Source organism: Staurois parvus, unplaced genomic scaffold (genome assembly GCF_062004578.1).
Source record: "Staurois parvus isolate SC_StPar_1 unplaced genomic scaffold, SC_StPar_1.0 ptg001328l, whole genome shotgun sequence".
Taxonomy (NCBI): Eukaryota; Metazoa; Chordata; class Amphibia; order Anura; family Ranidae; genus Staurois; species Staurois parvus.
Window position 1 is genome coordinate 4,010,486 of NW_028319124.1, and position 135,001 is coordinate 4,145,486.

General features: G+C 42.1%; 2 protein-coding genes across 2 annotated transcripts; both read right to left on the bottom strand.

The window, feature by feature from the left end:
• Positions 1–5,166: 5,166 nt before the first annotated feature.
• PCP2 (Purkinje cell protein 2) lies at positions 5,167–22,817 on the bottom strand. The gene is made up of 4 exons (XM_089661283.1): positions 22,665–22,817; positions 18,514–18,640; positions 14,987–15,147; positions 5,167–6,540 (listed from the first exon to the last, which is right to left on the bottom strand). Exons 1-4 carry the CDS (start codon positions 22,737–22,739, stop codon positions 6,418–6,420), a joined length of 486 nt encoding a protein of 161 aa, XP_089517409.1. The 5' UTR covers positions 22,740–22,817; the 3' UTR covers positions 5,167–6,417.
• Positions 22,818–40,767: 17,950 nt separating this feature from the next.
• STXBP2 (syntaxin binding protein 2) lies at positions 40,768–118,957 on the bottom strand. The gene is made up of 19 exons (XM_089661285.1): positions 118,814–118,957; positions 90,781–90,830; positions 83,580–83,661; positions 80,457–80,533; positions 75,264–75,342; positions 74,467–74,570; positions 71,951–72,099; positions 69,822–69,906; positions 68,801–68,931; positions 65,936–66,043; positions 65,797–65,854; positions 64,389–64,454; positions 57,513–57,593; positions 54,407–54,545; positions 53,347–53,453; positions 52,005–52,103; positions 47,841–47,929; positions 47,600–47,757; positions 40,768–43,513 (listed from the first exon to the last, which is right to left on the bottom strand). Exons 1-19 carry the CDS (start codon positions 118,848–118,850, stop codon positions 43,434–43,436), a joined length of 1,779 nt encoding a protein of 592 aa, XP_089517411.1. The 5' UTR covers positions 118,851–118,957; the 3' UTR covers positions 40,768–43,433.
• Between the last annotated feature and the right edge of the window lie 16,044 nt (positions 118,958–135,001).

Genomic DNA, 135,001 nt, shown 5'->3' on the forward strand with positions numbered 1-135,001 from the left:
TAATAATAAATACCCTGTGGTCACCTAAAACTAAAGTATGTGTACATACAGTTGTGTTCAAAATAATAGCAGTCAGACATCACTAACCTGATCATTCACTGTTTTTGGTAGAAATGATATTTCTACATGGCAAATAATTTACTAGCAGGTGTAGTAGAGTAATAGAAATCCAACAGACCCAACAGTCATGACATGCATGCTGCTGATTCTGTGTAATTGAATCACTAATTGAAAGGGGCGTGTTCAAAATAATAGCAGTGTGGAGTTCTATTAGTGAGGTCATTCATTCTTTGAAAAACAGGTGGCAATTATTGCCCTTATTGAAGGAAGGAAGGCAACAAATGTTGTACATGCTGGTTACAGTGCATTTCTCTCTGAAATGCAGAGGAAAATGGGTCGTTCCAGACATTGTTCAGAAGAACAGCGTACCTTGATTAAAAAGTTGATTGGAGAGGGGAAAACATATAAAGAAGTGCAGAAAATGATAGGCTGCTCAGCTAAAATGATCGCAAATGCTTTAAAATGGCAACCAAAACCTGAAAGACGTGGAAGAAAGCGAAAAACTACCGTTCAAATGGATAGAAGAATAGCCAAAATGGCAAGGACTCAGCCAACAATCAGCTACAGGAAGATCAAAGAAGGTGTGACGTTCCCTGTGAGTACTGTTACAATTAGAAGACGCCTATGTGAAGCCAAGCTATCTGCAAGAAGCCCCCGCAAAGTCCCACTGTTGAAAAAAAGACATGCTGAAGAGGTTACAATTTGCCAAAGAGCACATTGACTGGCCTAAAGAGAAATGGCACAACATTTTGTGGACTGATGAAAGTAAGATTGTTCTTTTTGGGTCTAGTGGCCGGAGACAGTTTGTCAGACGACCCCCAAACACTGAATTCAAGCCACAGTACACTGTGAAGACAGTGAAGCATGGTGGTGCAAGCATCATGATATGGGGATGTTTCTCATACTACGGTGTTGGGCCTATTTATCGCATACCAGGGATCATGGATCAGTTTGAATACATCAGAATACTTGAAGAGGTCATGCTGCCTTATGCTGAAGAGGAAATGCCCTTGAAATGGGTGTTCCAACAAGACAACGACCCCAAACACACCAGTAAACGTGCAACATCTTGGTTCCAGACCAACAAGATTGACGTTATGGAGAGGCCAGCCCAATCCCCGGATCTTAATCCAATAGAAAACTTGCGGGGTGACATCAAAAATGCAGTTTCTGAGGCAAAACCAAGAAATAGAGAAGAAGTGTGGAATGTAGTCCAATCATCCTGGGCTGGAATACCTGATCACAGGTGCCAGAAGTTGGTTGACTCCATGCAACACAGATGTACAGCAGTTCTCAGAAACAGTGCTAATACAACTAAATATTCATTAAGTGATTCAAAGGAAAGCAAAATCTTCGAATATTTTTCAGTTTATATAGTGAATGTTTGAGTTTGTAAAGAAGAATACAAACACTGCTATTTTTTTGAACAGTCTAATATTCACTTTTCTTCAATTGTTTTAGAGGAACAACACAAATGTGATATATTTTTCTTCATGTTTTGATTTGGAATAGAATGTGTCATGTTCCCAATGCATTTGTGTGTATGGAAATAAAAGCTATTAGAAGGATTTTGAGCTTTATTCACTTTTTTCAACACACTGCTATTATTTTGAACACAACTGTATATCGCCATTATTCCCAATTGCATAGAGAAATTTTCTAGGCTTACAGTTTCAAGAAAAACTTTGAAATTATCTGGATTTCTGCATGAATGATTCCTATTGTGGGGTCTGAACTTCATCTATACCAATAATTATAGGATAACTATTTAACAAATGAATGCAAAATCATCGTCATCATCATCATATCTTTATGTTCTGTGTTTTATCTGTAAAAACACGGCTCAGTCAAGGTTCTTGATGGAAAATGATGTGACCCTCTATATAAGAACAAAATATTACAGTAATTGGGGTTGATTTTTTAACCACTTCCTGTCCGCCCTATAGCAGTAATACTGCTACAGGGCGGCACGGGTGCGCAAAATCACGCCCTACCCGTGCTGCCATTCGTGGCTGCGGCTTTCAATCACTGGGTCCCGGGAGGGGAATACTCACTGGCGCCGGATGATTGCGGACCATCTTCAACAAAGGGAGAACTGTTTGTAAACAAAACAGTTCTCTCCCCTGTCAGCTCCTGCACACTGCTTTGCATGGCTCTGCATAGCAGAGCCATACAAAGCAGTGTGATTACAGTAAAGCACAGTCACACAGTGTAAAACAGCACACAGTTAACCCTTTGATTGCCCCACATGTTAACCCCTTCCTGCCCAGTGCCATTAGTACAGTGTCAGTGCTTTTTATTAACACTGATCACTGTATTGGTGTCACTGGGGATGTCGGTGACACCAAGTCAGTTCCCCCCAGTGTCAGAATGCTCACCGCAGTCCCGCTATAAGTCGCTGATCACTGCCATTACTTTTAAAAATTAAACAAAAAAAAAAGTATCTATACCGCCATTTGTAAACACTATAACTTTCACATAAACCAATTAATTTACACATATTTTTTTTTTAGCAAAAACATGTAACAGAATACATTTTGGCCTAAATTTATGACGAAATTTGATTTTTTACATTTTTTTACTGGACATGTTTAATAGCAAAAAGTCAAAAATAAATGTTTTCCCTCAAAATTGCCGGCCTTTTTTTTATAGCACAAAAAATAAAAAACTCACAGGTGATCAAATACCACCGAAAGAAAGCTCTATTTGTTTGGAAAAAATGACGTCAATTTAATTTGGGTGCAGCGTTGCATGACCGCGCAATTGTCAGTTAAAGTAACGCAGCGATATAACGCAAAAAATGGCTGGTCAGGAAGGGGGGGGGGGATCCTGAGAAGGGCAAGTGGTTAAAGTGACATAGGCTGCTCAGCTTGCAAGGGATTTTTTTCCCCAGAGCTTAGTGAATGCGATGAAATCTTATTATGCATAGAATATTTGATCACATGCAAAGATAATGAAAAAAAAAACAAAAAAAACAGCATTTTTGCTGACACATGATTGGATGATGGAAGTTGTAAGTCTGTGAAGTACGGTAGTCTGGCTTGTCCTCTGGCTGTGTCTGTTCCCTCATGCTGCCATGGATATATCAGCATAGGAGTGGTTGTGATCCCTTATGACGGAGATATCTATGTCCCTACATGCTCCTCACTCCTGGTATTATATAAGTGTAATACTTATGGCTTATTAAAAATAGTTTTTTATATTACTACACTTAGTGGCGCCCATTTGGTGCAGTTTATAGCTGCTAAAGGAGGTTCTACCACTTACTAAATATAGGGGTTCACATAATTTTCCACCCTGGACTGTACATTTGTAACCAATGTGTCCAATAAAGACATATGAAAATACAGTCTGTATTTGATCAGTTTAAGCAGATTGTGTTTGTGACAGAGGTGTGGGTGGAACAGAACACATGAGGGAACAAGAAGGAATTTAGGGACCCTGACCAAGGGGTTTTTTATTTTGAGAGGCTGAAAAACTGGGAGTCTGATAAGGGAAAGGCCATAGGGCAATAATTCCAAAACAAAGAGGGACGCGCAGAAATATAATAGAGTGGCAACACATCAAGAGATAAGTCCAGGCACGGGGCAGCAATCTAGTATAGCATGGACTTAAGTCCAGAATCACAGGGAACAATCCAGACACAGTGTGCAGGCCACAGTCCAGGGTCACAGGACAACAGTTCAGGCATGAGGGACAGGCAGCAATCTGATACAGGAAGGACTTAGTCCAGAGTCAAAGGGCAACAATCCGGTACAGCAAGGACTTAGTCCAGAGTTAAAGGGCAACAACCTGGTACAGGAAAGACTTAGTCCAGAGTTAAAGGACAAACAATCCAGTACAGGAAGGACTTAGTCCAGAGTTAAATGGCAACAATCCGTTACAGGAAGGACTTAGACCAGAGTTAAAGGGCAACGATCTGGTACAGGAAGGATTTAGTCCAGAGTCAAAGGGCAACAATCCGGTACAGGAAGGATTTAGTCCAGAGTCAAAGGGCAACAATCCGGTACAGGAAGGACTTAGTCCAGAGTCGAAGGGCAACAATCCGGTACAGGAAGGACTTAGTCCAGAATCGAAGGGCAACAATCCGGTACAGGAAGGATTTAGTCCAGAGTCAAAGGGCAACAATCCGGTACAGGAAGGATTTAGTCCAGAGTCAAAGGGCAACAATCCGGTACAGGAAGGATTTAGTCCAGAGTCAAAGGGCAACAATCCGGTACAGGAAGGATTTAGTCCAGAGTCAAAGGGCAACAATCCGGTACAGGAAGGATTTAGTCCAGAGTCAAAGGGCAACAATCCGGTACAGGAAGGATTTAGTCCAGAGTCAAAGGGCAACAATCCGGTACAGGAAGGATTTAGTCCAGAGTCAAAGGGCAACAATCCGGTACAGGAAGGACTTAGTCCAGGGTTAAAGGGCAACAATCCGGTACAGGAAGGACTTAGTCCAGAGTTAAAGGGCAACAATCCGGTACAGGAAGGACTTAGTCCAGAGTTAAAGGGCAACAATCCGGTACAAGAAGGACTTAGTCCAGACTTAAAGGGTAACAATCCGGGTACAGTAAGTAGCAGGCCACAATCTGGTACAGCAAAGTCCATAGGTCCTAGGAGGGCTACAAGTCTTGGCCTCAGCTTCAGGGCCAGACAGGCAGCAGCTGAAGGAAGAGCAAAGGATTAAGTGAAGTCCCAGGGTCCAGAATGCCACACAGAACTTCAAGTCCCAGCAGTGTAGAAAGCAAAGCCTGTATCAGCAGTTCCATGTATTTTGTAGTCTCCTTCTAAGGAGACCTGCAGCCATGAGCTCCTCTGTCCATCACTGGAGTAAGCTCTGAACAGTCTGACACCTTTTTGTTGTCTGGTACTTTGAATTCAGCCAGAGATCTCAGCTCAAATTCAGGTAATGCCGAGGTGTCTGACTGTACCTGGTACTGTATACAACAATGTATATGGCACCTACTGAGTGCAGCCTCATATCCTACCCCCTGCGGGAACATAGGAACTCACAAACCAAATTATGCAGTATACTTTGACTTTGTCACACACTGCATCTGGATTAGAGATTGTCAATTTCATAACATAAAAGAAAAAGAAAAATCCAATACTTCTGACTCCTGTTACAGTGTTTATTTGTCAATGTGACTTAGTTGAAGACCACACCATTCATTTGGAAATCCAGATAGTTCCAAAGGGTTCACAAACTTTTTTTCAGGACACATGTATGTTTATAAAATTAAAACATATTTGCTATTACTCTACACTAAAACAATATATATTTTATGTATGCAATCACCCCTGAACCTGTCAGGAGTACCTACCAATGTACACCTACCACTGGTGGAGAACATCTGCGTTACACCAACAATCCACTGTTATACATTTTCACGTTATACATTTTTTTTAAAGTGTGTTCTATGGTACAGAGAGAGACTCGACTATAAGAAATAATTTGCCCACAGTGTGCTGCACCAACTTTTTACTGCCAGAACCTATTGACCCCATATTTTACTAGTGTTCTGAGATGCTCTGACTGTAAGATACAGGCATTACTCTTACTTATTTTTTTTCATTACATTGGGGACTAAATTAGCAAGCTGCATTAATTGGACATGACTCTGGCTTGTTATTGGCATTGTATACACTAAAACCAAGCCAAAGTTCTTCCCAATTAATGCAACATAGTGGCGTAGTACCCAAAGCATATCATACTGACCTACAACACCAATAGGAATGAGATGTAAGAGAAGAAGTGGTTCATGAGAGATTGCTGCCCATAGGGAGGGTATAGACTAGTGTGAGCAACACAGTGGCTAAATGGTTAGCACTTCCGCCTGGCAGCACTAGGGTTGTTGGTTTGAATCCCAACCATGGGACCACCTGCCTGGAGTTTGCATGTTCCCTCCATGCCTGGGTTTCCTCAGGGTACTCTGGTTTCCTCCCACACTCCAAAGACATGCTGGTAGGTTAATTAGCTCCTGTCTAAATTGGCCCTAGTATGTGCATGTATGAATGTGAGTTAGGGACCTTAGATTGTACACCCCTTGAGGGTTAGGGACTGATGTGAATGTACTATATATGTAAAGTGCTGTGTAAATTGGCAGCGCTATATAAGTACCTGTAATAATAAATAGTAGGACTGTCAGGTTTGCTACAGGCAAAACATTAAGGAAAACCCCTTCTGGTACCTTATGTCAATTTGTCCCCTTGGGGACACTGGAATAAAATGGTAATAAGTCGAACAATGGTTCCAGTGGTTCAACCTGCCAAGAACCCATGAGCTTTCCTAATGCATATTGCCATCGTCACAGTCTTCACACTAGGTGCATACAAATGTATAGTTCAGTTGAAGTGGGCCTGGGGTCTTTATGACTTTTGATTTCGACCTCCTGGATTCTTCAGCAGTTTTTCAAGGTGCCGACTGTGGACTTGATTGATGAAGCTGAAATAATCATCTCCACCAGCAAATGTACCAGAGGCTTCTGTATCCTAGAAAGAAAAAGAACCGGAGGGCAATGATCAAATACCAAATACTGCAGAAATAGTGCAAACATTGCATTTACACTAATACAGCAGAGAGGTTCTACATTTGTGCCTGCTTCACAAACTTATCAAAATCAATTACTTTATGTGGCAGTTGCTACATTTTCATTCTGTCCTGTAACAAACATCCATTTTTGCAGGATTTAGGTTTTCACATGATCATTCATCCTTTTTGTGGCCTACTTTTGATTCCCTTGGCATGCTGGGTTCTTTTATAGATTATGTTATACGCAATGTTGTTTTATTGATTTTGGCCATTCACAGCTTTTCCTTTCCTTGTTTTCCAAGAGGTAAGTCTGCTAATTAATGATCCATGAGCTTTCGCATACTATTAATGTATCAATGGCTCCCATAGATTTATAACATCTGCTTGGGGACCAGAGATGATGAGCTGCAGATATGAATGTGCATCCAGGGACAATTCCAAAGCTGTACTGTAGTAATACAAATGTCTCCCTGGATTGCAATTTTCTTTATATCTTCGTAAATTTGAAACAGCCTCCTCCAAATGCTTGGGCAATCCAAGATCCCTATTAACCAACTTCATCACCACTTTCAGGGGCACCACATCCCATCACATAACCAAAAACAATTACCAAGAAATACTGGGATATTAACAGTGCCTACCATCAATTACAGCACGAGTGATATGATGGCACAGTGATGCATATCCATTCCTCTGTATACCAGCTCTCACATCACCAAAGTTAGTCCCATGTAAAAGAATCATCCTATATCTATCTATCTATCTATCTATCTATCTATCTATCTATCTATCTATCTATCTATCTGTATATATATATAAAATACAGTTGTTGGGAGACCATACTGTGAGAGTGACCATACAGTTTAACATATTTCGCAGTGTGGCTTCATCAGGAACCACAAAGTATTATGAAAATTGGGCGCATATATATTGATTGGCATCCTAATACAAATTAATTATGAAATTGATAGTAGGCACCTATAAAATCCCCAAATTCCTTTGCAGCATTTTGCTCATTGGTACTTATGACATTGGCTTTTGAACCTGAGCTTAGGCAAAGGGAAATATTCATTATCCTGCCTTCTGCTCATTACATTCTGTGGAGAATAACAAATATTGCAAATTCCATTGCTAAAGGAGTTTTAGAGAGCACAAATATGGGAACACTGATTTGTAAAAGGGCTGCAGTGGCAGTGATACCTAGAAGCCTATTGTACCATCATGCCAAGCTCTAACTTTCTCCTGCAGCACACCCCCCTTTTGTTTTTTTGGGGCAGGAGGTCTGTACTGGGGGGATTGGGAGAACTGTATTGAAGGAGAATTGGGGGGGGGAACTCTTTACTAGGGGGAGTGGAGTGGAGAGATCTGTATTAAGGAAGATTTGGTGCAAAGAGATCTGTGTTGGTAGGATTGGGGTCTGGAGTGTTGTACTAGGAGGAGGGAGTCATTTTTGTTCTACTGTATACACTGGCCTGTGCATTATTCCTGCCCTCTGCCGTACACATTTTTGACCTCTGCATACAATGCACGGCACACTCCTGACTCTTGCCTTCTGTGCGATATGCTTTCCTAAACCTTGCGCTCTGTGTCTTATGTACTCTTGACCTCTGTGTCCTATGTACTCTTGACCTCTAAACTCTGTGTTATGCACTCCTGACCTGTGTTCTGCATTATGCACTCATAAGGCTCCTGACCCAGGCACTCTTTGCTTTGCATAATTCTGACCATTGCACTCTCTGCCTTACACACTTCTGACTTTAGTGCTGTGTGCATTGCATGCTCCCAGCCAACACATTCTGTGTGCTACATATTCCTGGCTTCTGCACTCTGTGCCGTATGCATATCTGACTCCTGTGTTCTGCCTTTTGCACTCCTGACTCTTGCACTCTGTATCTTACACACTGCTGACCCTTGTGATCTTAGAGTTACACATTCCTAGCTTCTGTGCCCTGTGCCTTATGCACTCTTGAACCCTATACTCTGTGTGCAATGCAGTCCTGTCCCTTGTGCTCTGTGTGTTATCTGCTCCTGACCCCTGCGCTTTGTGTATTATGCACTACTACTGACCCCTGCATTCCGTGTATTATGAACTAACTACCCTTGAACTTGCAATGACAACCCCTGTGCTCTGTGCGTTATGTGCTTCTGAGACCAATACACTTTGTGTTACGTACCCCTGACACCTGTGCTCTGCCTCCTATGTACTCCTAACCCATGCGCTCTGTGTGTTACGCACTCCTGACCCCTGTGCTCTGTGCATTAAGTACTCTGACCCCTGTACTCTGTGTGTTAGCCACGCCTGACCCTTGTGCCATTTGCATTATGTATTCCTGAGCCCTGTGTATTATACACTGGTGAGCCCTGGACTTGGTGCATTACACTTTCCTGACTCCTTCGTTTTGTGCCTTACACAGTCCTAAGCCCTGTGCTTTGTCCCTTACACACTCCTGACCTCTGCACTCCATACCAATACACTTCAAAACCCTTTGCCCTGTGCGTTACTCTGGCCACTGAGCTCTGTTCATTCTTAACCCTTGCACTATTTGCATTATACACTCCTGGGCCCTGCAATATATAACATATGTTGTACATTTTACTGCACTCTAAGTGCACTATATACTCCTGACTACTGCACTCTAAGTACATTATATACTCCTGACTACTGCACTCTAAGTACATTATATACTCCTGACTACTGCACTCTAAGTGCATTATATACTCCTGACTACTGCACTCTAAGTACATTATATACTCCTGACTACTGCACTCTAAGTACATTATATACTCCTGACTACTGCACTCTAAGTACATTATATACTCCTGACTATTGCACTCTAAGTACATTATATACTCTGACCCCTGAACACTTTGGGCTATAATATATATTACATAATTCTGACCAGAGTGTTTATTTTCTCAACAGTTGCTGGTTGCTAAATAGTCACTGACTACTCTAGTGAAGTACCTTTGTGAAGAAGGCTATTTGATAAAAGAGCTTGTTTGTTTTTTTTAGTTATTGTGCTGAGGTTTGTATGTGTCTGTTAGACTCTCGAATGTTGCACAGCAATAAAAGCATATTTTGTAGATAAAAAGACTGTGGCATATGCCTGCCATGTATGCATTGAGACTCAGATTTTATTTAACTATGCACCTTTAAGACCACCCAGTGTTGGTGCAATTTAGCCACATGAACCACACCTCTCCTTTGTGTACCCAAGGGTATTCAAAGTCTTTCATAATTCTAGCTATGGCCCTGTATTAAGCCCTTCGGTGATGTTGGGAACCAAACTAAAGTACCACTTTATTTGGTAAGTTGACCACCACTTATCTAATGACTCCAAAACTGTTTTTGTGAGCTGTGGGTTGGGGAACAGTACCTTGTCCCAGGGGGTGTTAAGATGCCTCCAGATATTCGGAAATATTACATTGTCTGTAGCCCATGCCTGCCATGGCTGGCTGAGATTTCTCTGGGGAGAGTTGACTGATAAATCAGGGCGATCACTACTTTTGTCAACGATCCATCCCTTTTTTTTTCTTCTGCTCAGTGCTGATTTGCATACTCATATATTAAACAGGTGAATCACAAATGTTTGTATAAAGTTTTATATACGGCATACTTGCAGATTTGAAAATGAGATGCCCTACTTACAACGGATTTGGACACATGTATTAACTGATTATATTTAGTGATTTTAGATGCTTACAACAAACTCCTAATCATTTTCTGCTTTTAATCAGGCTTTGCCTTTTTTTTCCACTGAAAATAAGCCACAATATTTATCGAGTCAGAAAACATTTATTTAGCAGAACAAGCTAATAAAGCGGGGTAGATGCGCTTTCCTAATTTCAGGTTCTTGGAACCTTCAGGAAATCAAGCTCTTGGCTGATCTGTATTCTCTTCTTAGAAATAGACATTGAGGTAGTCTGAAATTTATGCTTTGTTCTAAATGGAGACAAAAAGAACATGTAAACAGTGCAAAGAACGCCAGTGAATTTAGTAACTGGAGAAAAAAAAACACTGGTCTACTTATAAATCAAACTATTGTTTTAAAATGATAGGCTTTGGAAATCAGAAAATACAATCAGGTGGGTGGTAAACAGTGGATACACATAGGTTCTAATGTTTAAAGGAGAAGTACATCCAAAGCTCTTTTGGTTATATTTCTCCTGAGGATTACAGGAGGGCAGTTCGTTCTGCACTCCTGTGACCCGTTTTCAGCCGACATCAGGCTAAATCCCACTGTCTGCTGATGAGCCAGTCCAGGCTCTGAAAAGATCCTGACCATATGGTTGGGATCAATCCAGAAGCCTGGACCAACACCTGTCTCAGCCTCTCAGTGATCCGCTGAGAGCCTGAGCGAGCCGCTCCTGCCCTCTCAAAAACACTCCAGTGAGCACTGGAGGGGCAGAGCAGAGAACTGAGTGATCAGCAGTGTTTGATCGGTCAGTTCTCAGTCTTACAGCCGAGAGGGGAAAGATGCAGCATCAGACTGATCCTGCATCCACCTAGGTGAGTATAATTTTTTTTTCTTTGTTAACCCATACTTCTCTTTGGATTTGACTGTATGGCTCAAGGTTTAATATATATTAAATATATATATATTTTATATAAATATATATATATAAAAAATATATATTTATATAAGGTTTTATATAAATGCCCCACACAAAAAAAAAAACACTAGTGGGAATTTGTACTTTTTCAGCCAACAGAACATTTGTGAGGTCTGCTACTAATGTTGGATGGGAAGACTTGGCTCAAAGTTGATGTTCCAATTTATCCCAAAGGTGTTCAGTAGGATTTAGGGCAGGACACTCAAGTTCGGAGCTTGTGAACCTAAACTCAATCATTTGGAGAAGTGTTCACACCTTATATAGTACAATATCATTTAGTGTGCTTCAATATGTAGCCAACTTTTAGAAGCATGGGGAGAAAAAGTGATTACTATTAATTGCTATGTCCCATGGCCAGACTGGAGGCCAGCAGTGCTTAGCAAAGCTGTTGTATGCATGATGTGTAGCAGGGCAGTCTGACTGTTATGTTATACTTAAGTATGCAACCCTACCTTTATGATTTGTTTAAGAACACCATATTGTTCCTCCCCCTCCACAGTTATACACACTTCCCATTGCTGCCTGAGTTAATTTAAGTGCCTGTAATAGGAATGTCAAAACAACCAGATAGGGTCATAATCAGAGCTTGCATTATGATTAAGGTATTTAAAATCTCAGGGCTGTGTTTTTAAATTAGGGAGCGAATTTGTCCATGACAAAACATTATATATATACTATACAATATGTACAATACAGTACAATATGTACAAGTGACAACAATGGGGAGAGACTAGCTAGGATGAGATGACATTGAACCGAGAGGAACCAAATGACAAAGTCTGGGCATATTACTTGGATGAACATTTAAGAACCAGAAAACACTGATGGAATTAGGTTGCTCATTTGGGCAGTGTATTTATCTGAGTGTCCCAAGAAGGCATCACAATGCTTGCTGCTACTGTTAAAGCTCTTAGAAGGCATCACAAATGTTCTTCAGGCCCACCTGTAGCACGAAAACACTGAAGAAGTCTGTATTTTATCTAGTAAGCTATCTAGATGTAGCCCATGACAGTAAACATTGATAGTCCAGTGAAGCATTTCCTTATAGCATGTAAAATCTTCATTGTTATTCAGAGTATTTGGACAAATGTAACACAGATTGGAAGCATGGAACTTGCTTCACTAGTTTGGTCCACGTTGCTATGCTTCATCAGACAGCTTAATTTTTTTAAGTGCAAATACGGCTGTGGGTGATGACTGGCTGTACATTTGCAGAGGGACCTTTAAGAGGGAGCTGTGTAGAAGGACAAGTAAGTAGCATTTGCTATAAGGCAGCCTCTCCCAACCTTTTAACATGGCAGCACCATTAATACCAGCCCAGTCTCAGGGGAATCCCTGCTAATCTTCAGCTCACAGTACATTAGTGTGAGGGTCTCTGGGAACAATTTTTCTAACATTTCTGGTCATTGAGAAGAATCCCCCTTTCAGATAGCTTAAATGATCACTGTTGTCAGTGGTTACATATCTGAGAGGCAGAAAGTTCTTATTGCTCAAGCAACCCCTGGTAACCTCCCTCTGGAGGAACCCTAGGATTCCACAGAAACCTGGTTGAGAAGGGTTGCCCTAAGGTGTCCGTTGTTGAACATTGTGCTTCCTTCGGCATCCAACCCAACTTTATGCAGCATTCAACATAACCTTAATAGTTTTTGCAATCTTACCTCAAACTGCATTTATAAACATTTATCTTGTACCTGACCTAACCTCCTACTGCATCTGACGCTCCATAGATCATGTGTCCAACTAAGCCTCATTCCTTTATCTCCAAAACATTCATCATCTGATATACCATCTTTTAACCAATGTTCATCCATCATTTGGCATAGTGTCATCAATCTTCTGACTCAATATCATCTTTTTGTCTGAAAAACTCTTATATATCACCTGACATCATCTTAATCCACTGAACTTCCTATTGTAAATAAGCAAAAACTCCATCCTTGTTAGCTTTTTAGTCATATTCTGGCCTTGTTCTGTAATATTGAAGATATTTCATCATATATCCAAGTGGTTTCCTAAGTCCTAATTTCCATCCTACCTCTGATATATTTTCATCCTTCAGCTAATACATTCTTGTCCAACATTTGAAATAACTGAGTCATTGAAGGAATTCCAATAAATTCTAATTCTAGCCTTTATTTTTTATATATTCTTGTCCTATATGTGGCATATTTTAATCATTTATCCAATAATTTCTCATCCTGCATCACTCTTCATCTGATAAATTCCCATAAAACTTATATAATTATTGGTAAGCATCGGGTGGTCTACTGTAAGGGAGGCATTTACCTTTAACACTGTAAACTGGAGTGTAGATTCATTTTAAGACTAAATGGTATATATAAAAAACAGTAAAGATGACTTCTACCAAATATTCACTGATGGTGAACCAATTACTGTCATTTAGAACACATTCACCAGGAAGAGTCACCTACAGTGAATGTTTGATGAACAAATTAACTGCTTTATAAATACAACCCTACTTGTATGTGGATGTTCCCTTATGCTCCAATGGTGTCTTCCTTTCACTTCTATTCAGCCTAAGATACTCAAAACTGGTCTGATGACATTATAGGATTGATTTACTTTTATGTAAAGTATCTTTATCGAATTCCAGACTATTCACATCTTATTGGCTTACTTCTGGTGATGAAGCTAGGTGCTTAACTACACTGCAGCCTAACTCCGCATAGGGTCCAAAACAATGTCCAAGTCTCTATAGATTAGCTCAATTTACCATGCAGCAAACAAGAATGAGATAAATGTCTGTCCCGTCTACATCTGCCACTCATGTGACTGACTATTACTCATGGGTCTTAGACCATTACTCCAAAGAAATCAACTATCTGTATAATATCATCAAAAGTCCTTGTACATTGCATCAAATACAAATTTGGGAAATGGCTTGGAAATATCAATTAGCAGTTAGCTCACCAGCAACACTCTGCGCCAAGCAACAGCAAACAAAATGTTAGGTTGTATAAGGAAGATAAGATATGATGCTACTATAAAGCCCATGTACGTCAATCACATATAAGGCCATATTATGATTATGTTTGCAGTGTTGGCAAACACAGTGGTGGTTATTTACTAAAACTAGAGAGTGCAAAATCAGGTGCACTTCTGCATAAAAACCAATCAGCTTCCAGGTTTTAATGCCAAAGCTTAATTGAACAATCTGAGGTCAGAAGTTGGCTAGTTTCTATGCAGAACTGCACCAGATTTTGCACCCTACAGGTTTAGTAAATCTCTCCCAATGTATAAGGAGGAAGGGGTTAAAGGCAGACAACTGGGCTAGGTGAATAAAAAGGGATGGAAGGTCTCAATCGATCTTAAAGTAGTATCTAATTTAAGAAAAATATATCCTAAAGACTACTTGCAAAAATATATCAAATTCAATAGGAAAATGTTTCAAATTAACTTTTTTATTTGAATGGCTGTACAAAAGAAGGAAAATATTTTACCATCTGTTTGGGAAAGGGCTGATTATATAACAGTGCTACCTATATATTGTATAAACGGAAAATGAGACCATTTCAGGGATAGGTCATTCTTAGCTTGAGTCTTTTTTACTGTTACCCTTTTTAATGAATCATTTCTCATTAAAATTTTAAAAAAATAAACATTTGCCTCAAAAGTAAACAAAATGATGATATTAGCTTGATGTGTGTGGTTATAATTTGTGTCCATTTTTATCTATCTTGTGCAATTTATTAACAATGACATGATTGGTATAGATACATGAGATGGCACAATGGCAGTAGTTTTCTACTGGTTCTTGTACCATCTGCTCACCTTCAGAGCCCCATTGTCTTGTGATACTCTCCTGGTAGACATGGTATCTGGGAATCCCACAGACTGATTGAACTCTGCTCTCTGATCATCCAGTCTCCGACTTTGTGACTGTGCCAACATGTCCATCAAATGATTCATTTCAGGAGGAGGGGTGACTGGAGCTGCGAGTCAAAATACAGGTTTGTCATTGTAAAATCACAATAGCCATCATGAATCTTTGAATGGTATCTTTTACAGGTAGTGAAATGATATTTAGAATTTGTTGATCCAGTTTTGCTGATTGTCTGGGATTATGTGGGTTAATCCTGCTCCCTATAATTATTATTGTTATCATTTATTGAACATCATTAGTGAGCATCATTAGTCATCATGTTATAAAATCTAAAAGCTGCTGACATGTTTTAGGCTTAAGGGAATGCCTAATAGATTACACTTTTATCATTGTGCCTCAGAAATCCCTACCAATGGTGTAGGGGACCCTTGTGACTCTCAGTCCTCTTTGGTGTTGCAGCCTCTCAGTAGGTGCTCATCTTTAAACTACCTTTCTGTCTTTCAGTCTGTCCTCAAGGAGATGTCCATCCTCCTTACATATCTCAAGCAGAATATTATTATTACACCAATCATACTGTTTGTTCATTGTTTTAGGGTTTCAGCCTATCAATTTTCCATGTCAAGAACCGTTTTGAAGAAAAAGAACCATCAGGTTTCCTAATTAAGGAAAAACAGCTTTACCATCAAAGGGTTGTTCAGAGAATGGTGAAGCTATAAAACATCCTCGGTACATGAGGTGGCCATGGCTAAAACTCTGTATTTAAAATCAAACTGGATGCTTTACTCATAAGAAATGTAACCTTTGGCTATTAAGAATCTTTATGGGTGGCCTAGAACACATATGCGCTGTTCCTGTAGTCATGAAAGTTCATCAACTGATGAACTAGGGTTTAGGCATATCTGTGAAGGTTCTCATTTATCCAGGTCATGGTATAGCTAGCAGTAGTTAGTTACATTTACTGGAATTATTCTGTAATGCTAAAGACGCTTCACCAGTCATCCAAGGGAATTCTTTGGTTCTGGGTTCAGAGCAGAAGAAACTACCTGGATAGGCAGCGTAACATCTTCAACAATACAGAGCAAGTCCAGTTAAATACAACTTACTATTTCTAGCCAGGATATATAATAAACGCTCTGGAGCAGAATGTTTCCAGTTTTGAATCTGAATGATCTCTGACTTGGTATCATTAGTAGTAGTTGATCACAATTAGCTGGACTTGTTCTGTAGCTCAGAGTTTTGGAATCTGCATAGATGAGGCATGAAACATCCACAGAAATACAGAACAAGTTGAATGTGACTAGCTACCACTAGCTTGGATCTACAGTACATTTTTACAATTTTTGAACTTGATGGACCCTGAATTTTTTTTTTTTTATTATTATTATTAAAGTCCAACTCCAGCCTTCCTGACCTCTCTAGGTGCTTTTAATGTGAACATATTTATTCTCAATGAGTCTCAACAATCACAACAAAGCCTTTAGAGTTGAGTTTCACTTAGTTCTCATTGGCGTAGGCTACATGCACACAGCGGTTTGGCCCCTCAGTGTAAAATCCCTGCAATTTAGGGCACCTAGGAGGCACAGGGTCCAGTCCCAATGCCAGCAGCTGGATACTGTACCACATTTAGGGCTGTATGTGTTCGGGGACATATGCTCGGAACACTGGAGCTCTGTATTGTAAACATTGAAAATGATCTAACTAAAGGCAAAACCTTTTTATTTTTTTGATATGGATAGAGAATTGAGTTGTCAGTACCACTGTCAGGTTTTTTGTTAATGTTTGTATTCCCATTGGTGAGATTCACTTGTTCTCTAATTGTCCTGATCACCAATGTCGCCAGGGATGAAGGTGGGGGAAAATCCACAATTCTGACTTGCCAACAGAACAAGAGCAGAGGGGAAATCTACCAATGGGGACACTTGTTCCTGTGACAGCTGTCTGACAGGATATATGTCCCTTTGGAAAGATATCCCCTAATTTCTTATTGAGTCTACAGGACATGAAGGGAAGTCAAATCTCCCTAATGAAGCAACTTTAACCTTCCCCTACTTAATCCAAAAAGAAAACAAAAGTTTGGGCTTTAGATATACTTTAAATATCTCCACAATGTGTACAGATAGAGAGATAAATGAGTGTTTGTTTTATTAATGCTTGTTCTGAACATGTATATACTTTTGTGTGCCTGATCTGGGCATAACTTCACTTTAACTCTTACCCACTCCATCCAAAATTAAATTTAAAATGTTTTGATTAAGCTTTACATTTTTTTACAAAAGAAAGCATAGTAAAATGCATACAGTTGAAGAAACGCCTTGATTATACAGACATGGAGAATGGATAAATTAGCAACCTCAATGTATTCAAATTAAAATAAATTTGAAAAGAGGACATGATTTTAGTGTACATACAATTCATTTTTGTATAGAGGAGAGACAGGTGAGAACATTCAATGGAGCTGATACCTGGATTGAAAAGGAAGCCTGATGACAACCAGCAAGCTCAGAAGTGTTGAGCTGTGTATTTATGTGTTTGTGGACACCTGACCATCACACCTATATGAGCTTGTCGGACATTCCATGCCAAAACCATGGGCATTAATATGACATTCCCATCCTTGTGGCCATAAAACCTCCATTCTTCTAGGAAGGCTTTGCTCAAGATTATGGAGGGTGTCTGAGGGAATTTGTGCCCATTCATCCAAAAAGCAATTGTGAGATCAGGTACTAATGTTGGACAAGAAGACCCGGCTCACAACTGGCATTTAAAATCATCTAAGAGGTGTTTGGTAGGATTAGGGTTTAGGGCTCTCACTGCATGCATTTGAGTTTATCCACACGAAACTCCATAAACCATGTCTTTGTGGACCTGGCTTTGTGCAACTGAACTCCATCATTTGGAAGGATGTCCACATACTTTTGGCCACATTTTGTATGCATCTCTGCCTTTTCATTGAAAAAGTCAGTTGCAAGGGGTACCTGTTTTGCTCACAAAAAGGAGTTTAAGACACATGCAAATCCAACCTATGGATATGGAATAATATGTAAAGAAATTGCTACCAGGCTCGAGGTCCCAACATTTGAAACTCAAGTTCAGTAGTAAACAGGTACCTCTTGCAGTTGATCAGGATGCAGCGACAACTAAGAATATATTTTTCCCCATTTGCCTCAACAGAGAACATCTCTGATCCCACAAAACCTGGATTTGATGTTGGTAAAGGTAGAATGTAAGTTCAACTTCCATTAACTGGCATATTTGCTCATCCTACTGCCCTGGCCACATCTATTTGAATCAGTGCATGCAGTATGGGAGAAAATGAGTGATGTGTGCAATCTACTCTATGGAAAGTGAAAATGTAGATGAAGAAAAACAATAGGAAATCCAACATTTGTCTTTTCACGTATAAAATTGTGCAATGTAATATGAAAGGAAGGAATACCCTCAGCACACCAGGTCATATACTGCAGTGGCCACTTACTGCTATTTTTTGCATCTGGATCCACTTTGCTGTGCACAATTTGGATGCTGCATCGCTGCTCATCCATCCGCGCCCCCTGAACATGGCTGAGAAGGTTAAAGAAGCCTTCCTGCTCCTTAGGGACTTCCTGCAGGCAGAAACAGACACACATTTAGCTCCTTTACCAACTAAATAAAATGGCAAAGCCTTTTTTAAAGAAAACTTTTCATGAAAAACAAAAGTTGATGGCCCCCACCTGCTAATGCTAATAGTCTAATAGTCTTGCTGTATACATATTTTACGGGTGGCTAGCTTAAAATGTTAGCAAATATTAGCATGATATCAGCATGAATGTCAACTAGCATTTTAGGGGCCATCAGCAACAGCAAACCCCATATTTCTTTAATTAAATATTTCTTTAAATGGCTGCTCACTTCCATACCCATTTGAAGAACAGGCACTGTCAGGAGATACCTGCTGGCTGTCAAACCAAGGCACCTGTGCACACTTATACTGGCAAAGCCCTTCGCTTGGAGTCAGGACTACTCACTTACCTGTACACAGGACCATGGTAGGCCATGATTCCAAGTGCAGGGCCAGGCCGGATCATGCACATGCCTTGGCCAGCCAGCCAGTATTCCTTCCCTGACATATACAAGGCTATCCATGGGTTTTCACACTGCAGCTTTAAAAGGCAGATGCGAATTGATCCAACACACTATGCATTCTATATCCTAGAGGCAGCTGAGCATGAGGAAAGCATATGATCCTTCATGCTGATGTAGTCACCTAGCCATTTAATGTTCTTGCCTGGTGATGAGAAAATCCAATGACAAGTGTGGATTGAGTTTGCGGTTTTTATAGGCACTATACAACTCTATGGTACAAAGTGCAAACTGAGTTTTTGGTCATTACACTTTATCTGGCAATCTATGTCTCTATCATGTTTTGAAGAGTAAGATATTTTGTTTAACCAGTTAACCAATGTTCTCCACAGTGCTTCTGGGCATACTCTCAATAAAAGTGAGGTGATCCACTAGACGTCTAGAGAAGGATCACTGTTTCTACAAATAGAGAGAATCAAGTTTGATGCTTACATATAACCCCATGGGAAGTTTGCATTGGAAGTGTTTCATTCATGCAAATGGAAGGCTTATATAGAACACATTGGTTAGTTTAGCTCTTTCAGCTTTGATAGAAATACTGTCTAGTATATACTAGGCAAAGCTGGAGTCTGCACTGGTCTGCTCATTCTGTTCAATGTGACCCCCTATCATATGTAAGGTAAGTTTTTTCTGCTCAAGTGATCATGTGCCTAAACTGAAAACACAGACAGTTGATAATATATACAGGATGAGCTCAACATTTTTTCTTGGGACTCTCAAATATCGGGTTGTCAAACTTGGGTGGTCCTTGGAAGTATATAGTAATAACAAGAGTACGTAAAATGTTTGTTACCCAAGTACTATAAAACCCCATCTAAGAATCCCCTTGAAAATTAACAACATTCCTCATACACTTTCCTCATAGCTACAAATAAACTAACAAGATAAGCAGAGCAGTAGATACCCCTAGAGGATCCTGCTAGAGGATTCCCAATACGATGAGTGGCCTAGATCGTCTTAGCCTTACATTTATAATACAATAATCACACAATTAGGTCATACTAGATGCAGATATTAAGTCATAGACCTGTAGATAACCATGCTGATGGTTGTTGCCATTTTCCTGTCTGAACAATGTTCCAGTTGATCCATTTCTTAGCCTCTCTCCCAACTTATAATGTCCACTATATTCACATTCATTCATCTTTAAAGCTTCTAGAGCTAACCTACCAACATCTTGACTTTTTCTGGGATAATTGGTCTACATGACTCCTAATGTTTTTTGATCCTTGTCTGCCACAATTATGAGTGATTTTACACCTGTATCAGCTATCTCATGTCCACCTTCTAAGTCTGTCTTTTACTCACCTCCCATTTGGACCCCAAACACTGATCTTCTGTTACAATTGACAGTGAAATTTATACACCAACAAAATTTCTCTGCTCTGTTTTTCAATGTCTCTTTCTCCACTGTCTGATTAGACAATGGGGTAGATTTACTAAAGGCATAAGGGCTGTTTGCTTTGCAAGAGAATTCTCACTTTGCAAGGGAATGTTCCCTTTCCTTTCTAAATGTAGGAATAATTCATTTTTCAAAGTATACCCAATCACGTGCTAAGGAACAGATATTTGCTTGTACATGATTGGATGATGGAAAATAGCAGAGCTTACCAAGCAAAGAGAAAATTCCCTTGCAAAGTGAACAGCCTATTTACTTTAATAAAGCAACTCTATGGAGTCCTGCTGCAGATAAGTACAATGATTTCTGCAAGAACCTTTGCATCCCCTCTCTTCAAACTCTTCTGATTACAAACCCCCCTCACTTCTCACTATAACCCCTTCTCATGACTGAAACAAAGGAGCACCCCATACATTTCTGATTGTGTACAATGTATACTTCAAAGGCTGGTACAGGCCTGTGAGACCATTAGGTAATCTAGAGACTATTGTACAATGTCAAATTTGATGACGAGTAGAGGTGAAAGTTAAACCATAGCTCTCAAATGTCCCATTTTGGAACCAAGTCCCTTGGTCCTTTTCTTCATAATGGTCCTGATTTAAAGCCAGCCATAGACAGAGTGATTTTCTTTCCTGCAACCATGGGGAGCAGGAAATAAAATTGCTCGATTCCCCCAGCAACACAGTCAATGTTGATGGGAGAATCCATCCCGCTGAGCCATTGTGTTCTCCCATCACGGCGGTGGGGGGAGCTGTCCACGCCAGCAGAACACAGTGATTACTGCTGGTGGCTATAATAGCATGTAAAATCTGATTGGTTGTACTCAAGTTGATCAATCAATCAACCTGGGTACATTCAGCCTGCCCATACATGGTTCGAATTTCAGCTGCTGAACCAGCTGTGATTTGAACCGTCTATGGCTGGCTTAAGATCTAATGTACAGGTTTGTGCCAATAAACATACTATTTAACAGCGTGTGCCCTGCAACTTATTGTGCAAAGTATTTTTTTTAAATAATATAAATATATACAGTATAAGTATGGATGTCACCCATAGCAGCTAGTCAAATGTCTGTTATTGATTTCAAACCTAATGGTTTTCTGTAGGAATAAAAAAGCTGCCATGATTAGGTGATGTGCTTTTATAATATCCTGTTCATTTGTAAATGTCTTTAAATATATAAAATAGTTACCCAAATACAGTACAAGTATTGACGGTCTAAGTCTGCCTTTCTGCAGTATGCAGGGGTGTGGCATTGTCCTGTCTTTGCCAAAATGTTCCCCCTAAGGGCTCGTTCACACTTGACTTTCTAACTCTAACTTTACTTTAACTTTCTAACTTTCTAACTTGACTTTATTTCTAACTCTTGCCAAACGCCCCTATAGCATTTGACAGGCATTAGACAGGTGTTTGTGAAGCATTTTTAAAGCTCCTCAAACGCTCCCAAAACACCCTTTGCACGGTTTTGACGCGTTTGATAGGCGTTTGCCAATCGTTAAAACCGCACCACAAGCTCCTATAATGAAGTTGAATGGTATTAACGCTCTGCAACCGCCTCGCAAACGCTCCACAATCGCCTGCCAGGCATTTGAGGAGCGGCACCATAGACTTGAAAAGACTTGACATAGAATTGAATGGGAGGCTTCAACTCCTCCTGACTCAACACGTGGTGTCAGTTTTGCCGCAACGCAACGCTAACGCTTCAGCGTGAACAGCACTGTGTACTGCCATGTGCAGAATTTTCATTTGAGAAGCGTTAAAAACTTCCCAAACGCCTGTCTGACGCCTGCTGACAAAGCTAGCGTGAATGTAGCCTAAAAGGTAACTTTCTTTCCCAACCAAGAAAGATAGGAGGTTGGGGATATAATTGATTGTTTTCTAAAATATTCTCTTCTCAGAATTTGGATTTAAAATAAAACCTGATGAATGCCCAAAAATTACATAATATACAAGAGATAGTTTGTGCAGCGACTCGGTATTCATAATACCCTATTAAGCACCTTCGCCTACAGACTGAGACTGTAAATCCCGAGATGGATTGTATATAGACCCCTGTACGCATCCACCATCCTCCCTAACCCCCTAGGCATTGTGAATGTCCCTCTCACCGCAGGCCCCGATTGAGCTTCGTCCTCTGGGCTTTTCTTGGCCTGGTCCTCTTCAGCTCCATCTACAGGATCCATAATGCTGCTCTTAGTCTCTTCTCCTAGCAAACAGTTATGTGCCCATATCAGCCGTGCAGTCCTATAAAATGTCCTGCGGGGTCAACGTGCCCTCCCTTCCCTTCTGCAGATCATTAAATCATCTCATAATAAGGGAGGCCCCATCTGCAGGAAGGAGCTGGTTAATCCCCCATTAAGATTATCTGGGATAATTGTTAGTGCAGCAGAGGGTATATGTGTATCTGTGTGCTTACATATTTCTGAGTTTATGGCAGTGCTAAGGCATCACTGCCATGTGCACAAATATGTATGTAGGCTATATATATATATATATATATATATATATATATATATATACACTCTGTATCAGCATGTAGGTACTGCATATGCACCTGGGTTAACACCCCCTAGAGGCAAGGTTGGGGAACAGCATAGATTAAACTAGAGAATTATTGCATACTTTGCCCACTTACATTATAGAATTGTTGCATATTTTGCCCACTTTTCAACAGTTTTAAAGAAAACTGTTGTATATTTTACCAAGCACACATTTGAGTTATTTTTGCAGTGTTTATCATAAAGTAAGTTGGTAAGTAAGTTGGTATGGCTATTATATTTTGACTTTTTTTTTTGTTACCATATTAAATATGGAGCTTTGTGGGTAGGCCACTAGAGGGAACTATTGGTGACTTGGTGCAATCACTCTTCCTCTGTTTAAAGCTGAACTCCTGGCAGGTATAAAAGGCACATAGGAATGCAGCTCCGCATTAATGAATACAACAAATATCATTTTTAAATACAAGCAATGTAAGTATATAAATTTGACTTGGTATCAGCCTCTTGGAGTCTACTGTAAGGCCAGGGGCGGACTGACCATTTGGAAACTCTGGCACTGCCCGAGGGCCCGGGGTCAGTAGGGGGCCCCATGAGATGCCCCTGGTACCTTTTTCATAGGCTTTTTTGAGTTTGGGCAAGGATACAGGGGACCCATGATCCCTTATTGCCCGGGGGCCCCATGAGTTGTCAGTCCGCCCCTGTGTAAGGCTGTAACAGCAGAGCTCAGAGAGGGGGAGGGGGAAGCAGTGCAAGAAGCCAGAATACATTTGCCCCCCTCCTTTCTTTTTTTTTTCTCTTTTCTTTTCTTTGTTTTTTGCTATAAAGGTATATTTTGTGAAAAAATTATCACAAAGCCCTGCTTTATTGCTTTTTTGGGTGCATTTTACAATGGTATATGGGCTTTATGTATCATAGTTCAAGCTATAGTATGAGTGTTGTATTTGTTTTTATGTATTCTTTATTCATGTCTTGCATATGCTTTTTGTGTATTATTTTAACCACTTCAAGTCCAGACACTTGCACCTCCTTCCTGTCCAGGCCAATTTTCAGCTTTCAGCGCTGTCGCAGCACTTTGAATGACAATTGCGCGGTCATGCAACACTATACCCATATGAATTTTTTAGCATTTTTTTTAGACCGATAAAAATTTATTTTGGTGGTAGAATGCAGAAACATTTTGGACAGCCATCTGTCCCAAAGAAAAATCTTCAATACAGAAAAGAAACACTCTTATTGGCTCAGCATACTTTGTGTGATAAATATTGGACGGGAGTTTTTGGTTTCACAGCTATCCTAACCTCCAGAGAAGGAGCCTCCATTAGACCTAGAGGATTGCACTTACCTATCCCACAAAAGGGAACTCTGGAGTACCCTGATAGCAACCAGCTTACACCTTGGGACCCATCCACCCACAGAGGAGAGGCTCTAGATCCCTACCATCACCTATGATGACCATTTGATGACATCAGGATAAATTTATAACGCGCATTTACTTGCGCTTCTGGTGAGTGCGCATTGCTTATACACCTATTTGCACATTCACCTTCTCCAGGAAGACGCAGGAGTAATGAGCACCTTGGTCACCTGATGAACATATTTATGATTTATTATGATCAATGAATCTTGTTCTTATTTAATGTTTATCATTAGACACTATTTATATTTATACCTTCCTTAGCACCGCACATCAATTTTATATTTTTTATGGTATTTATTCACCACTGGGATTTTTATTTTTTTGCTATATAAATGAAAAAATCCAAACATTTTGAAAAAAAAAGTGTTTTTCTTGTAACATTTTGCAAATAAATAATCTTTCTTCATAAATCTTGGCCAATATGCATTCATCTACAGTGGGGCAAAAAAGTATTTAGTCAGCCACCAATTGTGCAAGTTCTCCCACTTAAAAAGATGAGAGAGGCCTGTAATTGGCATCATAGGTAGACCTCAACTATGAGAGACAAAATGAGAAAAAAAATCCAGACAATCACATTGGCTGATTTGGAAAGAATTTATTTGCAAATTATGGTGGAAAATAAGTATTTGGTCACCTACAAACAAGCAAGATTTCTGGCTCTCACAGACCTGTACCTTCTTCTTTAAGAGGCTCCTCTGTCCTGCACTCATTACCTGTATCAATGGCACCTGTTTGAACTTGTTATCAGTATAAAAGACACCTGTCCACAACCTCAAACAGTCACACTCCAAACTCCACTATGGTGAAGACCAAAGAGCTGTCGAAGGACACCAGAAACAAAATTGTAGACCTGCACCAGGCTGGGAAGACTGAATCTGCAATAGGCAAGCAGCTTGGTTTGAACAAATTAACTGTGGGAGCAATAATTAGAAAATGGAAGACATACAAGACCACTGATAATCTCCCTCGATCTGGGGTTCCACGCAAGATCTCACCCCGTGGGGTCAAAATGATCACAAGAACGGTGAGCAAAAATCCCAGGACCACACGGGGGGAACCTAGTGAATGACCTGCAGAGAGCTGGGACCAACGTAACAAAGGCTACCATCAGTAACACACTATGCCGCCAGGGACTCAGATCCTGCAGTCCCAGGCGTGTCCCCCTGCTTAAGCCAGTACATGTCCGGGCCTGTCTGAAGTTTGCTAGAGAACATTGGGATGATCCAGAAGAGGATTGGGAGAATGTCATATGGTCAGATGAAACCAAAATAGAACTGTTTGGTAGAAACACAACTCGTCGTGTTTGGAGGAGAGAGAATGCTGAGTTGCATCCAAAGAACACCATACCTACTCAAACGGAAGTTGAAAGTCCGTGTTGCCCAGCGACAGCCCCAAAACATCACTGCTCTAGAGGAGATCTGCATGGAGGAACGGGCCAACATACCAGCAACAGTGTGTGCCAACCTTGTGAAGACTTACAGGAAACGTTTGACCTCTGTCATTGCCAACAAAGGATATATACTGTAACAAAGTATTGAGATGAACTTTTGATATTGACCAAATACTTATTTTCCACCATAATTTGCAAATAAATTCTTTCCAAATCAGCCAATGTGATTGTCTGGAATTTTTTTCTCATTTTGTCTCTCATAGTTGAGGTCTACCTATGATGCCAATTATAGGCCTCTCTCATCTTTTTAAGTGGGAGAACTTGCACAATTGGTGGCTGACTAAATACTTTTTTGCCCAACTGTACCTTTTTAGTAAAAAAAAAACAAATTAGTTTATAACCAAAAATTATAATTTAAAAAAAATAATTTTGACATAAATTTTTCATTTTTTTATTTTATTATTTATGTTTTTTGGGGTTTTTTTTAACATACCATCACCCTAGCAGTACAGTGTCACCATAGAGACACTGTACTACTTGTGGAGGGTAATGAAGAATTTTTTTTACACATAAAAGCTGTAAAAGCAATAATTTCTCCTTCTTTCTGGCTGTATTCTTGCAGCCATTGAGAAATACAGTGTGAGCTGTGATTGGTCACAGCTTGTCACATGGTACAAGGCTGTTGTGAATAGCCTTGTACCATGTGACATCTGTGATCATTCACAGATTTCACACGTAGTAAGCAATTATGTCAGAAGCAGGGGCGGACTGACAACTCATGGGGCCCCCGGGCAATAGGGGATCATGGGGCCCCTGTGTCCTTGCCCAAACTCAAAAAAGCCTATAAAAAAGATACCAGGGGCATCTCATGAGGCCCCCTACTGACCCCGGGCCCTCGGGCAGTGCCCGAGTTTCTAAATGGTCAGTCCGCCCCTGATCAGAAGTGATCATTCATGTGATCACTGATTGGCCAATCAGTGATCACATGATTGGGACCTCACACAGAGGTCGCATACAGCGGTCGGTGTTCCTCTGGGTCCTTGGGACACAGCGGGCATCGGATCGTGGTGCTGCGTGCTCCCAGGGAGAGCGCACAGGCAGGGAAGCAGGGAGGACATTAATAAATGGCCACCCACCCCTGCACTGCTCCCGTCTGGCCATTTATAGACATGGGCCAGACGGGAAGTGGTTAAGGAAATAAGGATTATAAAAAAAAAAATAAAAGTCAGATGGGTGTGCAGTAGTGTAAGGAGCATACTGATAGGAGGAGAGAGCTGAGTGACAGAGAGATGAGAGAGAGAAGTGCTGCTTCTCCTTTCACTGTCCAGCCACAGTAGGGAAAAGTGAAACTGCAGCATACTAAGATCAGGTCCTCTCGCCTTAAAGCAACCTGCTATGGGAATTTTTTTTTTTCTTTACACAAAGTGTACCCTATTAACCTTTTGTAACCCTTAATCAACCTTAAAGTGTTACTAACTCCAGGACCCTCACTATATCTGGTCTTCCACAGTACACACAACATGGAAATGCAACTATTTTAGTCAATATAAACTGCTAAATAACTTTCATCATCAGCAGTATATAGCAGTCTTGTGACTTCAATCAGTGTCCAGACAAGCACTGGTTAAAGCTTGTAGGAGGAGTTTTCATTCTGCTCTGACTGTCCTATGAAGCTGTATAACCCCTGACCCACTGTCTGGACAGTGCTAATTGGCCCTGTGCTGATCACATGCACTCTCCCACAGAATAAACAACAACTCTCTAGCAATATACACTAAACTGAACAAGTGCAGAGCGTCTCCTAGCGTTCTCTGCTATCAGCAGATGGATTGTGGACACTGGAAAAAGGGGAGGATCAGAGGAGACAGGATCAAACAGCCTTTTTTACACAATAAGAAGTAACCCCTTAGGTTACTCAGTGAGTTTAACAAGCGTGCTTAACTGCATATACAGACCGATTTCACTGTGTACTGTGGGAGAGCAGATATAGTGAATGCAGGGTCCTGGGAGAGCAGATATAGTGAATGCGGGGTCCGGGGAGAGTGGATATAGTGAATGCAGGGTCCGGGGAGACCGGATATAGTGAATGCCGGGTCCGGGGAGAGCAGATATAGTGAATGCCGGGTCCGGGGAGACCGGATATAGTGAATGCGGGGTCCGGGGAGAGCAGATATAGTGAATGCGGGGTTCGGGGAAACCGGATATAGTGAATGCGGGGTCCGGGGAGACCGGATATAGTGAATGCGGGGTCCGGGGAGACCGGATATAGTGAATGCGGGGTCCGGGGAGAGCGGATATAGTGAATGCGGGGTCCGGGGAGACCGGATATAGTGAATTCAGGGTCCAGGGAGACCAGATATAGTGAATGCAGGGTCCAGGGAGACCAGATATAGTGAATGCAGGGTCCGGGGAGAGCAGATATAGTGAATGCAGGGTCCGGGGAGACCAGATATAGTGAATGCAGGGTCCAGGGTTTAGTAACACTTTAACCACTAGCCTACAGGGCACTTTCACCCCCTTCCTGCCCAGGCCAATTTTCACCTTTCAGCGCTGTCGCACTTTGAATGACAATTGCGCGGTCATGCAACACTGTACTCATATGAAATTTTTAGCATTTTTTTGAGACAGATAGAGCTTTCTTTTGGTGGTATTTAATCACCAGTGGGTTTTCTATTTTTTGCTAAACAAACTAAAAAATCCTGAAAATTTTGAAAAAAAAAAGTTTTTTCTTAATTTCTGTTATAAAATGTTGTAAATAAGTGATTTTTCTCCTTCACTGATGTGCGTTGATGAGGCTGCACTGATGGGCACTGATGAGAAGGCATTGGTAGGTGGCACTGATGGACATTGACAGGCAGCACTGACTGGAACTGTTAGGCGGCAATGATGGGCACTGATAGTTGGCACTGAAGGGCAGCTCAGATGGGAACTGATATGTGGCATTGATGTGCACTGGTAGGCACTGATATGTGGCATTGATATGGCTCTGACAGGTGGCACTGATGGGGCTACACTGATCATCAGTGCCCTGATGATCAGAGTACATGTCCCCTCTGAGGAATGTCAGCTGATCAGGGTTTAGTAACACTTTAAGGCTGGTTTCACCAGTGATCACCAGTCGTTATTCCACTTATGGACCACCTGCTTGCAGTACCTGTACATTGCCCCCTTCTTCAAGGTTGAGGGCACCCCCCCATCCCCCGCCTACTCACTCTGTGATTGGACACAGCTGGATTTTGTCAACAGGTTTCAGCCAATGATTCATGGCTGAGACCTTTTGATTGGCTTTGTCCAATCACAGCCCAGAGCCCTGTGTTGAAAAACATACAGGGCTCTGTACAGAGGGAATGCCAATCAGGGAGAAAAAAACAAACAGACCTTTAGTAAAAAAGCAGCACATATTACACACATTAACACTTGTTAGGTACACACCTAACTTCATGATCACCCTTGGTTTGAATTCCAACCATGGCACCCCCTGCCTGGAGTTTGCATGTTCTCCCTGTGCCTGCGTGGGTTTTCTCTGGGTACTCTGGTTTCTTCCCACACTCCAAAGACATGCTGGTAGGTTAATTGGCCCTAGTATGTGTATGTATGAATGTGTGTTAGGGACCTTAGATTGTACTCCCCTTAAGGGTTAGGGACTGAGTGAATGCACAATATATATGTAAAGTGTGGCATGAATTGACGGTGCTATAGAAGTACCTGTAATATATAGATGTTAACTCCTTCCCAGCCAGTGTCATTTGTATATTGATAGTGTATAGTATTGTCACTGATCACTGTATTAGTGTGGATTCACACACGTGCGATTTGAATTGAAGCTCAGTTTTCACAACAAATTGACAAAGTAGTTGTTCAACGGTTCAGGTCAGGTTTAGATCAGGATCAGGTCAGGATTTTATCCTGTTCACAACTGAATGAAATGTGTGATTCAAAAGCATTCCAATAAAAGTTAATGGGCCTGAATTTACACCTGAGCCAGACCGCATTGCTCAGAAAACTGACAAGACTCTTTTTCAATTCGCACGGAATCCGCACTCCGGCTGCACCGGACATATGTGAGCAGGCGCATTAGAAAGCAATGTACTTTCGCATGTCATGCGAATTGGATTCAAATCAAAACACATCTGATTCACATACAGTAAGGTCCATAAATATTGGGACATCAACACAATTCTAACATTTTTGGCTCTATACACCACCACAATGGATTTGAAATGAAACAAACAAGATGTGCTGTAACTGCAGACTGTCAGCTTTAATTTGAGGGTATTTACATCCAAATCAGGTGAACGGTGTAGGAATTACAACAGTTTGCATATGTGCATCCCACTTGTTAAGGGACCAAAAGTAATGGGACTATTGGCTTCTCAGCTGTTCCATGGCCAGGTGTGTGTTATTCCCTCATTATCCCAATTACAATGAGCAGATAAAAGGTCCAGAGTTCATTTCAAGTGTGCTATTTGCATTTGGAATCTGTTGCTGTCAACTCTCAAGATGAGATCCAAAGAGCTGTCACTATCAGTGAAGCAAGCCATCATTAGGCTGAAAAAACAAAACAAACCCATCAGAGAGACAGCAAAAACATTAGGCGTGGCCAAAACAACTGTTTGGAACATTCTTAAAAAGAAGGAACGCACCGGTGAGCTCAGCAACACCAAAAGACCCGGAAGACCACGGAAAACAACTGTGGTGGATGACTGAAGAATTCTCTCCCTGGTGAAGAAAACACCCTTCACAACAGTTGGCCAGATCAAGACCACTCTCCAGGAGGTAGGTGTATGTGTGTCAAAGTCAACAATCAAGAGAAGACTTCACCATACAGAATAAATACAGAGTGAATACAGAGGGTTCACCACAAGATGGAAACAAGATGGAAACCATTGGTGAGCCTCAAAAACAGGAAGGCCAGATTAGAGTTTGCCAAACGACATCTAAAAAAGCCTTCACAGTTCTGGAACAACATCCTATGGACAGATGAGACCGAGATCAACTTGTACCAGAGTGATGGGAAGAGAAGAGTATGGAGAAGGAAAGGAACTGCTCATGATCCTAAGCATACCACCTCATCAGTGAAGCATGGTGGTGGTAGTGTCATGGCGTGGGCATGTATGGCTGCCAATGGAACTGGTTCTCTTGTATTTATTGATGATGTGACTGCTGACAAAAGCAGCAGGATGAATTCTGAAGTGTTTCGGGCAATATTATCTGCTCATATTCAGCCAAATGCTTCAGAACTCATTGGACGCCGCTTCACAGTGCAGATGGACAATGACCCAAAGCATACTGCAAAAGCAACCAAAGAGTTTAAGGGAAAGAAGTGGAATGTTATGCAATGGCCAAGTCAATCACCTGACCTGAATCCGATTGAGCATGCATTTCCCTTGCTGAAGACAAAACTGAAGGGAAAATGCCCCAAGAACAAGCAGGAACTGAAGACAGTTGCAGTAGAGGCCTGGCAGAGCATCACCAGGGATGAAACCCAGCGTCTGGTGATGTCTATGCGTTCCAGACTTCAGGCTGTAATTGCTGCAAAGGATTTGCAACCAAGTATTAAAAAGTGAAAGTTTGATGTAATTCCTACACCGTTCACCTGATTTGGATGTAAATACCCTCAAATTAAAGCTGACAGTCTGCAGTTAAAGCACATCTTGTTCATTTCATTTCAAATCCATTGTGGTGGTGTATAGAGCCAAAAATGTTAGAATTGTGTCGATGTCCCAATATTTATGGACCTGACTGTATGTGTGAATCGGCTCTTAGTGTCACTGGTGATGTCAATGTCAGTCAATTTCCCACCCAATGTCAGTTAGTGTTAGATTGCCTTCCGCACTAGCATAGTCCCACTATAAGTAGCTGATCACCACCATTACTAGTATAGAAAAAAATAAATAAAAATTTCAGTATGTATACCATAGTTTGCATACGCTATAACTTTTTTTTATTAGCACTGATCACTATAGTAGTGTCACTGGGGATGTCAGTGGCAGTCAGTTCCCCCCAGTGTCAGAATGCCCACCACAGTCCCGCTATAAGTCGCTGATCGCTGCCATTACTAGTATAATGAAAATAAAAATTCCAGTATCTATACCGCCATTTGCAAACGCTATAACTTTCACATAAACCAATTAATTTACACGTAATGGGATTTTTTTTATCAAAGACATGTATCAGAATACATATTGGCCTAAATTTATGATGAACATAGATTTTTAAATTTTTTTATTGGACATGTTTAATTGCAAAAAGTCGAAAATATTTTTCAAAATTGTCGTTTTTTTTTTGTTTATAGCGCAAAATAATGAAAAACACTCAGGCGATCAAAAACCACTGAAAGAAGCTCTATTTGTGGGAAAAAAAGGACATACATTTCATTTGGGTGCAGCATTGCATGACTACGCAATTGTCAATTAAAGTAACGCAGCGTCGTATCACACAAAATGGCCTGATCAGGAAGGGGGGTAAATCCTCTGGAGGGCAAGTGGTTAAAAAAAAAATTCCATTATATATACCACAGTTTGTAGACGCTATAACTTCCACACAAACCAATTAATATGCACTTATTGGGAATTTGTTTAACCAAAGATGTAGCAGAATACATTACAACTAAACTAACAATAGAGCGCTAATGATGACAGACCATAGAGAGGTGCTAATGCAACCAATAATAGAGTACCTTAATTCTTGTTGAAACAACAATCAGTATTCCATATCAAAAAAGTTTATTGTACCAGATGTAAAATCCATAAAAGATCAAAACTATGTCAATTGTAAGGTTCATATATTGGTGTTGTATAATATAGCCCATGACTATGCATGTGGAAGAAAACAAATACCGGATTACTGTGATAACACCTGGTTGTAAAAAGGCATCGGTGTTGCAGCTAAAGGATGGAAGAACTCTTTCGGTGGCTGCCAGTGTTTCTTGAGGGTCACTGGTGTGCAGGGGAAGACATGCACTGCAATGGATTGGAGGGTTCCTTCGCGATGTTGCCGGGACTCACATACTGGAAGTGATGCATTGACGCACCAAAAGTGACCTTTAGATGGAACGCAAGGGAGCCGGAACAAGAGCCACTGGTTTTCAAGGGGGCCGGGAACGCTACATCAAACTGGCTGGACAAGAACTGGTTGCCATTTTGATGCATTTCACACGTATCATGCTTTGTCGCAGTCAAATGGCAACCAGAAAGAGTTGGAATGTTTTAAAATGCTACACAGGAAAAGGGATGGAATAAAGGGGAGGGGATAACTAGAAAATTTGAAGACGCATACAACTACTAAGTAAATATGAATGCCACAATACACCGGTCATGTAATCTACCACCTTTAAAAATAAATATATAAAAATACATAAAAAACATTATGCATGGCAGCAGAATACAGAAAGGATATCAAGAAAAAAATATACAGTGGGGCAAAAGAGTATTTAGTGAGCTGTCAATTGTGCAAGTTCTCCCACTTAAAAAGATGAGAGAGGCCTGTAATTGGCATCATAGATAGACCTCAACTATGAGAGACAAAATGAGAAAAAAAATCCAGACAATCACATTGGCTGATTTGGAAAGAATTTATTTGCAAATTATGGTGGAAAATAAGTATTTGGTCAATATCAAAAGTTCATCTCAATACTTTGTTATATATCCTTTGTTGGCAATGACAGAGGTCAAACGTTTCCTGTAAGTCTTCACAAGGTTGGCACACACTGTTGCTGGTATGTTGGCCCGTTCCTCCATGCAGATCTCCTCTAGAGCAGTGATGTTTTGGGGCTGTCGCTAGGCAAAACGGTCTTTCAACTCCCTCCAAAGGTTTTCTATGGGGTTGAGATCTGGAGACTGGCTAGGCCACTCCAGGACCTTGAAATGCTTCTTACGAAGCCATTCCTTCGTTGCCCGGGTGGTATGTTTGGGATCATTGTCATGTTGGAAGACCCAGCCACATTTCATCTTCAATGCCCTTGCTGATGGAAGGAGGTTTGCACTCAAAATCTCACGATACATGGCCCCATTCATTCTGTCCTGTACATGGATCAGTCGTCCTGGTCCCTTTGCGGAGAAACAGCCCCAAAGCATGATGTTTCCACCCCCATGCTTCACAGTAGGTATGGTGTTCTTTGGATGCAACTCAGCATTCTCTCTCCTCCAAACACGAGTTGTGTTTCTACCAAACAGTTCTATTTTGGTTTCATCTGACCATATGACATTCTCCCAATTCTCTTCTGGATCATCCCAATGTTCTCTAGCAAACTTCAGACGGGCCTGGACATGTACTGGCTTAAGCAGGGGGACACGTCTGGCACTGCAGGATCTGAGTCCCTGGCGGCGTAGTGTGTTACTGATGGTAGCCTTTGTTGCCTTGGTCCCAGCTCTCTGCAGGTCATTCACTAGGTCCCCCCCCGTGTGGTCCTGGGATTTTTGCTCACCGTTCTTGTGATCATTTTGACCCCACGGGGTGAGATCTTGTGTAGAGCCCCAGATCGAGGGAGATTATCAGTAGTCTTGTATGTCTTCCATTTTCTAATTATTGCTCCCACAGTTGATTTGTTCACACCAAGCTGCTTGCCTATTGCAGATTCAGTCTTCCCAGCCTGGTGCAGGTCTACAATTTTGTTTCTGGTGTCCTTCGACAGCTCTTTGGTCTTCACCATAGTGGAGTTTGGAGTGTGACTGTTTGAGGTTGTGGACAGGTGTCTTTTATACTGATAACAAGTTCAAACAGGTACCATTGATACAGGTAATGAGTGCAGGACAGAGGAGCCTCTTAAAGAAGAAGGTACAGGTCTGTGAGAGCCAGAAATCTTGCTTGTTTGTAGGTGACCAAATACTTATTTTCCACCATAACTTGCAAATAAATTCTTTCCAAATCAGCCAATCTGATTGGATTTTTTTTCTCATTTTGTCTCTCATAGTTGAGGTCTACCTATGATGCCAATTACAGGCCTCTCTCATCTTTTTAAGTGGGAGAACTTGCACAATTGGTGGCTGACTAAATACTTTGTTGCCCCACTGTAATAAATTATATTTAAAAAGAAAGGGGAGAAGAAATGTATATAAAAAGACAAAATATATATACAAAATTCAGCCAAACACTGATTTTAGATTATATGGTACCCTATACTGTATGTATTACGCTGTCCTTGCAAATGATTATATGTTGGTTGCACAACACTCAAGTTACGTAAACAAATTGGGAAACATCACCAACTCTTTACAGAAGGCTGCAACCAACAAAGTGTCCCACATAATTTCCTCCATTGCCACTAAGACTTCAAGAAAATGTTAAGGCTGTAGAGTGTATTGATGACAGATCTCTTTAAACGAAAAATTTACCATTCTCTGCAAAAGGGAAACTTTCTGGATTTTCAAATTAGGTACAATGACACCCAATGGGTTAATGAAGATCCAGAAGTACACGGCGTGCTATAAATTTGTATTTTTGCACTTTATGGATATAAATGAATAATGGTCGGTTATGTCTGTATATACATTTATGTACTGTAAGTTATGTAAACTGACGTACAGGTAGTTAACTGCTTGATTTTAAATTAATTCCCCTTGCTGTCTGAAAAGCTGGATAATCCATGATGCATCGACTAACAAGTCAGACATCCCCTTTTACGACAATGAAAAATGCCTGTTCTGTTGTCAAAGTAGTGGCGGATGTCCCAGGTGACCCTAGATTTCTTTTGTGGTGATAATTTACTAGGGGCCAAAATATTTGTTAGCATGTAAGCACATATAAAAGTAACTGTAGGTGCTACAGGTAAGAGTGGGCCAAGCTTAGGGTCTAGTTGTAATATACTCCAATGTTTACGGAGGATTCCTGAGATGGCCTTATATTTATTGTTAAAACCTGTAATGAATCTGACTGAATAAGGAATTTTTACTGGTGACCTATTCTTTTTGGGGGAACGGATAGAGGTTCACATTGTACTTCTGAGATCAGACTATCTGGGTACTTTTTTCTCTAAATTTCTTTATCAAAATGTTACCCTGCTTCAGACAATCATCAGCCTTGTAACAATTCCATCTAAGACGGTGAAATTGGTCACTGGAAATGTTATCACGCCAGGCAGGATGATAGCAACTATTGTAATGTAGGCAAGAATTCCCTGCCTTGGGCTTACAGTAATTGTTTGTTATAATGGTCTAACCATCATGTGATAGCTCCAAATCCAAAAACACATTTATCAGGATCCAAGATGTCAGTAAAAGCAAAACCTAAAGAATTATTGTTGCAGTGGGAAACAAAGGAGGAGAAGACATCTAGGGGGGCCACTCCAGATAATAATATCATCTACATATCTATTGTAAAAAGCAAGGTGTTGGGCAAAGGGGCTGTTCCCCCAGATATACTTCTGAGTCATGAGCAGTTGAGCTGTGGATCCTATGCCATCAGTTCCATTATTCCAGGAGGGAAATGTTGTGAACGTTTCCACTGTGCTTTGCTTTTAAATGCAAATATTTGACCAATGTATTGAACTCTCACGTTGCTTTGTCTTTGAACACAAAAGATTGACAGATTGAACTTTTCTCACAATCTGTCAATAATTAGGTATGGACAATATACGAAATCACAGGCTTTCAAACCCTACTTAAGTGTAGCACTACCCCCTTAGGTGGTGCTGAAGTATTAGGGTCCCCCTATAGTCTCGCATAACCAGGCAACACACATTTCTCACAGACTTGCATCCAGGAGTCAAAAATCAGTCCTTGAGCTTGTTTTTCTTTATATTTTATTAAGGGGATATCACCTTGGATGGGGAAGGGGGTATATGGGATGCCCAATGGAACAGATGAACTGAGGACTTCCTGGAATTATTTACAAGTCCACTGCAACACAGGCTCTGTTGGAGAGCTAGCCAGCATCTCCCAGTGTACCTCTCCAGACACCAAATATTCCTCAATCTGGCTGCCTGAAGGAAATCCTTGGACAGGGGATCCAGTTCTGCCACTTTAAAAGAAAGACAGCCCCAGCAGGTTTGTTAATCTGGTTTCCCACCAGAGTGCTCATTCCCCAAGCTGGCCCATGGGGTGTAGGTTTACTTACTTGTCCCTCTCCTCTGCAAGGGCACAACAAAATCAATTGCTCTCTATGTGCCCTGTTCACACCACAAAACTAGTATCATGTGCAGATTTTTTTTTGTGCAGGAAACTGCAACGTGTATAAAACTCATTGAAGAGCACATGTAAACTGATGTCTCTGTAAGTGAAATCTGCGCATCAGTTTTTCTGCAAGTATGGTGCGAACAAGGTCTAAATCTCATCTTCTGGCTGCTTGTAGATGTTAGGTTTTCTAAGGTGCCCGATGAAAAGAAAATGTTAAGGAGTCATTTAGATTTCAAGAGAAACAGAAGCATTATTCAATATTTATACAATGCTGAAAAGAAATGAGTCCACACCTATGCCGTTCTTTATGAGTGAAAACATTGTTAGTTTAAATGACTACAGTGAAAATAGATGCTTTAGCTTTGTAAATCAACCTTGTATTTAACAAGCGGAATTGCAGTTGAACTAATCCATGATTTCATGGAATAACGGTGGCTCCTCTCTGTCCACCTACAGATTAAAGAGTCATTCTAGGTCTATAGCAGATCCCCTGTGTGTATTAAGGGCAGCATCTGGTCCTGGCCTGTGGTCCACCACTGGTCACTTCTGGCTCTTGTCCATTAATTAGTAGATGTGAACTATTTGGCAGATCTATTTAATGTGCAGAATATGGTAATATCTTAAGAGGATTGAATTTATATAATAAAAGATGTTTGCTAAGCATATTATTTGGAAAATACCCTGCAGAGCAGATATGTGTTCTAGAAATAACTTGCACTGCAGTGATGGACATTCACCATGTAGCTGTATCTTAAAACTTTCCAGGACACACTCACCTGTGTGAGTACATGCTGATGACTTGTGAGAAGGATAGGAAACTGCACACATTTAACAGTACAGAAAAATATTTGGCATTCATAATGCACACAGATGGGTATTGAGTCTCAGGAGTGTTAATCCATGGGAAGGATTAATTGGGAATGGGCCAAACGGAGGTTACAGTCTTCTCTATTGGGAGAGAGTTTTGATCAGAAGGTCAGATGTCTAATAATAGGCATATGAATGTATTACTATATAAAAGACAAATGTGATTTACTTTTATACCACTCTAAAGAGCTTGTATATCATACAAGGAGATTGTCTCCCATTTTGTATTAGTGGAAGCCCCATAGAAAATGATCAATGTTTCAATACATCTAAGGTCTTTTTCTGAAGGTAGTTTCAATGTACATGGCCAAAGTTGGGGAACACCTAACCATCACACCTTAATTAGCTGTCTGGAAATCTCATTTAAAAACCATACACGATAACATGACGTGGAAAACCCATATAACTTGTAAGTTAAGGACACTCATATACTCCAAACCAAACTCAAAAAACCATGTCTCAAATGGAGCTGGCTTTGTCTACAGAGGCACAGTCATAAGGGTATAAAAGAGAACCTATGAAAAATGTTTCCACAAAGCTAAAAGCACCCAATTGTCTAAAATGACTTTGTATATTGGTCCTGAGGACCCCTTTGAGGGGAATTCCCACAGGGACCAGCGTAGTGCTTATGCTACAAATGGCACTGAGGAAAACCAGTGAATTTCTCAGCAGGAGAGTTGTTCCCTACACCGCAGCAAGGTCATATATTGACACAGCTCCCTTCCTCTAATTCTAGCTCCTTCTTAGTCCAAAAACAGATGGGCTAACAAAAGGGTACTAGACTATGGTAGATTTCACTGTAACTATGTCTGATTTATTTGGAAAACTTTCTGCCTTTCTAGAATCTTTGGTCTCAAGAAGCCCTCTTCACAATGAAAGGGTGCACTCACACTCTCTGGAGTGGGGGGATGTCTGTTGGAATTTACGCCAGTATGGATCAAGCGTCCTGGACCTCTAATTCCAATCTGTAATTTCCAAAGGCTACACAATAGAGTCTCTAGTTCTGCCCCTTCTTGATTTCTCACCTCCAATCTGCCAGCTTCACCTTAAAGACAGTCAAATTTGTGGGCAGCCCTACATCAACTTCAGGAACAAGGAATGGTAATCCCAGTTCCTGCAGGTTCAAAGGATTTTACACAAACCTGTCATCACTTCTCTCAGAATAGGGAAATTTCTGGCATCAGTGGATATCCACTATGCCTATCTTCACATTCCCTTCTTTCCAACACATGAATGCATTCCATACTTTCTGCTGTCGGAGACCAAAGTTTTCCATTTGCCATCCTGCCATTCAGGCTCTCCTCTGCACAAAGAATTCACAAAAGTACTGGCCATTCTCCTAGCTTTGCTTAAGTCTCAGAGCCTCGATGTCACAGGGTAACTGGACAACCTTCTGCTGAATGATTCCTCAGCTACAGTCCTGTTTTCCAAAATTCAAAGGATTATTCAGTTCCTTCAACCTTTTGGATGGGTAATCAGCTTCAAGAAGTCTTCCCTCCAGCCTTCCCATCACCTTGAGGAAACTGAACAGATCTTGAGACAGTCCAGGCAAAAAAAAAATTTTCACTCATGATAAGACTGCTTCTCTGAGGTCCAGTTGCTGAACTCTCCAGACAACCAGGCATTCCATGACTCATGTCTGCATGAAGGTTCTGCGTCTCATGGTAGTCTTCTTTCAGGAGGTCCCCTTTGTTCAGTTTAACTTGAGACCCTTGATGATCAACATTATCACAATGTGATCACCCATTACTGCTGTCCAGCCAGGTAAAAATCTCTTTGGTTCCCTGGAAGGTGATACAGTTGGACACAAGCCTGATGGACTGGGGCAGGGTCTAAAGTTCAGAGAACCCGGTCCTCACATGAGTCAATGAACCCCATCAACATTCTGGAACTGACAGCTATAAGACTGACTCTCCTACACTGGACCACTCTCCTACATAGTCAATTGGCAAGCGGACTTACTGAGCTAAGACTCAGACATGTGGAACAATGGATTTGGACATGCAGTTTAAAGTGGTTGTAAACCCTTACCTATACTCAGTGAAGTGACTGGCCTCAGGTGATACAAAGAGCTGAAACATATCCTCCTACATAAGCCCTCTCTCCTCTACATCTCTTCAAAATCCAGAATTTATACAGCTTGCCTGAGCTTCCAGAAACCAGGAGGCAGGGCGCTCAAGTTACACTCTGCAGAGCTCAGTGAGGGGAACTGAAAGCTGATTGTAGGTAAGGGACCCACCCCTCCTCCACACGACTCACAGGAACAAAGCTGAGGGTGTCAATCACAGGCTGTGTTTAGGAGCTCCCTCCCCATCACCTTTTTTTCTCTTGGTATCAGGAAAACTTGTTAAAAGTGACTTGTGCAGATAGTAGAGAAACAAGACAGCAGGCAGAAATGACATTCCATGCTCTGAAATGAGGCAAGTACCCAATGTAGAGGGATATGCTTTGTTCATATTTCATGTCAGATGTTTAATTTTAAAATGTACTAATGTACTGATCTTCCCCCAGCAGTAACAGACGTCATCAGGATCAGTTTTACATATGAACTATGCTACTGGAAAGACATGCTGGTAGGTTAATTGGCTCCTGTTTAAACTGGCCCTAGTATGTATCGATGCAAGTGAAGGACATTAAATTGCAAACTCCTTGACAGCAGGAACAGATGTGAATGTACAGTATGTAGTGTAGGTCTGTGCAGCTGGCAAAGAATGCTGGGACATTTGAAAACTTCAGTGCCACTTTTGGACCTAAATGTGTTGGCAAACCAGACCAGAAAAAGGAGCATACAGTGCTGAAATTCAAGGCAAAAAACCCCGCAAAAAAAACAATAGCCATTTTTGTATTGTTTTGTAACGGATTCGATTCTGGCTGTGGCAGAACAATACAATTGTGCATCTAGAAGAGCCAAGAAAATGAGCAAGAAAAGAAAGGAGTGGTTGCAATTTAATGGAAACATAGCCTGGAATCTGACATTGACAGAAAAACCATTGCAAAGCGGAATACTGACAGACAGCTTTATAATGACCGATCTCTCTCAAGGTAAAAGTACACTTTAATTTGCATTACATAAAAAGCAAGGCACCGTTTCTATAAATATTCACACAGACAGATGTGTACAGAGGCTGGACTGTGCATTTGTCCCCAGTTTCACATAATGTCCCTTCTAGTATACCAGCACAATGCTTAACATCAACTGTCCCCCAAGAACAAGATGGTGGAGAATATGTCCTTCCTGGGAATTCCGTGACCTTCATGACCATTTCTGTGACAGCTGAGGGTTAACTTGCTATTACTGAATCTACTGCCTCTATATCAAATGACACCCAGTTGCCCCATAAAACCAAATTTCTTTGTAAAACAATGGTTAGATAAATATAAATGAACCTGTACTGTAGGATGAAGAACAAAATGTATTATTATGTATAACTGTACTGCGGTACAACTGTCTGAATCAGTGGAGGATATAACTGAACCATTTCCAGAAAATGGCTTATTATCAACAAAAACACACAAAGATATATATTCTGTTTTCATTGGAAAAATATAACAGTTGTTTTGCTAATACCAAAGGAAGTCAAACATGTTAGGCACATAAGGGTAACAACACATACCTAAAGCAATGGGAACAAAAAATGTTTAAAGCCCGACTGAACATTTGGTTTAAATCAGATAAACGCATTTGAAGTGCATAAAAAAACAAAAAACGTGCAAAGACTTACCAGTTTGCTTTCTTTAGAAAGCAGCCACAGGCTAAGTAGAAAAACCTGTCCCCTACCAGCATACTGTAGAGAAGGGTCCCTTGCTTTCTGAATGCAAGAAGTGATCTCTCTGCACAGGTCTCATACACTCCTTGCTGAATCAGAACTAGCGCCTCTCAAATCGGTAAATGTCATGTTCACTGCTGATTGGAGGAGAACTCTTGTTCTGACTTGGCAGGGGGCCTGTCAGACATCTGTAGAGAGACTACTGCTTCCACACTGAGCTGGGTCCTTCTCTACAGCATGCTAGCAGGGACAAAGGTTTCTATTCAGGCTGCGACTGCTTTGTAAAGAAAACAAACTGAGTTTTAGATGATATAAGCGGAATGTTCAGTTGGGCTGTAAAAAATACACACACGGTGAAAGGAAAGCAAGTTTTTTCACTTCACAAACAAAAAAAATACAGCATTTTTCAACTTATTTACAGCAAACCGTAAAGAGTAGGCATATAAATAATATGCACATCAGAAAATGGATCGGATCAGAAATCAGGCAGTTTGAAAGTGTCACAGACAAAAAATGAAGAGAAAAAAAAAGAAAAAAAAAAGGGGGGGGGGGGGTTAAACCATTCCTTACACTATACAAAACAAGTTTTTAGATACACTTAAAAGCTTAACTCCAGGCAAACCCCTAAATACACGGATGAAACATACATGGGAGCTGATTTCTTGTAGGATTTCTATTTCTCATCCAGTCCTTAAAGGAAAAAGCTCTCCAAGACAGCTCAGTCCTGCTCATCCTGTGACTGGCAACAAGAGGTGAAGGAGCACACTGATGAGCCCATCTGTTTGTACTGCATTGGCTCCTTGTGCTGCTTCTTTCTCCCCCCCCCCCTCAATCTCTGCTGTACAAGGACTACATGAGGTTCATATCAAGCCAAAATGTATGTAGTTACACATATATATATATATATATATATTTTTTTTTTTTTATTTTTTATTTTTTTAATACAAGCAAGTGTAATTAAATATTACATAGCTTCTTAAATTTGTGTTTCTATATCTGTCTGGGGTTCAACTATAAAAAACAAAAAGAAACAAACAAAACAAAAATACAAACACATAATATGCATGCGGAGACTGCCTGGTTTTAAGCTGGTGGAAGTTTTATAAATGTTGCTTATGCCATGGATACGTTTATAAGGGATTTTTGCCATTAAATGTAACAAGGCGTTACATATGACACTGCAATGGATTCCTGCTGTAATTATAAGTCGTATATAAAAGTCGAAAGAATTTCTGTAAAACCGCAAAAAACAGTTCATGAAATGCTTAGGTATAGTGTATCTCCCTATCATAACTCCAGCTCTGACGTATAGTAATAATCTTTACAGGTGTAACAGACACGAGTGAGGAAGAATGAACTAGAGAGATGGCAGCCATCTTTGTCTTGTGTTGGAAGTATACCCAGTTCTGTTACCAAGCACTTGTACAACAACCAGAGAATCTTTAAGCTCTTCTCAAGATTCATGTTGGGAATGTGCATGTGGAAGATTTATCAAATATGTGTTGTATCAAAATGTGATAACGTCACAGAGTGTCAAGATGATCACACATCTCACATCAAACAAAATGGCACATGGAGTAAAGGAACAATTATGCTCGGTGAGGAGTGGTTTCATCAGGCAGCTCCTTGGTCCCAATGGCAATGAGAGGAAAATGCAGTTCTGCCCTCATGGAATTAGGGATGATCCTCCAGAAGTGCACAGGAAAGATGGCAGGTCTCCCAGACTCTGTTGACAGGTCCTCAGTCCCATGTATACTGGGTTATCTAGGAAGATGGAGGGCCAGGATCAAGAAGCTTGAAAAATAAAACAAGTTTTTCACTTGTTGTTCATTCACTTATAGGAGCTGGAAGATCCAGAGACTTTAGGCCATCCAGAAAGATGGTGGGTGTTAAAATATGAGTGGACCCTGAGAAAAGAGAGAAAAGGATAATGACATTACAAGATATTGTACAATCAGAGGACTTCATACCCTCAATTCAAATTACTCTCTGTCTCTTTACAAAAGACACACATTTTACCCTGAATGGGCAAGGTGACAACTGTGTCTTTTGTAAAGGGCCCCCCAAACCCCTTTGCTGCGTATCTTTTAGCAGGTCCCATGTCAGAGCAGAAAGAGACCAAACACATGGCCCACACTATATTTAAAGGCCCATTCAAGCATTCCCACACACACCCTTGACCCGCTTGGTGTAGTTCTCCATCCAATGAGCAAGCGTCCATCACCGGGGCGTCTGGGCTGAGGCCATGCCCCACCGCTACGGGGTATGTGTGAACTCCCAGGATAAGGATTATGGTATGCAGCCTTTTGTTACACATCCTCTTGTAAATACTTGCTTTTCTTGACACTCCAAGATAACATTCAATAGTTCGTTGGCAACCATGCAGTAAGACTCCATAAATGTCTGATACTGAAAGGTGTTGCCTCCAACACCCCTGATGCTCACCTTTCTAGCACTCTCTCACTGCTCCTTCTTCCATCATGGCCGGTACTAAAATTCCTACTGGAAGCTGGTGTTGGATGCTAAGAGGAGTGATGACATCACACCTGTCATGCAAGAAGCTGCTAGACCCAAGTCACATGGGAAGAGGTCAAATGTTGCCCCATACTGGGAAGCACGGAGTTTTGCTTCCAGCTGTGACAGAAGCAGGAGCAGTATGAAAGTGCTGACAAGTTGGAGTATCAGAGCTTCAGCGCTTTACAAAGACACGGTCACTATGTCTGACTAGCCAAGGTGATAATGTCTCGTTATCAATGGCTAAGATACAACATAAGTCACACAGAGTACAAGGTTTACAATGAGTCGACTGACTCAGACTTAGGCAAGCCATAGATGAACCGATTTTCTTTCCTTCCACCACGGGTGGAAGGATAGAAAATCACTTGACTCCTCCTCCCATGGAGCTATTGTGTTCTGAGCGTGTCACCACTCCTTTCCTGACGTCATTACCTCACGCATGGCGTGCAATCCACAGTGGTTCTGATGCTGCGGCAGCCATCTTGGCTTAAACTTCCACCTACCCCGAAAGCTGCTGGTCAGCAATAGAGAAGAGACACAGGATGGATGCCGTGGATGGAATACCCACCTCCTCCTACAGCTGCTGGGTGGCAATAGAGAGGAGACACAGAATGGATGCCGTGGATGGAATAACCACCTCCTCCTACAGCTGCTGGTCAGCAATAGAGAGGAGACACAGGATGGATGCCGTGGATGGAATAACCACCTCCCCCTACAGCTGCTGGTCAGCAATAGAGAAGAGACACAGGATGGATGCCGTGGATGGAATAACCACCTCCTCCTACAGCTGCTGGGTGGCAATAGAGAAGAGACACAGGATGGATGCTGTGGATGGAATAACCACCTCCTCCTACAGCTGCTGGGTGGCAATAGAGAGGAGACACAGGATGGATGCCGTGGATGGAATAACCACCTCCCCCTACAGCTGCTGGTCAGCAATAGAGAAGAGACACAGGATGGATGCCGTGGATGGAATAACCACCTCCCCCTACAGCTGCTGGTCGGCAATAGAGAGGAGACACAGGATGGATGCCGTGGATGGAATAACCACCTCCTCCTACAGCTGCTGGGTGGCAATAGAGAAGAGACACAGGATGGATGCCGTGGATGGAATAACCACCTCCTCCTACAGCTGCTGGGTGGCAATAGAGAGGAGACAAAGTGACAGATGCCATGGATGGAATAACCATTGTATTCCACAATCTTGTGAGTGTTTTTAACTGCATTGTTCAATAAATTGCTATTACTGCACTTAGAAGCGCCTTCTTATTTCTTGTTTACCAAAGCCTGCTTACACTCTCAGAAGTGCTGCCTCAATGCTATCTTCAGCTGTAAAGCGCTGAAGCTCTGATACTCCCAACTTGTCAGCACTTTCATAGTGCTCCTGCTATTTACTACACTAGGAGGTCCTCTCACACAGATGCGCCCCAAGACTACACACTGTATATGCTACTGCTGTTACTGCAGTAAAGCATACATGTTATACTCACTGTGGAACCTAAGGGTTAATCCTCTGCACTGTGTAAAAAGGCTGTTTGATCCTGACTTCTCTGATCCTCCCCTTCTTCCAGTGTCTCCTTCTTATCGCCTGATAAAACATATTGTGTGGAGTCACTCTGCACATGCTCAGTTTGGTGTGCATTGCTAGGGATTTTTTTCTTTTTCTTGGGAGAGTGCATGTGATCAGCGCAGGGCCAATTCACACTGTCCACACAGAGGTCAGAGATTCTGTATCCTCCTAGAGCAAAATGAAAACTCCTACAAGCTTTAACAAGCTCTTCTGAACACTGATATAAGTCACAAGACTGCTCTAACTGCTGATGAGAAAGGTATTTAGCAGTTTATATTTACAAGAATAATTGCATTTCCATGTTCTGTTGGTCCTGGGTTTTGTAACACTTTAAAGCCAGTGATTGACAAGCAGGATGAACAGGGGGTCTTGGGCAATTAAGTCTGATCTGTTTTTAGGAGGCCAAGGCTTGTCCATCAGAAGTCTAAGTATGCCTGTGTACCTTGCTCTTCTGGACCACTTTAATGCAGTAATCACTGAAACCCTTTATTCCACTATCTTTCATAGAAGCCAAGGGAGAAACTTCATTGTAGGGAAACCATAAACCAGTTGGAATTGGAGTCCAAGAAATCGCCAGAGCATCCACTGTGAAGTCTACAGGATCCCTGTTCTTAGCTGTGAATCTTTTAAGCTTGCTGCTGAACCTGGAGGCCAAGATGTCCACATCTAATTTTTCCCACCTTTGACAAAAAATGTGAAAGATCTTTGGGTGCAGAGACCACTCCCCCTGGGTCTAGGCATTGCCATCTTAGAAAATCCATCTGCTAATTTTAAGGGATAGCTTAACCTCTATACCTGCATGTGTGTGTTTTACTGGGTGTAACAGTCTCTACAACTATGTAACTATGAAAGTTCCTTAATAGCAAAACACAAGTGTTTGACAAGTGTTTTCCCTAAGTGCTTGCACACACCCACACTTATTTGTGAAGACTGGTAGTCACATCCATCAATATAATACATGCTGGGCAAAGGAATCTGTAAAACAACTTAATCTAAAGCAAAGGGTGCAGGGAGAAGGAGTATAAAAAGAACAATTATTATTATTATTATTATACAGTATTTATATAGCGCCAAAGGGTTTGCTCAGCGCTGTACATTAGCGTGGGGGACAGAACATGAGACAATACAGCACAATACACGAGGGGGTCAAGGGCCCTGCTCTTTCAAGCTTACAATCTAGGAGGGAGGGGATAGTGGTACAGGAGGAAGTGGCTGTGGGGGATGGAGTGGTAGGAGGAGTGGAGGAGATCAGTTTTTAGGCTTTCCTGAAGAGATGGGTTTTCAGGGTGTGCCTGAAGGTGAGGAGGGTAGGTGACAGTCTGATGGATTGGGGTAGGGAGTTCCAGAGGATGGGGGAAGTCCTGGAGAAGTCCTGCAGTCGGGCGTGGGAGGAGGAGACCAGGGAGCTGGAGAGTAGGAGGTCCTGTGAGGAGCGAAGGGCACGGGTTGGGTGGTATTTGGGTATCAGGTCAGTTAGGTAGTTTGGGGCGGCGTTGTGGATGGCTTTGTAGGTCAGAGTTAGTAATTTGAATTTAATGCGTTGGGCAATCGGGAGCCAGTGAAGGGATTGGCAGAGGGGGTGGCAGATGTGGAGTGGTTGGTGAGGTGGATGAGTCTCGCCACTGAGTTCAGGATAGACTGGAGTGGGGGTAGCATTCGTTTGGGTAGACCAGTGAGGAGGGAGTTGCAGTAGTCCAGGCGTGAGATAATGAGGGAGTGTACGAGTTGTTTAGTAGTGTCTGGGGTGAGGAACGTACGTATCTTGGAGATTTTGCGGAGGTGGAGCCTGCATGACTTTGATAGTGATTGGACATGAGGTTGGAAGGAATAATACAATACAAGGATAAACTTCAAAAATGAAGAGTCAAGATGATGACTTAAAACAGAAAATGTGTATGAAACTGACCAATCAAAACCTCCCATTTAGACTCCGTAGCTTTGGTTAGTTCATAGGCACATCTCATTTCAGACATGGAGACTCCTCCCAGGACATAGACCAGAAGCCGTGGTCCAGACCTGTACTCTGCTGCACTGCGCGTCTTGTGCCAGTGACCAAATCGTGCGCTGAAAACACAAACACATATATGAAAACCAGAGAATGCAGTTCAGATAGAATTTTTATTTGGAGACAGTCTGAAGGACCTTACCTCACCACTGTTTGGGCAGTTCCACCCTGTGTACAGGGCTCTCTCACAAAAGGCCACTGTTTTTTGTCCAACTTATCTTCAATGGCATCCTACAAAACCAAACACCAGGAGCTTATTAAATCAGAGGTATGCAGGAGCTCATTTAATTAAAAAAAGTGGACCACATGGAAAGAAGAGGCTGTGTGTGCAGCTACTGTGAAATACTGCTTTCATTCCTGCGCAACAAAACGATAGCTGCAACTTGATAGATTTGTTGTGCTATACCCTCTACAATGCTTAAAACTAGTTTTATACATCCGTATAGGACACAGGACTGGCATTCACAGACCAAGTGTTATATGCTGCTACCTTCAAGTGATTGGACAAAACATTTGCTAGGGCTACCCCCTAGCGCGTACCCCTATAACCCCACACTGGGTTCAATTCGCAAAGCTTTAGCACAAGCATAAGAACCCGGGTTTTACTGTTGTCTCTATCTATGCTAAGGAGATTCACCCTCTCCATTTGTCCTGGTGAGGAAGAAAAACCTAATTCTGGGCAGCACAGTGGCTAAATGGTTAGCACTTCCGCCTGGCAGTACTAGGGTCGCTGGTTTGAATCCCAACCCCAGCACCACCTGCCTGGAGTTTGCATGTTCTCCCTGTGACTGCGTGGGTTTCCTCCGGGTACTCCGGTTTCTCCCACACTCCAAAGACATGCAGGTAGGTTAATTGTCTCCTGTCTAAATTGGCCCTAGTATGTGTATGTATGAATGTGAGAGTTAGGGACTTTAGACTGTACACCCCTTGAGGGTTAGGGACTGATGTGAACGTACAATATATATGTAGTAAAGCACTGCAAGAAGTTTCTCTCCGAGGATGTTTTTGTACCATTCTTTATTCATGGCTGTGAGTGAGCCCACTCCCTTGGCTGAGAAGCAACCCCACACGACTGGTCTCAGGATGCTTTGCTGTTGGCATGACACAGAACTGATGGTAGCATTCACCTTTTCTTTTCCAGACAAGGTATTTTCTGGATGCCCCAAACAATCGGAAAAGGGAATCATCAGAGAAAATGACTTTACCCCTGTCCTCAGCAGTGCAATCCCTGTACCTTTTGCAGAATATCAGTCTGTCCCTGATGTTTTTCCTGGAGAGAAGTGGCTTCTTTGCTGCCCTTCTTGACACCAGACCATCCTCCAAAAGTCTTCGCCTCACTATGCGTGCAGATGGACTCACACCTGCCTGCTGTCATTCCTGAGCAAGCTCTGCACTGGTGGTGTCCTGATCCCGCAGGTGAATCAACTTTAGGAGACGGTCCTGGCTCCTTCTGGACTTTCTTGGGCACCCAGAAGCCTTCTTCACGACAATTGAACTTCTTTTCTTGAAGTTCTTGATGATCCAATACATGGTTGATTCAGGTGCAGTCTTAGTAGCAGCAATATCCTTCAATCCCTTTTTGTGCAAAGCAATGATGACGGCACGTGTTTCCTTTCAGGTAAATTAATATCTGTGTCATTCTCAAAACTTTTGGCCAGGGATGTACAGTGTTTCTGAAAGTCAGTATTGGCACAGAACTAAGCATGCCTCCTACCATGCAAGAGTACCAAGGCCTTGCAATTGGCTGCTCAGGCATTGAATGCAGCATTGTGAAGTGTCACACATGCCCCATACCTTTGTGTTTCATAGGGCTAAAGGAGTGTGAGGAGCACAGTTTAGGTAAACTGCCAAGCTTTCTGGTTATTTTACCAATCTGCAGGGAGTACCACTTTACTTTACTTAATTCTAAAGCCTAGTACACATGATCAGAAAATCGTACCAAAATTACTGCTCTTAAAGTGATCATACGATACAATACCAGATCGTATGATTATCATTTAATCAGGATAGTTTTCGTCTGAAAACTCAATACAAATACATTACATCACTTCCAAATTTTTATTCTGTCATACAAGAATTTTCATAACTTTAGTAACCTCATCACTTTTGATATGAGACTAGCATGCAAAAAAAAAAAACAAAAACGGATGATCATTCGTCCAATATTCTCATCGTGTGTACGGGGCTTAACACTTAAGCCTACCCCAAAAACATTATCCTTAAAATAAACCCAATTATCCATGACCCCAACCATAGCACCGTAAAACCTACTGGCTAATGCTAGATTAACCCCTACAACTATATACAGTCATGGCCGAAATTGTTGGCACCCTTGATATTTCTCCAGGAAATCATGTATTTCTCACGAAACGTATTGCATTAACACATGTTTTGCTATACACATGTTTATTCCCTTTGTGTGTATTGGGACAAAACAAAAAAAGGGAGGAAAGAAAGCAAATTCGACATAATGTCACACAAACCTCCAAAAATGGGCTGGACAAAAGTATTGGCACCCTTTCACAACTGCGGATAAATAAGAATGTTACAAGCATGTGATGCTCCTGTAAACTCACCTGGGGCAAGTAACAGGTGTGGGCAATATAGAAATCACACCTGAAAGCAGATAAAAAGGAGAGATGTTCACTTAACCTTTGCATTGTGTGTCTGTCTGTGCCACACTAAGCATGGACAACAGAAAGAGGAGACGAGAACTGTCTGAGGACCTGAGAACCAAAATTGTGGCAAAATATCAACAATCTCAAGGTTACAAGTCCATCTCCAGAGAACTAGATTTGCCTTTGTCCACAGTGCGCAACATTATCAAGAAGTTTGCAACCCATGGCACTGTAGCTAATCTCCCTGGTCGTGGACGGATGAGGAAAATTGATGAAAGATTGCAACGCAGAATAGTCCGGATGGTGGATAAGCAGCCCCAAACATGTTCCAAAGACATTCAAGCTGTCCTGCAGGCTCAGGGAGCATCAGTGTCAGCGCGAACTATCCGTCGACATTTAAATGAAATGAAACGCTATGGCAGGAGACCCAGGAGGACCCCACTGCTGACACAGAGACATAAAAAAGCAAGACTACAGTTTGCCAAAATGCACTTGAGTAAGCCAAAAGCCTTCTGGGAAAACGTCTTGTGGACAGATGAGACCAAGATAGAGCTTTTCGGTAAAGCACATCATTCTACTGTTTACCGAAAACGGAATGAGGCCTACAAAGAACAAAACACAGTACCTACGGTAAAATATGGTGGAGGTTCAATGATGTTTTGGGGTTGTTTTGCTGCCTCTGGCACTGGGTGCCTTGACTGTGTGCAAGGCATCATGAAATCTGAGGATTACCAAAGGATTTTGGGTCGCACTGTAGGGCCCAGTGTCAGAAAGCTGGGTTTGCGTCCAAGATCCTGGGTCTTCCAGCAGGACAATGACCCCAAACATACGTCAAAAAGCACTCAGAAATGGATGGCAAAGAAGCGCTGGAGAGTTCTGAAGTGGCCAGCAATGAGCCCAGATCTAAATCCCATTGAACACCTGTGGAGAGATCTTAAAATTGCTGTTGGGAAAAGGTGTCCTTCCAATAAGAGAGACCTGGAGCTGTTTGCAAAGGAAGAGTGGTCCAAAATTCCGGGTGAGAGGTGTCAGAAGCTTATTGATGGTTATAGGAAGCGACTGATTTCAGTTATGTTTTCCAAAGGGTGTGCAACCAAATATTAAGTTAAGGGTGCCAATACTTTTGTCCAGCCCATTTTTGGGGTTTTGTGTGACATTATGTCATATTTGCTTTTCTGCCTCTGTTTTATATTTGTTCCAATACATACAAAGGGAATAAACATGTGTATAGCAAAACATGTGTTAATGCAATACCTTTTTTGTGTGAAATACTTGATTTTCAGGAAAAATATCAAGGGTGCCAACAATTTCGGCCATGACTGTATTAAGCACATCAGCACCAAAATTTCACATTCCGGAGCAAAGAACTGAGTGCTGAAAAGAACTCTATCGGACCCAGGGACACTCAAAGATCCATTGCTCTCAATATACAAAATCTCAACTTTGTTCAAGTAGTGAGCCCGTCCCCCACAATACATGGGACAAGGAAGAGCTTCACCCTGGAGCAGGAACTGCATGACCTCCTGGATTTTTGGAGGCTTTTGGGGTTGGATGGAGGAACAAACCTATTGGTGGATTGCTTTTTCCTAGGGTTAGTTGTTAATGTGTAATTGTAGTACGCCTTAGAGAAATCTTCAAGGGTTTTTCACAAGATATATAAACAAAAACAATTGAAACCACTGATTTACCTCCATGATGTCTTTCAGCACAGGTGTCCAACGTGACAGCTGATAGGTAGACTCGGGACGTAGCTTCCTGACTGGCTTGTTAGGAGAGGAGCTTGATTGCTGTGGGAGTCAGGGAGAAGATGTTATGATCAAACTGTTTTGCCATGTACAGAAAGTCTAATAGGAGATGTTAAAGTTAGTACTGATGGCAATATGTTAGTTTTTTGCTTTTAAATATTTGGAGGTAGTTTTTGCCACATACAATTCAGATAACTGACTGTACAAGGTTAAAAAAAAAAACACGACAAGATCACGGCAAGAACTGCTTTTCTAGATTAACTTTGCTGGGCTTTTTATTTTTTAATTTTGTTTTTAAACTGAAGTTTCAATTTAAGTTACACCTACCCTCCAACACAAAAGTTGGCCATACATTGATCTAAACATGTCTGGTTCAGCAGGGACAGGCCAAATTTTGATCTGTGTATGGCTGTTCTCACTCGTCAAAAGTCGATTGTTTGAAACATGTCTGTCGGACATCAGTCTCATTCGTCATGATCTGGATGGCTTTTGATCGAGTGTCTCCGAGGTGGAGGGTTGGGTTGCTGTGGCGGAGGATGTGCTTCATTCCGACTCCTGCAAGCTGCGGGTTCTGCAGATCCAGGTAAAAAAGCTCCAAGAGTGGGCTATTGACACTGAAAACCGGCTTAGATGCAATAATATCCACATCTTGGGCCTTCCAGAGAGAGCTGAGGTGGCGAAACCGGCTGATTTGCAGAAAACCCGATGACATCCCTGTTTGGCCTAACCAATATGCGGCCCACCTTCGTAGTAGAATGGGCCCATAGGGTCCCACCGACACCTCTGCCACCGGGTGCCCCCCTATGCCTGTTTCTTCTACGCCTCCTGAATTATTGGGATCCGGATAGAATCCTTGCTGCGGCCTGCACTACACCTGCCCTGCTCTATGAGAACACTAAGCTGCTATTTTTTCTTATTACTCTCAGGAGATCCAGCGACGCCGGTCTGTCAGTGAGGTGCTGGAAAAAGGTTCTTGATCAGCAGCTTCAGCCATTGATATCTTATTTTTACATCAGTGGGTGCAGTTACCAGAATTCATTGTCCTGGGGGGGAGGGGAAGGATTCCTCCAACCACCTTGTTTGTGTGAATGGAGGAATCTAACATTGTATGGCCAGCTTAACGTTAATCCTCAGATGAAAAGTACATTATCTCCATAGTGCTAGCAGTGAAAACACTACCAAGACTATCACACCATAGACGTTTGGGAGACCATACATAACATGCTCATTTATCAGTGCTAAAGAACCTGAATGATGGATGAGGGGCACCACTGTCACAACTTACCCCCGACAAGACACGAGTCCCCAGGTTGTTCAGGTTCTTGATAATGTTGCTGTCACTCTGAATATTGGCATGCTGAATTAGTTTGGCTAAATTTTCTTCTGTTATACCTACATGATAAAGAATTACAGAGATACGTCAATAAATCTGTAACGAATGTAAACATTATCCTTTTTGAATTGTGAATTTCCTGAACAAACATGGTGATGTGTCCTAGAGCCAGCTCCCCCACGGCTGGATTCACAAATTGCTAATCTCCAGAGACTGAATATGCTTCAGCAATCATTTTTTTTTTATACAAACAGTAAAGTACCTGAATTTTACTTGGTATTAGCCTCCCTGCTACACACTCCACTCACCGACCTTTACGTTGTTGATGTTCCCCTGCAGCTCAGAAGGAAATCTGCAGCACTGAGCACCTTCCCTTGTCTAAAGCCATATTTAGGTTGATGTGACACTTGTGGTCCTGTCACTGGTGACATTCACCAGGCAGACAATAGCTCTACAAATTACTGTGAAAATAATCTTTTCTTCATCCACGGCTGGATGAGGTGGTGCTCCCTTGATGACAGAAATGCTGCAGAATGCCACTTGCCAGCGAGAAAGTGACACCTCACTCCAGTCAGTGATGAAGCCAGCGGCGCAAACAGGTGAGTATTTCACTTGCTTAGCAATCCTGTTGCAGTAAGATGTCTCTAGTGAAGGGATTGTGTTACATGGGCCTTATGCAATACATAGATGTGTTCCAATTGTCTTTTATAGCAGTTAGGTTGTGCTATAAGTTGTGACCTCAACAGCACATGAAATAATTGTCCTCACAACAGAAAAATTGTAAGTGAAAGTAGATAGACAGGTTTGCAGTGTCCCAAACACATAGGTTTTATCCTACATAAACATTACAAATACAAAAAATTAATCAAATATGGACAATTATCAAAGTTTTTGTTTTTGTTTCTTATATTAGTGAATGCCATGTGCAAATATATTGTAGTAAGGCAAGGATGACTGCTTTCATCAGCCAGACAATGGTATTACCACATAGGACTTCTACAAAGACTCTTACCATTCTTCAGATATATATACAGCAGGATAATACGGATCTTGTCATAGGGCTTGACGTTTGGATCGAGTAACACAGGAACAATAATCTTCATTGGGTCCCTCAAATTCTCTCCCTCTGCATTTGCACCCATTGCCAAGTCCTAAAGATGAAATATAAGAAGGCTATAGGTTCAGCCTGGAAGTTAGATATTTCAGTTACTAAAACCAGGGTGACAATTGGGATGATCTAAACAGAAGAATTGCAAATTCTGCACTTATATTTGCCACGGATTACAGCAACATAGATCTATCTGATATAAAAAAAAATATGCAATTAATTCAATAAACAAGGACTCTCTGCTGAAAGGACAAATCTTCATTTCATATTTAGGAAAATTAAAAAGTACTAATTTGCCTATCCCCTCGGTATCCGAGCCAAGCAGCTGATCACCTGTGACAATTATTGTTCCCTAGATTTACACATTAAACCACAATAAAGTCAAATAGCATCCCCATAAATATTATTAATAGATAACGTCTATAAAAGGACTGAATGTGAATACAAAAGCAGTTGGTATGAACAAGGTCTGGTTATTACTTCAACAATAAACATAGTCAAAGAAACATACGTATCCAGTTATGAATGGAAACAAAGCATGTTGCTTTCTGACCAGCATAGAGAGATTAAAAAATAAACAGAAGCCTTTAGATAGCAGTGAGCGGGCACTACCCATCATTATAAAATATGATCAACCAGCTGCCTATAGCACACTTCTATGTTACCTATCTACTTTCCAATAGCAGCCAGAGCGACACATGATGGTTCTGTCAGTCCCCTGGCCTCCCCCAAGCACTGACATGGTCTAATCTACCAAAAATGTCAGCCAGGCAAACCTCAGGCCAGAGGCAGAGTGATGTGATTTTATTTCACATATTTACCGTTATAAGCATTATATATTAGACATAGGCTTTTGTGATTGTGGTGCTGCACTATGCTTCTTATCACTTTAACCCCTTCACAACCAAGGCCAAAACAAATCTGAAGTTATTAATCCCCAAAGATCGCAACAAAGACTCATAAGTGGGTTTCCGTTTGTAACAGCTTTGATATAACTGATATGTATCATTAGAGGGCTTGGCAGGCTTCGCACACTCCACAGAAAGGAGCTGAGATTTCAGTTCCTCTGTTGTACAGTTTGAAGAGTAATTTCTCCATAATGTCTATAACTGCAGAGGTGAGTGAGGTGCTTTAAAGTGCATTTAAGGTTTGTTCAGAATATATAGAAACTTTAATGTGCATAGTCACAGATTAATTTTAAGCTATTGTTTCAACATGATAAGCAGGATGCTAACATTTTTTAAAGGAAGTAATCAACAGCAGCCTATGTATTTCTCTTAGTACTTTATATTTAAAGCACAACTCAAGGCTCAATCTGCCTCCTTCATGACACCTTATGTCCTCAATATGTTCTCAATTTTCTAGGTTAAGCGAGTTGGGTGCCATTCAATCTGAGAAACTAAAGACATCTTCTGATGAAAAGAAATTGCAGTGGGAGACAGCTCTGAATTCAAGGCCAGCATTGCAGCCACAGCTACACACAGAACATTAAAATGTAGTTCCAGGCATAGACTTCAACCTTTTACTGCCCCTGGTGTATGCCATACATCGGTGGTTGCAGCTGCCAGAAGTGTGTGTAAATCTGACAAGCTGAATGTCAGGTGAACGTGAAACAGCGGCTGTGCAGCTGCCAGATCACTTCCAGACACCTCTGTAACTGTCGGCTTCCCCCCATGCACGCTTCCTTGCCACGTTTCACGGGCTTCTAGCGCCTATCGGCACTGGCAGGTGCCACTGGGTAGAGGGGAGGAAGTACAGCAAACATCTGTATGATGGTCTCCCATTCTTACGAATGACTTGGAAATGACAGGTCCTGGTGTCACTTTCCCCTGCGAATATGATGGAGGAAGAAGTTAATGGAGCTCAATATAGGCTTCATTAATTTCATTGGAGGGCACGTGAGACATCAGGGATCTTTTAGTGTAAGAAATTAACGTTACACCCAGAAGCTTTACCCCCACCCCATACACACTTGTATGAATGTAAATACACCTATGCATGAAAACGCTGATTGCAATGCAAATTAAATATTGCCACACATGCAGAAGTGAGAGCAATAATTCTAGGCCTATTATTCATGGTTAACTCTAAACTGATGACTTGTAGGGGCTTTTTAAGTGATGTCTATGGAAAATTTGGGTATACTGAAGTTTGAGCCATTTCATGGGTGCACACAATTTTAAGTCTTGACATGCTGGACATCTGTTTATTTGGCACAACCTCAACTTTTATATTTTACCAAAAAAAGAAAGAAAAAAAAAAAAAAAAGGGCAATATATTGCACTTGTATGCCCTAAAATTTGTGTTCGTGTATTCTTTACTGAAATTTCATGTTTTATAAACCATTGGGCTATCATGTGACACAAAAAAATTGGAACTAATTCTATGTTATTCTCTAGAGTGTCTGCTTTCAGAAAATATATCATTTTTTTTTTTTGGGGGGGGTGGTTAAATAATCTTGAGGCCTTGCTAAAAAAAAAAAAAACCCTCCTTGCTAGTAACTCTTCCTGCCTTATTGCTAGGATGTGAAAACTGTTGGCTTTCACAGTGCTGGGAGCAGAGGCAGACTGACCATTTGGAAACTCGGGCAGTAGGGGGCCCGGGGTCAGTAGGGGGCCCCATGAGATGCCCCCAATACCTTTTTCATAGGCTTTTTTGAGTTTGGGCAAGGACACAGGGGCCCCATGATCCCCTATTGTCCAGGGGCCCCATGAGTTGTCAGTCCGCCCCTGGCTGGGAGTGATCATGCAACAATTTCCAGGTCATAGCAGCAAGTCAAGACATGGGGGGTTGCGAACTAGAAGTTTTTTGGCTAGGCTTCTGAGGCCCACAGGTAAAACGATAAAATTAATGATCATTTTACAAAGCTGCACAGAGGTTTAATATCTACAGCGGCCACTTGCCTACATAGGCAATTTTCTGGAAAAGGTAAACTTTAAAACACACATACATTGCAGGTCTGCAGTCAGTAGATAATTGCTTTTGTATCCTAGTTACAGGGAGTACATACCTGCTCCACAGCACACAGCTTTTCCACAGTTCCCTTGAAGCGCTTCATGCAGTCCTCTGCCAGGTGGAGGTGTGTGGAATACTGCACAGGAGAAAAGATTACACAGTCAGACACAAACTGATAAAACAAAGACTGCATTTTGATGGCAATGGTTTACATTGTGGGACATTTGTGTTGCACGCTGTTATATACATGAGTCTTTAACCTCCATTTGAGGACATTCTCAGGTATGAATCCTGACAGTGTTGTAGCTTGTACAAAACAACTATACAGGTGTACCTCGGTTTACAAATTTACTGCGTTCTCCGAGATGTTTCGTAGTGCAAAACATTTGTAAACCGAAATGCGGTTTCCCATAGGATTGCATTGAAAACCAATTAATCCGTTCCGGAGGTCAGAAAAAAGTAAAAAAAAGTTGCTGTCACTATTGGTCAGTGCCAGTTTTTAAATGTAATTACTGGCTTTTTTTTTCTTCACTATAGCTCAGAGAATCAGTTGTCACTTTCCCCCCAGCTAAAAGTAAGAAAGTCTCCTTTTAGTTTATTTCCCCAAGTTAAAAGAAACAAATGTTTCCTTTTAGTTTGTTTCCTGAGATAAAGGAAACAAAGTATCCTTTAGCTCCGAGGAAAGTGATAGCTAATTCTGTGAGCTATAGTGAAGAAAAAAAAAAAGCCAGCAATTGCATTTAAAAATCTGCACCGACATACACTTTGTATTGCAGAAAAAATTTGTAAATCGAGGCATTATTTTCAATGGATTTTCATTCGTAAACCGAAAATGACGTTAACCAAGGCGTTCGTAAATGGAGATACACCTGTACTACTGCCAGGTTTGCTGGTACTCCTTCCTGAGGGAAGTATAGAGGCCAGCATTGTCAACTTCCCATTCTGCAAATGCAAATTTTCTCACAGTTATGTTTACCTTCTTACTGCTTTCATACATCCAGTCACTAATCCAGAACAAGTATGCAGATAAAGACTTTAGACTCTACTCTGACCCAAAATTTCTATCCATGTCAAGAAAGTGAATAAAAGTCAGCATCTGCATAAGTGCCAAGAAACTGGTATTTTTTAAAAAAGGAAAACATTTGTAGCACTTCCATCTTCTTTGCATTAAGGCATGAACTGCATTCACAGTTGTTTAACCTGCCAGAAGATTTGTATTTTTGTGTAGCCTGTACTGAGCCTGTCTGACAGGGTACAAGACCTGACCTGTGAGAGGTGAGATCTGGAATATGTGCTGAATTGAAGCAACACTTATAGGTCTTATCCCTCCTCCTGCCTATAACTGGACAGTGCGAGGAGACGTAATCTACTGATGAGGTCATCTATCTGACCTCTTCTCTTATCATCATGTCTCTTGGTAGTTATGCTGCAGTGCACATGTGCTAACTGGCTTCATTATTATTATTACTATTATTACACAGGATTTATATAGCGCCAACAGTTTGCTCAGCGCTTTACAATATAACGGGAGACAATACAGTTCAATACAAGAGGGATTTGAGGGCCTGATCCTGGGAGCTTACAATCTAGGAGATGTGCTGCTTCTTCCTCTCCCAGTCGAAGGCTGATAGGAAGTCAAATTACACTGCTTGCATTTAAAAAGCCAAAATGTAAGACTTCCAGGGGAGGAACCACCTTGAGCTGCAGTCTTATACTAGTGCAGTTTTGATCGGAGGATCACTGTGGCAGCCCAGAGTGTGTCTCCTGAGTTTTCCAGAGATCATAGGCAACAGTCATACCAGGAACCAGGAGTGTGACTGTTTGGCATCAGTTGCATGTACCTCTTCTGCACAGTGCTGTAACATGGACAACCTCCTCCAGTGCCAGGCTCCTCAGTTGCAGACTAGTGCCCAGTCCAGCCACCCAAAGACTTGGCATTTCTGACATGTGTAGACTGTTAGGTTTCTCCGGCTACCACTGAGGAGTGTGTGGGAGTGACAAGTAGGCCTTCACTAGCCAGCAGACTACTACTCCACCATAACCACTTTGCAGCATTGTACTGCACCTTTAGCCCTCAGCAGACTTCCCATTTGTATTTTAATGGCAGGACTGCCTTGTGTAAGCTTAAAGTGGAACTAAACCCTCCTATCCTTTTTAGCCAATGATGCCATCTTAGCCTTTGTTTGATCTGCAACTGAGATGGTGTTGCATAAATGATCTGTTATGACTCCAGCCATTTGATGGTTCTGACAGTTTAGTTGAGAACACAAGCAAATGTGACAGCATTCCCGGCATGCCTGGAATGTCACTGGTTTTTGAAATCATTAAATCTATGGCTTTAGTCCCGCTTTAGGGCTCATTCACGCCATGGTGCAGAGACATTAGTTTTTCTGCACGCGTTCTGTAAGGGCACAACAAAATCAATTGTTCCCTATGTTCCCTGTTCACACCACAACACTAGTATCACGTGCAGGTTTTTTCTGCGCAGGAATGTGCAATGTGTATAGAAGTAATTGAAGCGTACATGAAAACTGATGTAAACTGATGTCTCTGGAAATCTGCAAGTCAGTTTACATCAGTTTTCATGCACGTATGATGTGAATGAGCCCTTAACCTTCTCCCATCCACTATATAGTAAAATGACGGACGCAAGGCGGTTCTCTCGTTCTGGGAGGACGTCATACGACGTCCTCCCGTTCTAACTGTGCATGCGCGGCTCCCGGAGCGCGGCGATCGGCGGTGCGCTGTGTCCCTCGGACCCAGCGGATCACGGATCCACAGAAAGAGCCGAAGATATCGGCTCGGTCATGTGATCAGCTGTGTCCAATCACAGCTGATCACATGTAAACAGGGAAATGCCGGTTATCGGCATTTCTCTCCCCACGAGCTGTCATGCTGACATATTCCCTGTAAGTAACCACCCTGTCTTGTACAGAATGATCAGGCACAAGCATCTCTATCTTGTTGCATTTAGTCCTTTCTTTTCTTGAACCATGGATAAATATACAACAATCCTCGACCATGTATTATTATTATTATACAGTATTTATATAGCGCCAAAGGGTATGCTCAGCGCTGTACAGTAGCAAGGGGGACAGAACATGAGACAAGACAGTAACAATACAATACACGAGCGGTTCGAGGGCCCTGCTCTTTCGAGCTTACAATCTAGGAGGGAGGGGAAGGTGGCACAGGAGGAGATGGCTGTGGAGGATGGAGTGGTGGGAGGAGTGGAGGAGGTTAGTTGTTAGGTGAGGTCGGGTGTTAGGTGAGGTTGGGGTAGGCTTCCCTGAAGAGGAAGGTTTTCAGGGTGCGCCTGAAGGTGAGGAGGGTAGGTGACAGTCTGATGGATTGGGGTAGGGAGTTCCAGAGGATGGGGGCAGTCCTGGAGAAGTCCTGCAATCGGGCATGGGAGGAGGAGACCAGGGAGCTAGAGAGTAGGAGGTCCTGTGAGGAGCGGAGGGCACGGGTAGGGTAGTATTTGGGTATCAGGTCAGTGATGTAGTTTGGGGCGGCATTGTGAATGGCTTTGTAGGTCAGAGTTAGCAGTTTGAATTTGATGCGTTGGGCAATTGGGAGCCAATGAAGGGATTGGCAGAGGAGGGAGGCAGATGTGAAGCGGTTGGTGAGGTGGATGAGTCTGGCCGCTGAGTTTAGGATCGACTGGAGTGGGGACAGTGTTCGTTTGGGTAGGCCAGTGAGAAGGGAATTGCAATAGTCCAGGCGTGAGATGATGAGGGAGTGTACGAGTTGCTTGGTGGTGTCATGTACAAACTAAACTCCAGAATCAAGTCTCAGACCTCTCACAAAATGGAGTTCAAGTCCCTCTCCTCTCTGACTCATTCTAGCCCTGCACAAGATAATGCTTTTGGTAAGGACACCCCTTCAGCTTAATTTGCCAAATCCAAGGCCACTGTGGAGGAAGCCCCAGAAACTTTTTTTCTGTACTAAACAAAATAGTCCAAAGTCCAAACTCCAAAAGTCCATTGAAAAGTGCCCTAAAACCATTTCTTCTTATGCAAAAAGACTTACAGAACTTGCATGACTGAGTGAGTGATTTGGAGGATTTAGCTTTACGAAACAAAGAATCAGTACAATTCCTCACCCTTACTGCTATGGAAAGTAAACCTGGGGATCCCAAAAACAGAAATAGGAGATCGACCTTGCACTTTACTGGCATCCCAGAACATGTCAAAGGGAAGGAGTAGCTTAATTATCTCACAGTTGGTCTTATGACTGCTCTTGACCTTCAGCCTTCCACACCCACAAAATTGAGTGAATTTATCATCTGGTTCCTAACCAGATGGACAATCAAGCAACCGAGATTGGTCATCATTAAATATTTTCCTTTTGTCGATAAAGTGACTAGCCTCAATGCTTTCTGTAAAACCAAGGACATTTAAATTGGTGAAGAAAAAGATTCTAGTTTTCAAATTTATTTTAGCAGAAAAGAAAAAACATTGTTCCACTTTGCCAGCTAATATCTGAGAAGGGAATCCTATCCATTACTCCTTGTTCTACTCCGTCAAACTGTGGGTCCTTTAAAATGGAGATACTAAACTGTATGATGACCCTGCTTCCATGATGGACCAACTTCAGCTATGTGATAACCCTCAGTCTGGCACCTGAATTTGCAGAGACTGCATTATACAGTATACTTAGCCGCACTGCCTCTTTATAGCGGTTTCTGCTAAACAGATTTTTTTTTTTGCTCCGGTTTTGAGGATGCACTTTTAGCTTCTATTGATATTATCTTGTTATCGCTTTATTATTGGTTCTGCTTACAGTTCACATTCAGTATTTTATCTGGTTTTTGTTATATTTGCAACAGAATTGGGAAGGTACTGTTCCCCTCTGCACATATTTGTAAGTAGCAGATTAACTCTTAAAATTAGGTTTGAATTGTAACTGGGACACACTGTAGTTTGTAATACTGGTGTTATAACATCTTTTTTTTTTTTTTTTTAACTAGTACCATGTCATGGCACCAGCGGCAGTTGGTTATTGCACCATTGCTCTTGGTAATGATTTGCTCTCACTCAGTGGGAAAACTGTCCCCACATCAGAAAGTACTGTTTCTTTGTAATGGTGTGCCTTCCTGACCCATCTTGACAATTTACTGCTTGCTTAGCCTACCTAGTGCTCCAATGATGGACTGTAGCTTGCCTCAAAAGCACCCACAAAAATGAAAAAAGTCCTCCTACATCTTAAGTGACTTGCACCTGATATAGTCTCTCAATTTTTAACAAGAATTTGCACTACACTTTGCTACATACCAATACTGACCAAGAGAGTAGATTTGTATTAATAGAAGTGATTGCAGGTACAACTTACTCCACAGAACTATGTTTAATGATTACAGAGCTCTGTTAATTTGTGCCTTTTATATCTGGCTGTAGCTCTGCTTCAACCTACTGATCAGCATCAGACTATACATCTTCTGGTTTGACATCAATATGGCACTGTAAACCAAACTAGAGGGGGGGAAAGAGGGGAAGGAAAGGGTGGAGGAAAGTAAAAATAAAAAAACTAAAATAATATGGTTGCATAAGTGTGCACACCCTTAAACTAATACTTTGTTGGAGCATCTTTTGATGTGATTCCAGCACTCAGTCTTTTTGGGTATGATTCTATCAGCATGGCACATCTTGACTTGGCAATATTTGCCCACTCTTCCTTGCAAAAACACTCCAAATCTGTCAGATTGTGAGGGCATCTCCTGTGTACAGCCCTCTTCAGATCACCCCACAGATTTTCGATCGGATTCAGGTCTGGGCTCAGGCTGGGCCATTCCAAATCTTTCATCTTCTTCTGGTGAAGCCATTCCTTTGTTAATTTGGATGTATGCTTTGGGTTGTTGTCATGCTGAAAGATGAAGTTCCTCTATATGTTCACCTTTCTAGCAGAAGCCTGAAGGTTTTGTGCCAATATTGACTGGTATTTGGAACTGTTCATGATTCTCTCTACCTTGTTTAAAGTCCCAGTTCCAGCTGAAGAAAAACAGCCCCAAAGCATGATGCTGCCACCACCATGCTCAACTGTGGGTATGCTGTTCTTTTGGTGATATGCAGTGTTGTTTTTGCGCCAAACGTATCTTTTGGAATTATGGCCAAAAAGTTCAACCATGGTTTCACATTTTCCCCACATGCTTTTGGGAGTCTTCAGATGTGTTTTTGATAAATTTAGCCCGGCTTGGATGTTTTTCTTCGTAAGAAAAGGCTTCCGTCTTGCCACTCTACCCCATGGCCCAGACATATGAAGAATACGGGAGATTGTTGTCACATGTAACACACAGCCAGTATTTGCCAGATATTCCTTCAGCTCCTTTAATGTTGCTGTAGGCCTCCTGGCAGCCTCCCAGACCAGTTTTCTTCTCGTCTTTTCATCAATTTTGGAGGAACATCCAGTTCTTGGTAATGTCACTGTTGCACCTTATTTTCTCCACTTGATGATAACGGTCTTCACTGTGTTCCATGGTATATCTTACCTTTTAACAATGAGATCCCTTTGATGCTTTGGAAGCTCCCTGCGGTCCATGAGTTTTGCTGTACCCTGAAAATGTCAGGAAAGACCTACTAGAACAGCTGAACTTTATATGGGGTTAATCAGAGGCACTTTAAAATGATGGCAGGTGTATAATGACTCCTATTTAACATGATTTTGAATGCGATTGCTTAATTCTGAACACAGCTACATCCCCAGTTATAAGAGGGTGTGCACACTTATGCAACCACATTATTTTTGTTTTTTATGTTTACTTCCCCCCCTAAAAGATTTCAGTTTGTTTTTCAATTGAGTTGTACAATTTATAAGTCACATTAAAAATGTGGAAAAAGTTCTGATATGATTTACCTTTCTCTCATATTTTTACAGAAACCTAACATTTTAACAGGGCTGTGTAGACTTTTTATATCCACTTTACACAACTCACCTTATTTAATTCCTTCTGATATTGTGGCATCTTTTTCAGTATTTGGGACAGGTCTTTAATGTTTGCCTGAGAAGAAAAACAAAAGCATTTAACAAAACTCGAATATTTCACAATGCACTCATTGTTAGGTTGGCTTTAGTCCTGGGATGGTTCCAAAAGAATAAATAAAACACTATAAATTAAATTAAGTCTAGCATTTTAATTATGTTATCCCTTGCCTCCCTAGAAGGTGTAAAACCTACCTTCTAAATGAATTAAAGAATTTAAATGTGATAGAAGGCAATTGGCCAACACTTGTTCGCAGGACTGTTTTGTGTATTTTTCTTTCTACTTCCATAAAAAGTTTTCAATAAAGCGGTTTGGGAAAAAAAGAACTTGATCATGCAATCTGTTGAGCAGCTAGTATCGATTGTCAGAAGCAATGCCAGCAGGAAAGGCAAACATGTTACAAACATGTATTAAAAAAAGAGATACACATATTGGTCTACTCTACAGGACATATTCGAAGAAGCGATTCTGATATATAGCAAACATTCACTGCAGGTGAATCTTTCAGGTGTATTTTAATAGAAGTCATTGATTACCACCAGTGATTGCATGATGAAAGTCACATTCATGATTGCATGGTGAAAGTCACATTCACTGCTTTTGCTAAATACCGTAGATGTATTTAAAGAGTCAATCCAATTTTGTGGAAAAACAAAATATAGCAAATAAAAACATAGTATATACAATTGTTACACAAGCGATTTTGTAATTTAATGTTATTAAATAGTAACTTTCCCTGTCAATCTGCAGCCATTGTAATTTTCTGTAAATGTCAATGCAATGTGGCAGTCTGGAGGCCTTCTGTGCACAGATGGTGTACAGAATTTCTCCAGAAATGTAATTTCCTGCTTGTGTGATTGGCTCACTGATTTTTCCAGAAGTCTGCACTAAGATAAGTAAAATTTTAGGCATCCTATGCAACAGGAATTATTTTTTGGTGACATATTCTCTAGAAGTCAATTGCTTCTAAAGGGATGCAGACACTGCAACTTTCCTCATTAGAAGACTGCAAGTGCATCAGCTGATCAGACTGAACACAGACACTCCCATTCAGATATCAGACTTCCAAGAACATAACAGAACATACAGCTTTTTCTTAAAAACAGAAACAGATAGGACTCTGCTACAAAGTTTGTTAAATTCCTTGCGAGGTATATAGATAACCAAGAGAGGATTGCTTTTTTCTCAACAAAAATGAAATTACTCAGTTCCTGGCTACCCAGCAATCACCTGATTTATCTTGTTTGACTGCATGCCAAATAATGATGTCACATGGTTCTTTTTTTTTTTTCCATTGGAATCTATGGGCCCTATATACTACAGGATACAGATATACTACAGGATACAGAATAAAACCTACCTTGTCGGTTGTCATTCTTTTACTCTCACAGAAAGATCTCAGCAGTTCTGTGACTTTCCTGCAATAGAGAGGACACATGTTCAAAAGAGGACCTGAGAATATGTGGTACATATGATTACTGAGGACACTAGCTGCCTACTTGGACACGTCTGCAATGTGCATGTGACGGAGCTCCATCCACAGGTCATCATCTTCATCCAAAAGAACCTGCTTTTCCCGGGAATCGCCAATGCCCGTAGTCTCATAGCTGAAGGTAAAATATGAAATTCTGAATCAGAAACCAGGATAACTGTAAAACCAGCACTGGGTGGTCTTTACAAAAGGGTTCGTAAAATATGTGCTATATCAAAATGTGTGTGTGTGGGTGTATGTGTGTGGGGGGGGGCACACAAAATGGCTAATCAAATGTATTTAAAACCAAAGGTATTAAATCAGAACTAAGCCCTCCTAGCCTTCACAGCCAAGGAAGCTGCCATCTTAGCCTCTGTTTGAACTGCAGTAGCCATTTCATGGCTTGATAGTTTGGTTGAGAGAAAGCCTTCTGGATCAATTCAGGGCAACTAGGATCACCAGAACACCCTCAGCCCTGATTTGGCGAGGCAGGCGACGGAGAATCTTCAAGGGAGGAAAGGCACATAATGGATAGAACTGATCCCACAGGGTCACCACAGCATTCACTTCAAAGACCCTCAAATCCCTTGACCAAAAATGAATCTCCATTTTGTGACTGAATCACAATGCTTGTAGATCCATGTCTGACATCTTCAACAAATTCCTGAAACACCTTTTGGCTACAAGCACTATCTGCCCCCCCACTTCCACCTCAACTCCAGCCACTGATGGCTTGGAAGTCCGCCTGCCGTATTTCAACACCCAACGTCTGTGCAGCAGGCAAAGCCAGAAGGTTACTTTATGCCCACTGCAGAAAGGTTCTCTTCTCTTTTTGAGCTGGTGACTTCTGGCCCCATCCTGATGGTTGATGTAAGCCACAGCAGTGTTGTTGGACTGAACCTGCACTGGCATTCCCTAAAGGCAGCTCGTCCTGTTCTGAAGGGTGAGACGAATAGCACTGAGCTCCAGGAAGTTGATGGGAAGCCAGAATTCTCTTGCCAACCAAGTTCCCTGGACCAACGCCATCCCAAATACAATTCCCCAGTTCGACAGGCTGGCAACCATTATGACCACCATGCTGAAGAAAAGATTGTCCTGACTCCAGCACCAGAGTGGATATCCATCGTGCCAGAGAGTCTGGTCTTAGTCGAGAAGTGCAGCGGTTGATCCAGAGAATGTGTCTGCTTGTTCCAGATGGACAGGATACAGTGTTGTAATGACCTGGAGTGAATCTGGGCAAACGGCATTGGATCAAAGGAAGCCCAAAAACCTCTCCCACACCAGATCAAGAATAATGACTTCTGAAGAAAGATGCTGCAGGAGTCTTATCTTGTTGCGAAGAGGAGGGCAGATTTAAAAGTAATAAAATTGGGGAGGCGTAGAGGACTAAAACTCCAGTTTGCAGACTTGGAAGACAACAGATTGAACCGAAAAGGTCTAGAATATCCTGAGCCCAGACGGCCACAAAGGCCGACAGATGTCTGCCCACTTGATGAAGTGAGGTCACCCTGCTATTGTTAACTATCAGTAGCTGAATCCCCAGGAGTGGTCCCTCCAAACCAATTGGTAGCCAAGGTGCCAGGAAACAACATTTTCCCACCCCAGACTTCTTCCCTCCTTTATCCAGAAAGGAATGGCGAGAAAATCAGCCCATCCGATACTCACCACCCATCAACTGCTAAGTGGGGAACAATGAGATTTAACCCTTCAGACCACCCACTGGCTTTACCCACTTCAGAAAGGTCATAACCCCTCAGCGAAGGGGTCTTAAGAAGGCGGGTCACACTCAAGCAGATGACCTTTCTAGGACATGTATAGCACCACACTGCACCTATGTACCAAGGTGGGTGCCTAACACAGGACTAAGTGCCCGTGGTGACTTTAAAGGCCCCACACCTTTTGTGGCTGGGTCGGGAATGGCCCCTGAAGCACTCACCATAGGGCAATGATCCAGAAGCTGCACAAGATGCTGCCATGGCTGAAACACAGTGCAGAAATCAGAAAGTATAGGTAATAAAATCTCCACTCAGTAGTGAGGAGTCATCCAACACTCTATGATACTATCAAAATACTGAGGCCTGCTGGGTGAGGGAGTGGTTATAGAAGGGTCCTTGCAGTTTTTTTTTGCCGGTGCACAATCACCTGAAGGTACCTGGCTATACCCCAATCATCTCTGAATCTGCCTGTCCTGTACTGTATGAGCAAGAAACAACTCTAATGAGCTATACTGTACATATTTGAACCTCAAACAACCGCTCGATTTCCCTGCGCACAATTTAGGAGGTTTATCTGCTTTCTGATTTTTCTAAACAGTATGTGTGCAGGGCTAAACCAGACAAAGCAGAGATTAAAGGGCAACTCCAAACAAACAGCTAAACAGAGTTAAAGTGTTTCTAAACACAAGAACAAAATTGTAGTATATGGCAGCTTACCACTCCTGTGCTGGCTGCATTAGTTTCCCTTTTTTTTTTCAAACTTCTTTTCCCTTTATTTTCTACCTGTGCTGGAGTGACAACGCATACTGTACTGTATCTTTTGTCACCCTATGACTACACTGACCTCTCCCTTTCCTCCATAACAAAGAGGGGAGGTGTTTTGCAGTCCTTGGAAATAAATGGGAATTAAATAATTGACAAGAGTGCAGTACAGATAGAGAGCAGAGGATCCACTGGTATTTACTGCGCAGATATAACAAACACTTTCAATAGTATATCGAAGACTAGACGGGGCCAAATAAGAGAAATTCATTGTTAAGGTTTACATACTTTAAAGAACATTTTTCTTGGACCAGTTTACTTCACAATGGTTTATCAAAGTAATTTGCATACTGATATGATTCACCCACCCTTGCTGTGCTATAGGTCTGCATAGCATAAAGGGGGTGAAAACCTACTGGTATATGTCTTGCTTGATGTCTAGCAGGTCATGAGCCATGGCCTGAAATGTAAGTTCATGCAGGAGGGGAGACACAGGGTCATATCCACGATCCACAATGAGGAGCTGGGAGCGGGACTTGTCTGGGCCCTGGGATGGAGAGAAGCAGGTAAGAACACAGGGTAGGGAAAAGCATTTGGGAAAAAATGTGAAGGACAGTAAAGCCTCATAGCCATAATCCTCCAACACCTCTTCTCAAGCCATCTGAAAGCTTTACTATTCCTGAGCTTAGTGAGTGTCTGACACCGACACACTGTTTTCCAAATTCATCTCCAATGTATGCTTGGTATTCACCAGAGAGAATAAAGATCACTATAGATGGATACCTAGACACACTAGAGAAATGCTCAAGCAGCCCCAGTGGCAGAGAATGCAACACAACAGGAGTACGATGAAGGGCATGGACAAAAGCAAACATGTAGGAAGCGCCAAACATTTTATGACACAATTATGAATGTATAACCCGTTTACAGAGGAACTCTACCATAAACAGGACAGCTACAAATTGTTCCCATTCTAGATAATGCTACTATAAAAAGGTTTCACTTGCCATTCCTGCACCCTTACTGATTCATAGAAATGGAAAGTTATTAATGTTATCTTAACAGAATGGTGTGTAAATTGTATATTCTTTACTGTGCCATAGCCCCTTTAACCAATACATGATTTTAAATTGCCAATAAGGGTCAAATGATACAGATACTGTAGTTAACATGATATAAATATCTTTTTATACAGTGCTGTATTATCTAATGTGCACTGAAATAACCGTAACTCAGTATAAGCAAGCTGCAAGAAATCTGATTCTACAACACCTCATAGCAGCTAACATACTATTGGCTTCTTACTGTGCAACGCCATTCCTACAATAAAGAAGGTTTTTTAGTAAAGTTCCTTTTAAGTCTTTCTACAGAATAGTGACAGGTAAGTAGCCCTTACCCATAATCAGAACTGTTACAGTTTCAATAGCAACATCTCACCTCTCCCATGTTTGGGTTATCTGCTTTGAATGCGTTCAGTCGGTCCTGCACCATGTGAGCGAGGATGGAGTTGTCTCCGTAGCCACTGCCATAGAGAAAACAATTATTCTGTACAAACACAGAAAACCATTAAATAACTGGATATGGGGGTAATTCCACACAAAACAAGGGAAGCCAAGATCATTCGAGCAGGGAAATGGTGATATATGTAGAGGAGCATTAGTTAAGAGATTTCCACTTACGCTTGTAGGACACATCATAGAATAGAAACAAGATGGAGGGAGTAGGACCAGGTCTCATGAGCCATTTCACCAGGACAGATGGCATATCAAAGAATCAAAGTAATGGGTAATATAAAGCGGATCTCTGGGCTTCATCTTCTGTAGCCCCCAAGCCTTCCTCTCCCCATGGTTAGTATTGACCAATAATTATATCTTTTATAATGGTTTTTTTTTTTTGTTTTTTTTTTTAAATACAAAAGGAACATCAAATACACATAAATCTGGGAAGAAGAAAGCACATACAATACCAAGCTTCTCCCATGCATCCTATTACCTCATATTTCCCCTACTCCCCTCAACCCTCCCCTCACCCCTCCATATTCCCTGAAACCACATCACTTTCCTAGTTTCTAACCTTTCTTGTCACTATCAGTCTATATCTGTGTTCCCTTCCTCCTGTCCCCTTTCCTCTGTGGGCCATTCTTAAAAGCTACCCCCAGTACTCATATATTATATTCCCAGTAGTTCTACATATCTTTTAGTTGTTTTAAAGACCAACCACTGACTCCCATGTTTTCCACAATTTTTCCATTTTATCCTCTTCAATATGACACAACTCCTCCATCCTATAAATGTTATCTACTCTATTAACCCAGTCATTCATACTTGGTGGGTCAGGGACAAGCCAAAATTTAGGAATCAGGCCCTTGGCCGCGCTAACTAGATGGTAAGGTTCCATGTTCTTGCGTAGCTTTGTCAAAGATTCAGAAATTTATAAAAGAAACAACTCCATGGATCTCTCTGTATAGTAATCCCACATATTTCCTGAACATATTGTAATACTTCCTTCCAGTATTCTTGTGTCTTCAGGTATTCTTACCATATATGTGCCATCGTGCCCTTTCCCCCACAACTTCTCCAACATAAAGGTGAAATCTCGGCTTGTTGTTTATGTGCTTTACTCAGTGTGATATACCATCTAGCCATGCATTTATAATTCATTTCCACTGTGCTCATGTTTGTTACCGCATGTGCTAATTTAAATAAATTATTCCTGTATTGTACGTTCAACTTTGATCCCAGCTCCCACTTCCATTTTTCCAAGAACTGGGGGGGAGGTTAATAACCATATCTTTTAACTGCATCTGGCTGTTGAAGCTCAGTGGCTCTGGTTAGTCATCTCACATCACCCTGAATGGAGGGCTAAACAACTAAGTAATAAAAGCGCCAAACCACTAGTTATGTCCCAAACTATATTTTCTAGTTAAAAAACAAGTGATACATAACATAAACACAGTCAGCACACTTCTGAGGTTAAGAACAGTCCCCCTTCATAAGGGCTACACAAAAACAAGAAATACAAAATAAGCAAATAGATCTCAAGATAAACCCAAAAAACCTTTACAATTACAAGTTATATCCTATTGTTTTTTTCGTGGTTTACTATGTAACTGTAATATAGCTGTAGAACATAACTACTCACTAATTGGAATATTAATAGGTGGCCTTGAGTTCTATATCTGCTTATTCTGCATTTATTTTCCTCCTCCTAGTACCAATAAGAATTGTGTCATTACCTTGCTCCTGTGCCTTTTACTTTAGTGCCTAGTACAGGTGAGGAAATTTACTCCAATACAAAAACCAGTTCTGATAAGAACTGTGGAAGAGGGGATTTATCCCCACTTTGGAAAAATGTCCTCTTGTGTCTTTGGAACAGGAAGTGAAGGGAAATCTCCTAAACAGGACTCAGGATAATAAACCTGATATGGGTCTACAATATACCCTACTCTATCCAAAAGAGTTAAACATATGTGTTAAGCCTTTTAAACTTCCAATTAGCAGGAGAACTCTCACATAAGCAATTTCCATTTTAAGTGTGAATTCCCCACAACAGTTGTGGATGCTTACTTGCGGTATCTGACTGATGGGTACTCCTTCAGGGTCTCACACAAGGTGGCGATCTGTTCTGCCAGGGTCTCCAGGCACCTCTCTCTAACTTCCTTTTCCGTCTTGCTAAAGAGAGTGTGAAAGGCATCCTTTGCATCTAAGCAGTAGACCTAAATAAGCAGGAAATGGCAGAAGGTGGGTGATGAAAATGAAAAATGTAAACACCATTTTATGCAAAAAACACGACATGCAAGGTGCAAAAGTACAGAAATCCATTGAAACCACTTAGAATTCACTTTTATTGCAGCTAGAACACTATATAAAAGGATTAAAATTGGTTGCTACGAGTCTTGCACTTCTGCTCTACTCTTTACTCTTTGCCTAATTTTACTGAATAAGCCCAAGACTTATGTAACTGATGACTGAAGTGAGGTGCCATGATCTCTGGCATCCAATTGTTCACGATTCTAACTAATCCAGGTATTCAGTGTCTAATAAGTGTGTGTTCAGACTTGTTCTGGTAAACCAAAGATGAAATCATGTGTCGAGATCCATAAGCCCCTTTTTATATTTTCTGCTAGTCAATGACAGATCCAAATATTTGGGTTTATGTAGGAAATGCACTTACAATTTAATGATCAGTGGTCCAGAGATCATTAAAGTCTAGATATCTGAGCTAAATTTATCAATGTCAGAACATGCAATGTGAAAACTCACCTTGAGAGTGGACCTGCAACCACACTGCAAGGCTTAAATAAATGTTTAGGTCTAAGGGGCATAGAAAAGAAGATTTAATTAACCGATCATGCTGCTAGACTGGTTCTCACAGTGTCTTCTCCCCCATGCTCTAGCGTTCAAAGGTCCTGACATCATCAAGGCCAAAGCAGGTTAATAGTTCTGCCCTGGACACAATTACACCAAGGGACAGTCGACTGCTGAAGCATGGTAAATCACTGCCTGCCAGGGGAGCGGAGGAGAGGGTAAAAGTGTTGTTTTTCTCCACTACAGTACACAAGCAGTTAACCCTTGCAGTGTGGGTGCAGGACCACTGCAAGGGGGAATTTTCAGATTTCCCAAGGTTGGGCTTTAACTTTGGATATATTTGTATGACTAATGTGCCTACCTAAATAAAGTTTACATTGTTGTAAGAATAATTGAGGCTTTAAATTGTACACAGTTTCAATAAATATTCTTATTTTTATTATTATAGGCTGACAAGTGGCCAAAAATATAATTGTAAGGCTCACTATCAGCTCCAAAACGGCTATAAAAAATGCTGGAGGAAAAAAAAAACCCTGCTGATATTAGCATTTTATGGCATGTGTAGGATTGTTTTTTTTTTTTTTTAAATGTTTAGGAGCGCTAAGGGTCTGGTATGGATGTGAGAGGGGAACCCCATGCTGTTTTTTTTTTTTTTTTTATTTTGGCCGCAGTTTTTTCTTTTTTTTTTTTTTTTATTCTGACCCCCATGCAGTTTGTCTCCTGAAATTTTTATTGCCAATTCTTTTGTTTACACTCAGCTGTCAGCTAGAAAAGAAAAAAAAAACAAAACTATATTATAATATGTATACACACACACACACACATACATACATATACACACACTATATATATATACACACACACACACTTATACATACACACACACACACACACTTATACATACACACACACACATATATACACACACACATATATACACACACACATATATATACACACACAAACACATACTTATACATACACACACACACACACACTTATACATACACACACACACACACACTTATACATACACACACACACACACACACTTATACATACACACACACACACACACTTATACATACACACACACACACACTTATACATACACACACACACACACTTATACATACACACACACACACACTTATACATACACACACACACACACACACACACATACTTATACATACACACACACACATACTTATACATACACACACACACACATATATATATATACACACACACACACACACACACACACACATTCAAATTTTATTTTTATTAATAACGTACATAGCTGCAGTGTTAGATACCATATTCAGGCTGTGCTGGCATCTGAAAGAAAACTGCACAACCTGCATGTGATCTTAGTGTCTCAGCTTAAATAGTGACAACATATTTGGGAACCCCTCTGATTGGTTCCCTATTAGTGGGGACCAGATCAGTCAGTGACAGACTGGGTTGACAACAGCTGTGTTAGGGGTCAAATAAGATTTAAAAAAAGTAAATCACACAGCATGACATTGTCAGAAGTGATGTAGAGAGAAACCCCAGTTTATTATGAATGAATTAAATTCCAATGCACTTTAACACACCATACAAGTCAGGTAGAAGAGTGCAATGGTATTCAGAGTGGATGTCTCACTGCTTGTAGTTCTTGATACATCTGCCTGTCCACGATCAGCTTAACGGCAGAATCAGCTATAGTTGAATTATAATACAATAGTGAAAAATAATTGATGAAAAGCACCATAAAAACAGCTCACCTGGGATTCATAAGGTAAAAAGGCCAAGTTAATTTCCTTTAATGTTTTAATCACTTTAGGGACCCTCGATTTACCCATCTCATTAAACAATGACTCAGGGCAGGCTGTGAAAGACAAACATGTTACTTAAACTCTATTGCTCTGTAAACTTCATTTAACTTTAAATAACTGGAGACCAAAAATGTCTATTACTGCTGTATAGTCAAGACATTTCTTGCTTTCTCTGTGTGGAATACATTTTGAAACTGCTATTCCCGATTAGCACCAGACTGCACTGAGAAAAATTATTTTCTTCTTTCACTTGTCCCTCACAATCCCTTAAGTCTAGTGAGACATCAGACACATTTGCTGCAAGGAACACACATATACTGTATTTTATTTGAAAATGATTGTCTAAGTTGAGATTCTAGACTGTGATGTTGATCTAGACTTCCTTTTGCGTATCTTTGTGGACAATCCTGTATGCTTTTGTCAGTCTCTTAATAAAAATGTATTTCAGAAAACAAAAATTTTTTTTACCAGCTTGAATCATGTCTGCTTCTCATAACAATCAAAAAACACCAAAGTCAAAATAGCATTAGAATTCCCAGTCTGGCCTAGCTGTCACATTCACTGCAAAGCCAAACACCCCAAAAGTCATCCAATCCCTCTAAAGAAATCACCATAACAGACACATGAAGAGTAACCTGTAAACTTCATCTCAACAGAGTCAACCCTAAATTAAAATATCACTACAGAGTGGAGAGGTCTCTCAATAAGCTAGTTAGTGCTGTTCGGTACCACACACCAGTACTTACTGTCTGTGAAGAATATATGTACAGCTTTATACGTGGGTGCGCCCAAGTCTCTGAAGTCAGATATAAGGGCCCGGATAGACTATGGGGAAGAAAGGAAAAAAAAAAAAAAAAAAAGACAAAACATAGCAATAACGTTAACTAAAAGAACTTCAGTTGATTAGCTGAAACACAATGTGACTTAGACAGTGACATAAGACATGATCTGAAGTTTGTCAAATACTAGAGAACAAAACAATGCAAATGAGGAATGTGGACTAATCCATTTATTATTTCTTAAAGCAGAGTTCCACTCACGCTGTCAAAAAATAACACTCAGCAGCTACAAAAACTGTAGCTGCTGACTTTTAAAAAACAGCCACTCACCTGTCCCTCGGTCCCGTGGTGTGTCCCCCGCAGCCTGTTTCACCGGCCGTCCTGTATTCCAGGAGGCCGGCATCTTCAGTGTGGGCACCCGGCTGTGATAGCTTGCGGCTTCACAGCCGGGTACCCACTGCGCATGCGTGAGTAGCGCTGCATGAATGGTTCTGTAGTCTTCTGGGACCTGTCACGTGTCCCAAAAGACTACAGGGAGGGAGGGAGGACACCTTCCATTTCCGATCGCCTAGGCGATCGGACAGGAAATGGGAGCGGGTACCTGTCAAATTCGGGTACCCGCTCCCCCCTGTCCCACAAACGTGCCAATCCTTAATGGGGAGCAGGGGAGCAGTCCCTAAAGCGGAACTTCCCCTTTTGGGTGGAGCTCCGCTTTAAGATCTGAATCTCTAGCTCTAGGACCTGTTGCCCCAGACAAAGGCACACTGCTGTTACTTCTAATTGTTGCCCCACTTCAGTTGCCCAGAGATACATAGTGAAATCATTCTTGATGTGTATTTTTAGCTGATCTAACACAGTAAATATGACCAAAGAGGACCTATTACCAGCACATGGCTTAATTTTTTAAATTTAACTTATAGAGTCTTCAGACTTATGCGAAACTGGTTTTGTGACACAGCCATACATTTCTTCCTTCATCCACCTGCTAATATGTGCAAAAAGAAACATTAAAATGTCACTAAACCCACATCATTAAAACCATAAGTAAATGCTACATTACATGTTGTTCATACTCAGTCACTATGGGATTCATTTTCTATACACTGCAAAAAACCTGGTTGATTCTGCTGTTCTCTGTCTCCCCTTCCTGTCAATGCCTCCGATGCAGTTGGGGATTTTGCAGAGCAGCTGAAGGCAGCCAATGCACATGCTCAGTTTTCAGTGCATTTCTACACTGAGCACTTTCTCCATATCACATCTGAGCAGCTTATCTGACTGTAGAGTCACACATGTGGGTATATATACAGTACACAGTGGAGAATGACAGCCCACTCACTCTCTCCCTTCTCCATACCCACTAACCAGCTAAACAAAATGGGGGTGGGATATTACATCTTGATTGATGGAGGCTTCACCTCTCTGTTATTCTAAGACACAGACTGGAGGGGGAGTGATACAGCCTGTGATTTACAGAATACTAGAATCTCCCCCTGCTACTGTTTCCCTGCAGACAGGCTGGGAAAGAGCTGGGTCATGCGACAGCTGTATATTGAATATGAAAAAAAAAGGTACTTTGATTTTATTTATTAAAATAATTACAGTGCCATCATCCACATACAGAAATAGAAGGGATAATGTAAATTAAACAATGTGTGTTTGTATAACTAAGAAGCAGAAAGTATAGAAATTGTGAGCTCAGAACCAATACATTTTTGACGTTGCCAAATGTAAGTTTATATTAAACCTAAAGGTTTTATTAAGAAGTTCATTGTGTTCCACCATAATTGTAAACAGACTATTGGAAACCCAGAATATGGTACATTGACACTTTGGGTCACGACAGTGAAAAACATTTTTTTGCATCCTGGTTTGTCTGCGAATTTCTCCCCATCGACTTTTCCTCTGCTCTAAATGGTCACACACAGCCTATTGTAACAACTCTTTCATGCATTTTCAGAGGACAGAGTTTATAAAGCCTGCTCCAGTTTCAGTCAGAGTGGAAGGATCCAGATAGCGATTTGCTGTGTCCTAGATGAAACCTAATTTTCTATTTTTTTTTCCTGCTGGGAGATTAGACATCCAGGCCATGTCAGCTGCTTCTCAAACTAGTATCAATGCAACATGTTTTAATGTTGCATGGCAGGTTTTTAGCCTACATCCTGGTATTTTCCCCTAGAAATATCTGCACTAGTAATTTTTGGTGATAAAGCAGAGGTAGTAGAAAAGGGGGTTGGCATTTTTCAGGGCCAGAATTACGGAGTGATGTTTCTGTTATTCTAGCCAGACTGAGAGCAATGAGGGAAACTAGTCAAACTGGTCTAGGTCAATACCATGAAAACACAACCTTTATCCACGGTGCAGTGGTGCTACCTTAGAGGAATGCTGATAGGTTTCAAAAGATTTACTACTTCATACCATCTCAGAATCAAAACATCCATTACCTAGATCATTCAATACAAAACACTGTGGGGTTGATTTACTAAAACTGGAGTGTGCAAAATCTGGTGCAGTTCAGCATAGAAACCAATCAGCTTCCAGGTTTTATTGTCAAAGTTTAAATGAACAAGCTGAAGTTAGAAGCTCATTGGCCACCATGCACACCTGCACCATATTTTGCACTTCCCAGTTTTAGTAAATCAACCCCACTGTGTCTATACAGAAGACATATCTGTCGTCAGTCTGGTGTCCAAGCGCAAACATCTGAATAATTACTGTGTGATATTGACTTCTGCCATTGCTCCTTGTCTGGATTTAAAGCAGATCTTCACCCTGAAAATAAACTGCCCACCTCTCCAACACTTTGTCACATCAATATCCCTTTATTTTCTTGGCTTACCCCCCCCCCCCAGCTTTGACCTGCTCTCTCATCCCCAGAATGACATGCAATGCTCCCGATGCCTTCTAGGAACTGCATGGCACAAATCCCAGGAGGAGTAATCTTCCAATCAAAAAAAGGAGGAAGGCCTAGCAGCATGTCATCAGGAGGCAGATGTCTGAACCCAGATTAGAGAGCCACCTCCTGATGATGACACTGCAGAAAATGGCAGCGAGGTGGCAGCAGAAAAGTGGATCTCAGCAGAACAGTGCTGGATCCACTGGGTGGTCAAGCATCTGAATTAAGGATAAACCAGCATCAGGTAAGCAAGGATTAAAAAAAAAATAATACACTGTAAGCATGGGGCGGTTGAAGGTACTCTTTAAGCAAGGCAGGAAGGATAAACAATAAGTTAAAAGAAAAAACACCTTCCAAATTGTTTTTCATGTTACATATTAATACTGTTATTTTTTCTACATATGCACATTCAGGGCTGGTTCCCACCAGATATACTGGGACTGCGTTGAGCGGCTATTCCAGTACAGTCCCACTGCATGCACACGTTAAAATGCCTTGTCTCCTAAGTGACTTTAAAGTTGAGTGCACATCAGGCAGGTCAACAGATATTTTTCAGCCCTTGCAAAATCTTTAAAAAGAGAAAACATGGGTAGATGTACATGTATTGCAAAAAATGAAGTCACTTTTTTTTTGCCCTGACATACACATTTAGGAACCAGTCCTAAATACAACATTTATGAATGGTTATAAGTGGATTTCTACAAAATTTTCCCCATAATTTGTACTTGCCGTGGAAAGGCTGCTTCAGATTCACCCTTATGTAGTCATGTTATTCTAGCACCCATTAATTATACATTCCATACATTCCAGCAAACTTGTGTTAAGTTACAATTTATGCAGAAGTACACTTGAACCAGCCAAACAGCAGCTTTCTTCACTATCATTTGTTGAAGTAAAAAAAAAAAAAAAATAAATTCCCCCATCCACACAATAGAGATCAGGCCATCTTTCAATTTGTGAAGTCTATGGAAACCTTAAATTTTGAATTAAAAAAAAAAAAAAAAAGAAGAAGGAAGAAGCAGCACAGTGGAAGGAGGACAAAAATACACCTGATGTACACTCACCGGCCACTTTATTAGGTACACCTTGCAAGTGCCAAGAAAATATCCCGCACACCATTACACCACCACCAGCCTAAGCCGTTGATACAAGGATGGATCCATGCTTTCATGTTGTTTACACGAATTCTGACCCTACCATCTGAATGTCGAAGCAACCAGTCTGCCCATTCTCTTCTGACATCAACAAGGAATTTTCGTCCACACAACTGCCGCTGACTGGATATTTTCTCTTTTTTGGACCATTCTCTGTAAACCCTAGAGATGGTTGTGTATGAAAATCCCAGTAGATCAGCAGTTTTTGAAATACTCAGACCAGCCCGTCTGGCACCAAACAACCATGCCACATTCGAAGTCACTTAAATTCATTTTTCATCCCCATTCTGATGCTCGGTTTGAACTTTAGCAACCCGTTTTCACCATGTCTACATGCCTAAATACATTGAGTTGCTGCCATGTGATTGGCCAATTAGCAATTTGTGTTACCAAGCAATTGAACAGGTGTACCTAATAAAGTGTCCAGCAAGTGTATATTGATACGTTTGTGTGCGTCTACCCAAAGATCAATAATTAACTTTCCATCACACTTTTTAAACCGCTGTCCAGAAACAGCCATGTGCATTTCACTTGTTATGGTTGGTCAGACAGGGAGAATTTGAGGTTATTTAGTGGTCAGACTGGGTAAACTACATTTTTTTGAATGGGTGTTGTACCTTCTTAATAAATAATCAGCATGCACACAAGAGATTGAGTAAAACGATCCATATCTGTGTCATCTCCCGTGTCCAGATAACTTCTGTTAATAACAGGTCTTTTCAGAACTAAGTACTGAAACCTATTAGCACTCCTTTGTCTGTTTATTATGGCTATTTGTAATATAAGGGTTAAGGTACGCTTTTAAGTAGAAAAATGTTCTAAGATATGAACAGAAGCATCTGAAAGCTGCATACAACTTGAAGAGCAGATGAGCTTTAGCTAAAGGAGCCCTCAAAAAATCATTACCAATATTTAACTAGCATTTTAAGTAGTAGATGGCAAGTGCAATACTTTGCAGACTCCGATTTTAAAAAATAACAAATGCACATTTTTTTTACCTGCAAAAATATGTGCATTTATTGCTTTTTAATTAAAGGTTAACTTAGCTTTAAAGTAGGTTTAAATAACAAAAAAATAAAAGAAACATATGAATACATTCTAGAAATGAATTACCTTCTCACTGGGAGTGATGAGATAAATGGCTTCCAGGCTCGGAATGGGCTCTCTTCTCTTATTAACATCTTCAACAACTGTGTACAGGAAAGAAAAATGGATACACGTGACACTATTCTCTCCCAGTCTAATAAATTCAAGTGTATGTAAACCCCAGCAATGCACTTCTCTTTCAAATTTTATATCCTTTGGTCTGTTTAAAATATAATTGAAAGCATTTTGGTATATCTGGAGCACGAAATTACAAAATGCCTTACCGCCACACTTCCTTAGTAAGAGGGCTGCTAATAGCATACCTCACACTGTGCGAATTAGATCTCTCAATATTACTACAATCTCCCTCAGTGAATTCTCAGGGCTATTCATTTCAGAAACTATTAGCCTTGAGCCTCCACTGTGAGAGTGAGAGAGAGAGAGAGAGAGAGAGAGAGAGAGAGACGACTGTAGTATTATTGAGAGATTTTGGTATATCTATTTGATATGTACAGAAAAATACCTGTTATTTGTGTCATAATTTTAGAGCTGTCCTCTGCACACTTTCTGTGTTATCTCAATTAACCCAATTAGAACTCCTAATTATCTTTTATTACTGAATGATAACTGTCTGTGTTGTAAAGATGATGACAATGTGAGGGTTTGAGTAGTTTAGAGAAAGACAAATGGGCAAGGTTGACACCCCTCAGTCCACAAAAAAGCTTTGTGTTGTCAGCATGCAACAAGACTTTAAAGTTGTGTGCAGATCAACAGGTATTTTTCTGCCCTTGCAAAATCTTTAAAAAGATAAAACATGGGTAGCTGTGCATGTATTAAATCAAAAATGCAGCGCTTTAAAACAACAATATATCTGACATAAATATAATGCAAAGTGACAATTAATATACCAAAGCGCTGAAGATGAGTGCAATAAAGTGTCGCTTAAGTGACAATGGTAAGTCTAGGCGACGCACCATTGTCACTTTATTGCGCTCATCTTCAGCGCTTTGGTATATTAATTGTCACTTTGCATTATATTTATGTCAGATATATTGTTGTTTTATGTGTTTTAAAAGCGCTGCATTTTTTATTGATATGTTTTAAGGATTTAGAGGTTTTTTCCTTATGCCAGCTGATTTTACTCCTATTTAAGAAGCGCTTGCTTGTTTTTTTCATTTTAGATGTGCATTTATTGCAAAATATGTAGTCGCATTTTTTTTTTTGCCCTGACGTACACATTAATTTTATTGCTGCTTCTATTTTCCCAAAAAGATGCGGTTGTCATGTTAGGACAAAATGAGGGATTTCAAGCCTTGTGCATTTGGTATCAGGGGCTCCATAGACAAGGTAAATGCAGGCATTGTGTGCTCACTAATCTGATAAGGCTTTCCATTTCATTTTTTTTTCATATGTTTTTTTCTCCGATCTTTTATAATCTGATAAATGATCTTGATAACAGAAATAAATACAGAACAGGTAATTTTGTGCTGTGCACAAATGTGTAAGTGTTGATTTTTACAGGGGTTGCAGTTGCAGAAACCTCTAGCAGTCTAAAGGAACGTTCCTCTACTGTATGACAGTATCTTGAAGCTTGTCCCCAGTCTTCAAAAAAAGATTGAAGTGTCTGACCATCTCTTGCACCACAGTCTCTGACCATTTCCTGAGGCATCTTTTCTCTCTCTTACAGCTTTCTGTAGCATTTAATTAATTAATTATTATGTATGGCCCTTTATCAAGGTCAAGGGACACACCTGAGACCAAAACACTGTATATCAAACAGCCATCCCTGCTATAAACAGTTTAGACATTTTTAAACTTATCAATTTACGGTTTACCATCTATTTATCTACTATTAAAAGCTCATTATTGGCCCCATTGGCCTTGTATATCTGAAACGTCTTTGTCTTGCATTTTTTTTTCCTTCAATACAATTGTTAAAGTGGTTCTAAAGGCTGAATATGGTTCATCATAAAGCAATCAATGCACAAAAGTAAAAAAAACCCTTCAGTATGCAGCTTCCCCCTCAGCCCCCCTAAATACGTACCTGAACCCAATCTCAATGTGCACAAGAGTGGCGGCTTTCCTAGGTTTCTCTCTCCTCACTGGCGGAGACACTGCAGTGGGAGCCATTGGCTCCCAGTACTGTCAATCACAGCCAGTAAAGAGGGAGCATGGGGCAGGACTAAGCCACGCTCTGTGTGTCCCATAGATACACAGAGCCTGCTTGGGAGCGAGCGTGCATGAGTGCCCCCAGAGCAAGCAGCTTGTTCTGGGGGCACTCGGAAAGGGGGAGAGACCAGAAGTGCCAAGGTGGGACCCGAAAAGAGGATTGGGGCTACTCTGAGCAAAACCATTACACAGAGCAAGTATGATGTGTTTATTAATTTAAAGAAAAAATAAAACTGAACCCTTAGAACCAGTTAAAATTTTATTTGTTACCTGGTGACCTGTATACTCAAGAAGCCCCTAACGGCTATGCAAATTTACCCTAACCTATTTGTAACCAACACTCCTTTAGAGTGAAATACAGTGTATCAGCATTATGTAGGGAGTATGATTTTTTTTTTTTGTGGTAACTGTTTCAAATAGAATTTTAGGTAGTTAAATTAACCTGTCTGAAAATTCTAATCAGTAAACTAAAATTTCTACTCAGCACCTCCACAAACTAGTATTGAATCCCAGAAAAAAAACAAAAAAAAAACACCCTCTATTACTTTTGGGTATGTGGCATGCATGCACAGTCCCCATGACCTCCAACAATGCAGTGCTCAGTGTTCAAATGAACAGCTGCCTTTTCTGAGCACTATTATATAATTCTATAATATAATATATTTCTATAATATAATATATTTCTATTAAATAATGAGAGGAGCCTGTCTACCAATAAGCCAACAGCCAGAAGCTATTTAAGACGAGGGGATCTAGCAGCATATTTTTTTCCACTTTGTAAGGTGCCAAGATTAGCTCAAACATACTACTAGAAGTTTAGAGGGGACCCTGTGGTTACAAATGTATCCAGAGCAGGCCAAATTTGTGTTGTATTTAATACCTTGATGTAAACATCTAGCTGACAAGTCACAAATTAAGACACATCTTACAATATCAGAATCTTTGTACTTTATTTCCTATGACAACTGCACCCCAACTTACTAGTTATGCCTTCATCCAGTATATCAGACATCTTACAGCACGAAGACAGTATGCGCATACTGGTGTGATCGACCAGCAGGACCTTGAGGAAGGAAGACATAATGACAAGATAAGGCACTTCTTATTGCTGTCCACACTAAAGCACTGCGTCTGCTGTTTGAGCAGAAAAGGATTAGTATAAAACAGGGGTTCAGTACTGCAAAAAATTTGTGTTACCCAAAAATACTATGGAATTTAATGCCTGGTGTCACGGATCCACGATCGCCGCCACCAACAGGCGACAATCACACGACCGCAACTAACAGTAATATGTCACACCCACGGCGTCAGACCCCAGACCTTCTCACCAAACTCGTGACCGAAGGACCGGCTGATCTAAAACCGCGGTGTGACGCGTGTATTTGTTACAGAGATGTAACAAATAGTAGCGTCTCTTCAAAAGGCAAGAATTCGTGAATTGCAGGTAAGCGCTTAAAAAACAGTTTAACACTTTCAGAAAGAAAGATTTATTACTAAAAGCGTCAAACAGGTACACAAATATTTACAAAGAGATATCACAAAAATATATATATATATGTATACAAAGACACAGCAAACAGAGAATAGCGAGGAAATTACAGGGTTAAGGTTACTTGCCTTGCCTGGTTTTGCAGACTCCAGTGGCAGAGCAGGGTGACTCGTTTAGTCTCCTTTGGTTACGATGTTAACTCGGAGACTTCTGTTAAAACTCTCTCTCTAGGCTGGTCAGCCTCTTTTTTAAAAGTCCCTCTCAAAGGGGAGGGGGGGGGGGCTCTGACTACATGTTTTGGGAGTGGTCATTGGGAAACTCAGTTAAAACTAAGGCTTCATAATCCATGACATGAAACATACAGCTGACCTGAGGAATGTGCAATTACTCTGGTCAGTTTGATAATGTGTGGTCTTACATAGTTTTGGGTGACAAAAGTTACACTTCAGCAGACAGCTTGGCTCCAATCTTATGTCTTAACCTGGTTGTCCCACACCATCTGTCAGGAGATAACGTTTGCCTCACAGGAATGCAGGGGGGATGTGAGGAATGATTCGAGGAATACCTCAAATACAGCAAGGAAAAGGAGAACTCCGCTTCCAGCTCTGATGAGCTAGTTTGTTGCAAAAAAAAAAGGTTGAAGGAGAACTCCGCTCCGACTCTGATGAGCAGGTTTGCTACACCTGGCTGTTTTTTTTTTGTGTTAATTTTCCTGCCGGTCCAATGAAAACAGTGTACAAGTGATGTACATTTTAGAGTAGGGTGTACAAGCTTCTGACTTTCCTGGGCCACATAAGAGGAGTTGTCTTGGGCCACACATAAAATACAATAACGAAAAGGATAGCTGATGAGCAGAAAATGTCGTGCAGATCACAAGTTAACAATCACCGATATAGATAATGCACCTGAGTGATAAAACTTCATTTTGTTTCATATTTATTTTGAAAGTAAAAGAGGACAACATAACACTAGTGTGATATTTGGCACAGTTTTTGATAAATTAAATTCTCAAGGTGCTCATCAGATATTCTGGCTCTAAGTTTGCCCTTTGTGAACTTCATCCTTGAAAATATTTGCTCAGAAATACAGGCGCTGATGAAAACTGATGATATGAATAAGGCGTGATTGTGAAGAGTGGGATATTTTTCTTTTGGAAGATAAAAGTCCAGGAAAGGGACAAATTTTGTCCCAAAAAATGTCAAATTTTTCTTCATCTGTATGTGTTCGCTAAGTGTACATGCATTTTTCCAAAAAAAAAAAGTTGTCACTTTAATGATATATTGCTCATGCATGCCATGGGTATATGTGAAATAACACCCCAAACCACATTCTCCTACGTCTCCCGAGTATGGGGATACCACATGTGAGAGACTTTTTGGCAGTCTAGCTACATACAAGCCCCCAAAATCCAATGACCACCTACATGCTTTCAAAGGGCATATTTCCTCATATCACTTCCCCACTACCTATCACCCTATATACTGACACTGTACTAATGGCACTTGTCGGGTGATGGGGTGATCAAAGGGTTAATAGGGGTGGTCAAAGGGTTAAATGTGCTAATCTACCGTGTGTAAAATGTAGAAATGTAGTGCTTTTACTTGGTGCCGGTGCCGTGTTCTCTCTTCTCTCCCTGGACAGACGGGGGGGACCAGTGTGGGGCGCAGATGCATTCACACCCCATAATAGGAAGAGACGTAAGATTACGTCGCTTTGCCAAGAGCTGCTGCTCGCCCGCAAAATGTGGGTAAGTGGTTGGCAATTAGTTTTTTTTTTTTGTTTAATACTCTTATCAGAATACTACAATGTTACCATAGTAACATTGTACTACTGGGGGGGGTGATCAGGAATTTTCTTTTCTTTGTTTTTTTACACTTTGGTTTGCAGAAGAAATAAAGATCATTTCTCCTGCAATGCAAAGCTTGAACTGTCATGAATGAGTTAAGTTTTGACAGCTCAGGATAGCGATCTGTGATTGGCTGGAGCTGGTCACATGGTACAGAGTGCTGTGATTGGCCTGCATGTATCATGTGACAGCTGTGGGCCAATTACAGCTCACTAGGAAGAGGAGCAGAACTGTTGTGAATCAATCTCATTCATAACAGCTTTGCTTACACTGTGATCATGTGATCGCATAGCGATCACATGATCACAGGTCCCGTTCACCGAGATCTTCATTCTGCTGGACACAGCAGTCGCAAGGGGGGAGTACTGAGCACCTGCTCGGGAACACAGCGCCCCCCTGTGTTAGTACAGCCAGAGCGTTTTGCCTGTAGCTGCAGTACATTGTGGGCGGGAAATGGTTAAAGTAAGAATGCTAATCTTCATCAGAAGCTGGAAAGCTTGAACCTGATCCACAAGGGACCAGAAGCATAGCTATCCTAGTCAGCAGAGTTAATATCAGCAGCGTATTAAGGTTACCAGTGGGGGGAATGGGGGTGGGGGGGAGAAAAGTGTAAAGTCGCTAAGGGACCGATATATAAAGGATTCATGGATCCCATGTTCTATCAAAATTTGATGTGTTACTATGAAGGGTACAGGTGAGTCTATCATTGACCATAATCCAGTTAAGTTTATTCTTTACACAGTTAAGAGGAACCGACTTCTTCCAATATTTAGCAATAACAATTCTTGCCACTAAAAACATCAGGCAGTTTTAGAAAGAGGGTTGACTTCAGGGATCAACAGATACTTACTACCGTCACTGAGGAAATAAATTTAAAAAGTGTTGCTAAACCCACAACAGTAAAACCAGTCTGTATATGCAGCAAAGCATGCTTGTTATACTCACTGTGGAACCTAAGGGGTTAATCCTCTGCATTGTGTAAAAAGGCTGTTTTGATCCTTTTTTCTCTGCCCCTCCTCTTGTTGAAAATGACCACCTGATACAGACTGAATCTGTAGTCACATGATCAGTTTGGGGTGTATTGTTAGAGAGTTAGAGATGTTTTTGTTTTTTTTTTTCTTGGGAAAGTGCCAATCAGTACTGTCCACACAGAGGATCACTGGTTTCACATCCTCCTAGAGCAGAAAGAAAACTCCTCCTACAAGCTTTAACCAGTGCTCTGCTGGACACTGAAAGAAGTCACAAGCCTGCTATATACTGCTGATGAGAAAAGGTATTTAGCAGTTTATATTTACTAAAATATTTGCATTTCCATGCTCTGTGTACTGTGGGAGACCAGATATAGTGAATGCAGGGTCCAGGTTTAGTAACACTTTAAACCTCCGAATCCAAAATCTGGTCACTATAGGGCTTTGCCACCAGATTGACACATAGTTCCCATCTGGCCGCAACGCCAGAAAACAGTGGGCAATGTGGCCAGGTGCATTTTGCAACCCGGGTAAGCACCAAGTACCAACATAAAAGTGTTTTATAGTTAGCTTGTATTAATGGAAATTAGAGAACGCATAACCGATATCTTGTCACTCAGATAAGTCAAAAGGTAAGATTCAGGTCCCGTTCCCACTGATTAATATAAGGAAGCTTGGAAGTCAGATCCATAAGGGATGCTGTTTTTTTTTAATGGTACAGTCTAGTTCCTATAAATGGATCTGAGTGTACCAACCTCACAAAGCAACATGCCACTGAGGCCACAGGCGCCAGGTTTATTTCTGTGTTTAATGTGTAAATATACACAGACTTATACAACCATAAATGACCTGATGTCAAAGTAAAAGCCATCTGAGGCTACCAAAGTGGAGAACTTAATTCAATAAGCTGGAAAATACAAAAGGTTAAAATAAGTATTGAACACGTCACCATTTTTCTCAGTAAATACTGTATATTTCTAAAGGTGCTATTGACATGGAATTTTCACCACATGTTGGTAACAACCCATGCAATCTATATATACAAAGAAACCAAAACAAGCAAGTTCAGAAATTAAGTTATGTGTAATAAAATGGAACGACACAGGGGAAAAGTATTGAACACATGAAGAAAGGGAGGTGCAAAAAAGGCATGGAAAGCCAAGACATCAGCTGAAATCTATCAGCAATTAGAAAGCAATCCTGCCCCTTGTCAGTGCAAATTAATGTCAGCTGGTTCAGTCTCAACTGGTGGCCTATAAAAAGGTGTCTCATTACTAAGGTGTCACACAAGAAACATCTCATGATGGGTAAAATCAAAGTGCTCTCCAAAGACCTTTGCAACCTTATTGTTGCAAAACATACTGATAGCATTGGTTACAGAAGGATTTCTAAACTTCTGAATGTTCCAGTGGGCACTGTTGGGGCCATAATCCAGAAGTGGAAAAAACATAATTTCACCATAAACCGGCCATGACCAGGTGCTCCGTGCAAGATTTCTGACGAGTGAAAACAATTATCAGAAGAACTGTACAAGAGCCAAGGACCACTTGTGGACAGCTTCAGAAAGACCTGGAATTAAATAAAACAAAAAGTAATACACTCAACTGCCATGGCCTGTATGCACGCTCACCATGCAAGATTCCTTTGCAGAAGAAAAAGCATGTTGAAGATTATTTGAGGTTTGCTGCACAACATTTAGACAAGCCTGTGAAATACTGAGAGAATATACCCACTTCCATACCAGGCACTTTTACCCCCTTCCTGCCCAGGCCATTTTTCAGGTTTCAGCGCTCTCACACTTTGAATGACAATTGCGCGGTCATACAACATTGTACCCAAACTAAAATGTTATAATTTTCTTCACACAACTAGAGCTTTTTTTGGTGGTATTTAATCACCGCTGGGGTTTTTATTTTCTGCTAAATTAACAAAAAAAGACCAAAAATGTTGAAAAAAACCCCCACGTTTTTCTTTGTTTCTGGTATAAAAGTTTGCAAATAAATAATTGTTCTTCATAGATTTAGGCCAAAATGTATTCTACTACATGTCTTTGGTGAAAATAACCCAAGTTAGTATTTATTCTTTAGTCTGTAAGAAAGTTATAGAGTTAACAAACTATGGGATATATCTGAAAATTGATCAGTCCTGAAGTACTGACGGCCAATCTAATTTCTTGAGGTCCAAGAATGTCAGAACAGTACAGATATCCCCCAAATGACCCCTTTTTGCAAAGTAGACAGTCCGACGTAATTCAACACAGGCATGGCGAGTTTTTTGAAGTTGTAATTTATTGTCAATTTTTCGGAAATTAATAAAAAAACTGATTTTCACTATTTTTGTTTTTACATACTGTCACCAGTGCAGTACAGCGTCATCATATAACTGGCATGGCGGTGATCAGGGACACTGACTGGTGACAGTGCGAAAAAAAAAAAAAATGGCCGGTGACAGATCGCGTGGCTCTGCGGACCGGCAAACTGCGCATGCCTGAAAGGACGCCATATGGCGTCCACCCGGAGGGACGAGGTGTTTTGCCGGGTGCCATCTGGCTATTGGCCGGGCGGGAACCTGTTAATCTGGTCAGATGAGACCAAAATTGAACTCTTTGGATGCCGTAATACACACCATGTTTGGAGGTCAAATGGCGCTGCACATCACTCCAAAAATACCTTCACAACAGTGACGTTTGGTGGTGGGAACATCATGGTGTGGGGCTGTTTTTAGCATATGGTACTGACAAACCTCATGAAGGAAGGATGAATGGAAAATGGAAAATGCTGCCATCTACCAGGATGATAAAGATGAAACGAGGGTGGACATTTCAGCAAGACAATGATCCCAAACACAAAGCCAAGGAAACTCTCATATGGTTTCAAAGAAAGAAAATAAAGCTGTAGAACGGCCCAGCCAATCAACTGACTTGAATCCAATAGAAAATCTATGGAAAAAACTAAAGATCAAAGTTCATAGAAGTGGCCTACAGCACCTTCAAGATTTGAAGACTGTGTGGAAGAATGGGCCAAAATCACACCTGAGCAATGCATGAGACTAGTTTCTCCATCCAGGAGGCATCTTGATGCTGTCATAACCAACAAAGGATTTTGTACGAAGTATTAAATACATTTCAGTTAGCGTGTTCAATACTTTTTCCCTGTGTCATTCCATTTTATTACACATAACTTTATTTCTGATTTTATTTGTTTTGGTCCCTTTGTATATGTGGATTGCATAAATTGGTACCAACATGTGGTGAAGATTGTCAATAGCACCTTTTCAAATGTATTTACTAAGAAAAATGGTGAGGTGTTCAATACCTATTTTGCCCCCTGTATTTATGTCACATGGATAATCCTTCCCCTATTGAGAGAAGTAGGAGACTTGCCATGACTGAACTGTTTCTTGTAACAGTGTTTGACTGGGCAGACACAGATTTTTCTCAATGACACAAATTTCCATATGGAACCATCATTCAGTAGCCACAGATCAGTGACAACAAGTTCTGCTCATCCTTAAAATTGACTAGTGCCACTAACCTGTGTGACATTCTAACTGGTGTGTATATAAAGGAATTCACATCATCAAACTGGATACAAAGATAAAATTAGTACAATTTATTCTAGCCTTCACATAAAGCTCAAATAATATGGAGAAGCTAACCCAATCCTATGTAGGGAAATATAAACTGCAATTGTAACAGTGACACATCTCCAGTTGGGACAACATGGCTTTCCTTATAACATACAACAAAATAACAGCACATTAATTTTTAAAAATTTGTTTTACACAAGTAAAAGTAACAAGACAGAAAATAAAAGTAAAAGTAATGAGGTTGTCAGAACATTAGTGATAGTAATGAGTTTTGACAGGTTGATCACATACCTTCCACTCGCCATCCTTTTTGACACTGGAGATTACCCCATTAAGGATCTCTGAAGGGCAAGAAAAAAATCCAGAGTTAGAGAGAAACTTGGCAGACAAGCAATAGGAAATCAGTAGATGGCAGCTAACCTATGGCTGTAAACCTGATGAATAAAAAAAATAGGTCATAAAATGATAGCAAATATTACTGATCCCCATGCAAATGACCCCAACAGGAAGAGACCACACTGATGCAGGCACAGGCCACTTAAGAGGCATGACACACTGAAGGGAAACAGAGATTACTGCACTTTGCCAGGCATAACCTTATTGAAAAAAAAATTTTTTTTTTTAGTTTCTACCATTGTAAGACCAGGACTTCCTGACATTTTTGTTCACATGTAACAATTGGTATTTTTTGCTACAAAAGGTCTTAGAACCCCCAAATATTATATTTTTATAAGCAGAGGCCCTAGAGAGAACACTGAGGAAATAGATACCAAACATTGCATGCTTTAAAACTGCGCATGCCCGTGCAACAGCGACAAATGACTTAAATTTTACTATCCATAGGCAATGCTGTAAAAGCCTTTACAGGTTACCACTGTAGATCTATACAGGACGTCTGGTGCTAGAATTATTGTCCTCGATCTGACATTCGCAAATGTATGGGATGATTGCTGTTTGTGTGCACACTGGTCCAATGCGTGTGTGCGTCCTTGCATGCTAGCATGTGGGAACAGGGGTGCTTTAAAATTATTTATGTATTTTTACACTGTCAGTTTATATTTATTTTGTTATCACTTTAATTTTTGTCACAGGGAATATAAATATCTCTTGTAATAGTAATAGGCAGCGACAGGGACTCTTTATGGAGAGATCTGGGGTCTATTAGACCCCAGATGTCTCCTCTGGGCTTAAAAGCATCTGATCACATCTGATCGGTGTGATCAGATATCTTCCAAATTTAAACATGGAGCCGTTTACATCCAGTGATGCCCATCACTTCCAGTTTCCTATACCAGAGGTGATCAGAGCCGTTCTGGTCTTTGATTACCTCTATGGTCAGCCAGCTGGTCGCTCAGGTCTCGATTAAGCGGTTAGCTTACAAGGGAGGAGATTGTGTGCTCCTCCATACTTAAAGCTATCAGGTATTGTTACTGGATGCAAAGGAGACGAGAGCTCTGGCAAGGGGAGTATTGGGTTGGGACCTTTAGGGCCCTTTTCCATGGGTGGTTTGCATTCTGATCAGCAGGGAATCCACTCAGAGATCCCCTGAGGATTGGAGCAGAGCTGGGCAGATGACAGGTCTGTGTCCACTCAGTTTATGCAGAGCGGACATGGACAGAGCCCACTCTGCTCATTGGGCTGTCGAGAGTAAACAAACTTTGCTGTCTGTTTACACAAGGCTGCTTCTGATCTGGTCTGCACATTCATAAGAGGACGCATTCCTCCATTTTTTTTTTTGCAGTCACATCAGACCTGAAGGTAGGCGGGTGAAAACAAACACAAGTCCATTTACACCCACTGGTCCATAGGAATGCATGAACCTTCTGATCAGGTCCACCTGAAAAACTGACAGGTGGACCTGATCAGATTGCCCATGTGAAAGGGCCCTTACAAAAGGTAATGTTATTCTGCCCTGAATAGGGCAAGGCGGCAATGCCTACTAAATCAGAGTAAAGCAACCTTGAGCAAATTTGATGCAACAAGTTACTCTAAGCCAGGGTTTCTCAACCAGGGTTCCTTCAGAGGTTGCTAGGGGTTCCTTGAGCAATTAGCAGTTTCTGCATCTCAGATAAGTTTCCACTGACACCATTAATCATTTTAGTTATCTGTTAGGGTGAGATTCTCCCCAGTGACCACAAGTGTGAGGAGCATTCTTCCCACTGACCGTCACACTAATGTATTATGAGTTATAAATATAGTACTTTTTAGCAGGGGTTCCCCGAGCCTGGAATGTTATTTCAAGGGCTCCTCTGAGTTGAAAAGGTTGAGAAAGACTGCTCTAACCCAATGAAGCATATTCTCTGGAGTTGTTGGTTAATTATGAACCTAAAATCAGGAACTTGCAGAAGCTCAGCTACATAAAAAACAAAGAAACAATACATAAACGTGTAAAAAAAAAAAAAAAAATCGCATACACGCAAATATAGGGACTAAGACACACAAATAAAACCATACATACAACATGGGCAATAAATTGCAGTGTTTACAGAAATAACATTCATAAAAGCAGAAGATATCCAAGTTGTAGTTTAAGGCCACATGGATTTCTAGTGGACCCGAACTCAAAAGTAAAGACCTGTCAACTTACAGGGGGCATCTGTTCATTTAACAGCAGTACCCTGAAAAATACACCTTTTTTCTTGAATTTCAGCGCGACAGCTTGAGAGGAGAGAAATGCCGATAACCGACATTTCCGTGTTTACATGTGATCAGCTGTGATTGGACACAGCTGATCACATGACCGAGCCGACATCTTCGGCTCTTTCCGAGGGACACAGCGCACCGGCGATCGCCGCGCGCGCCCTGAGCTGCGCATGTGCAGTGAGAATGGTAGGACGTCATATGACGTCCTATCAGAACGAGAGAACCACCTTGCGCCCGTCATTGTACTATAGGACGGGCGGAAGGTGGTTAAAAAAGCACTACAAGAGTACAAAGTTAAGGCCTCATGCATACTGGGTGTCAAAAAATCATTTTTAAAAGGTGTTTTTCTGCCTCTAAATACCCCTCCATGCACACGTTTAGAGCTTGAACATTCATTCAGTAAAATGGCCAGAATAAATTAATATTCTGACCAATGGAAAGAATATAAGTCCAAATGCATATGCAAAACATGTCTTAAGGCACTTTTTTTACACTGCTTTTCTTCCTGCCAGGAGAAATGGCATTCAGAAGAGCTGGGAAAACACCCATGAAGCCTAAAAAGTCCACCCATGATATGAATTTTATATATTCCACTGCAACCAGATTTAGCAATGGAAGTAGAACTGAAGCCTCTTGTAGCAAGATTCTATGCTCTGTAATACACATCTACAGAGAATGGGGCAGAATCTCCTGGATTTGCTTGCCCTTGATTTTCTCCAGTCTGATTCCAAGCCAGATAAACCTGAAATATTAGGGAGAAATAAAGAACTATAGCTATTCACAGGGTTCGAAAAATTGGTGAACAAAATGAATGCCGAAATGGGCACATGATGCCACCTCCCTCAGTCCCTCTCTGTGATAAAGCAGAGTAAGACGAAATTGCGCTTTATAAACACATTTCATATGTGTTTTCATTACCAAATACAGGTGAAACTCAAAAAATTAGAATATCATGCAAAAGTTCATTTATTTCAGTAATGCAACTTAAAAAGGTGAAACTAATATATGAGATAGACTCATTACATGCAAAGCAAGATACTTCAAGCCGTGATTTGTCATAATTGTGATGATTATGGCTTACAGCTCATGAAAACCCCAAATCCACAATCTCAGAAAATGAGAATATTGTGAAAAGGTGCAATATTCTTGGCTCAAAGTGTCCCACTCTAATCAGCTAATTAAGCCATAACACCTGCAAAGGGTTCCTGACCCTTTAAATGGTCTCTCAGTCTGGTTCAGTAGGAATCACAATCATGGGAAAGACTGATGACCTGACAGCTGTGCAGAAAACCATCCTTGACACCCTCCATAAGGAGGGAAAGCCTCAAAAGGTAATAGCAAAAGAAGTTGGATGTTCCCAAAGTGCTGTATCAAAGCACATTAATAGAAAGTTACGTGGAAGGGAAAAGTGTGGAAGAAAAAGGTGCACAAGCAGCAGGGATGACCGCAGCCTGGAGAGGATTGTCAGGAAAAGGCCATTCAAAAGTGTTTGGGACTTTCACAAGGAGTGAACTGAGGCTGGAGTCAGTGCATCAAGAGCCACCACACACAGACGGATCCTGGACATGGGCTTCAAATGTCGTATTCCTCTTGTCAAGCCGCTCCTGAACAACAAAACATCAGAAGCGTCTTACCTGGGCTAAAGAAAAACAGACCTGGTCTGTTGCTCAGTGGTCCAAAGTCCTCTTTTCTGATGAGAGCAACTTTTGCATCTCATTTGGAACTCAAGGACCCAGAGTATGGAGGAAGAATGGAGAGGCACACACTGCAAGATGCTTGAAGTCCAGTGTGAAGTTTCCACAGTCTGTGTTGATTTGGGGAGCCATGTCATCTGCTGGTGTTGGTCCACTGTGCTTCATTAAGTCCAGGGTCAACGCAGCCGTCTACCAGGAGATTTTGGAGCACTTCATGCTTCCTTCCGCAGACGAGCTTTATAGGGATGCTGACTTCATTTTCCAGCAGGACTTGGCACCTGCCCACACTGCCAAAAGCACCAAAACCTGGTTCAATGACCGTGGGATTACTGTGCTTGATTGGCCAGCAAACTCGCCTGACCTGAACCCCATAGAGAATCTATGGGGCATTGCCAAGAGAAAGATGAGAGACATGAGACCGAACAATGCAGAAGAGCTGAAGGCCGCTATTGAAGCATCCTGGTCTTCCATAACACCTCAGCAGTGCCACAGGCTGATAGCTTCCATGCCACGCTGCATTGAGGCAGTAATTGCTGCAAAAGGGGCCCAAACCAAGTACTGAGTACGTATGCATACTTATACTTTTCAGAGGTCCGATATTGTTCTATGTACAATCCTTGTTTTATTGATTGCATGTAATATTCTAATTTTCTGAGATTGTGGATTTGGAGTTTTCATGAGCTGTAAGCCATAATCATCACAATTATCACAAATCACGGCTTGAACTATCTTGCTTTGCATGTAATGAGTCTATCTCATATATTAGTTTCACCTTTTAAGTTGCATTACTGAAACAAATGAACTTTTGCACAATATTCTAATTTTTCGAGTTTCACCTGTAGATAACATTAAGATCATAGTCCATTAGAGAAGTGCACGCTCTAATTCAATGGGTAGCTATTCAAAGCACACAACCAAAAGGTAGCATTTGTGAAATAGTGGAGTGTGTATCAGGGACCTGCACCAGAGCCGTACCACAACTCACTATTAAAGGCGAACTTCAGGTAAACAGCTAGGGTAGAGCTTGACAAATCCCATGCACCAGGTCGACACGGCAACCAGAAATCGCGCCCCGGCGCCTGGGCTTCTCTCAGCCCATCCACTGCTGCCATCAAACATGAATAACGCCTCAGGCAGCCGCCCACTGAGCTCCTCACCTTCTCTCCTCTATTGGCTGCGTATTACATGACTTTGCATGGGGAAACGATCATTGGGCAGGCTGTCAGCCTATCCCCTCTCCACTGGCCACATCATCGCACCCCCTTTTTATGTTTCAATTGTTATTTTAATTTTCTTTCCAAGTAAAAAAACAAAGCATAACAACTGAGCAAATAGATAGCAACGCTCACGCAGTGTTAACTGTACACATATAAAACATAAAGTCGTGATTGGACTGCTTATGAAGCCCAGGACGATCCCGGAAGAGAACATAGCACATGGGAAATAAATGTGTCAATGAACATATGTCCAAGGTCATAATAGCAAACAGTCCCAACCCTGTAATGGAACATAGCCTCATAGATGATCGTAACAAAATAACATTTAGGTGACTAAGTTATGGGATCTGGTCAGCTCCCTCCAGTCCAATTGTGCAGCAGGTCCTGGGTTATTACAGAATGGATCCAACTGTAAAAGTAGTGGGAACCCATAGGGCCTACAGCACCATCTACACTGAGCATCAAAAGGTTAACTGCAAACCATTAAAGCGGTTGATATGTTTTACGAAGTACCAAAACCTATATCCAGTAGACATCTTAATAATCTATCAGAACAATTAACTCCTCGACTAGGTCAAGGTTGTCATAAAACATGAAATAAAGAAGAAGAAAGACTGGGGGAACATGGAAATAAAACAAGGAAAATAAAAGGGAGAAAGAACTAGGAAATAAGATATGAAAAGAAAGAAAAGGAGATCCAACCATGAATCCAGTTCTCACTAACCCAGGAGTGGGCACCGTGCTTCCGGGACTTAGGGTAAGAAAGCCATGGGGCCCAGATCTTTTCAAAAATAGTTTGTTTATCTCGCAAGAGGCTCACAATCTTTTCATTAAACATAAAAACATAATGCATGTGACCTTATGCTTCATCAGAGCTAGATCAACGATCAGAGTTTTCCAAGCGGTACCTATAGTGATTTTAGCCACTGGAAACAAAGTAGATTCAAGTTTGTGTGTGTCACGGGATATTTTTAACTGGTTTGTTTGCTTTCTGCCCCCTTTTGATCCTCCACCCAATTGGGGGGGGGTTTGGAAGGGTAGCTCTCCCAATTGACTAACGATGGCGAGGATGGTACACTGAGGAGCCGACAGTGAGCCCCATCTCTGCCTGATGGCCAAGAGTGAGCATGCTGGGGCCCAGAAGCAAGCTGAACTCTATCTACTCCCCAGGTGAGAGGAGACACCCAAGGCACCTGCCTTCCTGTGGTCTCTGCCTTCTCCCCTGCCAGGCGCCTTCCCCCTCGCCCCCGCTTCAGTGATCTCCTTAGCACCCTGCGCACACTGGATGAGAGGAAAATTGCCCTAGAGCCGCAGCCACTCCACCTCTCAGCTCCTTTCCCCAGCTTCACTTACTGGCTTGCAGTCCCGCTGGTAAGGCAATCTATGGGCGCGGGGGGGGGGGGTCTTTCTGATTTAACGGGGGTCTCTAAGAGGGAGTGCTGACTGCTACTGATCATATTAGCACCCCCCTTAGAGCTCCCCCCATTAGATCAGAGTCCCTTTATAATTAAACCCCCCACAGAGACCCCCCCAATTAAATCAGAGTCCATTTATATTAGCACCCCCCCTTAGAGACCCCTCCCCATTAGAGTCCCTTTGTATTAGTACCCCCTTAGAGACACCTCCCCCCATTATATCACAGTCCCCTTTAATCAGCGATCCCCTTTAGAGATCAGCGGTTGGTCATCTCTGTCACCAAAAACAAATCCCTGCCAGTCAAAAAAAAAAAAAAACTGGCTCCTAATGTTTTTAGCTGGCTCCTAGATTCACAGCAAATTTGTCAAGCCTTGAGATAAAGAGAATGGTTTCATCTGTCTTATAGGCCCCAGACCCTAGTTCCCTCCATAAAGAGTAGCCTTAAAGGCTTGGAGGTCAAGTAGGAAACGGTATGAAAAAAAAAAACACTAACTATGAACTTATACCTTCAGATCTGTTAAAGAGGAACTAATGCAGCCACCATGTCTAAAGACTAATAAGTGCCAATAAATATATTTAAATGTTTGGGTTTAGATACTTTAATTTTTTTTTTTTTTTTTTTTACAACAGAGTGGTTTTATTACATAACAGCGAGCCAGTAAAGCATCCCATAGATTATACAATTTTCTTTCCTTCCACTATGGGTGGAAGAAAAGAAAATCATTCAATCCCCTATCACAGTCAGTGTTGATGGGGGAATCCCTCCCATAGTGCGAATGTGTTCTGCCAGCAGGAAGCATTCCTATAGGCGCCAGCAGTGGTCACAGGCAAAAAAATTCAACAGGCTGGTTGTACTGAAGTCAATCAATGGATCAATTTCAGTACAACCAGCCTACCGCCCATAGATGGATTGAATTTTCTACGGTCCCTGTTGAACCAGCCAGGATTCGATCCATCTTTGACAGTCATAAGTGCAGCTCCCAACCAGTGCTCCACTGTTCCCCAGGGAATGGTTAATTTATCGTCTACATGAAACACTGGGAAATATAACCATCTGTATCTGAAGAAAACAAAAAAAATAAAAAGAGGAAGCCTGAAGCTGTGAGGCTGGGTGTGTGACATGGGTAGGAAATCCTGTGATAGATTATCACTGGACAGATAAGCAGCGGGCCCCAGAACTGACAGTTTACATGCAACAGCTGATGACAAAAGGCTGTGGGGCAACAGTGCATGTAGCGTACAATGTTCTGAGAGTGTGTATGGTTGAAACATTTAAACAATAAATATGGTGGATTGAGATTTGATACATCTCTATGCTGTTCATTTGTAAGAACAGAAATAATCTCAGCTCTATTGGTGAGGTAAGGCTGTGCTTTGAAAGTCATGGCTTTTTGTGTTCTAAGCATATCATAAATTCAGAGGAGTCAGCTGTCTAGCATAGCCCCCTTCATCTGTGCATAGTCCTCTCCTCTTCTGGGAGTGTCCAATTACTCAGTCTATGCTGGCCCAGCTCCTCTGGCCCTCTTTTCACCTCCTCATGTATCCTATTCAGGAAGCTGAATACCATAGAGCGACACTTGGCAGCTGCGAGTCTACTGACATTTCATCAAAGATGGCAGCACCCAGCAGCAGTCTCAGGGCTTCTGGATGGCTACACAATGAAGGCTTTTGCAGCTTAAAAAAAAAAAAAAAAAAAAAAAAAAAAAACACATTTCTCCACCTCCCCCAATCAGAGATAGCCTTGTATTAACAAAAAAAAATTTAAAAAATGAATGCCAGCGATGCCAAACAGGCAACACCCTGCATTCGCTATGCAGGACATCTGATTGCCATAGGACCTGGATAACCGTGGTGATTACTGCAGTAGCGTCTATCACTACAATGGTTATCTGCTTCAACAGCTGCCCCACAGTTATACAATAAGTATACTTCCATTGATCCAGGCACGACCAATGTGACTATGAAATAAAAAACATATCTGGGTTCAGCTTTAAGTCTGTAATAAAAAATTATGAGAAAACTGAATAAATCAATAAAGCAGCCAACTCAGCATTGCAGGCAACAATACATGAAATATAAATGACATAAGAGTACGGCGCTCAAGATATCTATAACATATGAAAATAAAAGTCCAATTCGTATATAATAAGAATGTAATAAGCCCCTGTTCACAGGGAAATCTGTAACGTCATATATGCTTCAATCTGGTCAAGGAAATATAGTGGATCCACCGTCACCAACACCAAAAATCTATGCCTCTTACCAGAAGAAGTTGACCCACAATTACGAACAGGTCAAAATGCGCAATGCGAATTTCTAAGGAAATGGGGTAAACCAGGATATATGTTAACTTGAAAGAAGCAAGGATGGACCCCTGTTGTGCAAGGATAAGCACAACGTGTAGGGAGGAGCCAGAACGTGTGATGTCAGCACGTACCGGAACATGGTGGCCATCTTTATGGTTTGAAACATACCATCCATTGTTATGGTGACATGCTGTTTTTTTTACTTTTTGATGTATGTTTTATACTACGTTTTAAGGCAATAAATCTTTTTGGAAATACTACACTATGAAGTTTTTTTCTGCCTTTGGAATTGAATTGTCCTCTGTGAGGGGAATTCATGTTTTACAGGTTTAATTCTTTCATCTACTTTTGAAGTTCAAGTTTTGGGCAGCTATCAATATTCTGAACACGGTTTGCTGTTGGAATTTGGTCTACAAGTGCTTATCCTTGCACAACGGGGGTCCATCCTTGCTTCTTTCATGTTAACATATATCCTGGTTTACGCCATTTCCTTGGGAATTCACATTGCGCATTTGACCTGTTCGTAATTGGGGGTCAACTTCTTCTGGTAAGAAGCAGAGTTTTTTGGTGTTGGTGACGGTGGATCTCCTATATTTCCTTGACCAGATTGAAGCATATATGACGTTACAGATGTCCCTGTGAAGAGGGGCTTATTACATTCTTATTATATACTAATTGGACTTTTATTTTCATATGTTATAGATATCTTGAGCGCCGTACTCTTATGTCACTTATATTTACTGTAATATCATGTTGTCCTGCCATGAAGGTCCTTGTTCAGACTCTTCCTTAGTAGAGTATCAAAAACTCGGTCACCATCTTCCAGGTATGCTATCACATTGTCACAATGTCCTATGGACTTCCTTTGGAAGGAGGTTCACTGAGAAACGCCATGCAGCCATCCCCAGAATCCATTCTTATTATATACTAATTGGACTTTTATTTTCATATGTTATAGATATCTTGAGCGCCATACTCTTATGTCATTTATATTTACTGTAATATCATGTTGTCCTGCCATGAAGGTCCTTGTTCAGACTCTTCCTCTTCCTTTTTTATAGTATCAAAAACTCAGTCACCATCTCCCAGGTATGCTATCGCATTGTCACAATGTCCTATGGACTTCCTTTGGAAGGATGGTCACCTGAGAAACGCCATGCAGCCATCCCCAGAATCCATGCTTGTAGAGAGTAAGGCCTGGTTCACACCTATATATTTTTTTTATGCTTTTTGCAGATGCACTACAGTCCATTTAACATGGTTTCCTTCAGGACGCGTTTACATCTGTGCTTTTTTCGACTGCTGCGTTTTTAGAAAGGATCAGGGACTTTTTTTAAACGCAAAACTGTGCTTTTTGGTTCAACAGACTTCAATGGAGAAGCTGCAGAAAAGCACGTAGTGTGTTTTTGACATTTTCTGTTTTTGATCTGCCCCCCCCCCCCCCAAAAAAAATGTTTAAAAAAAAACAATGCATGAATAACATAAAAAATGAGTGTGCAAAAATCGCAAAACAGCCCGCAAAAAAGTGATGCAGAAATGGGTCAAAAGCAAACTACACAGGTGTGAACCAGGCCTAAGAGGCTGCAGGAAATGAGTTGTTTGCCATACACCCTGCTAGGGTTTTACACTGGCTATGGCCATCCTGTAAAAAGCTTGATGAGCACTGAATTCTGACATTTTTCTGGTGGTCTGATCTACATAATATTATTATACAGGATTTATATAGCGCCAACAGTTTGCTCAGCGCTTTACAATATAACAAGAGACAATACAGCAACAATACAGTTCAATTCAAGAGGGATAGGAGGGCCTGATCCTTGGAGCTTACAATCTAGGATATATATAGTTCATATATGCCGGTGATTATGAACTGCTTTAATCTAGCTCTTTAAATGCAGAACTTGTACAGCGGTTATTACTCAGCAGAACTAGACTTGGTTTGCATTGTAATTGTACTTTTTGCATTTGCTTGCTGTTGTGAAATGCTCATTGTCCGGGACACAAATACTCCATTATCAGTGAGACTAGCAGTGATCATTGTCCTCAATCCTTAAAGCAGTATTAAACCAAAGCAAACATTTACTATAGTGCAGCTTCCCAATTCTAAAGCAGCCTATAGATTATGCTATTTTCTTCCCTTGCGTCATGGGTGGAAGAAAAGAATTTCAGAAAATTGCTCAATTCCCCATCAACAGTTAGTGTTCATGGGGGAATAACTTCTGCAGCACTATTGTGTTTTGTTGGGGGGGGAGCCTTCCCTGCCGGCAGAACACAATGATCACTGCTAGTGGCTATAGTGGCATAAAAAAAAAAAAAATTCAGACAGGCTAATTTTACTGAAGTAAATCGATGGATCAGCGTCAGTACAACCAGCCTGTCCATAGCTAAATCGAATCCCTGCTGAACCGTCCGAGATTCGATCCACCTATGGCTAGCTTTAGAAGTGATGGCTGTCTTAGTCTTCTTTTTTAGGCTTTCTTCTATTTTCATCTGGTGATCCAGCCAGTAAGTCTGTTGCTTTACAAAAACACAAGCTGTCCAGCAGAATGAATCAATCTGAATGGATGAGACATTACATTTACCACTGGCAGGGGTGATAAAAATGATCAGCTTTTTTTTATGCAAAACCTTCATCCCAAATTATGTGACAAATTATAAAGCGTGAGCTTGACCTCAATTTGTTATTGTATTCAAATCTGCGAATACATTTAATACTTCCCTCCCCCCAGACTGACAGTATTGCTTTCTATTGTGCCTCCTGTGCTCATTCCTGTCTCACTATACAAAAGATGTGTTACTGGCCAGATCACCAGGTGAAAACAGAGGGGGAAAAAGCCAAAGAAAATAAAAACGAATGCAGCCACCACATCTAATGATTGGTAAGCTGCAATACAATACATTTTTGGTTTTGAGTTTAATACCGCTTTAATAGTTTTCAGACTGAGAAATGCCTCTGCGGTGACACGTTCGGTCTCATTGTATGGTGCACCGCCTCTAACCATTGTGTTGATAAATCTGAACAGAATCTCAAAGCAAGTGGACCAAAAGCACAAAGCAGCTAACTTTTCCTGTATGCTGTACTCATTCTAACTGTTGGTGGATGTCACTACAGTGGCCATAATCTCATACTGTGATGGCAATGAAGGGACAGAGGCTCTTATATTATTTGACAAGAGTCCTCCTTTATGTAATGAATGCAGGACGCCATTGTAAGCCCTGGCAGACTGAAACGGCTACTAGTGTTACGGCTGCCACACCCTGGAGGACACGGCACTATTTCATTACCTGGGAATAGTAGCACAGAACAAACTCCCATCATGGCCACATCTGCACTAGCGTGCTACTTGTCATCCTCAACACTATGCTGCTTTGATCTACCTTTTTTCACATTGTTCTTTTATTACCTCTTCCTCTCTTGAGAATGAATGAACTTTGAGTTTTAGATCTTCTAAATACATTCCATCTTTTCCATTTGTTGAAAAAAATAAACATGTTATACTTACCTGCTCTGTGCAATTGTTTTGCACAGAGCGGCCCCAAACCTCCTCTTCTGGAGTCACCCGCCAGAAATCCTGACTCTTCCTCTTCTCCGAGTGCCCCCATGGCAAGTTGCTTACTATGGGGGTACTGGTGTGGGATTGGTCCCAAGCTGGGCTCAATGGACACACAAAGCGTGGCTCAGCCCTGTGCCCCACTCCCTTCTGACAGGATTTGATTGACAGCAGCAGGAGACAATGGATCCCACTGCTGCCTGTAAGGAGAGAGGGGAGACGAGCTACTGCAGATGGGCACAGTGCTGAATCAAGCTCATGTAAGTGTTTAAGAGGGGCTGTGGGGAGAAGCTTTTGAAAGTTATTCTACTTTAATGCAAAAAATGTGCATATATATATATATATATATATATATATATATATATATATATATACACATACATATATACATATACACACAGTGGGGATCGAAGGTTTGGGTACCCCAGCTAAAAATTTGTATTAATGTGCATAAAGAAGCCAAGGAAAGATGGAAAAATCTCCAAAAGGCATCAAATTACAGATTAGACATTCTTATAATATGTCAACAAAAGTTAGATTTTATTTCCATCATTTACACTTTCAAAATAACAGAAAACAAAAAAATGGCGTCTGCAAAAGTTTGGGCACCCTGCAGAATTTATAGCATGCACTGCCCCCTTTGCAAAGCTAAGACCTGCCAGTGTCATGGATTGTTCTCAATCATCGTCTGGGAAGACCAGGTGATGTCAATCTCAAAGGTTTTAAATGCCCAGACTCATCTGACCTTGCCCCAACAATCAGCACCATAGGTTCTTCTAAGCAGTTGTCTAGAAAACTGAAACTGAAAATAGTTGACGCTCACAAAGCTGGAGAAGGCTATAAGAAGATAGCAAAGCGCTTTCAGATGTCAATATCCTCTGTTCGGAATGTAATTAAGAAATGGCAGTCATCACGAACAGTGGAAGTTAAAGCAAGATCTGGAAGACCAAGTAAAATATCAGACAGAACAGCTCGCAGGATTGTGAGAAAAACAATTCAAAACCCACGTTTGACTGCACGATCCCTCCAGAAAGATCTGGCAGACACTGGAGTTGTGGTACACTATTCCACTATAAAGAAATACTTGTACAAATATGGTCTTCATGGAAGAGTCATCAGAAGAAAACCTCTTCTACGTCCTCCTCACCACAAAAATCATCGTTTGAACTTTGCAAATGAACATATAGACAAGCCTGATGCATTTTGGAAACAAGTTCTGTGGACCGATGAGGTTAAAATTGAACTTTTTGGCCGGAATGAGCAAAGGTACGTTTGGAGAAGAAGGGGCACAGAATTTAATGAAAAGAACCTCTGTCCAACTGTTAAGCATGGGGTTGGATCAATCATGCTTTGGGTATGTGTTGCAGCCAGTGGCACAGGGAACATCTCACGAGTAGAAGCAAAAATGGATTCAATAAAATTTCAGCAAATTTTGGATGGTAACTTGATGCCATCTGTGAAAAAGCTGAAGTTAAAGAGAGGATGGCTTCTACAAATGGATAATGATCCTAAACACACCGCGAAATCCACGGGGGATAACATCAAGAGGTGTAAACTGAAGGTTTTGCCATGGCCTTCACAATCTCCTGACCTCAACATAATTGAAAATCTATGGATAGACCTTAAAAGAGCAGTGCGTGACAGACAGCCCAGAAATCTCAAAGAACTGGAAGGCTTTTGTAAGGAAGAATGGGCAAAGATACCTCAAACAAGAATTGAAAGACTCTTGGCTGGCTACAAAAAGCGTTTACAAGCTGTGATACTTGCCAAAGGGGGCAGTACAAGATATTAACTCTGCATGGTGCCCAAACTTTTGCAGACGCCATTTTTTTGTTTTCTGTTATTTTGAAAGTGTAAATGATGGAAATAAAATCTAACTTTTGTTGACATATTATAAGAATGTCTAATCTGTAATTTGATGCCTTTTGGAGATTTTTCCATCTTTCCTTGGCTTCTTTATGCACATTAATACAAATTTTTAGCTGGGGTGCCCAAACTTTCGATCCCCACTGTATATATACACACACATACACACACACACACATATACATACATATATACAGTGATGGAAATAAGTATTTGATCCCCTGCTGATTTTGAATTTTTGCCCACTCACAAAGAAATGATCAGTGAAAAATCAAATGGTAGGTGTATTGTAACACTGAGAGACAGACATGTATTTCTTTTGAATTTTTTGTTGCTATTCTGTCTCTCAGTGTTACAATACACCTACCATTCAATTTTTAGACTGATCATTTCTTTGTGAGTGGGCAAACATTCAAAATCAGCAGGGGATCAAATACTTATTTCCTTCACTGTGTATGTATATTATATTATTATTATATATGCCCTTATAAACTTTTACTTTTCCATAGCTTCAGCAGAAACCCTATCTCCTTTCAGCATGCTGCAGTGAAGAACCACTGTTTTCTGTGTGGGAGCAGTGGTCTTTCTAGAGGTCCTATATGCCCCCTTCTGAGTTACAGCTAGAACTCGCCGATTGTCAGGGGGCATGAGCTTCTCTAAATGCAGAGCTATGGGTCTGCTTCATAAGGAGCTTCCACACCGTGAGCAAGGATCCTTTTCAGCACCATGCTGCCAAGGGAAAGGCTTTTCTGCTCAAGCTGCTGCTGCTTTCTAAAGATAAACTGTAGGACTGCACACGGTTTTACATGAAGATCATTTAGCTTATTTAAACTAAAATCTCAATTTGGCTTTAAATCTCCCCTTCTGTATTTTCGCTCTAGCTTTTCATTCATCTTTTTTCTCCCCCACCCCTAACCTCTATCCTTCTCTCTTTTTCCATATTTCTCATATTTTCTGGTTTTAATCCACTTCACCTCTCTGTCCTTTGCTGTTACTGTATGTACTTCATTTTTCAGTTACTGTCCATCTTCTACTATGTCTCTCTCCCTCTCTCTTTCAGTCTCTCTATTCCTCCATTATCTCTATTTATAAATTCTATCTGCCACGTGCATGTCCAAAAGTTTCTTTTCTATCATTATTTTTGGTTATCATTTCTACATTATAACGAAGTTATTTAAAACATCCTAAAAAAGAAAATGTAATGACGACGTGTTGAAATAAAATAAAATGGCAACATGCCGAAATACAGAAGCCATTCAATAATGAGCTTTCATTAATCCACTGACTGTAGACTGATTGGCTGTCAAGGTTTAGCCCCCCAGCACTGCCCTCTAAGCATGGGTGCAGGATCCCTGACCTACACTGTAAATACACATGGTAGGACAAGTGACTGTATGTACACAGTCCGGTAGAACAGCTCCAGATCCGCTTACTTCACACATGCATACAGGAGGGGCAGGAGTGGCCTCACTAATTTGGGTAAACACACACACATCCAGGAAATCGGTCTCTGTATACATAAACAGACACACAGTGACCAAATCTCATTGGTCTGGGACGATGATCTCATGACTATGGGTTCCTCCTGCTGCTGTCAACTGCCTACTGTTAAGGGAAACTGCTGATGTTTGGCAACCTGTCCCATCACTATTTTCCTGAGATAAGCGACAGAAGTGTTTACCACCAGCGATCCGATCCCTCTCCCCAGGATTCATTTGCATGAGTATCGGACCATAGTACATGTCCATTACCCTGTACACATCAATGGAACATCATGGCTGGGCACCAACATAACCAGAGCTAAATGACCTTAACTACTTACAAGACGAGTGTGTGTTTGTTGGGGGGGGGGGGGGGGAAGGAAATTAGATCTGTATGGAATGTATATATTCGCTTTATCACAGTCAAGAATAAAAATTAACATTTTTAGATCACATATGAATATTGTTTTCTTATTTTTCAGGCAGTAGGTGGAGCTCTAAGCTGCAATTCCCCTGTTGTCCTGTTTATGGTTATCTGCTTTGCAGAAAGGCCTGAATACAGAGCTCAGTAGCTCAAGCTGAAAAATTACACACACAAGTCAAAGCAGTGCTTCATCTTCCTCACTTCTGCTCCCCCTCATTAAGTCAGCTCCTTTTGACATTTCATTTGGAAACTGACATCTGCTGTGCCTTCTCTACAAAACCTATAATGCTTTGTAAATCCTGTATAGTGGGGCAACCTATATAAAGATTTCTAAAACAACATTTTTATAAAAATACAAAACATCAAAGTAAAAATGCTTATAAAAACCTAAAGCATACCTCTGGCCAGGGTCCCCTCCATTAAACATTATCACCATCCCCTTAATAAATCTCTCAGTAGTAGCCTAAAGTGGAACTTCAGGCAGAAAATGAAGTCCTGCTAGATCACTTCAGGCTCACGGATGTTAGATTCCTATAACCCGACACCAGGGACATGTAGTTCCGGGTGCCAGGCTGGTAATTTTTTCTACCTTTAGCCCTGCTGCAGGCAAGCAGCAGGGCTCACCTGTCAGCTGGAAGCATTCAGTGGCAGCACTGCCGCCAATTGCTTCCACACAGTGCCAGCCTCTCTGCGCCCCCCGGCATGTTTCCCGGGCTCTGCTTGCCTATCTGCGGGCCCAGCTCGCTGTCGACTAGAGGGGAGGGAGAAGAGCGGACAAGTCCGCTCCCCTCCCCATTTTTGTGCTGACCCGGAAGTTACATTATGTCACTTTTGGGTCCTCGTTGAAAGATTGTAATGGAATCCCCGGGAAAGAATGTAATATGGTGCGATGTGCATCACATTATATTCAGTGGAGCAGAGGGGAGACATGCTGGGTCTTTTAGACCTTGGATGTTTCAAAGAGAACCTGTCACCAAAAATCATCACATATGGGACTTTGTCCACTATGTGTTGAGAAAAAAAAGAAAAAAAAGAAAAAAAAACAAACATACTATCCACCCCCCAAAAAAATATTGAGGCCCCCACATACAAAACGTAAAAGCGCATGAAACCGTCGATTGCAATACACCTGTCACATATCGCCACGCACGCTAGAACGAGAGCAATAATTCTAACACCAGACCACCTCCATAACACTAAACTGGTGACATATAAGGCGCTTTAAAAGTGTCAACCTATAGAAAATATAGGGTACTGAAGTTTGTCGCCATCCCAACCACGGTACCACCTGCCTGGAGTATGCATGTTCTCCCTGTGCCTGCATGGGTTTCCTCCGGGTACTCCGGTTTCCTCCCACACTCCAAAGACATGCTGGTAGGTTAATAGGCTCCTGTGTAAATTGGCCCTAGTACGCGTATTTATGAATGTAAGTTAGGGACCTTAGATTGTACACCCCTTGAGGGTTAGGGACTGATGTGAATGTACAATACATATGTAAAGCGCTGCGTAAAATTGACTGCGCTATATAAGTACCTGAAATAAATAAATAAAATTTCACGACGCGCACAAATTTAAGGTTTGACATGTTGGATATCTATTTACTCGCTGCAACCTCATCTTTTATATTTTACAAAAAAATAGGGTAATTTATTGCTCTTTTGTGCCCTAAAATTAACTTACTTGTATATTTTACTAAAATTTTGCAGTAAAAGCATGTGCCATAAAAAATTGGAATTACCACTCTATTCTCTAGGGCAGGCATGTCCAAAGTCCGGCCCGCGGGCCATTTACGGCCCGGGGGTCGGTTTAATACGGCCCTCCAACAGCCCTCCCTGCTCTGTGTAATGTGGCCCTCACACGGCCCTCCCTTCTATGGCAGACAGTCTTCTGCTTGAGAGCAGAGGGCAGTGCGCATGCCTGACTGCGGCGCGTTCTCCCTGGTCTGTGTAAATGCGGCTGTCGCACGGCCCTCCCTTCTGTGGCAGACAGTCTTCTGCTTGAGAGCAGTGCGCATGCGCGACTGCGCCGCGCTGGGAGCGACAGAGGGCGGTGACGTCAGGGCCGGGCTTCCAGCGTGAAGTGTGTTTCTCTTCCCCTCCCGGCTGCCGAGCAGAGACTTCAGCTCCAGCTACCTTTTTCACCCTTCACATTAGTGCAGGTAAGTTTTTTTTAAATTTATTTTCAATACATTGTGAAAACTCAGCTGTCAGTTGATCTTAATGTTATGAAATGAAAAGTATGTCGTTTGCAATTAACTTGGCATAAAATAATTTATTTGCATTTAATTGTAATGGTTCAAAGAATGTTCGGAAAAATGTTCGGCCCTCCACCATGTTCACTTCATCCAATCTGGCCCTCTTTGAAAAAAGTTTGGACACCCCTGCTCTAGGATTTCTGCTTTCAGAAAATATATAATGTTTGGGAGTTTTATGTAATTTCAAGCCTAAAATGATTTTTTAAACGTGTGCAAAAAACAAAAAACAAAAAAAAGGCTCTAGCAGCGAAAGGGATAAAGTATAAGCCCTGACCCACCCTTTCCTGATAAGCCGCCAATTGTTGTTCAGCACACTGCAAGGTCTCCCCCCCCCTGCTAGTCCCTGGTTGTGGTGCTGGAGACAGGCAGGGAGGGGAGGAGATAAACAGCGCAATGTTAAAAATATTACACGTTTAAGTCGCCAGAAAGCCTCTTTTGTTTTTAAAAGCCCCAGACATTCCTAAAATCACCTCCGATTTTAAATACGGTTTTGTTTTTTTTTTATCTGGACAAGTAGATTGTCATGAGGGACAAGTATATTGTGGCCCCGAGTTAGTCCCTGGACAGTAGTTTTTTCAAAAATTTCCACACCCCTGAGGCTGGTCCCTTTTGCAGGTATAGCTACGTAAAACAATAAAAAGAAGTGCCTATACTAGAATCTAGTAATATACTGCCTCACCCTGCTCTGCACATGCTCAGTTGCGCTCTGTTGTCTGGCACTGTGACGAACATCAGTCCTACTGGAGGTTGATCTGCTTGCAGACAAAAGATTTACTGCTGCTCAGGGGCTCTGGGCTTCAGCAAAATGGCAGCCTCCAGGTAGAAAAACCAGGAGCAATGCTGGAGGCAATTTACTGCACACACTAATTTTGGTAGCATAATTATTAATGTGGAATGTATGCTTCTCGCTAAAGAACATTATTTTTTATCAAACTGTTATGGGTAAAGGTTTTTTAACCCCAAAAAAAAAAAGATCTCAACAAAAATGCAAATCACGGTAAAAACAAATCAAAAATGCATGTGGAAAAATGCAAAACGAACTCCGAAAAGCACTGCAAAACAGACAACAAGCAAACTGCATAGGTGCAAATGGGGCCTAAAGGTATTCACAAGCCCAGCGAACCCAGCGCTGTTCTGTTGTAATATGCCACCCAACTGCTGCACACCCATTCCAGTGTCTCCATCTTCCTCTCTTTGGCATCATTGGGAGTCTCTTTCTGGCTCTTGCAGCCAGTCCCATGAGGATGCACCACAGCGCATGTGCTGTAGATTCCCCCAAAGCAACCTGGGATGCTCAGCGTGAGTGTCTCAGGAGGCTGCGGGATATATCATTCCCACCTAGGTGAGAATTTAAAGAAGCACAGTGAAAGTAACCTGAAAAAGGTATTTATCAAAAACAAAAAGAAAAAAACAAAAAATGATATGCACAGGAGGGAGTAATGGTAATGTTAAGGAATGTGACAAATATGGGTGAAAGTAAAGCTGTCACAAACATCGGGAGAGCAAAGTAATAACATGATGAAAATAGCGCAGTTTACTTTCAGTGAAAGCCACATGTCAGAATGATCGGATTCAGAGATGTAGATGCAGGCGAAAGCACAATGTATCAGCCTAGAACAATGAATAGGAGAACGCTTAAACAAGGAGTATAGTAAAAGGATATTGATATGAACCAGCCCTGTGTATTAGCAGACCCCATAACATTACATAACAGGTCCAGTAAACTAATCCGGCATTTATTATACTGACGTCACCTCCCAAAATAACTGAACAGGCAACTGAACAGGAGTTTAAGCATCATATAATTAAACAACAATGACTTCTAGGTTTGTATACTAAACAAAACCACTTGTGATTCTGTTATTAGGAAGCTGCAAATACTTTGCCTTCACACTCTCTAGAATGCTGCTGCCCCTTCCTGTACTCAGCATGGGATACCACAGCCAAAATCGTGGACTAACATTGCAGTCAATGGTGACAGCCCTGGATGGAGAATGAGTATTACAGCAAAAGCAGTATTTTCATTTTTCCCAGCCATTCTCCAGGATACTATTAATCTCTCTCCCACCCTTCTCTAACTGATCACTGACCTGAACACGCCTATACCTCCCTCCCACCCCCCTCTAACTGATCACTGACCTGAACACACCTCTACCTCCCTCCCACCCCCCTCTAACTGATCACTGACCTGAACACACCTCTACCTTCCTCCCACCCCCCTCTAACTGATCACTGACCTGAACACACCTCTACCTTCCTCCCACCCCCCTCTCACTGATCACTGACCTGAACAAACCTCTACTTCCCTCCCACCCCCCTCTAACTGATCACGGACCTAAACCTCCCTCCCACCCCCTCTGATTACTGACCTGAACACACCTATACCTCCCTCCCACCCCCCCTCTGATTACTGACCTGAACACACCTCTACCTTCCTCCCACCCCCCTCTGATTACTGACCTGGACATACCTCTACCTTCCTCCCACCCCCTCTAACTGATCACTGACCTGAACACACCTATAGTGGATATAAAACGTCTACACACCCATTAAAATCGAATGTTTAAGGTGACTTTACACAGTTAACGCTACCAGCGTTATTAAACCGCCCAGTGTGCCTGGAGCCTAAAGCTGAAACCCAGGCAACTTTCATTTAAATATATTCCTTAAGGTGATACTAAAGCAGGGCTTGACAAATTTTCTTTGAATCTAGGAGCCAGCTAAAAAAAGTTAGGAGCCAGTTTTTTTTTTCTAGCGTAGTGTGGATTGTTAGCTCCTGGGGCAAGGCAACTTTTGGGCAACAAGCTTCAAGTGATTTGCCACGCAACAATCACAGCAAAACCGCACCACATTTAGGTGCCACTGAAAATAATGGCACCTGAAGCTGCATTTTGCGATCACAGCAATTCTGTTGCGATTCCAAAATGCCCAGGTGTGAATGGAGCTGCCCTGGTTCACACATATGAGGTTCTGGATGCGTTTTCAAACTCTCAGATTCGCATGACAGACGAGGTATTATGTGTTCCTATTGAAGTGATTTACATAGATGCGATCCATACACATTGTGTTTTGAGTGCCATTATAAAAAGGAGCTTGTAGCAGTGCATTCCAGACTCACAAGTGATCGCGCAAAAACGTCCCACATTTTCAGGTGCTATTGAAATGAATATGTGAAACAGCGTGTTTTCAAATCACAGGCTGAATCGCGGGGATTCCACCCAATATTTAAAATGCCTGTATGTGAATGGGGCCATAGAGTAGTGTTCACATAGGACTGCTATTGACAGGAGTTTTGCACTGAAGTCTGTGGGACGTGATTTTGCATTGAAGTCTATGGGAGGCAGTGCCCCACAGCAAAGCCTTTTCTCTCTCAGGTTCCCCCGCTGGTGCTTCTGACTGCTCTCCCCAAGCAGTGCCCCCACAGCAAGCCACTTGCTATGGGGGCACTGGTGCGTGCTCACTCCCCAGCCCTGCTCTCTGTGTCTCTCCTCATAGCTGTGATAGACAGTAGCGGGAGCCAATGACTCCCGATGCTGTGTCTCAGCCAATAAGGAGAGAGAGACCCTAGAGAACCAGGGATCCTGTGCACATCGCTGGACTGAGATCGGGCTCAGGTATTAAGGGGGCTCCTGCACACTGAAGATTTTTTGCATAGAAAGTATTTAGGTGAAAAACCTTCAGCCTTTACAACCACTTTAATAGCTACAAAGGTTATAAGAAACGGTTTACACCAATGTGGTGTGGGAAAGGCTGCGAACCATACGCATTTCCCCCACTGCAATTGCACTGCCTTTGCGATCTGCCGCGGGTGTCAATACAAAGTTAATGACACCCCAAATGCAGGTCGTTTGTCTGCATTGAATCACATTGAACAAAAACGACTATGCAATCCAGTGGCAGTGCTGCTTTAAAAAGTTCTACAGGTTAGCAGTGTAAAGTTACAGAAGAGGTCTAGTGCTAGAATTATTTCTCTTGCTCTGATGTTCGTGGCGATACCTCACATGTGTGGTTTGAACACCATTTACATATGTGGGTATGGCCTACATATGCGTTCACCACTACGTGCGAGCACGGGGGACGGGGGCACTTTAAACTTTTTAAAAAAAATGTATTTAATGTTTTTTTTTTATTTTTGCACTGTTTTTTTTAAAAAAAAAAAATTGTAATCACTCTTATTCTTATCACAAGAAATGCATGCATCCACTGTGATAGAAATAATTAGTGACAGGTCCTCTTTATGGAGAGATATTGGGTCAATAAGACCCCACATCTCTCCTCTGCAATGTAATGCATTGGATCAAAAAAAGCATTTTGCATAGTGCATAGTTGTGACATCATTGCTTACTACGTGTGAAATCTGTGAATGATCACAGAGGTCATATGGTACAAGGCTATTCACAACAGTCTTGTACCATGTGACAAGCTGTGACCAATCACAGCTCACTCAGTAGTTCTTAATGGCTGCAAGAATGCAGACAGAGGGAAAGAGAAATGATTGCTTTTACATCCTATATGGGTGTAAAAGCAATCAGTGTAAAAAAATCTTCATCACCCCCCACAAGTAGTACAGTGTCACCATCATGACACTGTACTGCTAGAGTGACAGTATGTAAAAATAAATAATATAAAAAAATAAAATAAAATGTAAAAAAAGTTTAAAAATTATAATTTTTGGTTATAAACTAATTTTGCTTATTTTTTTTTTTTTATTAAAAAGATAAACGGAGTAAATTTTGGCCAAGATTTATAATGAAATATTATTTATTTGCAAAATTTTATAAGAAAAACACTTTTTTTCAAAATGTTTGGACTTTTTCAGTTACATAGCAAAAAAATAAAAATCCCAGTGGTGAATAAATACCACCAAAATAAAGCTTTATCTGTCTCAAAAAAAATGGTAAAAAATTCATATGGGTACAGTGTTGCATGACTGTGCAATTGTCATTCAAAGTGTGATAGCGCTGAAAGCTGAAAATTACCCTGGACAGAAAGGGGGTAAAAAAAATTGGCCGGAAAAGATTTCGCTCCGATCCTCCAAGGGCATAGAGATGTGTGGCAGCCATCTTTTCTTCTCTCATCTCTATGCCCAACGCCGGGATCAATGGTTTCTCAGGTAAAACTGAACTACCGTGGCGGCTGCGGGCAGGCGACGGAGAGGGGCAAGGTTTTTTCGGCACCTGTACCGGTGCTTTTTTTCCCCATTTCAGCCGACAGCCGAAAAGGGGTGTTTTCGGCCGAAACATTTTGACAACTGGAATTTCGGTGCATCCCTATATAAAACATGTCCAATAAAAAATGTTTTAAAAATCAAAATTTCATCATACAGTCAGGTCCATAAATATTGGGACATCGACACAATTCTAACATTTTTGGCTCTATAAACCGCCACAATGGATTTAAAATGAAACGAACAAGATCTGCTTTAACTGCAGACTGTCAGCTTTAATTTGAGGTTATTTACATCCAAATCAGGTGAACGGTGTAGGAATTACAACAGTTTGCATATGTGCCTCCCACTTGTTAAGGGACCAAAAGTAATGGGACAATTGGCTTCTCAGCTGTTCCATGGCCAGGTGTGAGTTATTCCCTCATTATCCCAATTACAATGAGCAGATAAAAGGTCCAGAGTTCATTTCAAGTGTGCTATTTGCATTTGGAATCTGTTGCTGTCAACTCTCAAGATGAGATCCAAAGAGCTGTCACTATCAGTGAAGCAAGCCATCATTAGGCTGAAAAAACAAAACAAACCCATCAGAGAGATAGCAAAAACATTAGGCGTGGCCAAAACAACTGTTTGGAACATTCTTAAAAAGAAGGAACGCACCGGTGAGCTCAGCAACACCAAAAGACCCGGAAGACCACGGAAAACAATTGTGCTGGATGAGCGAAGAATTCTTTCCCTGGTGAAGAAAACACCCTTCACAACAGTTGGCCAGATCAAGAACACTCTCCAGGAGGTAGGTGTATGTGTGTCAAAGTCAACAATCAAGAGAAGACTTCACCAGAGTGAATACAGAGGGTTCACCACAAGATGTAAACCATTGGTGAGCCTCAAAAACAGGAAGGCCAGATTAGAGTTTGCCAAACGACATCTAAAAAAGCCTTCACAGTTCTGGAACAACATCCTATGGACAGATGAGACCAAGATCAACTTGTACCAGAGTGATGGGAAGAGAGAGTATGGAGAAGGAAAGGAACTGCTCATGATCCTAAGCATACCACCTCATCAGTGAAGCATGGTGGTGGTAGTGTCATGGCGTGGGCATGTATGGCTGCCAATGGAACTGGTTCTCTTGTATTTATTGATGATGTGACTGCTGACAAAAGCAGCAGGATGAATTCTGAAGTGTTTCGGGCAATATTATCTGCTCATATTCAGCCAAATGCTTCACAACTCATTGGACGCCGCTTCACAGTGCAGATGGACAATGACCCAAAGCAGACTGCAAAAGCAACCAAAGAGTTTTTTAAGGCAAAGAAGTGGAATGTTATGCAATGCCCAAGTCAATCACCTGACCTGAATCCGATTGAGCATGCATTTCACTTGCTGAAGACAAAACTGAAGGGAAAATGCCCCAAGAACAAGCAGGAACTGAAGACAGTTGCAGTAGAGGCCTGGCAGAGCATCACCAGGGATGAAACCCAGCGTCTGGTCATGTCTATGCGTTCCGGACTTCAGGCTGTAATTGACTGCAAAGGATTTGCAACCAAGTATTAAAAAGTGAAAGTTTGAATTATGATTATTATTCTGTCCCATTACTTTTGGTCCCTTAACAAGTGGGAGGCACATATGCAAACTGTTGTAATTCCTACACCGTTCACCTGATTTGGATGTAAATACCCTCAAATTAAAGCTGACAGTCTGCAGTTAAAGCACATCTTGTTCGTTTCATTTCAAATCCATTGTGGTGGTGTATAGAGCCAAAAATTGTTAGAATTGTGTTGATGTCCCAATATTTATGGACCTGACTGTAAATTTAGGCCAAAATGTATTCTGCTCCATGTCTTTGCGAAAACAAAATCCCAATACGTGTAAATTAATTGGTTTACATGAAAGTTGTAGCATCTACAAATGGCGGTATAGATACTGGAATTTATAGATACTGGAAATGGCGGTATAGATACTGGCAGGAAGCGCCTTCAAACCAACTGCAAGCAAAAACTTCATTTTCTGCACCAAAGCAAATTGCATTTTCAGCCTACATGATGTGATTCCTGGGTGAGTTCCCAACCCACGTAAAGCAGTTTTCACATTGATCCGTTTTTCTTCCGCTTTTGCGTTAAAAAAAGCGGAAGAAAAAAACGTGTGACCATATGGAACTCTTCACACTGATTAGTTGTGAGTCCGGTGCGTTTTTTTTTTTAAAGTCCTGCTTGCTGCATTTTTGGTGTAGGCTTGCTGCGGTAACAAAAAAAAAAAAAAAATGCATCAAAAGCACACCACCCATTGAGATCAACACACCTGTGTTGCATTTTTGGTGCAGTTTTTGAGCCGCATCTCCACTAACACTGTAAAAATGCATAATCTTTTGCCACGGATCAGTGTTAAAGTAGCCTAATACATGGTGCATAAAAAGCTGAAATAACGCTGAAAAACTGCATGTGAACGGGAAGTGCTTTGTTTTTATCTTTTTGGGCTGCCATTTTCCTGTTTGATTGCAAAACATTTGAAACACAGGTGTTTTATGAATGTTTTTGAAGCTCCGGGAACACCTGTCCAAATTAGCACTTCCGCCTGGCAGTACTCGGGTCGCCGGTTCGAATCTCAACCACGGCACCACCTGCCTGGAGTATGCATGTTCTCCCTGTGCCTGCGTGGGTTTCCTCTGGGTACTCCGGTTTCCTCCCACTCTCCAAGACATGCTGATAAGTTAATTGGCTCCTGTCTTAATTGGCCCTAGTATGTATGGATGCAGGGGCAGACTGACAACTAATGGGGCCCCCGGGCAATAGGGGATCATGGGGCCCCTGTGTCCTTGCCCAAACTCAAAAAAGCCTATGAAAAAGGTACCAGGGGCATCTCATGGGGCCCCCTACTGACCCGGGCCCTCGGGCAGTGCCCGAGCTTCCAAATGGTCAGACCACCCCTGTATGAATGTGAGTTAGGGACCTTAGATTGTACACCCCTTGAGGGTTAGGGACTGATGTGAATGTACTAAATATATATATGTGTAAAGTGCTGCGTAAATTGACGGTGCTATATAAGTACCTGAAATAAATAAAATAAATAAATTGTGTACATTGCAGTGGCCAGTGTTGTTCACACAATAGCATTAGTGCCCCTTCACATCACGTCATTTGGCAAGCTTTAGGGCTCATTTACAGTTGTTGGGGGGTTGGTAAAACCCAGCGGCTGAGCCATGTTTTTACCGCCCTTCAACCGCTCCGCTTGTTGCTGCTGAGACAGCGGCCAGGGCAATGATGCCTTGCTCTGCAGCTGCGTCAGGAATTCTATCCATGCCAAGTGCAAAGCATTCAAGTGAATGGAGCTGCACTGCAATCGTGCACGATGCATGGAGCTGTCTGGTATTTTGGGGGTTGAAGCAGGTGGTGATACAACACCTCTCCACTGCCTGTCAAATGCTCTCTGAAGAGCAACCCGAACGCAGATAGCTCTTCAGTGGGCCAAGCAAGTGTAAATAGGCCTCCTTTACGCCTGCTTTGCTGTTTGAAGCACAATCAATGTTCGGATCGCTCTTCAGGCAGCGATAGACGGGTGGTGACGAGGCGTTCTCTCACCTGTATTAACCCCCTAAATACCAGACAAAACCACCCTGGAACCATGAGCCTTGTGCAGGATTCCAGCACTTCCCTGGGTTGCGCTTGGTGGCCGTACCGTCTGCCACGATAATCCCTGCCATGGCCATGAAGCGAAGCATCGCACCCATTGCATGTGTATTGCAATGGGTATTTCTATTGTACAGCGCTGAGCAAACCCTTTGGCGCTATATAAACTCAATGTAATGTAATGTAATGTGTACACCCCCCACTACTGCCACAGTAGCAAAAGAAGTAGTTGGGGAGGGGGCAGTAAAAATGCAGCTCAGTGTGGTTTTACTGCCCCCCAATTGCAAAGGTGTCTGGAAAGTGTAATGCAAACGTGTTAAAAATGCGTCAAAAATATCAAAATGCGTCAAATACATCAAAACCGCATCATAACACAATAGGGGCATCATTGTGTTGAAATGTCAGAGTAGGTGGAAGTGAGGCCTTGCTGGGCACAGGGGGGGCAGATCTCTGCACTGCACAGGGACAATCACCCCAGCAGCACAACTCATGCAGCCATCCATCATAACAGCCCTGACTGGCCCTCTGCAGTGTGAATGTATCTAACTACTCAAAAGAGGAAAAGTCACTTCCTGTTTCCATCAATGACGTCACTGCCCACAGAATGACCTGGCACTACACCCTGACAGACCCTATACCAGGACCGACACACACCCGGATGATGCCACCGCAGGAAAGCACTTACTCTCTCCGACAACCGCCTTCAGCCCAGTCGGAGCCATGTCGTCTTATCCAACCACCAGCACCGGCGACTACAGTCCCCCGAAACTTCGGCCACTTCCGCGTGCTGACGTCACGGGAGCTCGTGACATCACGGGAGGAGCAGGAAACCCGTTGTCAAGGGGCGGGCTTCTGGTCGCTGGGAGGCGACCGCAACGAACCAATGACACCCAGCCATTTGCTAGAGCCCGTTCCAGATGGTTTGAGGCGTAGTCAAGCGAGTGGAAACATTGTTCGATTGGCTGCAATGTACGGTCGGGGAGGAGTCCGTGGAATGGGCGTTGTACATTGCTGTCAAGATAGCTCTTATTGGTTGCTATGGGCGTTGCGGAAGGGCGTTGGTTGCAAAGGGGTTGAACTGAGGGCGGATGCAGTAACGTTAGGCGACGTTACTGGCTAGACTTCATTGACGTAACCAGCGGGAAATACAACTGATAGGTTCCATAGGCGGAAGCAAGTAGGGAAAGCTGACAGGGTATGCTTCTGCTCTCCCACAAATGGAGCTTTCGGTATTGGATCGCTTGTGCGGTTTTAATTTTTTTGCGCTATAAACAAAAAAGGCCGACAATATAAAAAAAATATATATTTTTGACTTTTTGCTATAAAACATGTCCAATAACATTTTTTAAAATGTATTCTGCTCCATATCTTTGCTAAAACAAAATCCCAATACGTGTAAATTAGTTGGTTTATGTCAGTTATAGCGTTTACAAATGGCGGTATAGACACTGGAATTTTTATTTTTATTATACTAGTAATGGCAGCGATCTGCAACTTATAGCGGGACTGCGGGCGGGTATTCTGACACTGGGGAGGGGGAACTGACTGTCACTGACATCCCCAGTGGCACCAATACAGTGATCAGTGCTAATAAAAAGCAATGACACTACTAATGGCACTGGGCAGAAAGAGCTTACAGAAACCAGAGATGTTACAGTCTGCTCAGATCGTACATAAAAGAGGTTCCAGCGTCAAAATAAAAATCAAAGGGGAAAGAGGGCATCTCTGACGCATTCCATTGCTGATTGGAGAAAAGGTAGATCTAGTTTCATTAATTTTGACAGATGCTGAGTATAAAGAGGTAATCCAGCGAAACATGGATGTACCAATCCCAATATGGGCCAAACTTGCGTGCATGAACTCAGTTTACCCAGTCGAACGCCTTCACGGCGTCGGTAGAAAGCAAAATAAGTGGAGTGGAAGCACTACTAGCAACATGAATCATGTTAAGAACACGTAAGGTGTCGTCCCATGGTTCCCAAAGCAGAATGAAGCATGCCTGGTCCCTTTGGATGAGGTTGGGGATGTGAGGCAACAGCCTTTTGGACAAGATTTTCGCAAACAGTTTCAAGTCAGTATTCAAAAATGCGATAGGGCGGTAGCTACCGCAATGTGATGGGTCTTTATCTTCCTTCGGAATCAGAGAAATGTAGGCCCTGAGAGCATCCGGAGGTATAGGCTGTCTCTTCTCCAGGGAGTTGTAAGCCAGCACCATATGGGGGGAAAGTAGGTCAAAGAAGGTCTTATAATACAATGCCGTCAGACCATCTGGACCCGGAGCTTTCCTGGGTTTGGAGAGGGAAAGCGCCACCCCCAGTTACTCTACTGAGATAGGGGCTTCCACGTCCTGGCGAGTGGAGGGGGGAAGGGTGGGCATACCAGACACAGATATATACGAAAGTATCACTTGCTGCATATCTCGAGGAATCTCCTGTGCACCGTCCGAGGAAATATACAGTTTCTGGAAAAACGTAAAAAATTCTCTGACCATAGAGTCCGAGTTGAAGAGTTTCTGTCCAGTCACCGACTTAATATGAGATATAAAGGCACGAAGGCGAGTGCAGCGAAGAGCCCAGGCCAGTAGAGAACCTGGTTTGCTGGAATACTCATACGCGGTGCAGTGGGACCAAGCCAATTTTTTTTAACCTTGTGAAAGAGAAGAGAATTCAATTCCTCTCTGGTCTTCAAAATATCCTGATAGGTCACCCTGGCAATACTGGCCTTATGAGCGCCTTCCAGCCGTCGGAGTTGGGCCAATAAAATGTCAATTTGAGAGGAGCGCTCTTTTTAAAGTTTAGCCGCAATTGCCCTCAGAGTACCCTGGAGAACAGGCTTATGGGCCTCCTAAAGCACGTAGGGGTTGGCAACCGAGTCGGCATTTAGGGAGAAATACTCTCTGATAGAGTGTTCCAGAGTCGACTTAATCTCAGGGGACTTAAGCAGGGCTTCATTTAAACGCCAGGAAGGAGGACTATGGAGAGCAGGCCCTATCTGCAACTCTAGGAATACAGGGGCATGGTCCGAAAAAGTTATATTACCAATACTTGTCGACTGAATGCTGGGAAGATCTTTTTGTTGGACAAAAAGGTAATCTAAACTGGAGTACGTTTGATGGACTGCAGAGTAGTAACAATAGCTCTTCACAGTGGGGTGGGATATATGCCAAGGGTCGACCAGATGTAGCAAATGGAGTTCGGCTTTCAACCGTTTAAGACAGGAAAAAGAGAGATGAGAGTAGACCCTGGAGACAACCAGGAGTGGTTCCAGTGCGAAGTTGAGGTCACCATCAAAAATCAAGGAGCCCTCCATAAAGTCTAACAACACTGGGAGCAAACCCCTCAAAAGGGCAAATGGTTCACATTAGGGAAGTAGACATTAGCAAAGGTCACTGTAAAGTGACCAATCTTACCCTTGACAAGCAGATAACGACCCAACGGGTCCTGTCACACCCCATAGAGAGACCAAGGGACCGTTGTGGCTAGTAAGATACTAACCCCTTTTGATTTGGAGATGGGAGATGGACTGTGGTATACCATCAGAAAATCTCGATTAAAGAGTCTAGGGACATGGTTGACCTGAAAATGGGTTTCTTGTATAAACGCCACCTGTGTCTTACTTTTTTTCAAATCCAGGAGAAGTCTGGAACGCTTCTCCGGGACACTCAGGCCCCTGACATTAAAAGAGGCAATTTTCAATGTGCCCATTGTATACGAAGTGCTGGAAGAAACAGAAGAAAAGAGGGGCACCCTGGGAGGGGGGAACAAAGGGAAAAGAAAAAAATAAACAGAGCAAAAGGGAGAACGGAAACAGAGACATCAGCAAAGGAGATACGGGGAACAGAAGAATAGGAAGAAGAGATTAGTAAGGAGGGAGAGAAGAGGGAGGAAGGGGGAGAAAGATGAGGAGAAAAAGGAGTGGTGTGGAGGGGGAAAGGATGGAATAAAAAGGGAATGAGAGAAAAAAAAAACATAAACAGACCAAAGAGAGAGAAAGAAGGGAGTAGGGAGGGGTTTCCCGGGAGTAAAAAATGGATACAGACTATATAGAAAACGCCAGGGAGAAGAAGGAAGGTACAGAAGGGGGGGGGGGGGGGATATAAGGGGTGGGAGAGTGAGAGTAACAAACTAATAGAGGTTATCCCAGAAACTTCTGTCGGGGTGAACAAGAGTACACCCTTTGGGGTAGGCCCCGAGGTGGACTGACAACTCATGGGGCCCCCGGGCAATAGGGGATCATGGGGCCCCTGTGTCCTTGCCCAAACTCCAAAAAGCCTATGAAAAAGGTACCAGGGACATCTCATGGGGCTCCCTACTGACCCCGGGCCCTCGGGCAGTGACCGAGTTTCCAAATGGTCAGTTCGCCCCTGGGTAGGCCCTATGGGGGGGTAGTAGAAAGACTAGGAAACACGAGAGAGGACAGATGCTCGGGTGAGTCTGCCCAGACTATTAACTGAAAGTAAATGCATCAGAGGCTCAAAAATTGCAACATTATCAATCTGACATAGAAGAAGCAAAAATGCAACATGGAAGAATAATAAGAGGATACCCCACATCTGTGTCACCCATAAAGACAGGGGAGACACACACTCACATGGCAGCGAGAAGCGGCCGACCAGAGAGTCCCATGACCCCTCAAAGACAAGCACCAGAGGATGAAACTGCCGGGCATAATCCAGGGATCAAGGGGATCATAGCCACGAGACTCCCCAGCTGGGCACTGCCCACCAAAAATAGGCAAAGGTTAAAAACAACACACTTGCCACACCATTAATAATAAAATATATGAACAATAACAACAGCCAGAGTACGACCGTCAGGGAGGGCTCAATTATAGGAGACCATCTTTCCATATGTAGTCATAAAAGGCACTGCACGATAGGCAGAGGGCAAGACGGGCCCGATCCAAATGAGGGTCGACCCCCCCATGCAACCAATTACCTAAGCGAGGTATGGTCCCAGCATGGAAAGGGTAGGAAAATCCTAAAATCAATGGGTAAAATACCAGCCACATTCTCAGAAAAGAGAGAGGTAGGCCCCCAATCACGAACAGGGACCGGGAGTAGAGTTCACATGAAGCAGTCCCCGGGGGCCTGGAGGCTGCAGATGTCATCATCAATCCTCTGTGACAGATGGGGAATGTCTAGGTGGTTCATGACTTGGAGCTCTGGAGTGATTCCGGCAGATACGTTGCAGACGTGGAGGTGGTAGACTGGAAGATGAGGTCCACAGAAAGGAATCTAGCCAATTTGAAACTTCCACCACAGACTGTTCCAAGAAGTCAAACAACGCTGGCAGTTGGTCAGGAGAATGTAGAAAGTAGGACGCTCCTTGTTTAACCACAATCAAATGAAAGGGGTAACTCCAACTGTAAGTGGCACTGAGTCCCGGATAATGTCGAAAAGTGGATGCAGCATACCCCTCATTTGACGGGTCATGTGGGATACATCAGGGTATATGTGAACCGCTGCGCCATCAAAGTCTTCCCAGCCTTTTGACCAGGCTTGTCTTAGGATCTCCTCCTTGATAGCAAAGAAGTGCACTCTGCACAGTACATCTCTTGGAAGGGCAGCAGAGGTGTTGTTCCCAGAGGGCCGCAGGCCTCCCACACGGTGAACAAGATCCAGCTCCAAGTCTACGGTGGGGGGTCTACCCGACACCTGATTAAGAATGACAGTCACTGTTGGGCGGAGGTCTACGCCCGCTGTGGCCTCCGGTATACCCCTCAACCACAGATTATTCCTCCTGCTCCAGTTCTCTCCATCATCAATAGAGTTGGGCGTCAATAAGCTGGCTGTGATAGTCAATTTGAGCCCATTCCAAGGCTGAGAGGCGAGTCTCTGTGTCAGTGAAAGTAGATTCCAGCGCAGTCACTCTCTCTTTTACTGAATCAATCTGCAATCGGAGGTCATGGATCTCTCTCGATAGAGCATTGACAATAGAGGTTGCTATAGCCTGCATGTCCTGCTTGGACGGCAGGTCATCGTCTTGGTGAAGGGAGGGAGTGGGGTCCCCAGAGGAATCCGTGCAGGGCAGTGTAGACGTAGAGATAGGAGAGTCCGGATGGGCAGCCGCCGCCACAGAGAGCAACTGCGCAACAGCCGATTTCCTGGACAAGGAGGATGCAGCCTGGCTGGATTTTGTCGGCGCCATCTTAAATGGAAGGGCGAGGCTGGCGACCCCATGTTCCCCTTGAAAAAGTCACGAGTGATGAAACGCATCGAGGAGGAGCTTTGCATGACGTCACAACACTTTACGGAGTAGCGCGAGCATAACGGCATCAGCTGTGTTTACAGATATGCACACGGTGATTATGGGGGGGAGCGGATACCTGTTTTTGACAGGTACCTGCTCCCCGCTCCCACTTCCGGCTCACTTCGCCGTGGCAAAGTGAGCCGGAAGTTCGGCCCCCTCCACCCTCCTGAAGTCTGGGAACTTTCACAGGTCCCAGAAGACTGCCGAACCAATTAGGAAGCGCAGTGCGACTCGTGCATGCGCAGTGGGCACCAGGCTATGAAGCCACAAGCTGTCACAGCCTGGTGCCCACAGTAGAGATGCCAGTGCCATGGAGGAGAGAAGGGGAAAAGGGACACTGTGGGTGAGAACATCGCTGGACTCCGGGACAGGTGTGTGTTTGTTAAAAGTCAGCAGCTACAGTTTTTGTAGCTGCTGACTTTTAATAAACACAAAAATGGCTGGAACTCCTCTTTAACAAACATGAAACATTTCCTGTTCTTGTTGAAAGGGAATAATAAAAACAGGTGCAGTTGCAGTGAACACCCACTAGATTTTATTTATTTATTTTATCGAGTTTATATAGTGCCAAAGGGTTTGCTCAGCGCTGTACAATAGAGGGGGGGACAATACATGAAACAGTACAGCAACAACAAACAGCACACCAGGGGTTTGAGGGCCCTACTCTTTCGAGCTTACAATCTAGGAGGGAGGGGGTAGAGGTACAGGAGGAAATGGCTGTGGGGGATGGAGTGGTAGGAGGAGGGAAGGGCAGCGGCTGTTAGGTGAGGGTGGGGTAGGCTTCCCTGAAGAGGTGGGTTTTCAGGGAGCGCCTGAAGGTGAGGAGGGAAGGTGACAGTCTGATGGATTGGGGTAGTGAGTTCCAGAGAATGGGGGAGGACCTGGAGAAGTCTTGCAGTCGTGCGTGGGAGGAGGAGACCAGGGAGCAAGATAGAAGGAGGTCCTGTGAAGAGCGAAGGGTACGGGTAGGGTGGTACCTGGGAATCAGGTTGGTGAGGTAGTTAGGGGCAGTGTTGTGAATGGCCTTATAGGTCAGAGTGAGCAGTTTGAATTTAATGCGTTGGGCAACGGGGAGCCAGTGGAGGGAGAGGCAGAGGGGGGTGGCAGAGGTGGAGCAGCTGGTGAGGTGGATGAGTCTGGCCGCTGAGTTCAGGATGGTCTGAAGCGGGGAGAGTTTGCACTGGGGTAGGCCGGTGAGGAGGGAGTTGCAGTAGTCAAGGCGTGAGATAATCAGGGAGTGTACGAGTAGTTTAGTGGTGTCTGGGGTAAGGAAGGAGCGTATCTTGGCGATGTTCCGGAGGTGGAGCCTGCATGTGTTTGTAGGTGATTTGACATGAGGTTTAAAGGAAAGGTTTGAGTCCAGAATGACGCCAAGGACCTTGGCTTGCTGGGCGGGATTGATGGTGGTGTTGTTGGTAGTGATGGAAAGGATGGGGAGGGGCGCGGGAAGGGGGAAAGACGAGAAGCTCGGTTTTGGAGAGGTTGAGCTTGAGGAAATGGAGCGACATCCAGTCAGAGATGTCGTTTAGGAGGTGAGTGATGCGGGCGGAGAATGTGGGGGTGAGGTGAGGGGTGGATAGGTAGATTTGAGTATCATCAGCGTAGAGGTGGTAATTGAAGCCGTGGGAGTGTATGAGTTTGCCTAGGGAGGAGGTGTAGATGGAGAAGAGAAGGGGTCCAAGGACAGAGCCCTGGGGGACCCCAACAGAGAGGGGGAGGGAAGGGGAGGTGGCACCGTTGTAGGAAACGCTGAAGGAGCGTTGGGATAGATAGGACGAGAACCAAGAGAGAGCGGTGTCTCTGATGCCAAGGGAGAGTAGTTTATTAAGGAGGAGGGGGTGGTCGACTGTGTCAAAGGCTGCGGAGAGGTCTAGGAGAAGGAGGACAGAGTAGTCGCCTTTGGCTTTGGCGGTTAGTAGATCGTTGGTGATTTTGAGGAGGGCAGTTTCGGTGGAGTGTAGGGGACGGAAGCCGGACTGTAGTGGGTCAAGGAGGTTGCTGTCAGTTAGGTGGGTGCTTAGGCGATCGTAGACCAAGCGCTCAAGGAGCTTGGAAGTGAGTGGCAGCAGGGAAATTGGTCTGAGGTTGTTGAGGTCAGTGGGGTCCAGGGAGGGCTTTTTGAGTATGGAGGTGATGTGCACATGTTTTAGGGGGGAGGGGAAGACGCCAGTAGAGAGGGAGAGATTGAAGATGTGGGTAAGGGAGCGGATGAGGGAAGAGGGGGGTGACCGGAGGAGTTGAGAGGGGATAGGGTCCAGGGGGCAGGTAGTGAGGCGGGCTTCTGAGAAGACTCTGGTGACTTCCTCAGTGGTAGTAGGGCTGAGGGAGTGCAGTGATGGGGGGGTTACGGTAGGCAGGGCCTTGGGTGTGGTGGGGGGCAGTGCTGTTGCGAGGTCAGAAGAGGGGAGAGATGAGGGGGTGATGGAAGGGGGGAGGCTAGATGGGGAGGTAGATTGTAAGTTGACTATGTCCTTGCGGATTGCGTCAATCTTGTTGTGGAGATGAGTGGCAATCTCGTGGGCGGCTTCCCACTGGCTTCGATGGCTTCCCACTCAACACAATAATGATATACAATATACAGAACACTCCCCCAACTGGTATAAATATACACCATATTGCCAAAAGTATTGGGATGCCTGCCTTTACATGCAGGAATGTTTATGGGAATGTTTGACCATTCTTCCAGAAGTGCATTTGTTGGCTCAGGCACTGATGTCAGATGAGAAGGCCTGGATCACAGTCTCCACTCTAATTCATCCCAGAGGTGTTCTGTAGGGTTGAGGTCAGGACTCTGTGCAGGTCAGTCAAGTTCCTCCACCCAAAACTCGTTCATCCATGTCTTTATGGACCTTGCATTGTGCACTGGTGTGCAGTCATGTTGGAACAGGAAGGGTCCATCCCCAAACTGTTTCCACAAAGTTGGGAGCCTGAAATTGTCCAAAATGTCTTGGCATGCTGATGCCTTAAAGAGTTCCTTTCACTGGAACTAAGGGGCCAAGCCCAACCCCTGAAAAACAACCCCACACCATAATCCCCCCTCCATCAAACTTTATGCTTGGCACAATGCAGTCAGGCAAGTACCGTTCTGGCAACCACCAAACCCAGACAAGTCCATCGGATTGCCAGAGAAGCATGACTCCTCACTCCAGAGTGCACATCTCCACTGCTCTAGAGTCCAGTGGCAGCGTGCTTTACACCACTGCATCCTATGCTTTGCATGCACTTGGTGATGTAAGGCTGGGATGCAGCTGCTCGACCATGGAAACCCATTTGATGAAGCTTCCTACACACTGCTGTTGTGCTAATCCGAAGGCCACATGAAGTTTGGAGGTCTTTAGCTATTGACTGGGCAGACAGTTGGCGACTTCTCCACACTGTTCACTTCAGCATGCACTGACCCTGCTCTGTTCCCAGTTGCTTCCACTTTGTTATAACACCACTAACAGTTGACTGTGGAATATTTAGTAGCAAAGAAATTTCACGGATGAACTTATTGCACAGGTGACAACCTATCACGGTACCACGCTTGAATTCACTGAGCTCCTGAGAGCGACCCATTCTTTTACAAATGTTTGTAGAAGCAGTCTGCATGCCTAGGTGCTTGATTATATATACCTGCGGCCATGGAGGTGATTGGGACACCTAAATCCAATGATTTGGAGGAGTGTCCCAATACTTTTGGCAATATAGTGTATATTACTTCTCTATATCTTTGAATTACTGTAATGTTTAACTAGCTAACTCTTTATTCTGGAAAAGGTCTACTGAATCTGAGACAGGTCTGAGAAAAGACTTTAGCAGTCACCTGAATAATGATTTTGACTAATACATTGCGAACTTTACCATCACCACTGGGAATGGTTTTCATAATGTGACCCATTTGCTATACATTGCACTTTGCTTGGGGGTCTTTCAACAAAACAAGGTCTTCCACTTGAACATTTAATTTCTCCTTTTTCCACTTTTTTTGGGGGGATGACAAATATTCTTGCTTCCAGCATTTCCAAAAGGTATCTGCAAGGTTCTGAACCTGCTTACACTGGCACTTGTAAAGATCTTTTAAAGTGATCTCACCAGGTGGTGCTAATGCTGCACAAGCCTTCTGAATCAAGAGCATTGCTTGTGTGAGAATTTCAGGTCTCTCAGGGTCTGTAGAAATGGAAACCAGTGGCCTAGCATTCATTATAGCTGCAACTTCGGTCAACAATGTAGTAAGGACTTCATGCGACAATTGAGTGTTTTTGTTTTGCAGCAACACTGAGTCTAGAATCTATGCCAATCACCAAAGACTTCCAACTTGAGAATCTGAGAAATCTACGTGAGCCTAACCAGTGTTCACGCACTTTGGTTGCCAAGGCTGTCACTTGAGGTCTGATCTCACGGTCAGAATTTGGTTCAGTGAGGTCAATTATCCCAACTTATGTTGGCTCACTCGTATCTGCATGACTCAAGAAATATGAGCCTGAGAACCAGTTGGTATGTTTCAAGTGAGCTGCTTGAATTAATCTGGTACCATGATCTGCTGGGTTCCGACTAGTGGAAATGCAATACCATTGATCTATATTAGTGGATTTTCTTATGCAGATTATCCTGTTTGAGACATACACATAAAATCTTCTGGAGGTATTGTGAATATAACCTAACAATTTTGCTGTCAGTGTAGTATTTAACTGCATCACGCTCAGTCAATTTCTTTAAGAATCAGTTCTGCTAGCTCAACTGACAAAATGGCTGCACATACTGTAACTCTAAACGTGGCAATGTGTGAGCTGGGCTTGGATCTAGTTTAGATTTGCCCATAATAAACCTTACATGACATTGACATTAGTGTCTATGACCTTGAGATACGCTACAGCTCCTATCACCACAGTAGAAGCATCAGAAAAGGCACATACTTTTCTTTGCACTGTAGGTGTTAGCGATACTGGCACATAGGGTCTGTGAATACTGAGATCTTCAATATGAATCAAGTCTTCTGTCCATGTTCTCCATTGAGTTTCTCTTTCTGGCAAGAGTGGAGAGTCCCAGTCGCATTGATCTATTGAGAGCTCTCTAACTAAAGCCTTGTCCTTCATAGCAATCGTGGCTGCAAACCCGAGTGGGTTATGAAGATTGTTTACTGTGGCTAGGATATCTCTCCATGTGTAAGACTTCACCTCTCTGAACACTTCAAAGGTAAAACTGTAGGTCTGGAGATTCCAACTTACTCCTAAACTCAGTTAAAGGGGAAAAAGATTAACACCTAGAACGAGGTCTGTTAACTCTTTAGCTCTGTCATATGCCGGAAACACTTCCAGTGCTGAGCTTCTATTGGACTCCACCTTGTGTAGTTTAAGATTATATCCTGCAAGTATGTCTCTAGCTCTCTGCAGGAGACTGACCACTTCTGTAGGCACAGATGTAAGTCCATCATCTACGTAGAAATTTCTTAACATGAACTGTTTTACAACTTCTCCATGCTCACTCACTCCCTGATTAGTCTTAGAACATAAATGGCTATGGATGGTGTAGGACTATTTTCAAAAACGTACTTTCATCCTGAACTCTCTAATTTCTTTGTTGAGGTCATTATCTTGAAACCAATGGAACCTCAGGTAGTTGCGGTGATTTTCTCTAACCTCAAAACAGTAAAACATTTGCTGCACATCAGTAGTAACTGCAACTTGCTCTTTGCAGAAATGTATAAGGACACCTAGCAGAGTAATATTTAAATCAGGGCAGCTAAGAAGTACTTCATTACTAGAATCAAAAACTACTATGATCTTCCCTGGTTCTTGACGGTGATAGGTGCCAAAGATTGGTAGGTACCAACCCTCTTCAGCTGGTTTCAGTGGTGGGGCAGGTTCTGCCTAGTCAAAGGTCTTTTGCATAACGTTAACAAAATGCTCTTTAATTTCAGGTTTTCTTGACCCAACTATGACCCAACCTAAATCTAAACGTTGTGTATAAGGAGCATTATGGGGTCTGTTAATCTGCTTACGCACCTTGTGCACCCTGAGAATATCTCTCCCTAGCAAGAGGAGTATTTGGGCATTAGGGTCAATTGCGGGGATTTTATCTGTTAAGGATTTCAGATGAGGAAAAGGCTGTGTATTTTCAGGGGTTGGTATTTCTGATCTGTCATCCGGCATATCACATTCAATAAGAGTGGGAAGTTTTATGTGTTTTCCCATCAATAGACTGAATAGAGAAGTCAGATACCCTACGCCGTTTCCCTGTTTTTACCATAGTACCTGAACATGTTTTTAGTGTGTAAGAAAATATTTCATTACTAATGTGAAACACATTAAAGAATTCTGACTTGGCTAATGAGTAATTACTTTGATCATCTAACACTGCATACATTTTCACAGAACAATCAGGTTTGTTAGAGGGGTATACAATCACTAAACAAATCTTGGAACATGATCTGGGCCTTGTCCCTTCTGCATATACTTCCGTACACTTGGATACAACAGTTGATGGGGTAGGTTCATCCTCCGCCCTACCTTGTTCTTTGTTGATAACCGGAGTTGTTTTGGTCCAAATCTAAATTCTGACAAATTTTTGGTTATTTGGAGATTCTGATGTATCTGAATTTCCAAATAACAATAGTAACGAATTACAATAAAATCGGTTTCATTTATTCAATTTCTCTAACGAATTCCAAATTTTCAGAACAATTCGAATCAGTCAAAAATTTATCAACCGATCCAAATTTTTTGTGAAGAATAACTGATTGTTAAGGAGACGGCCGGGAAGCCGGTTGCCGCGTCCCTAATAACTGATGACTCATCACCTGTCAATGGGTTTCTCCACTGCAGCTGAATGTAAACAAAAGAACGTTGGCAATGAAAAAAAAAGAAAAAACATATCCATACTGGACCCTTACCCGAGCATGCAGCCTGGCAGGTCAGTAAAGGGAAGAGACAAGCGAGTGAACCCCTGAACCGTGCCAGACCACATGCCCTCAACATGGGGTGGTGCTTTGGGGATGCACCCAAAGCATCTTGTCCCCATGTTGACAGGGACAAGGGCCTCTTCCCCAAAACCCTGGGCTGTGGTTTAGAGGGTCTGCAGGGGATGCGGAATCTGAAAGGGGAGCCCCCAGATCCCGGCCTGCTGTGCTCATTCCCCACAAAAAGTGTAAAAAGTAACAACACAATAAGTCCTTTATTTAAAAATAAATGTCCCCGGAAGTAGATCCAACATCAATCAAAATGAACGCTGGCCACCGACCGGGAGAAAAAAAAGCCCCCTTGTGAAGCCAGCAACCCAGCACGACCCTGGTCAATGTCCCTCATTTAAGAACTGTCAGACAGCGTGAGTTTGGGTGTGGAGCTCTTTTTTTTTCAGGTTGGTGGCCGGCGTTCATCGTAATTGACATTGGATCTACTTCTCATTCACATAGTGGGGCCAAGATCTGGGGGCCCCATGTTAAAGGAGGCTTCAGGATTCCAATAAGCCCCCCGCTCACAGACCCTCACAACCACAGCTCTGGGTTGTGGGGAAGAGGCCTTTGTCCCCATCAACATGGGGACTCCTGCCTGTCAGGTGGAAGGAGACCGATTGCTTCCACACACCTCCAGTACCGGTGCTCCCCCGCCCCCCCCATGCATTCCCAACGCCATGTATTCTGGGCTCCACTTGCCCATCTGCAGGTAGCGGCAGGTAGAGGGGAAGGAGGAGAGCAGACACACGTCCATTCCCCTTCTTCCTGTGACCTATAAAGCAGCATGCATAACGTCACTTCCAGGTCACCTGTCACTTTCCTCAGCTAGCACAGCCAAGAAGCAATGTATTTCAATGCAATCTGCATTGCAATACATTGAGTTGAGCCCAAAGGAGACAGGCAGAGATCCCCCACCACACACACACACACGTAAACACATGCGTAGAGGGCGCCTACGTGTGAGAAATTCTATTGTAATACACATTACATATCACCGCAAACACTGGAGTGAGCAATAATTCTAGCACAAGACCTCCTCCGTAACACTAAACTGTTGATCTATAGGGGGCTTTTGAAGCGTCACCTATAGAAAATATAGGGTACTTAAGTTTGCCGCCATTTCACAGGCGTACACAGATTTAAGGTTTGACATGTTTGGTATCTATTTACTCAGCGTAACCTGGGCTTTTATATTTTACCAAACATTTTGGTAACTTATTGTGTTTGATTGCCCTAGAACTAACTTTAGTGTGTTTTATTAATTAAATTTTGCATTTCCTAGGTCTTTGCGGTAATATCATGGGGCATAAAAAATTTAAACGATCACTATTTTATTCTCTATGGTGTCGGCTTTTAGGAAATATATAATGTTTGGGGGTTCTGTGTAATCTTCAGGCCTAAAATAATTTTTTAAATGTGTGCAAAAAAAGGCTCTGGCACCGAAAAGGTTAATCCCACATGCTGTGTCTAGGTACAGCAATCCTGGTAAGTGGCCTTCGGTCTTGGCTGCATTGACTTCCAACAATATGTCACCAAGTTCTCTTAACCTTAGGTTGTCTTCGTTAGAGACTTTAGGGAAGTCTTCCAGTTTTGTCAACAGAGCATTCTCAATATTTTCATGGCTGCCATAACAGTCCTCTTATCTCTGCCATACCATTTTACCATAACCCCAGCAGTTGGATCATGAATGTGTACAGACCTGATTCTCTTGGCCTGTTGAGACGACTCTGGTTTGAGCCACTTTGTTAGCAGATCTATCTCCTCTCTAGCCATAAGACTGAGATATTTGATGATGCCTTGGAAAGATGTCTTCCATGCCCAATAGTTCTCGGGGCTATCATCAAATGTTAGTATCCTAACGGGCCATTTCCAAAGGAGGATACATGATAATCCATGTCACGTGATTGATGCTGAAGGTTAACATTGTCTTTGCGTTATTCAACGTGTACCCTTGGCAATGGGACAGTTCAGAGTTACTGTGAAAAGTGGGAGACAGTACAGGTATACTTGGAGTCAGGAAATCGTGGGAATGTGTTGGAGATAGGCGTGATAGAAGCATACTCTGTCGTATCCTGGTCTGGAGCATGGTTCTGTCCTTTTCACTGAATCCTGAGTTGCTGTTTTGTTTAAGATCTTGGAGTAGATCTCCTTCCGAACCAATCACAGTTTCGTATACTGTGGCTTCTGCTGATGCTGCTGCCCTTTGAGTCTGCGAGGTGCAGAAGCAGGTGGATGTTGCAGCGATCTCCACCCCGGCCAGTCACAAGAAGCCTTATATTCACCGATACAAATACAAGGCTTCTCCTTATATTGGCAATGTGGTACAGGCTACACTGTCTATATGTGGCAGTAGAGGGAACATCACCAACACTGCTGCTGAAAGCAGTGCTTATTGTATGTAGCACAAGCTTCTATTTAAACTGTGTGCCTGGAGGAACTGTTGCTGGTTTAAAGGCAAAGGAAGGGCAAACCAAATATTGATTTAGGGTTTTTGTTTTGTTCATGCACTTTGTAGGTTGTTAATTTATAAATAAAACCTATTCTTTTCATTATTTTTCACAAGCCCCTAACATTTTGCACGATCCTGTATATCAGCACTTGTGCAGGAGTTTTCAGTGTAACTGGAACTCATTTGTTAAGGCTGCTTGTAGCCTGCACATGGAGAAGCTAGAGAAGCCATAGCCTAGGCCAGGCATCACTAAGTGGCGGACCGTGGTCCGGATCCTGACCCAGAAACATTCCTTTCCAGACCACAGCCTCACCAAATAGTTGCCTGAATGTCCTCTCCCCACCGCTGTCCTCAAGGAAGGGCTCAGCATTTGACGGCTGCAGAGGGAGCAGGAGCCACATAAGTAGATGCTTCCTTTGTAGAGCCGGCTCCTGTCCCAGGCGGAATGCACTTCGCTTGGGACCTCTCTAGCAGCCTGGACAGCGATGCCAACAGAAGCTGAAAGAGGAAAAGGTCAGAGTATTTACCTTTTGACGCTGGCTGCATGCATATATGTGGCCCTGTTAAAACTACTTATCATGCTGAGAGTGCACTCCCTGCATGTTCCCAGCACGGTGGCAGCAGGGAAACCACATGAAATTTGGACAGCAATTGCATTCCTGTTCAAATCGCATACTATTCTTTGTGATGCAATCTGCGTCCATACATTTAGTATGGATGCAAATCGCACCGCAAAGTATCAGCGAGAAGGTATCGGTACTCGTACTCGCCGATTAAAAAAAAGGGTATCGGTGCATCCCTAGTTCTTGCCGTGCACAGAATGGTTATTGGCACCTGTGCTAGAAAGTTTATTTAGACATGCCAAGGCTGAGGCCGTTCTAGTTCCACACCTAATACACAGGCTGATCGGTGTGCGGCATCTCTCCACTTCAGTATTATTTAGACATGTAGCTTTGTTTGGATTTTTATATAACAAAATGTGTTCTGTACCATATGTGTAAATAGCACAGCTTTAGAAAATGTCCAGTAACTCCAGCTTCAGCAAAGTATAAGTACACCCAAAAATGAAATTCTTATTTTCCCCATTTTGGCCGGTTAAACATCCAATTGAAAGTGTTTTTGTTCTATATGTTCAATAAGTGCAAAAAATACCTATTGGTCCTGGCAGAAATTTTGTGACTTGACAGCTTCCTGTGCCGACTCTCACCAGTTAGCATTATTCCCAGCTGTCTTTGTGAACTA

Coding starts and splice junctions, on each gene's coding strand:
- PCP2 (XM_089661283.1), bottom strand. CDS start 22,739: ATGGATCCTGTAGATGGAGCTGAAGAGGACCAGGCCAAGAAAAGCCCA. Junction 18,641..22,664: donor AAGCTCAATCGGGGCCTGCG/GTGAGAGGGACA, acceptor TTCTGCCTGCAG/GAAGTCCCTAAGGAGCAGGA. Junction 6,541..14,986: donor AAGACAATGGGGCTCTGAAG/GTGAGCAGATGG, acceptor TTTTCTTTCTAG/GATACAGAAGCCTCTGGTAC.
- STXBP2 (XM_089661285.1), bottom strand. CDS start 118,850: ATGGCTCCGACTGGGCTGAAGGCGGTTGTCGGAGAGA. Junction 66,044..68,800: donor ATCAAGCAAGACATATACCA/GTAGGTTTTCAC, acceptor TTTTACCTTCAG/CTATGAGACTACGGGCATTG. Junction 52,104..53,346: donor GGACTCGTGTCTTGTCGGGG/GTAAGTTGTGAC, acceptor TGACTCCCACAG/CAATCAAGCTCCTCTCCTAA.